Source organism: Bufo gargarizans, chromosome 6 (assembly GCF_014858855.1).
Source record: "Bufo gargarizans isolate SCDJY-AF-19 chromosome 6, ASM1485885v1, whole genome shotgun sequence".
Lineage (NCBI taxonomy): Eukaryota > Metazoa > Chordata > Amphibia > Anura > Bufonidae > Bufo > Bufo gargarizans.
Window position 1 is genome coordinate 54,084,503 of NC_058085.1, and position 121,896 is coordinate 54,206,398.

A 121,896-nucleotide genomic window follows, 5' to 3' on the forward strand; every position below is an offset into this window, starting at 1 on the left:
ACATCAAGCAGTCAAAAGATTCTCCTCCTTAAAGCGTACCTTAAGCAGGAAGCCAGAGATGGAAAGACATTTTGTGGACTTCATACAGAATATCTTTGACAGGGGTCATGCCGAACCCGCACCCCCATTGAAAGAAGGAGAAGAATGCTGGTACCTCCCTTCCTTCGGTGTGTATCACCCACGAAAGCCAGACCAAATCAGAGTTGTCTTCGACTCCAGTGCCCAACATGAAGGCTTCTCACTTAACGACATGCTCCTCACAGGGCCTAACTTGAACAACAACCTCATTGGAGTCCTAATTCGCTTTCGTCAAGAACCTGTAGCGGTGATGGCCGACATTCAACAAATGTTCCACTGCTTCATCGTCAAGGAAGATAACAGGAATTACCTCAGGTTTCTATGGCACAAGGACAACGACATCAACAAAGAGGTAATTGATTACCGAATGAGGGTACATGTCTTTGGGAACAGCCCTTCCCCAGCTGTAGCAATCTATGGACTAAAAAAGACAGCTCAGCTTGGAGAAGCTGAGTATGGATCCGATGCTCGTCAATTTGTTGAAAGGAACTTTTACGTAGATGACGGGCTCAAATCCTTTCCTACTGCTAAAGAAGCAATTAATCTTCTTACCAGAACAAAAGAGATGCTAGCTGTAGCAAACTTGAGACTTCACAAAATTATATCTAACAGCCAAGAGCTAATGAATGCATTTCACCCTGAGGACTATGCTGCCAGTGTGAAAGACCTTGACCTTGGGTCAGACGCACCCCCTATGCAGAGAAGTCTAGGTCTGCTGTGGAACATCAAAGTAGACACATTCGCCTTCCAGGTGTCAACCTGTGACAAACCCTTCACCAAGAGAGGAGTCTTGTCCGTAGTGAACAGCATCTACGACCCACTGGGATTTATAGCCCCAGTCACCATCCAAGGTAAGATGTTATTAAGACAGCTTACTACTGATAACATAGATTGGGACACTCTGTTACCTATTGAGAAACAACGAAGATGGGAGAAATGGAGAGGTTCTCTGAAGACATTAGAACAGCTCCAAATTCCACGTTGCTATGCCCCAGTCTCCATCTCAGCCGCTGTCCAGAGGGAAATCCATATTTTCTCTGATGCATCAGTTGAAGCTATAGCTGCAGTGGCCTATTTGAAGACCTCAGGAGTTAATGGAGACATACACTGCAACTTTGTTCTAGGCAAGACGAAGCTAACACCAAAACCCGCACATACCATACCCAGACTTGAACTTTGTGCAGCTGTGCTAGCAGTGGAAATAGCTGAAGTCATAAAGAGTGAAATGGACATTAACATTGATTCCTTCACATTTTACACAGGCAGCAAGATAGTGCTTGGTTACATTTACAACCAAACTAAACAATTTTACGTGTACGTCAGCAATAGAGTAGAACGTATCAGAAGGTTCTCCTTGCCAAAGCAATGGCATCATATTCCCACTGACCTTAATCCTGCCGATTGTGGGACAAGAGCTATATCTCCAGTAGCTCTCCTCGACTGCTTGTGGCTGTCGCCTCCAAGATTTCTTTCTGAAAACTCCTACTCCATTCCCACGGACACTACCTATGAACTGGTACATCCTGACGATGATAAAGAAATCAGGTCTATGTACACCACACTGTGTACCTCTGCGAGTTCAGAACAAAACTAAAGTCGCATCGTTTTGAACGTTTCTCAACCTGGTCATCAGCTGTTAGGACCATTGCTTATTTGATACACATTGCCCATTGTTTTAAATGGAGCTCAACTTCAGAATGTCATGGCTGGCATATCTGTACCAACCTCCCTACTGCAACGGAAATTGAAAAGGCGGAAAGGGTAATCATTCGTTGTGTACAACAAGAAGTGTACAGGGAAGAGTTGCACAGATTCAAAGGTGGAATACCTCTATCAAAGGGTAGTTCACTATTTAATCTGAACCCTGTAGTCGATGACAATCAGTTGCTACGAGTTGGAGGCCGAATAGAGAAATCTGACCTGTGCAGCAAGGAACAAAACCCCGTCATCATACCAGGTCAGCACCACATTGCCACTCTTCTAATACGGCACCATCACGAACTAATACAGCACCAAGGCCGACAATTTACAGAAGGTGCTATCAGGTCAGCTGGCTTGTGGATTGTTGGAATGAAGAGATGTGTTTCTTCCCTGCTTTTTAAATGCGTCAAGTGTCGCAAGTTAAGAGGTAGACACCAACTACAACAAATGGCAAGCCTGCCATTTGATCGCCTGAGTACAGACCCACCTTTCACCTACGTTGGAGTTGATGTATTTGGTCCATGGACTGTGGTAACTCGTAGGACTCGCGGTGGAGCAGCCAATAGCAAGAGGTGGGCCGTGTTGTTTACCTGTCTCAGCGTACGAGCTGTACATATCGAGGTGATCGAGTCAATGGATTCGTCTTGTTTCATCAACGCTTTACGAAGATTCTTCTCCATCCGAGGACCTGTCAAACAACTAAGATCCGACTGTGGTACCAACTTCGTTGGAGCCTGTAAAGAACTTCAACTAGACAATTTCTTAGCAAACAATGGATGTACTTGGCTGTTTAATTCACCACATTCTTCGCATATGGGAGGATCCTGGGAGCGAATGATTGGAATCGCTCGAAGAATTCTCGATTCCATGTTGCAGGACCACAAGTCTTCACTATTGACTCACGAGACTTTGAGTACCTTTCTCTCAGAAGTATCCGCCATCATTAATGCAAGGCCTCTAGTACCAGTATCTTCCGATCCTGATGCTCCAATGATCCTTACCCCAGCCACACTCCTTACTCAGAAGGTTGGAACTACCGTGATATCTTCTGCCGAGATTGACCCGAAGGATATCTATAGGCGTCAATGGAAACGGGTGCAACACCTAGCCAATGTGTTTTGGCACCGCTGGAGAATGGAGTACCTGCATACCCTTCAAAGCCGTTCCAAATGGCAAACACCCAAGCCTAACCTCAAAGTAGGAGACCTTGTTCTTCTGAAAGATAAAGAAGTCTGTCGCAATGAGTGGCCTATGGGTCTTGTAACAGGCGTAATGCCCAGCGATGACGGAAAGGTTCGAAAGGTTGAAGTTAAGATAACTAAAGGAGGTTCTGCTCGGACTTTCTCACGACCAATCACGGAATTGGTGCTTCTTCTCCCAAGTGAGTGACTTAGGCAGGAGTACCGGCTATACCTGTTATGGCGGGGAGAATATCACTATCACTATTGACTGTGCTACTGTTGAAGTCCCACCATTACAAACGATAGACCGCAGGACTCAAGCCATCTGTTTTTTGGACGTCATGTTTCATTGTTCATTTACTGCATACCTTCTTGTGTTTGCGGGTATCTCGTATCTATGGTTTACACACCAGTTTTACCTTTAACGTTTCTTCCCCTACAGGTTCAAGTTGGACTTATCTTTATATATGTAATAGACTTTGAAATCTAAAGATTTCAGGCGGGGAGTGTCATGTTACATGATATTATTTTTTATTATGTACTGTCTCTTTAATGCCTATCTAGTTTGTCTCTTGTGGCATTCCTTAGTTTGCATGCTGCTCAGTCTCCTCCCCCTCTTTGCTGTATCAGCCATTTTAATGCTGTAATTCATCTGACCTGTGTCTATTCTCTATACCTGCATGGAAGAATCGTTCTTTTACCTGTTGTAACTTGCATTCTACGGATCATACGACGAATAAACATCGCCAGATCTTCTTTCATGTGAGTTGGGACTGAGTAAGCTATCTGGAAAGGTGATTTGGGATGAATAATCTCTTCAGGGCAATGAGCTCCATGTGCTACTGAAAACCACATTCATAGCCTTTGCAGCCGATTCAGAATAGACTGTATGTCATATATTAAGCCAGCAAGTTTTGTGGCTCCAGATAAAATGGAGGAGGCTATTAGACACTTGGTGCAAAGTAATGAGGAGGCTACTCGGAGACATGAAGAAGCCCTGAGAGACCAGCGGCAGTTGAATAGTCTACTGGCCCAGCAACTGGCGACTATGCAGGAGTCCATGCGGGTGTTACAACAACAAGCCGTCCCGGGGGGGACCGCAATCCTACCTGCTGCCCGGGATAAGGTGCGCTCAGCGTTAAGAAAGATGGGCCCCGAGGATGATATCGAGGCGTTCCTGATGGTCTTCGAACGCACTGCGGAACAGGAAAGGTTACCGGCAGAACAGTGGGCCGAAGTAGTGGCGCCATTTTTAGTGGGTGACGCACAAAAGGCCTACTTCGACCTCAGTCAGGAGGAAGCCAAGAGCTATGAGAGGCTGAAGGGGGAGGTGTTGGCTCGTCTTGGGGTTAATACCTATGTGCGTGCACATCGAGTCTACCAGTGGGCTTTCTCAGAGTCCCGGCCTGCTCGGTCCCAGGCCTATGACCTGTTACACCTCGTAAAAAAATGGCTGCAGCCTGAGACATTGAGCCCCTCGCAGATGGTGGAACGTGTGGTGGTGGATCGTTTGGTGCGTACCCTCCCAAGAGCAATACAGCGCTGGGTGGGACAAGGTGATCCAGGCACCCTGGATCAGTTAGTAAGCCTTGTCGAGAGGTATGTGGCAACCCAGGACTTGGTGCGGGACTCAACGCAGGTGCTGGAATCCCGTCGGGCTCCCTCTCAGGCTAGGGATCCGGAAAAAGGGTCTCAACCACAAAGGGGGGGGAAGGCTAGTCCTACTCCAGGGAAGAGAGACCGGGGAGGGACCACGGGGATTCAATGTTGGCACTGCCACGGCCTGGGACATAGGGCAGCGAACTGTCCTCAAACACCTGAACCCATGGACTGCGGGTTCGCTCGCCGGTCCTCTTTCTTTGCCCGGCCTGTATGTACCGCGGATGCCAGGCCGACCACCTCTGTGCCAAGTCTTGGTCGATGGGCATCCGATTAATGCTTTGCTGGACTCTGGGAGCCTGGTGACCCTAGTGCATGAGTCCTTAGTGTCTGAGACACTCCCAGAGAAGCAAACCCTGTCCATTGTCTGTATCCATGGGGACCGCCGGGAGTACCCCACTGCCAGGGTTACCATGTCCGTGTTGGGCAAAGAGGTGCAGCATGTCGTCGGAGTGGGACGCCAAATCCCTTATGCCGCCATACTGGGAAGGGATTTTCCTTTGTTCTGGACTCTATGGAAGAGCAATATGCCTTCCCTTAGGGACAGACGACAATCAGGCCCAGTGCCCGAGGATCCCGATGCAGGGATACCAGCTGTAGGGGTCACCACAACACCTGTAGAGTGTCATCCCGATAGGTTTCCCCTAGAGGTGTTGGCAGGCGAATCCGTGGAAACCCCGTCCATCCCGGACCTGGAGGTATCCCGTGACACGTTCGGGACCGCCCAGCTCCAGGATCCGACATTATTATGGGCGAGGGAAGGGGTGACAGTGGTAAATGGGGTGGCTCAGCACCCAGGGGCCGACTCGGTGTTTCCCCATCTGGCTTTTAACCAGGACCTGCTGTATAGGGTGGACAAAGTGCAGCACGAGGTAGTGGAGCAGCTGGTGGTACCCCAGCCATACCGCCGTGTGGTACTGGACTTGGCCCACTCCCACGTGCTGGGAGGACATTTGGGCGTAAAAAAAAACCAAGAGCGGATTCTGCAAAGGTTCTATTGGCCCGGGGTTTATGAGGAGGTCAAAAGGTTTTGCCAATCCTGTCCAGTGTGTCAGATGACGAGCCCCCAGCCCCACTATCGCAGTCCCCTAGTACCCATGCCCATCATCAAGGTCCCCTTTGAAAGAATAGGGATGGATCTGGTAGGCCCCATAAACAAGTCGGCCAGAGGGCACCAGCATATCTTGGTGGTCTTAGACTATGCCACCAGATATCCTGAAGCGATCCCACTACGTCATACTTCTGCTAAGCTCATAGCTAAAGAACTCATGGGTATGTTCGCAAGGGTGGGGATTCCAAAAGAGATCCTGACCGACCAGGGGACGCCCTTCATGTCTAAGGTGACGAGGGAGCTCTGCAAGCTTTTAGGGGTTAAACGGTTGCACACGTCCGTATACCATCCTCAGACCGACGGACTAGTGGAACGCTTTAACAAAACCCTAAAAACTATGCTTAAAAGAACCGTAGCCAAAGACGGAAAGGATTGGGACCTGTTGCTGCCGTACGTATTGTTCGCAGTGCGAGAAGTGCCCCAGGCATCTACGGGATTCTCGCCCTTCGAGCTATTATACGGTCGACGGCCAAGAGGGTTGCTGGACATCGCTAAAGAGGCGTGGGAGCAACAGCCCACCCCCCACAAGAGTATTATAGAGCATATAGAAAAGATGCAGGACCGTATAGAGACAGTCCTACCAATCGTCCGGGAACACATGGAAGCCGCCCAACTGGCACAGAGCCGGGTATACAACCGGAGTGCCCAGGTCCGGACATTTAACCCGGGTGACCGGGTACTGGTGCTAGTCCCCACCATTGACAGTAAGTTTTTGGCACGGTGGCAAGGTCCCTACGAGGTGAAGGAGAAGGTAGGGTCAGTGAATTACAAGATATCCCAGCCAGGCCGGCGGAAGCCAGAACAGGTATATCATGTAAATTTACTGAAATCGTGGAGAGATAGGGAGTGTCTCATTGGGGACAGCCCAAGCACTGTCTTGTCTGCGGGGAAGATCCCAGCTCCACCCGAGGTCCCGGAGGGCACCTCCGCGGTAAAGATAGCAGGTGGTCTGTCGACTAAACAAGCTCAGGAAGCCAAAGAGTTAGTGAGTCGAAATAGGGACGTATTCTCTGAGCTTCCTGGTCGAACTTCAGTAGTCCGACATGACATCGTCACCGAGCCCCACGTCAGGGTACGGTTAAAGCCGTATCGTGTACCGGAGGCCCGGCGACAGGCCATTTCAGAAGAAGTAAGGTCCATGCTGAGGTTAGGGGTGATTGAGGAGTCAAGGAGCGAGTGGTTCCAGCCCCATAGTCCTCATCCCAAAACCTGACGGTACTCTGCGCTTCTGCAATGACTTTAGAAAGCTCAACGAAGTGTCGAAATTCGATGCCTACCCCATGCCCCGGGTAGACGAGCTCATAGAACGGCTAGGGAAAGCTCGCTATTTCTCGGTCCTCGACCTCACAAAAGGATATTGGCAGGTGCCTCTCACGGAGGCGGCAAAGGAGAAGACTGCCTTTGTCACCCCCGAGGGGTTATTTCAGTACCAAGTTTTGCCCTTTGGCCTACATGGCGCTCCAGCCACCTTCCAGCGATTGACGGACGTCATCCTACGGCCCCATCGTCCATATGCTTCGGCATATCTGGACGACATCATCGTGTTTAGCCAGGACTGGGAGAGTCACCTGCCCAAGGTACAGGCCGTAGTCGATTCACCTAGAAAAGCTGGACTGACGGCCAACCCAAAAAAGTGTTCGCTCGGGTTCGAGGAGGTCCGGTACCTGGAATACGTGATTGGGCGGGGAGTTGTCAAACCCCAGGTAGACAAGGTTGAGGCGATCAAGAGCTGGCCCAGACCTCTTACCACCAAGCAAGTACGTTCGTTCCTAGGGATGATAGGATATTACATGCGCTTTATCCCCAACTTTGCCACAGTAGCGGCCCCATTGACAAGACTTTTAAAGGGGAGGAAGACGGTGATGGTCCGCTGGGATGAGCAGGCGGAGGAGGCATTCTCCCGTTTGAAGTCGGCTCTGTGTGGGTCCCCGGTTTTGGTGACACCCGACTTCACACGGGAATTTGTCGTTCAGACGGACGCCTCTGGAGTGGGCCTAGGGGCAGTACTCTCTCAGGAAATCAGTGGGGAGGAACACCCTGTTGTCTTCCTGAGTCGCAAACTCACCCCAGCGGAAACCAGGTACAGCGTGGTAGAGAGAGAATGCCTGGCCATTAAGTGGGCCCTCGAGTCCCTTAGGTACTATCTGTTAGGGAGAAGGTTCCGTCTGGTGACCGACCATTCCCCTCTCCAGTGGATGAGCCGGGCCAAGGAGGGAAGTGCCCGGGTCACCAGATGGTTCTTGTCCCTCCAGAATTTTAAGTTCAGTGTCGAACACAGGGCAGGCCGCTTACAGGGGAATGCCGATGCCCTTTCCCGGGTACACTGTTGTACATGTGTCCAACCCCTCAGGATTGAACAGGGTGTGCAACCCTTCAGGGTTGAACAAAGGGGGGGGATATGTAGGAGAGTACCTGGGGTGGTAATAGACGGCAGGTACGTGCCACCGGGGGTCCTGGCACCGGTGGAGTAAGAGCCAGAAAAGTGCATATTGCAGCGGTTATGCTGTTAACACAGCGGATCCGGGCCGGCTCTTATTGGGAGCAGGCAGATATGCGGGCGGGTGCCTGTCTCCCCACGGTCCAGGCCAGGTTTTGCAGGGAAGGGTTAAAACCTGACCAGCAACAAGGGTGTGGTGTGCAATGTGAAGCTTCTGTGTTCTCTGGCTGTGAGAGTGAGAAGTGGAGGTGAGCTGGGCTGTGTGCTGAGGCCTGTGGAGGACTGTGCAGGATCCTGCAGCTGAAACCAGGAGGGATCCGTGTCCTGTGGCTAGAAGCAAGACCCATGGACTTACTTCACCAAGGAGAAAAAGGTGACATTACTCCTGGCTTTAAATAGACTTTGCTTTATGTGACTGAAACAGGCCTCAAGTAGCCTGCAGCAGGGACTTGCTGTGTTTGAACTATTATTTTGCTGTTGTGTGTGATCACCCTCCCTATGAACTGCACCGTCTTTCACTTGTATGCACCGTGTGAATAAACAAAGCATCGTGTTTTACACCAAGACCATTCTGTGTTGCCTCTATACTGCACTCGCTACCACTGCCTACCAGAGCGGATCCCCACAATGGCTTGTTTCTCAAAGCCCTCACAGGTACTATTAATGCGTCTTAGTTTGATAAATTGCCCGTAAGGTACCGACTTCTTTACTGCGTACGGATGGAAACTGTCATGGTGGAGCTGAGAATCTGGTCCTTTCTCGAGGCCTAGGATACAGTCTTGTGGAACAATTTGATCCTATCACTTTTGAGATAGATATGTTCAAGGCGATACGCAAATTATTTGTTTTAAAAATGTTTAAGGATTCACCAAAAAAAAACTTGCATAACTAAACAAGGTGAGACTCGTGTCACACCTAGCCCTTTCGCCTTCAACATATCCACCAACTTCAGTGATATGGAAGTATCCTGTTTAAAATTTCTCACTAATAGCAACTTCACTCAAGTGTCTCAGTCTGATGAAAATGATGTTAGATTTGAAGGTGGTGTTAAATCCACGTTCTGCCCCCCATGCCCACTGGTAGCTCTGTCTACATTTTTTTCCACCACGTCCTTAGAGACATAAAAGCTCTCATTTACCCTGTGGTTTCTGATGACATTACCTGGGAGGAGAAATCAGCGTTAGGTTGGCTCAAGTCTCGGAGTGACGTGGTGGTGAAACCTGCCGACAAAGGGGGCATTATAGTGCTCATGACAAAGGAGTACTATGTGTCTGAAGCCCTAAGGCAATTGCAAGATGAAACAGTGTATGTGCCTGTACGAGTCTACCCATTACCCATCATTCAACAACAATTAAGGAGTTTCCAGCAAAAAGGCTGACAGCCTGGTACCACTTTCTCCGACTAAGCCATGTTGGTACTTTTTGCCAAAAGTGCACAAGTCGCTGAGCCGACCCCCGGGACGTGGCGGGGATAGGCTCGGTGACTGAGCCCTTGTCAAAATATCTAGACTGGCTATTGAGGCCTGTGCTTACTAGCGCCCCTGCTTACTTACGGGATACCGGCGATTTCCTCTAGGCACTGAATGATTATCAGTGGCAGGATGGGTATCAGCTGGTCTCCTTGAACACCGAGAGCCTCTACACCCGGATCCCTAATGATCTGGGTGTGAAGGCAGTTCGGGACGTCCTCAATAATGTGGGGAAGAGCACGTTATTTTGTGATTTTGTAAGTGAAGCTTTGTTTTTCATACTTACCAACAATGTGTTTATGTTTGGAAATAACTGGTACAAACAGAAAACAGAAAGTAGGCACGGCGATGGGCACTCCTGTCTCATGCACATTTGTAAATATTTGCCTTTCTAGATTGGAGGACAGATGTGTGCTCACCACCATGAATCCCTACTTATGTCACATCAAACTATTTTTAAGATTTGTCGATGACATCTTTATGATTTGGTCTGGTTCCAGGGAACAATGCACTGAGTTTGTTGCCTTTCTTAAAGGGCTTCTGTCACTCCACTAAACTCATTTATTTTTTTTGGTCTCCCTACAATCCTTATGCTGCGATTTCTTAATATATATAGCTATTACACTGTTTGGTTCAGTAGTTCTATCAAAAAACTGACTTTTATATTATGCAAATTACCTCTCTAGCAGCAGGTAGGGTGGCTACCTGCTGCTAGCAGCCGCATCCTCCATTCATAATGACGCCCCCTCCTCATGTTGATTGACAGGGCCAGCGGACGCGCTCGTCCTCTGACTGGCCCTGTCTTCGTTTTAAATCTCGCGCTGGTCTTCAGTTGGCGCAGGCGCACTCAGAGGAGGACGCTCGCTCAGCCGCTCCATCCTCAGCGCGCCTGTGCCGATGACGTCACATGTACACCCGGCGCAGGCGCACTGAGGATGGAGCAGCCGAGCGAGCGTCCTCCTCTGAGTGCGCCTGCGCCAACTGAAGACCGGCGCGAGATTTAAAACGAAGACAGGGCCAGTCAGAGGACGAGCGCGTCCGCTGGCCCTGTCAATCAACATGAGGAGGGGGCGTCATTATGAATGGAGGATGCGGCTGCTAGCAGCAGGTAGCCGCCCTACCTGCTGCTAGAGAGGTAATTTGCATAATATAAAAGTCAGTTTTTTGATAGAACTACTGAACCAAACAGTGTAATAGCTATATATATTAAGAAATCGCAGCATAAAGATTGTAGGGAGACCAAAAAAAAAATATGAATTTAGTGGAGTGACAGAAGCCCTTTAATGCTAGTAATGACGTGGGTATGTTCTTCACTTTGAACTTTGGAGGTTCTAAGCTTGAGTTTTTGGACGTGACTGTCGGGGTGGTTGGCGACGAGTTGGTCACTAGTGGGCATCGTAAACCCACAGCGACCAACTCCTTGCTCCACCACGACAGTTTCCATCCGTATGCAGTGAAGAAGTCGGTCCCTTACGGGCAATTTATCAGACTAAGACGCATTAGTAGTACCTGTGAGGGCTTTGAGAAACAAGTCATGGAATTGGCAGAACGACTTAGCAAGAGGGGTTACCCTCAAGAGATGTTAAATGTGGCCATGGAAAGGGCGAGGAAGTTCTCCCAGAGTGATCTCCTCACTTGCAGCAATAGAAGTTCAGATGGAAGTAAGTCACGGAATGAAGGACAGGTTGAGAAAAATAAGTTTGTGTTTTCCTTGAAATTCAGCCCGATGGCTGAGGTTATAAGGAAGACTATATACAGACATTGGGAGATTATTAGAAGGGATGAGGCGCTTGTAGAATATGTAGATAGACCATTAATCACTTTCAGAAAGAGTCACACTATTAGAGATAGGTTGGTGAGAAGTCGCTTTATTCAGGATAAAAACCGCAGCTGGTTATATGAGAGAAGATCCAAAGGTAATTACAAATGTGGCAATTGCTCTTTTTGCAGATATAATTCCCAGAAGACTGTCCTTAGTTTTGGAGGCATACAACCCAGGGTTACAGATGTTATTACCTGTGTAGTTTATGTGATCTCATGCGGCTGCGGTAATTTCTACATAGGCAAAACCATCAGATGCCTTTTTGAGAGGATCAGAGAACACATACATTCCATACAATCAGGTAAAGGGTGCCCTAGACTTCAAAAACATATGAGGGAGACACATAATGGTAATTGTAAAAATCTCGAGTTTGCTGGCATCGAATTAGTATCTAATCCCCCTGCAGGAGGAGATAGACATAGGGTATTATTACAGAGAGAAGCTAGGTGGATTCTACGTACGAATGCTTTGGGTGAACTTGGACTGAATGATCGTAATGATCTCAGTGTATTTCTGTGATGTTCCTACTGTTGTACTGTACTGTTATTAATGATAGACGATTTGTCTTTTTATTGCATTTTTCACTAGAAGGGGGTAGAGCGTCATGAGAACCCCCCCTAGGTTGTTAAAAGGCACCGTGTTTGCACGCACCCACGTCAGCGGCCTGAAGAGGCGCATTTGTGCGCGAAACGTCCGTCGCCGCTGTGCATGTAAGAATTGCTGTCCGCCCCTGCATGCTCCGACAGTAAAGTGTTACTTGTATCCCAGAGGAAATAAAGGATCTTTGGATTTATCACTGCTGGGTGAGTGCTGCCTTATTGTCTTCTCTTATTATTGGAATTTTTCGGCTGTCTATTTAGAGGCGAAGAACCACTGAATTGCAGGTTAGTGGGCTTATTGCCTTTTGATCAAAATGTACACAAATGCCTCATTTAGCGTGTAGCATGGAGGTGGTACACATGCGCTATTCAGTGCTGTCTCCTGCAGGAACGCAGGGATGAGATCATAGCATTAGCAGTGGATGTGCGATTCATTTCTTCTTTTCTCTCATTATTTAATGACTCCAATTTGTGCTTACCTTTCCAGCCTAATATATAATTAATCACCTCATGTGGTTTTGTCACTATATCTTCCTTTTTTTTATAACCGTTTTGACAATATCCCCCAACTGAATATATCTAAAATAACTTTGTCTATCTTTCCTTACATTCATTAATAATGTGTCCCTATCCTTCAGTGTTTCATTTAGAAAATATTGTGAAATATGCCATAAACCCTTATCAGTCCAATATTTGGCCTCTTTCAAAAAGGTAGCATTACCTAACCTCCTATTATACCATAATGGTGTGACTTTAATCTGCCCCTATAAATTCAGTGACTTTTTGACTTTACTCCATACCCTCACCAATAAACTAAAACTAAACTTTGAAATCAAAGGAATATGTGGTTTGAGATGAGGTGGAATAAGTGTGCCTCTCTTTTTCTTTTTCCATATCTGAAATTGTAATATATTTTAGGAAGAAATAAAAAAAAATAGAGAAAGTCGAAACTTTGGTGCCTAAACTAGTGGTACCTTGGAACTAAACCCGTGTTTGGTACCAAGATTTTTTACAGTAATAATTAATTCCCAAAGTTATTACACAAAGTCTTGCACGACTAATAACTTCGGCTTATCGGAGCCAATACATTTTAATACTGTACAGAGCAGGAACTCCATACAGTATTACAACAAAGTTTTTCGCGAATCAACTTCGGCTATACCATCGGAAGTCGATTCGCTAATCCCCAGTCAGAAGTCCAGGAATCCATAAGAAACACAAATTAAGCTTGTGAGGCAAAAAGACCAATCACTGCTGGCTACAGTTGCCTGCTTAAATACTCCGCCAACAGGAAGCACATGACACCAAGCCTGAGAGCCTGATTGGCCGGGCAACCCTGTACCGTGATAGGCTGATCAGCTCCACTATCAGCTGAGGTCATTGCCACTGTAGTGCAGAGAGATCGGACTCATTGTCTTTGGGTCATGCTTGATTCCAATCGGGCAAGAGTTTGCCCGTTTCTCACTCTGGTCCATTCTTAATTACCATAACTAATTATTAATTAGTTTTTCTCTCTCCAATCTATCCTGAAAGCAGACGCCAGGCTCATCTATCTGTCCAACTGCTAAAACAAAGCCTCTACCGTGTGCCAGAGAAGGAACTGATGCCACTGTCCTGTGCCAGTCACTGCCTGATGCTTCCACCCTGTGCCAGTCACTGCACTAGTTGCCCATTTAGTATAGAATGCAGTTTACACTTCTCACTCTCCAAGCTCTCCACGGTGCTGTACCACTTATGCAGCACTGCAGAACAGGGTCCTTCCAAATAGTTTCTTTTTAGTTAAAGTGTAACTGTAATGTTTTCATAAAAACAAATAAATTTTAGCACATGATATTGCTGCTGCAGCATTATACATACAGCAGTTTTTAGTTTCTTCACATACCACAGTTTTTCCTGAGCTTTTTCCTTAGTTCCGACTGTTTTGGGCCCTACAATATGGGAATCTTCTCAAGATGGCTCCTCTGCCAGTTCTCTGAGGACAAAACTGCCTTCCCTCACTTAACATACACACTTGCTGTAGCCAGCAGTTCCCTGCCAGCCAATCAGATTGGATTACTGAGAGACACGCCTCCTCACTCTGAAGCCTAATGCAGGCATGCAGTGTGAAGGACCGCCCCTCTGTCTTCTGTTTATACTAGAGGACAGACAGACAAGCCATAGTAACGGTCTTTTAAGGGACCAGTGGAAAGGGACAGGGAACATTAATGAAAGTTGTTATTATAAGTAATTACAGATCTTTTGGCAATAATTGACAGACTAACTCAGGTATACATGCCTAGCTCTAATAAACTAGCAAATAAGATAAAAAATGACAGATACACTTTAAAGGGGTTATCCGAGAGTATAAAAAGCCCCCCCATACGCCGGGCCCCCCACACTGAATATACTTACCTGGCTCCCACACCCTCCGCCGCTCCTAGTCCCCGCCACTGCTGCTTCTTCCGTGTGTGGATGAAAATATCCGGTGTCGGAGGGGAGCAGCCAATGGCAGATGGGGACGAGCCTCCCTAGCATCACCCGCGATGCTAGGGAGGCTTGTCCCTGTCCATGCCTGCCATTGGCTGCTCCCCCCTGACACGCTCCCTGCCCTGCTCCTGGTCTTCCTGACTATCTTCTGCCTCATCTGTTAATGTAATAGAGATTTTAGCGGCCAGTGCAAAAACGGCAGGATTTTATGTTTTTTGTTTAAATGCAGATATTGACATGGAATATTAGGATAACATCATCAAAAATTATTTAAATTTTGTTAAATACAAAAACGTGATTTAAACAATAGGTCGTTTTCTGATGAGACATTCCCTTTAATCCTCCACTATTTTGAACAATCTGTAATTTCTGTTAGAAGGGTCCCCTGACCAAAAACGAGCTCAATGTGTCCCCCTCCTAGCAAACATCTGTAATCTGTAAGAAAACACATTTTCAATTTTTTTTTTTAGTTTTCCTGCCGCTCACCTACAGGTGAAATAAGTATTACACTCTGCTTATTGAAATCAATGGACTGTCCTTGTATGGAATGAGAGACCCTTTGTAGGCACTCCTTGAGTAAGACATGAGGGTTCTGAATATAGCATTCTCCTCTAACTACTCTAATTTAAAAGTCATTAAAAAAAAATATTTTCCAAAGGAGACAGCCCCTTTAAATAAAAAATTTCTTTCACTTTAAGTGTAGAATTTTACTGCAAAATATTCTCTCCGGTAAATAGATTATGTTAACCTTATAACTTATAAGTCAATGTACTGATCCTCATTAAAAACAATTTTTATGGAATCAACTTGAAATAACTTGCCATTTTCTGTCTTGGCGTGTTATACTCCCAGCTGGTGCAGAGCTGATTTGTACTGAATATAATGAGCCCAGAGTGACCTTATGAATGTTCCATAACATATTGCTGTAGCATTCATTATAGAAGCCGCAGTTCCTCAAAGAGAGTGATAAGCTCAGCAAAAACTTTTTCGGCTTTGGACAATCCCTTTATATTTACCCAATGAGAAGATAAACCTAGCTTGTCCTACTGATGGCGGAATATGGCTGCAAGAATTCAATTCCCCAGCACTTTCCCCACAGGGGAAATGGAGCATTACACAATTTCCCCCAAAAATATACTGTACATCAGGTACAGGGCCGGTGCTACCATAAGGCAGACCAAGCGGCTGTCTTAGGGTGCACCCTGGGGGAGGGCGGAAAAATGAACCTTCTTTTTTTTTTAAATCACTTACTTGTGAGTTGTGGAGGGGGAGAAATGTGACATTGAGGGGGTAAAATGTGACATGGGGGGAGAAATGTGACATGGGGGTGATGTGACAGAGGGGGGTGATTTGACATGGAGGGGGAGAAATGTGACATGGGGGCTGATGGCTGACATAGGGGCATGATGGCTGACATGGAGGGCTGATGGATGAGGGCTGATGTCTGACATGGGGGTCTGATCTTAGGTCTTATTACCCTCCTCTAAAACCTAGGTGCGTCTTAGAGGGCAAAAAATACGGTCCTCAAACCAGCAATTGTCTGAAGCAGAGAGAAGATACCAGGACCACACAGAAGAGAAGCCAGCTGATGCAGACGGGACCATGGCCAGATGAGCTGCAAGGAGGGGGGGGGGGCGCCAAAATGAAGCTTCGCTTGTGTTGGCAAAAGTCCTTGCACCGGCCCTGATCAGGTATGTTCATTTTAATATATCACTGGCTTGACCAGGGGCCTGGCTAAAAGCTCATGGGCCCGGGTGCAAGAGTTCAGCTTGGGCCCCTTCCCTCAGTGCTTGTTTTTATGGACAATTTTTTAACCTTGGATGCTTTAACAGTGGAGCTATGAGCCAGAATGATTTAAAAAAAAATGAAAATGGAGACAGCCTGAAATATAGCTTGTACATTAATCCACAGTCTAATTGTGTCAAGACTTTCCTGCTCACATCTGAATCTTTATTTTGCCTTTCTCCATCTCCTTGATGGAATAACATTCTAAGGACTCATGAACTTTGGATATTAAATCAAGTAAAATTTAATAAAGAATCATAGTAGAAAATAATATCTTACTGAGGACATTACACATGAATTAAACATTTCACTGTCTTCCCTGATGAAAGCTTATTCTTCAGGTTATTTTCCCTTTCATGAATCAATCAGCTCCACTTCCTTCCAAGAGGCTGGTGGCTCTAGAGAGAAAAGTGATAGCTTGTGCTGCTCATTTAGATACAAACCACGGGTTCCTTCATTACAGAGAGCTATGTCTTACTCTGAAACATTGTGTCATTTCTGAGAAATCATGTTTAAAAAAAAGCCTGGCACGAGGAGAAGAGTCCTGGCACGAGGAGAAGAGTCCTGGCACGAGGAGAAGAGTCCTGGCGCGAGGAGAAGAGTCCTGGCGCGAGGAGAAGAATCCTGGCACGAGGAGAAGAGTCCTGGCGCGAGGAGACGAATCCTGGCTGGAGAAGAGTCCTGGCACGAGGAGACGAGTCCTGGCTGGAGGAGACGAGTCCTGGCTGGAGGAGACGAGTCCTGGCTGGAGGAGAAGAGTCCTGGCTGGAGGAGAAGAGTCCTGGTGGGGGGAGAAGAGTCCACAAATTAGTTTCTCTCCCCCTGCTTGGCTAAATTGACAGGTTTCTTCCTATTTGAATTAAAGATGAGCAGGGTGAGGAGAAACGTACTCTATTTTAGAACTATGGGGGAGATTTATTAAAATTGGTGCAAAGGAAAGCTGCCTTAGTTGCCCACAGCAACCAATCAGATTCCACCTTTCATTTATCAAAGCTATTTTGGAAAATGAAAGACAGAATCTGATTGGTTACTATTTGCACCAGTTTTGATAAACTTTTCCCTATGTTTTCTTTGAAATGTCACAGTGTAAATCACAGCTCTTTGTAATGAAAACGCCTACTGGGATTTCAGGCCTGTGATTCAGGAGACCTGTTGACAGGTTCCCTTTCAAGCAAATGTGTCCTATGTAAGATAAATCTGTTCCCACTTCCACCTAAAATCTAAAAATTTTATATTACAGGTTTTTAGTAATTTATTGAAAAATGAATACTAAGCAATTACAACCGCAATTCCAAAAAAGTCGGGGAGCTGTGTAAAATATAAATAGGAACAGAATGCAATGATCTGCAAATCTCATAGACCCCTATTTTATTCACAGTAGATCACAGAACACATATCAGATGATGAAAGTGAGATATAAGTACATAAAATAAATTAAAACATTTTACCTATTTCACAGAAAATAATTAACTCATTTAGATCTTGATGGCAGCAACGCATCTCAAAAAAGCTGGGAAGCGAGGAGACCAATTGCTGGAGTTTTGGGAGAGGAAAGTTGTTCCATTCTTGTCTGATGTAGGATTCTAGCTGCTACAGTCCTCGGTCGTCTTTGCCGGATTTTTCATTTCGTGATGCGCCAAATGTTTTCTATGGGTAAAAGGTCTGGACTTCAGGCGGCTAGTTCAGCACCTGGACCAGCATTGTCTTGCTGAAATATGCAAGGCCTTCTCTGAAAGAGACATTGGCTGGATGGGAGCATACAGGTGAAACTCAAAAAATTTGAATACGGTGCAAAGTTCATTTATTTCAGTAATGCAACTTAAAAGGTGAAACTAACCTATGAGATAGACTCATTACATGCAAAGCGAGATATTTCAAGCCTTCATTTGTTATAATTTGGATGATTATGGCTTACAGCTTATGAAACCCCAAAGTCACAATCTCAGGTCCCCTTTGCTCCGGGGGTATGGATTAATTAGCTGACTAGAGTGTGACACTTTGATTCTAGAATATTGAATCTTTTCACAAAATTCGAATTTTAGGCTGCATTAATGCAATTCCTTTTAAGTTGCATTACTGAAATAAATGGACTTTTGCACGATATTCTTCGAGTTTCACCTGTATGTTGTTTTAAAACCTCTATATTGTGTTCAGCATTGATAGAGCCCTTCCAGAAGTGTAAGCTGTCCATACCATTGGCCCTAATGCAACCCCATACCATCAGAGGTGCAGGGTCTTGAACAGTGCACTGATAGTAAGCTGAATGGTCCCTCTCCTCTTGAGTCTGCAAGACATGGCATCTGTCGTTTCCAAAAAGAATTTCATATTTTGATTCATCTGACTTCAGAACAGTTTCCCATATTGCCTCAGTCCATTTTAAATTACCGCGGCCCAGAAAGACAGCGCCATTTCTGGATGGTGTTGATATGTGGCTTCTTCTTTGCATGATACAGCATTTGTTTTTGGATTGCACTGCTAACGGTGTTTACAGTGATTTCTGGAAGTGTTCCTGAGCCCATGCAGTGATTTCCAGAACAGAATCCTGCCTGTTTTTAATACAGTGCCCCCTGAGGGCCTATACCTTACAAGTAGAGATGAGCGAATTTCATGTTATGAAATTCGTTCACGCTTCATTTGGTGGTAAAAGCAGAATTGCTTTATGGATTCCGTTACCACAGACCATAATGCAATTCTGTGACGGAATGCATAACATAATGCCTCTAGAGGCATTCCGTTACTCATTCCGACATAATAGAAGTCTATGGCCTGCATAACGGATGCGACCGGTTTCCATTATGCAGGAGAGGACTCAGGATCAGGAGAGGACAGCAACGGGAAGGATCCGTTATGCAGCCCATAGACTTCTGTTATGATGAAATGAATAACGGAATGACTCTAAAGGCATTCCATCACAGAATTGTGTTATGGTCCGTGGTAACGGAATCCATAACGCAATTCTGCTTTTACCACCAAACGAAGCTGTGAACGAATCTCAAAATATGAAATTCGCTCCTCTCTAATCACAAGCACCCAGAACTGACTGTCGGACTTGTCCCTTGCGCACATGGATTTTGCCAGATTCTTGGAATCTTTTGATGATACTATTAGGGATGAGCGAATCGACTTCGGATGAAACATCCGAAGTTGATTCGCATAATTTTTCATTTGAATACTGTACGGAGCGAGTGCTCCGTACAATATTAGAATGTATTGGCTCCGATGAGCCGAAGTTATTAGTTTGCGAAGTCTCGCGAGACTTTGCATAATAACCTCAGAAATTAATTTCTACTGTAAAAAATAATTTCCCGAATTCGGGTTCGGTTCCAAGGTACCACTTGGAACCGAACCCGAGTTGAGGAAATCTTTTTTCACTGTAGAAATTAATTTAAGTCTTGCGAGACTTCACAAAGTAATAACTTCGGCTCATCGGAGCCAATACATTCTAATACTGTATGGAGCTCCTGCTCCGTACAATATTCAAACCAAGTATTATGCAAATCAACTTTGGATGTTTAATCCGAAGTCGATTCGCTCATCCCTAGATATTATGTACTGTAGATGGTGGGATATTCAAAGTCTTCATTATTTTATGTTGAGGAATATATATATTTTTTTTATTGTTCCACAATTTTTTGATGCAGTTTTTTTTACAGATTGGGGAACCTCTGCCCATCTTTGCTTCTGAGAAACTCTTTAACATGCTCCTTTTATACCCAATCATGTGACTCAGTAGCAAATTGCTCGTCCAGCTATTTTTTTTTTTTATCAGTACCATTAACTTTCCTGCCTTTTGTTGCCCATGTCCTAACTTTTTTTTAAATGCTTTGCTGTCATCAAGTTCTAAATGAGTTAATTTTTTTCATGGAATGGTAAAATGTCTCACTGTCAACATATGATGTGCCATGGTTTGCAGCCCCCGCCCTGATCCTGCAATCAGCTGTGTTTCTGCACAGAGCGCCGCGCAGATGGATCACAGGTTTTGCTCCTGCACTGTAGCAGGAGCAGAAAGGGTCCCCGGCTATTAGTGAGAGCGGGGAAGCCGAGGAGAAGATAGAAGCGCATTATTAGCGCTTCTGCCTTCTCCTCTATGAGCACTCTGCAGTGTGGACCCAGATCATGTGATCGCTGGGTGTCTCGGGAACAGAGGAGCGCTGCCCTGGTACAAAGCCTCCGCAGCAGGCTGGTTTTCCTGTAACTGGGGCTCCTTTCGATGCTCCAGTTACAGTGGTAATAGTACAAAAAAAAGTCACGTATTGTCTCCCAAATGTCTTTCAGTGACCTCTTGGGGACAAATTATGTGGTAAAAATATATTTAAAAAAAGTTAAAAAATTATTCAAAAAAACGTGAAAACTAAATAAATAAAAAAATTCAATAAAAAGGAAAAAGTGCTTAATAAAAGAGTGTTCACTGTCCCACCACAGTCTTCTTATGAAAAAGTGCAAAATTTAAAAAAGTGACAGTGTGCCCCAAAGTCTTTTTATGACCTCTTGGGGGACATATTATGTAGCAGAAATATATTAAGTAAAAAAAAAAAAAAAAGATACATAAAAGAAAAACACCCACACCAATCAAAACCGTCACCATTACCGCCCCATTCACGTGAAACTTTTCATATTATATAGCAAAACGGCCTACACAAAATAGAAAACTAATTATAATAATTTATTTTGGTGTCAGTTTGCATATTTAAAGAATAAGGAGCTATAGTTTGAAAAAAAGATACTTTTTAAAAAGGTTTTGTAGTTTCCCCTAAATAAAAATTGTTGCAAAAATATTTTGGTAGTCCAACAAATAAGAGAGTTACAACCATTTCAACCACCACACGCGCTAAATCACAAAAAAGTGTCTGGTCCTTAAGGCCTTTTCGGACCTGGTCATTCAAGCGTTAACCAATAGGCGCCTTCCCCACAAGCAAGGTGATGTGCTTACTGGTTACTGCAGGGCGCCTATAACTGAATTGGCAGGAAATGGTAGTAACCAGTGAGCTCCGTCCTCTGCAGTGAAGGAAAACGCTGATTTATAAATAGGAGGCAGGATGGAAGGAAATGTTGCCACTTCCTGCAGCATGGCCCCTGAAATCGAAAATTCATAATTACCTGCTCCACACTGCTCTGGTCCTCTGCGCTGCCTCCATCTTCCGGTTCCCGCTCTGTTTACACCTGTCAGTACATAGCCATGGTCACTTGTACGGCTCCAGTCAATGACTGGCTTCAGTGGTGACATGCCACTTGTGGCCACATCACCGCCTAAGCCAGTCATTGTCTGGAGTGGTGTATGACCATGTCCATGCACTGCCAGGTGTAAACAGCGAAAGGCACATCGAAGAACCGGAAAGGCAGGGAGCAAGTAAGTATAACTCTTCGGTTTCAGGGGCTATGCTGCAGCACGATATTCGGGACAATTACTGGGAACAAGTGTTCATAGGAGCGCTCATATCTTATATCTGGCCGGTATAATCGTGCAGCTGATCAGTCGATAAACAAGGAATCGCTCATTGGTCAGCTGATTTGCATATTTTATCAGGATGAAAGATGTCCGATTATCTGCAGCACATCTCCCTGTGTAATCTAAATGAAGGCGGAATGACTGTGGCAGCGATCACTCCTCCCCAGTCACTTTGCACTGGCTTGTGTAATAGGCAGATGAGCGCCAATCAACATTTTTTTATTTGCGGCCCCTTGAAATAGAGCGATGTGACAATGCGGCCCCCAGACCAAAAAAGGTTGTGCACCCCCGATCTATTGTAAATAAAATATGGTCTATGAAATTTGCATATTATTGTATTCTGTTTTTACTCACATTTATGTACATTTTACAGAGCGTGCCAGCTTTTTTGGAAACTGGGGTCGTGGATCCATATTGTATAAAATTTTGATTTGTGGAATCAAACTGTGACATCCAACAAGTTGCATCCTGTTGCGGTAATATACATGGTAAGGTAGTGGAGGGAGTATATATCTCACCCAGGTTCCTTAGCTGGGTGAGGTAGTTGAAATACAGAAATATGCATTTGCTTCAGCAGAGCATAATCTGCTGGAGCTCTTTGTTTAAATGGGTTTTGCCATCTCAGACAATGGGGGCGTATCGCTAGGACCTCTGGGACCCGCACCTACATGAAGGGAGCGGGAAAAGAAATGGGGGGCGCACTGCGTATGCGCAGCCGCCCTCCATTCATTTCTTTGGGGCCACAGAACACTGGCTCGGTTATTTGGGTCGGCCCCATAGAAATGAATGAATTCACTTGTATGGGAGCAGCAGGGAGCAGCGCTTGGTGGTGGCCAGACCCCAGGAAAACCCTGGGGTCCTCCAGCCACAACTCTCCCGCTCCATTCTCGTTGTAGGTGGTGGCGCACCGGTCAGACAATGGGGGCATATCCTGGGGGGGGGGCATATTCTGTCAGACCTCAGAATGTCAGTTTGGGGAGAATTAAGCCTTGGGAAGCTGACCTGTGTGGTTAGAGCCTGGCTGACTGAAGCCTGATCTTCCCTGGTGTGAACAGGACTTTATAGGTGAGATAGGAACCGCCTGTGTATTAGGAAGAGCCCAGAAGGGCAGGTATTTATTTTATGTTATGTTCTGCTGGTGCTATAACTTCACCTCACCAAGTGACGCTATAACTTGGATGCTAATCTGTTATGTTGAAGTGACCAAATAAAGCCGTTTGGACTTTGAAATTGTTGTATGTGCGAAAATCTGTCATTGCCGACCCTACTGTGAGTACAGATCCCTACAATGTATAATGGAGGAAGAAATCTAGGGCTTTTTTTATCACTGGTCCAATAGAGTCTTGGACTTCTCACAGGATCCGACAAGCAGTCACAGTACTTGGATACTATGTCCAGTGTGGATGCATCAGGTACATGGGAGAAGAAATCCACGGCCGCCCTTTCACTGGATAGATGGAGTCTTGGTACCAAAAGCTTGCAGGTGGACAGGTTTATCAATATCTGTATATTTATAATGCTTTTTAGGTATAAAACAACCCCCTTCAGCAGATAATACAACAGATCTAAAATGGCTGGTGTGAAAAAAGGTAAAATACATTAAATGGGTTGTCAAAAAACAGTTCGGGGAGGGGGGGGGGGGGGGGGGTAGTGCATTACCCCAGTACAGGGAGTATCTGCAAACGTAAAAAATATGGCTAGCTCACAGAAAGTTTGTATGTAACGTCTTTACTCAAAACAATGTATCAACTAAAGACATTACATACAAACATACTGTGAGCTAGCCATAATTTTAACATATAGTACTTGTGTTTTCTCACAATAGGTAGTTGGTAGGCTAAGCTCCAGTATATGCTGGTTGAGCTTCTCTAACACAGAATCAAGCCCGTATCTGCAAATGGTTTGTAATGTAATGTTAGGTAATGTACTGTTTTACTATGTTATGTACACCCAAAGTTGCCTGGTATGGTTGGCAGAGACAGGGTTAATTACCCGGTTCTACCCCTCTCAGGAGGCACTGGAGTGGGCTAGTCCTACTTCCTGACTATAGGGAAAGTCTGAGGGAGAAGTTGAAGGGAGAGGGGAAAAAAGACCATGTGTTCCTCCTCCCAGGCCCCAGCTTCAAGCTTCAGAGACCCACAACTCCCTGCATGCTACTTAGGAAGAAGGAGAAAGACCATTGAGTCAAGAAGATAGAGAAATTGCATGGCTGAGCAAGTCAGTCAGCAAGGTAACCTGCTACTACAGCTATTCAGACTTTGCTGCCCTGGAGAGATTACAGATAAGACACCCTACACATGGACACGATTTAGCCAATAGTAGTCATTTTGAGCCTACATTTTGCACTGTGAATTGCAGGCATAAATGCCGGAGAACAGTTGTCAGCAAGAGATTCTAGTGAATGAGACTTGTGTCGTGATTCACACCTTTGCCAGTCTCTATACCTTGCTATCTGGGGAATGAATTTGCACCATGTCTAGATTATTGATGGATGTACTACAACACCTATTATGCACTCATGTAAAGAAAGGCTTTTATTCTTCTACCTCTGCCCCGATTTCCTTACTCCTACACCATATGCTGGCCATTGCACTCTACAGGCCCTGCTTTGCACACATCCAAACACCTAATATCAATGGCACCTTGACTACGATCAGTCAGGAGCCCCAGAATCAGGGTGTGCCCAGAGGGAAGAAAGGGTGTCCCCTACGGAGCGACAGTGTGAGGACTGCCTCTGTGATTCTCTGGGACAGCCAGAGCCACTACCACTCCCATCCTCCACTCTGGCTCCTCCTGGGCTCGCTGAAGGGGGGAAGCGGAGGGAAGAGAAAAGGGAGGGAATCATTAGATTTGACATTATTTACATATACTTAATATGTCCAGACTGGACATCTATGCTTATGGATCTCATAATATTATATAATGATTTTTTTGGTTTTGTTACAGAGCTAAACATTTTCTGCGTCTCTTCACACAGGCATAGAGCTGCGTTCTGGGTGTCTGCTACCACCACTAGGGGAAGCTCGCTTAATTCAGATTTATATATCAGCAATAACACAAATGGGTTGTACCGTATGGATATTTATGGAGAATCAATAGGATATGCCATAAACGTCTGATAGATGCCGGTCCCACCTCTAGGACCTTGTCACGGCCTATGGTGTGTTTTGTGACACTTTCCTTCACTTGGTTGCCCGTGGCAACGTGGGGTGTTGTGTGCATGTGGTGGCAGTGTCTCAGCCCTATGGCTGATCCCCAGGACATGGTTGCCACGCATGCCGTTGCCCGCGGCAACAGGTGAAGTGTATGTTTATGTGTGTACTTCCCCTTTAAGTGGCCGTCTTCCCTTGCCTGGTGTTGGAAGGGTTAATTCCCTTGTGTGTGTGTGTGGAACACTGGGTGTGTCTGTTGGGTGTGGCTACTTGGGCCTATAAAGCATCTGTGAATATCACTAGTCTGAGGGGTACTTCAGCCATGGTTAGCTGGAGCAGCCTCCTGTGTATTCCATCTGCCAGTGGGGGCCACCTTTGTGGTCATAAGTTTACGTATGGTGTTTAGAAGATGTTTGTTTGGTCTCTTTGTTATACCAGCATATGGTTTCCTGGGTTCCCGTGTGATGTCTGTTGTGTGCTGTGTACTTTGTGTTGTAGTGGACAGCAGCACTTGTACATGGGTTCCAGGTTGTGTGTCTGTGGCAGGTAAGTGTGGAACTAGTCTCATTTATCTGTCATTGCCATATGTCTGTTCATGTTCCCCTTTCTATGTAGCTTGGCCTGTGAGACTCCTGTCCCTCCGTGTCTAGGAGGAACAGGTCGTCTTACCCTGCTCCTAGTCCAGGGCCACCCTGAGGGCTAGCAGGAATATCAGGTTATGGAGTATGAGCCCTCCTACCATCAGGGTCGGCTCATACGGATAGGAGACAGGGTCAGAATTAGGGATGTGTAGGAGGTGACCTGCTCCCTGATTCGTGTCCTGGCCTGGCATTGACCATCCACCTTCTGATACCGCACAGCTGAGGGTTTTCCCCATCCTCAGCCATGACAGACCTGCTTCCATCTCAAAAACGGGCACCCGATCCGACCGCATGCTTCACATATGCAGTGTACTCTCCTTTCACTGCCATGAGACTTCCAAAAATAGTTGAGCAGGCATGCTTAGCTATTTTTGGAAGTTCCACAGCAGAAAATGTGCAGCTACCATTCTAATGCTACCATTCTAATCTCTACTATGGGACTTCTTAACATAGCCAAACCCAGGTCCCATAGTGGTGAATGGAGAAAGCTGTCTCAGAGGTGGAAGCCGCACCTATCAGTCATTTATGGCATACCCTATCAATCTGCCATAAATGTCCAGGTTTCCTTTAAAGCTATGGACACCTGTAGAGCAATCTCTTCCTCAGATGTATTTTGACATAAGAAAAGAGTATTTGTAATAGGTTTATATTAAGCATGTTGCTTTCTATGACTTCTGCAGCTTTTATGTTTCATAGTACATAGCATCTGCGGAATGCCATTTTGTGATAAATCCATCAGAGAGCTTGTTCTCCACCCTATCTCTCTCTGCTGATCCATCACCTTAGCTGATTTATCACCAAGTCCAAGATGAAATTTGATTTGGTTGTCTTGTTGTCCATCTTTGGCTGACTTTTGGTAGATACTAACCATGGCATACCAGGAACACCCCACAAGACCATCTGTTTTTCAGATGCTCTGACCCAGTCATCTAGCCATCACAATTTGGCCCTTCTCAAAGTAGCTCAGATCTTTACTCTTGCCCATATTACCTGCTTCCAAAACGGACTCTTCAGTTGCTGCCTAATATTTTGCACAGCTTGACAGCTGCCATTTTCGTTGAGATACGTGCCATTGGGAATATCATTTGCTTTGTTGTCTTTTATCTTTGTAATTCTGGATACTCTCACTGACCTCAGTCTCTCTAGTTTTCCACCCCATCAGAGACTGGGTCGGGGTGAGGCTTAAGAGCACACGAGGCTGACACCCTAGGGTAAGAACAAGGGTTCTTTCTTATTTACTGTCTTTGAACTGTGCTAATAAAAGGTATGTTTTAGAACCCCATAACTTGGACCTAAAAGGACAAAAACATGACACGTATGAACGCTTTCCGGCTTTATTAATAATATGAGAGTGCAACATACACAAGACTACCATAAAGCAGCAATATTTACCAAGAGAGAGAAAAAATAATATGAAAAAAATTGAAGAAACCATCACAATTATTTCTCGTTATTAAAATTTAGGTCTACATAAAAGTCGTTCTGCTGCGGTCAACAGAAGGAGGATCTCATCAGGTGTTGATACTGACAGTGAAAGCACCAGCATGTCTTGAAGATCTGCAAGGAATCAATCCTTAATGCAGCTTTAGGTTCTGAGCCTTCATCTGGGAGAACATTGAACCTGTGTCCACCCCTCAACTGTGTCATAGGTGCAGCAGAACTTCTCGTTTCCTTCAAGGAAAATTCCAGTGTAGATTCACCGGCTACATGAACAGGTGAAATGATCACTCCCCCACCAGATGATGCTTAAACCCCATGCCTAATATTTGCTTGAGTCTTAACTCAAAGGCCATTGCATGCAGGTTTGCAAACTCTCATCACAGAGAACTGCAATATTTCCAAGCATTAAATATTGTTGGCCCATCATATAATGGTTAACGTGTCCAAACACAATGTATAAGTGCCGTCACAACACAATCAAGTCTTCAGGACACTACCATACAGTATTGTGTCTGAAGTCAAAAACTGGGCATGACGGCTTCTTGTGTAGTAATTTATGCATTGTGTTTTTAGCACGTTTTGATCCCCTCTTGGAAGGTCTTGAAGAGTTCTACAAGTGCAGATCAACAACTGAAGGTGTCCACAAAGATGGAGCTGACTGCATCTCCAATGAGTGAGTGACCCGAAGAGAGATAAGAGATACAATAAATTACGTTACATAAAAAAAATTACAAAAATACACAACCACCAAGACAATAAGATTGATGAGGGCTCCACCGCATGAAGACCCCAGTCATTATAAGACCTCTCTGTCTCTTCACAGGCAAGGCTATGCCTCAGAGATGAAGAACTGGTCATTGAAAAGTGGTGTGTAGGGTTTTCTAAGTGCTAAAGTCTTGCCTTTGGAATACTGATAAGAATAACATGCTTCAAAATGAACTCTACCCCTACTCTAGGTAGAAGGAATGGGAAATCTTGCTGTGCGTTGGTACACATAGAGCAGAGAAAGGTGTAATGGACATAAACAGTGAGTGTTCCAGGGTTGCTGGTCACTTGAGGTACCATTATGGCACTGGACTAACCGGATGACATGGGCATGCTCACATGGGCGTACTCTGCTGACGTGAAAGGGGCCGTATGCCCAGTCCAGTGTGTTAAATGAAGCAAATTTCTCCTTTGTGTTAGCAGAACCTATAGAAACCTGGTAAGGAGATGACAGCTTCAGTGCAACACACTAGTGCACTTTTTTTTAACCCTCACGGACACTTGTGCGGGGTTCAGCTAGTGAACTATGGATGATGCTGATGATAGAGTCAACACCAGGTGCTTCCAGAAATGTGCGGTGATCTCCTTCTATGACATGAACCTGACACCTTCCCGTCACATACCTGTTGGAAAAGGAAGCAGAAAGAATTGATGAATGTGAAATAATGGTGCATGAGGCTGCACTACTGAATGTTCCTAAGCTCAGACATCTACTGAGAGAATGAGCTGCAGCTGAGGTGAGGCTGAATGCAGATCCCTACGTCGCAAGAGATTAGGACTTCTGAGCTATCATTATGGGAACCAACTAAAAGTAGCACTGGGCACTGCTACTAAATAGTACCGTGCTATACTGATTTTCCTTTACTTTTATTACCTATTAAAGGGAATGTATAATCTGACAATTACATCTTAATAAAATCATGTTTAAATTATACACGTTATTTTTTTTAAAAAAGGTGTTTTTTTTACATTAAAAAAAAATCTATATATATCTATAATTTTATTTTTTCAATTTTTACACTTGCCACTACAGCAGTCATAACTGCCGATACACACTAGATGTATGTGGACAGAATACGAGCCAATTTCATTGGAAACGGCCAACCAGCTAATGTGTATGGGGCTGATGTTGGGGAGGATATGGATCAAGTAGTTCAATGTCAACATGCCCAATCCTCTTGTTCTAGGGGAAATTATATGCCGTTTGGCAGCATGGTTCCCCTATCTCCCCATTCAGTATACATGCACCCTCGGTCAAGAGTGCTTGTGTATGGGCAGTTGGGAGAGAGATAGCTGTTGGAGCATCATTTTATTATCATTGAGGGTAAGTGAAAGGTTGTGCAGTATATATTACATTCATATATACCCTGCACATGTAGAGGCACTTTTATTATATATACATTTAGTCATAGACTACTGATTGCCTGCTCTTGACATGTGCACTTGTATTTATTGGTTTAAAATTTAGCTTTTATTTGTTTATTGTTAGTAAATAATGAACTTTTTATCTAACCTACTTAATAAAACTATCTCTGGACATATAAAGTATGCTTGGTATTTTATTTATTTTAGCACTGTTGTTGCAGTAGTGGTGATTGATTTGCAATTGCTGTTAGATGGTTAGACTTTATTTGTATAAACTATTAGCTATTTGGATACTTTGTTTGTACCCTTGATCTGATAGATTGTAATCAGTTTTTTCTAATGTTAGATACTTAGTATCTGCTGGCTCTGCTGTCTGTGCCTTAAATGACCTATAGCTAATTTTGTAATGCTATTGCTATTCACCCTGCTGCCTTCTGGTGGTGCTGTTGCTTTTGTGAAGCTGCCTGATTATTTAACTGCTAGTAACAACCTATCTGCTGTCTCTGCTGACGATAATCTGGCTTTTTTGCGGCTTGCTCTAAAGGCTTATGGTGCTGATGCCGACGATGTGCCTGTCAAGGCTGTCACTATGTAAGTCAGGCGCTTTATTAGAAGCATCTATATGTCCTAGAGTCTAAAATCTAATTACTGCCCCCCGACATGTTTCGCCATATCCATGGCGTCTTCAGGGGATCGGGCAGTCTGCAAAGGTTGTGCAGTGACTTAATACTGATGGTCTATCCTCAGGATATGCCATCAATTTCAGGTCACCGAGAGTCCAACTCTCCCCAGCCCCACAAATCAGCTGTGTGAAGGGCTAGGGGAGCTCATGCCAGCATTGCTTTCTCTTCAGATTACCTGCATGCTGTCTCCATTGCAACGGCGGTGCAGTGTAATTACACTTGAATGGGATGGAGCAGCTGTTATGACACCGTACCGCCTCTATAAAGTTGATGACACACAGGTAATTTTGAAGCTGAAGCAGCTCTTGCACGAGCATCGCTACCCTTTCAAACAGCTGATCGGCAGAGGTGTCGGAGGTGGGCCTGTGTAAAAGGTCAACATTGACTTATAGGATAGCCGCCTCAGCATCTGGTGGCATCAGAGGCAGAGCTTGTTAAGGGCTCATTTACATAACCTCTTCTAAGTAATTATATGAACGCATTGCATTACGCATCTTAAAGGGGTTATGCCATGATTGATGTAAAAATAAAGAACATGACAATACCTTTCTAACAAAGCTAGAACCAGCCCTGTACCTCACATGGATCCAGAGATCTCCACATGCATTACAGCAATTGCTCTGCTAGATTTATTTCAAGCTGGCAGCTCAGCTGGGGGCTCAGGGGGACGTGTCCATTCTGCTGCAGCTTTGTCCTTATTAGGCTAGGTCTACACAACGACATTTGTCGCGCGACAATTTTTATAATGAAGTAAAGAATATTTCACAACTGGAGCATTTTTGGTAAAGAAAGTAAATTACAAAAAGTAACTCTAATGGTAGCATAACCCCTTCAAGTTCCAGTCTGTATTATAACCTAGAGCTGCACAGCAGACCATCTCCACTTACCTCGGATAATTTGTAGTCTGCCCCCAGCCCTTCTTCATACTCGTTTCTGATCTTTGCCCTCAGCAGGGTGATGTTTCCATGATATTTATTGACCGGGACATACTGGTCCGCAGCCTTCAGCTTGTAGTAGAAGGAGGAAGCCGCAAATTGGAGGGCGTCGTGGTTGATGGACTTGTGACTCTGTGTGATCAGCTCCACTGCGGCATTGACTCGGGTCTCCAGGTCCTTCTGGGGGAGAAGAGTCTCCAGCAGCTGCAGGAAGACAGGGTACGTCATTATATCGGTATATTTCTGGATACACAGACGGCCTGCCGCGGGGTATGGACGTCACGTTTACCTTATTATATTCCGTTCCAGTGAATTGCTGGATGAACGCACACAGAGCCTCCGTTTCAGCCTCAGCATCGCTGCCGGGAGTTAGTTTGGCACGATAGCTCTGCAAAACACAGACGGGGATAACATTAGTCAAGACATAACTGACAAGACACAGAAATGAGCCCTTAAAGTTTTTTTTTATTCATGATGTGCATGAAGACGCCAGTATAGATGATGATCAGTCAGAGCTGCGCTCCCCGGCCTGAACAGATTGCGGGCACTTCCAGGATTATGTGCTGCACATCTGGCACGTGATCCTAGCCCGGCTACAATCCACAATGTAAGCGGGTTGCGCTTGCGCGGTCAAGCAGCCTTCGGTGCTGTGAGCATATGCAACCTGCGTACATTGTGGATTTTAGCAAGGCTAGGATCACGCAGGGGAGGCATATATAGAGCTCATAGGGCCCCATAACAAAACTTTGTATGGGCCCCCCTGCCCCAGCCAGTACGTGCGCATCGATCACTCCCAGGAAACATAGAAGTCAAAGTGCAATGCCCCAGATTTCTGATGAATTTACGTTTTGTTTTTTATTTTAGTGGAAGAAATTTTAATTTATAAAGTTTTACCTTCAGCCTCACCCATTTTACACAACTTCTATGTCAGAAAAAGTGGAGCTGGCGCTTCATAAATATGGCGCTCATTCTGAACAACATATGTCTAAGTGTATTCAACTGCCATAAATTCAGTCATATTGATCTCCTGCTTCCCTTCTATCACAAAGCTGGCTGCTGGCAGCCACCACTAGGTGGAGCTTCGTTCATAAGAGTTTATGCAGTTACCACTGAGTGAAGCTCAAAGAATCTGTTGGTACTGAGCTCCCCCTAGTGGCGGCTTCGTGAAAATGCAGTGTTTTCACATGGGGAAGAGGAGAAGGAGTTCAGCGCTGGACCTGCCCCTGGGCCCCATAGCTGTTGCATGGTCTGCCTCCACTGAACGGGCGCCAGCACGCAAGGTCAGTATGAACAAGTGATGCGGGCTAGGGGGTTGATAGGAAATAGTTCATTATTACTAGAGAAGCCTTTAAAGGGGTAACCCTTCCAGAAACAGTGCCACCCCTGACGATGGATTGTGCCTGGTATTGCAGCTCAGCTTCTTTGAAGTCAATGGGTCTGAGCTGCAGTACCGCACACAACCCATTGTCAGTGGTGGTGCTGTTCTTGGAATAAAATCAGCCGTGTTTTTCTGATCTTGGTCAACCCCTTTAAGGTTGCTCATGGTTTTTGAGGACAATGAAGTGGAGGGGGTGCAGAATTAACCTATTCTTGCCTGTCTTGGTCTATATACAGAACGTCTCTGTGGTTGATGGCAAGCCAGAATCACTACTGTAAGTATACTGAAACTTATTTTTATTTTATTTTAGCATTTAATCCCATATGACTCTGGAAAATTACTTTAAGCGAGAAGTCTAATGGATGGGTCCCATAGGAAATATCAATGCAATCTCAGCTATGTTCTCTAGACAGAAAGCACCTTCAAACCAGCAAACCACTTGTATTTATTAACCCTCGCCTCTCTGCAGTGAATCACGTACACCCCCTCCACCCGATGAAGAAAGGAAATACAAGCAAGCGCTCTTACCTGTGTGTATGCAGCAACATACGAATGTGACCCGTCAAATAGGAACAGGCTGTCGGCGGCGTGTGTGCCGTCCCGCTGAGCCTGCAGCTGGCAGCACATCTCAAAGGCCACACAGGCTCCGAACGAGTAGCCGGCGATGCAGTAGGGGCCCTCCGGCTGCACTTGTTTTATACACTGGATGTAGTAGGCAGCAAGATTCTGAATGCTGTCCAAAGGAGCGGCTAAAACACAAAATCTTACATGTAGTTCACACTTGGCAGCATGACAAAAGTGTGGATTACAAACAATACCGCTTGACAGTAAGGGTATGTTCACATGTAGCAGAAATGCGGTGGATTTTTCATCCAGATTTGTGGGCACATTTACAGCGAACAAATCTCAGCCAGAATAAAACATGCAGAAATCGACCTGCATTTTAATCCAACACAGTTCAATTTTTTCTTAATCCCATTTAGCACATCCTAAATCCTAGGTTCTTAACCTGTAGTATGCACAGTCCAAGGAGAACATTTCATGACTCTAGAGTCTAGAGGGACCCAATTTCTCCTTATGGGGGGCACCTAGTAGGCATCTTATAGGCCAGGAAAAAACAATATGAAAATGATATCTATTTCCAAAAAGAAAAGAAAGCTGAGCCTATGGTGCCACCTGCTGGAAGATAGCTATCACCCTGGATCCCGACCAAGGCCTCCTCAGTTCTCTCTGCTCTGCATTAATGAGAGGCAATCACCCCAAAGCAGCTGTCTGAAGATGAGGTACTGGCTTGGCAATAATGCTAAGTAATGTCTCAAGGCCTGTTTTAAGAATTGGGATTTTACATAACATATAGTATATTTAGGAGACCAATGTGACACTCGACCTCCATGCTATATTCACCACCTTATTACCTTTTGTACATTGGAGTCCATAGCAGAAAATGTTTAGTTTTGAAGCCAGATTCTGGAATGCTGCAATAGATCCCTCAATGGGGTGCACCAGGAAGAGATGATGTTCCTTCGTTTGTACATCGTTCAGCTTGGTGATTGTGGATGCATCAGGATTCACCAGGAGTTTATTAAGATCCAGGAAGCTGAGATCTGGTTGCCCAGAGGTTTTCTGGGAGGGTTTGGATTCTGGAAAGTTAAAAGTAGCCAGTTATAGGATAAAAACAGCGTCTTCTACCATCACAAAATATTATTTTTATATTATGTGTTATTGTCTCATTGCTTTAGGTTACGGCCACGCGGGCAGGTTTCTGTGTGCAGTTTTGAAAGCCAAAATCATTAGTGGATCATAAAAGAAAATAAAGTATATAGGACAGATAGGGCTTCTCATTTATAAATCCACTCTTGGTTTTGGCTTCCAAAACTGCTTGCGGAAACCTGATTGTGTGGCCGTACCCTTAAGGTTCAGTATTTACATTGACCGTAGATACAATAACAATTCAACTTTTTGCACTGTATAGACAGCAGTTAGAGGATATATGCACTTTTTTTTAATCATTGTTATTGCTTCAATGCATCTAAAATACAATTCTGAATAATGTCTTCACTGAAAATATCCTTGTTTTGTGCATACGGCCGCTATGCAGACCTTAGGGTTTCTATGATTACAGACTACTGTCTTGTATGAGGAGACTAGTACTATAAATGATGCAAGACATTTGGGGGCCCTGTTACAGATTTTGTATTAGAGCCCAGGAGCCTCACATTAGTCTTCTACAAGTGACAAAATATCCAAGTATCCAAAAATATAATTTCTAGCTCAACATTTTAGTTCCGAAGTGATGACTTATTGCTTATGATTTCCAGCCATGTTCTTGAGAACAGTAATTTAATTAGGGTTGGAAGCCTGAAGAAATGTCACTCGTATTAAGGCTAAAAGTGATCTAATGCAAGTCAGAAGGTCACTGTCTAAAGGTCCCTTTACACAGGAGAATTTAGCAGGTGATTGTCGGTAAGAAAGCGTTCCTTCCCAGAAAGCGCCTGCTCGTCTGTGAAGGAGACCGCAGTATTTACAGTATGGGGAGGGGTGACCGCTAGTGCCATCGCTTGTCCCCATACATAATCATTGTTTGCCGGCAGCAGAGGCTGATTAGACGGCACGATCTGCTGCCAGCAAACGATGATTTAGGTGACCACGTGCGTTTTGCTCATTTATCAGGTAATCGGTGGCACCTTTACAACACCAGATAATCTCTAACGAGCGTTCCTATGAACACTTGTTAGCTATTATCTAGCCGATTCTATGTCCTGCATAAAAGCCCTTAAGATACCACATGTCTTGGTTGAAAAAAATATTTTATGGCACCATTTCTTTTTGTTATTTCTTTATTAAAGGGGTTGTCTTGGTAGAGGTTGATTTCAGTGTTACTTCCTAGCTCCCTTGATGGCCAACTTTCTTAGAAAATGTGCCACATGTGCAATGAGTCTTATTATATGAAACAGACCATATGTTTAATCTATCCATACCATACCTTAGGCTATCAAACCAGTAAGGAATACACTAGGAAATGTTCTAGGTCGCTTATCACTTGAAATCCTACCTTCATTATGTCCAGGCTTGGAAGAGAGCTCACGAAGTTTGTTAATTGTCAGTTGTCTAACTTCCCTCATTGCCATGACGATATCATAATCACGTTCCAGCGTCTGTCGCACCTCCACACCCATGAGAGAATCCAATCCTAAGTCAGCCAGAGTGGTGTCAGGATTCAACCTGGTTACGTCTCGGACACCTAGAAAAAAACAGTAAAACAAAATCAGAACGTCTTAACTAAAAACTAAATGTGAGGTAGAACTTAAAGAGGGAATCCACCCAAAAGTCATCTGACATGTCAGACAGTTATATAAGGTCACATTGGTGGAGTCAGAGAGCTCATTCAGGAAATTTCCAAAATGACAGAGGTCTGAAACCACTTCTGTGTCTAAGGACTTCCATAACTTGAAAACTTAAGAATGAGCCACTCAAATCAATGATGGTTTGCATATAAAGTTCTGCCAAAGATTTTCAATAAAGCCTCATGCACATGACCATATGTTTTGTCCACATTCGATCCTGGATGCGGACGACAGGCAATTCCTGACTACACTCTTGCCTTGATCCCTGGTTACTACGTACGGTCCATTAATTTTTTTATTACACCCCTTAGCTATGCCCTAGACCACACTGCTGCTGTGTCCACGTTCATTCCTGGTGTTCATACCCCTGGTCTGTTCCTGGTGTCCAAGTTCCTGTACTATGCTTTAGATCTGGTCTTGTACCTTTCTATAAACACTGTCGACTCGTAACAGCCAACTGGTGCTGTTCTGGGGACTGCAACCTGGTGATTCTTTGTAGAATAGTCCATATCTCTGTGTATAAGTTAAACAGTAAAAGCCAGGGATCCCTTAGACTCTCCACCGCAGTCTAGCCAGCGTCAAACTGGTTGCAGCCAAAAGGATCCACATTCATGTCTGAAATGTTATTTATGCTAAAACCTGAATTGTTCCCTGATGACTGTATTTTTTGTCTATAATAAAGAAATATATAACAGTAACACCCTTTCTGGAATTCAAGGGTGACTTAAACTCATTGACTCCACCAATGTGATCCATGTTTTAGTTGGGCTTCCAGCAAACATCTAAGGTGTAGCTGATGTTATCCACTACATCAATAAAATTAAAGTTTTGGCCACTGAATTACTTTACCATTCTTTCTAAATGCTGTCCTTACCTAAAATGTGAGCTACAGCTTCCACCAAATCTTGTTGTCCAGCTCCTTTGGTTTTCACAGAGATTGTCTTCTCAGCTAACACAAAACTGGACATAACAGGATGAGGTTGGTTTAGGAACTGATCAAGAACCTCCAGACAAGAACTGATCCTCTGAGGTAATGTGCCACCGATCACTATGTCATTACTGCCCATAGTGTCCAGGATGACACCCACATCACCAATAGCTCCCCATTGCACTGCCAAGCCTGTGGAGGTAAAATTCAGGTGATTAACTCATAATTACACGACTACATAAAAGCATAAATTGCACAACCTAACATAAATTTTATTGTAACCATGGTTGGGTGAGTATCCGGACACAAGCCAGTTCTAGAAACCAAACTTCCTTCTTTTTCACCCTTTTCCTTCTTCTAACTTCACCTCATTATTCCTTAAATGTTATTCTGTATTTCGGTCTTATGCCTACACCCCCACTCTTATAGGACTCATAGTGCAGAATGTTCAGGTATGAAGCTTCTCTCTGTCATAGTAGTAGGACTTCTGCTATTTAACCATGGGTGGACTTAGTCAGCCAGTTCAGAGAGTTTCTCCAAGCTAACAGTGTCACAGTTTTTGCATGTTGGTTATGGAGATGTTTAAAAGGTCCTGACGCTGGGTGCCATCAGAACCTTTGCATGGGGCTCTGATGACAAAAGGAGCCGGCGGCAAGGAATGGTAAGTTAATATCTGTTTTTTCTGAGGTCTGATTCATTTTGGGTTTTTATTTAGGTGTTTGGTCTAGAGTGTGGCTTAGGGTCCGATCTGGTGCCTGTTTTATGGGTCTGCTCTGCAGATGGATTTACAAGGGGAGCCACACACAAAAGTTTGGCCTGGGACCTAGACTTTTCTAGTTACACCCCAGGTGGGAGTTATGTGATTTCTGTGACCATCCATATAATAAATAAAAAAAGGCTCATGATCCTTTTATTTTTCAGATTGCTGGAGAACTCCTCTTCCAAACTAGTCCCACCGATATGAGAATGATAAGAAACCCTTTACGGAATATTCAGTTCTTACACTCACTAAAATGCATCATTTGTATTCCAGGTGATGGTATGCCCTCTAATCTCTATATATCTGTGTGTATTCTACCTGGCAGATGGTCCCGACGTCGCTTTTCACAAATACGCTCCATTGTTGAATTGGCGAATCCATAGTTACTTTGGCCGGCATTTCCTCTCCCACAGCTCACTGACGAGAATGCCACAAAATGATCCAGCTCTGGACACTTCTCTCTGCTGACTCTGCGAAATAACAATCAGGCAATTATAACAATCTGTGGTTTACTCCATAGATATCTATGTGGCTGTTACCAAAATCCTGCATAGATGGTGGAGGACAAGGAGAAGGATCAAGAAAGGTGCAAGCAGATTGCCTGCTGTGCAGTTACACGTGTGAACAATTACCTGTCCAGATTAAGAGTGCCATCATACTTTGGTTTGTTCACATCTTGGAACAGTTTTGGGGATAGGTTTTCAATCATGGCGTCTTTTAGCACCTGTTCAGAAGAGAAAAGAATACCCTTACCATATCTGTGAGCATGGAAATCTCTTACTAATATTTGCTTTAGGTTGGTTGGTTGTCCATGCTGGGATAGGGTTATAAATGTATTACAAATATAAGAAATATGGGACTCAATGTGTTATAGGCATTGTTACATGCAATTTGCAAATGCACCAAGACCACTAAGCCTGTCAGCTCCTGTGCAACAGCTGGACTATAAGTGAGCAACACAGAGGCCCCAGACTATTAGACTGAGTTAGACTACCATACAAATATTCATGTACAAGCTCCATTCAAATAATATCTACCTTTCAACTGTACCAAATGTATAAATTTACATAAGTATTTGACAAATCTTGGCCACCCTGATCTTCCTAGAGAATATAACTACTAAATATGTTTCAGCTACAAGAAGAACAAAAAACAACTTTGGTCCTGGGGAAGATGAAGGTCTTGAGATGGAGAACCTAGTCAGAAGGAACAGCTACCATGATACAAGAGATAGCACTAGAGGGTCCTCAAAACTTCTATCCATATAAACAGCAAGCCATCTGTTCCCACTTTAAGACAATGGCAATATTCATTGTATTATTAGATTCATATAATAGAGAGAAGACAAACTGGTAAGATAAACCATAAAGCCACAGAGTTGTAACACATTTCCCTCAAGAGCCTTAAGGATCTACAGCTTTTACAACTAAATAGTTCTTGCCTCATATCTGTTACAAAAATCTACTTTTACTAATTGCTGCTAAGTATTTGCTGACTGAAAGGTCTAATTCGAAGCAAGAAGGCAAACCTCTCTCAGTGTTTTATCAACACCCACTGACCTCAAAGCTGTTAATGTACAGGCCACAAAAAGGAGGTCTGTGACCCCAAGGCTTTAACATTTCTTGTGGGTTAAGAAAAATAGGAAAGCGAAGAGGTTTGGAACCTGTCGAACTCACCATGGCTAGGTTAAATATGCCACCCACTGGTCCTAACTCTGATGCAGCATCTATTAATTGACGAGCTCCCCCTATAGAAGCGGCATCTTTGGTCGAAACAACCACAGTAATTCCTGCTTGCTTCCAGCTCTGGACTTGCTTGGCTTGATAACCTACAAGTATAAGTACATGGTCAAAACTCTGCTGCATAGCCTTTACTTTACTGGTTGCATATTGCTGCAACGGTGCTCTTACCATTCCTTATCCCAGATCGAGAAGTTAAAATGAGGTTCCGGGCACCTCTCTCAATTAACCACTGAGCCAACTCCAAGCCAAATCCACCAAGTCCTCCAGTTATGATGTAGGACTTTGTTGAGGGGAAGGATGTTCGAGGAACAGCAGAAAGAAGAACTTCAGATTCATGAGTTGACCCTGGCTCCTCATCACGCACCTATACATGAAATGAGCATGAAGACTTAGGGTAAAACTAACACCACTTGCACTACCTCCTGTATGATGCTTGTGAAAGATTTTATATTTACATGAAGCAGATCTAACATCTACAACTATGAGACTAAGATACAGACTCTCATAGACATGCACAGAGAGACTGATATTCAGTCCACATAGAAAATGCTGTATGGGCTCCAGACTGCGGGTCAGATGATGTAACATTGGACCCAAACCTAGGCTCATTTTTCTGCAGTAAGATTGACTGCAGTACTCTATTACTCAAGTACTATATAAATGGGGCAAACCCTAAAAAGAATCCAGAAGTGCTTCTTAAACCTTACTATAAAGTAAATTGTACATTGTACAAACACTATGCAATAGAGAGAGAACTGGGTCTTCTGAAAAAACAATTTTTGTAATAAAGCAAATTGTAATTAGACATTGGAATTCTGACCTTTATCAGGACTTTGCCAATGTGCTTTCCATGCGCCATAAACCTGAAGGCTGGCTCCACCTCATCGTGACTGAAGATGGTGCACTTTAGTGGCTTCACTACTCCACTTTTAATTCCAGACTTCAGTAGATCAGACACTTCCTCCCAATCCTTGTTTCTTTCTTCGAAAAGGGCGTCAAGCAGAATGCCATGGAAAGACACGTTCTTCAGGAAAAGAGCCATTCCTACATGATGACACCATTAAAAATAATGTGTCATGGAGATAAAAAGGTTTACATTTGTGTCTCTCCAAAACCACAAACCTACTATTGAGCAAGTGATGAAAGGAAATCAGAAAAGTATCCCAGCGTTCAAACCAGCCCAAAAAATGGTGAGGTCATTAGATACTCAGGCAATGAATGGCCAAGTGGGCATCTCCTGCGTGTCGAGAAGGAAGTAGAGACCAGTGGCAGACAGAAGAAGCACCGGAATAGCAGCAGAGAGGACCAATGAGTATTATTTTATTTCTTTAGACCAATCTGTATGACTCCAAAACCCCTTCAATGTATTTTTCTTTTCATAGTTTGATACTTGGAGCAGAAAAAAATGATGGATCTTGAATTTAGATCCCATATTGTGTTACAACTTACCTAATGGAGTATTGTTTGACATATCATATTTCCCAATTTCCAAGAAGCGTCCATGGTGGGCCAGACAGCGGAGACTAGCCAGCAGTTTTTCCTCTGCCAGTGAGTTTAAGATTAGGTCCACTCCTACAATGAAAGGGAATAACATAAAGGTTTGCTGATGTTTCGTTCATTTCACCTTTGAGATGAAACGGCATTGGGAGGAGGTGGCTGCAGAGTCGGCGTGCTACACATGGTATCATTATTTTATGTTATTCCACTTTGCCCTTCTTTTATACCACATTTTATGTTGTTTTTTTTCTCCCCTTTGATATTTAGGGTGCACAAGGGGCAACTACAAGTAGTTAAGTTTTTCCATTCGTTGTAGCTGACCGGCTCTGTGGCCCCCTTGGGATCCTTATTTGGGGGGTTTCACTTGCTGCTAATTGTTTCCATATGTTTTAATATGTATTAATTGTGTATCTAATAAAGATTTTGGTATTTATTATGAATGGAGGCTAATAGTCTTTTGTGTAGGTTGTAGTTTAAACTAACAGTAGTCCCATCCAGTTATAATTATATAGGCACCGAGTTTATTATTTGGTGTTACATTTAATTAAAGATAAGTATCAGCTTCCACTTACCTTTCCCTCCTGTAACAGTGAGAACATGTTGCTCAAAAGACGTGTTCCGGGAATTTGCAAAACAGCTGTCGTCAAGCTGTGGGAATCTGCTCTGGAGATACTGCTGCTTTTCAGAAGATCCTAAGCAATAAATATGAATGTTCTAAGTGTTTGTCAGATGTTTTCTCTATTTTATTCTGTTCTTTTTTTTATGGAAATGCATATGCAAAGAGGTAAGGTATCTCCCCAAAAAAGAGAGACATCTCGCCAGCACCACCTATGGAAGTGGCCCTCTATGAGTCAAGATCCGACTTTTCTTGGGATTTCAAAAAGAAATATAGCCAGGCCAGATAGTGGTTTCAGGGTGCTTGCCCCTTGTCAGTGCCAAGTAGGATTCTGGCTGGCTCAGTGCGATGCATTGAAAGCAGCTTAGGCAGGGTGCTGAATGTACTTAAAGAGACCAGTTCTGTATGGAGACTTACTGGAAGTACTCCATGGTATGCAGATTTATTCTCAATGTTCCATGGGAAACGAATTTGCAAAGCGGTATCTCCAAAGAAAGAGAACTCTCTCACCAGCGCCACCTAATTGAAGTGGCTCCCTATTAGTCAAGGTTATGGAAAAGCACAGAGACATGTTACAATGAAAAGACCCATTGATTTCAATGGCATAAGTTGGCATCAACTAGCCTCCATTCTGCCAGGTTTCCACTGTGGGTGGCCAGAGTAACAGAGCCTGCCATGCTACCCATACACTATGTAGTAAAAAATGGAGTCTGTTTTGTTGTTTTCAACCAATGAAGTCAATGAAGCGATGGAATGCCTTAGGGTCTCATTGCAATTCTACCGGTTTCCTGCTTCCAGAGAGCATTACAGGATCTCAGACAATAGTGAATTTAGATAATATGCATTGTGTCCTGAGATCCTTGCTGATATTTTCTGCAAAATGTACTGTAATCTGCATTGAAAATTTGCAACAGATCAGGATGTGACCTTAGAACCTCAGCTGATAAGTAGCATGTCTGATAGTGGGATTCAGCTGACAAAATACCTTATAACAAAGAATAAACAAATAGACCACAAATAAAAAAAAATTATGTATCACGGGAGACGGAAATGGCCAGGATCACATCTTTCACCTAGTTCAGTAAGTCTTCTAGTTTTGATGGTAAGGAATACAATAACCACAATAAATATTCCTTAGGACAACCTACCTACTGTTGTGAAGACACGGCAACCCATGCTAAGACAAATGGCTATTGCAGCTTGGCCAACACCACCTGATCCAGAATGGATTAGGATGCTCTCACCCTTCCTCAACCGTCCGCGCACAATCAGGGCATAGTACGCTGTAGCATAGACCACAGGAACTGAGGCAGCGTCAGCTAAAGACCTACAAATGGAAAGTATAGAGAATAATTGTGTAAACCTACGATAATCAGTAATCCCCCCAACACACTCAACAAAACGTTCTGGTCAGTTTTCTGCCTTAAACTAAAATCTCTGGTTAGACATCAACCACCACCAAGTCTACAGATCTACTGTTTAGAGCTGTCCATGAATGACATAGTCAAATTTCATTATTCACAAAATTAGAGTAGTAAGAGGTGTGGATATGGCACCTAACTTCAGCAGCCCTGCTTAGTAATACTAGAGCTGCTGGGTTGGTAACATGGAGCAGACTCAACTTCTTCCATCATGCCTCCACCTGGCCAAATACTGAACTGGCTTGGTGAGTGCAGAAAGTTAGGAGGCCTAGTTTTACAACCTGATATGACCTGAGAATCAAAATCAGACACAAAATAAATAGAAACTGAAAATATCATATTTCCATCTCTGAGCTGCTGTCATGATAATGAGAAGAGCAGCATCTATGATAGAGTAGCTAGGGCAGAGGCAAAGCGTGTGAGATGCTGGTGAGATACGTGCTTCAGTGGCTGGGTTCCTAAAGGGAAGGGGTGCCAACAAATCATTCTGCTTTGTTAAGGGTATTCAGATACAGGTCTAGGACACCCAGCTGAGTCTTTGCCGCAGGTGAGAAAAGAAAGGGTGGCTCAAACCCTGGCTATTAATTTACATTTAGGTTTCAATTAAACTCTCACTACTAGCAGCCCATTTTAATGATTCAAAGGGTGGTTGTTAGGACAGGCAATAAATGGCAACTGTTTGATGAGCCCACAGCATTAGGGTGAGCATTGCGGCCATTTAATTACCAGGCACAGTGCCGAACATTCAGTAGTGCCTGTGCGTGGTACTACATGTAGCTCTGCTGCAATGCTCTTCAAACAGCTGATTGTGGGGGTGCCATGAGATGGACCCTCACCAATTCGGTATTGATGGCCTATCCTAAGAATAGACCTTCAGTCCTAGACAACCAATTTCAAGTAGGAACTTACCAGTCTTCTGGTACATTAAACAAGAATTGCTGATCAACGTCCACAACAGTGGCAAGGCCTTTTGCTGTAAGGACTCCCATGATTCTTTTTCCTGTAGGGTCACGTCCTGAAAACTCAAATCCCAGCATGCAGTGTTGTAGGCCTATGTCTCCTGAAAAAATAAAAAATAATCAGTACATTTTTCTAGCGTATTTGAACACATAATAATCATTAATGAATGAAATTCTCACAGCATATATACAGTAAGTTAAATGGCTCCATCATTATTACGTAGTTCTAACAGGAATATATACTGTAAATTCCAATCACTAATGTAGTGCCAGACTATCAGATTTTCTATATATATTTTGTACAGTGTGATGCCAAACTATGAACTATCAGGACACCGATAGTTTAGTGCTCAATTGTCTTTGCTCTTTCAAGGTATATTCCAGCCAAAAGCATTAGTCATTATCTCCTGGGACTCCCTGCTGCCAGAACAGGGGACTCGGTCCTCCTCAAAACTCAAATGCCTGTGCCTAGGAGGAGTTTAACCTTTTAAGGACCAATGACGTAGCTGTACATCATGGGTCCGATCCCTAAACATGGCGCCCGCTCGCACGTGCTGCGGGGCGCCTTAGCTACGGGGTCTCTGCTATTTTAAATAGCAGAGACCCGCGGCACATGTATGAGATCATACATCTTACCTTTCAGATGCCGTGGTCAAATGTCTACGAAGACCGGAACCGAAAGCCGCGCGCTTCAGGTCCGGTAACAGCGTTCCCCGGCTGAGATCGGGGGACCTGTTACCTCGATCTAATTGACCGAAGCCTCAAGCTGGCTTCAGAGTCAATTAGATGTATATATCAATACAGGCCACTAGGTGGCAGCCTTGTATTGATATAGTGCAAATGAAGTCTTCAATGATGGCTATTTAGCCATCACTGAATACTATGGGCAATTGAATGATTGCCAGTTATTGTCACCCAAGTTTTAAAAAAAGTTTTCAAAGTTTTTACAAATATAAAAAAAAAAAAGTTCAAATCACCTCCTTTCCTTAAAATAAAAATACTGAACCAATAAAAAAAATAAACATCATGGGCATCACTGCGTGCGAAAATGCCCACACTATTAAAATATAACAATATTAATGGCATATGGCAAATGGCGTAGCGGGGGAAAATATAAAAACAGCTAATTTGCCATTTTTTGTCACTACCCAATAATTTTTTTATAAAAAGTGATCAAAAAGTCACACACACTTAAAATTTGTATCACTGATAAGAACAGATCGTCCTGCAAACAATGAGCCCTCACACAGCCCCGTACACATAGCAACAACAAAAGTTTTAGGGGTCAGAATATGGTTATGTAAAAAAAAAATTCCCTCAAAGTTTTTTTTTTTTTTTTCAGTATTAAAACTCAAGAAGAATTATACAAGTGTGGTATCGTTGGAACCGTACTGACCTGGAGAATGAAGATAACAGGTCAATTATACCGCATAGTGTACAGTGTAAAGAAATTCCCCCCCCCCCAATTCTACCCCATTTGGAATTTTTTACCTGCTCCCTACTATGGAATGCAACTGTAAATGGTGCCATTAGAAAGTACAACTTGTCCAGCAAAAAATAAGCCTTCATAAGGCTATGTCAATGGAAAAATAAAAAAGTTAGGACTATGGGAAGGCGGGGAGTGAAAAACGAAAAAGCAAACATGGAAAATCCCAGGGTCCTTAAGGGGTTAAATGAAGCGGTGGTCAAGCATGTTCCCTGCTGTTCCATTTAAAGTTTATGACACTAACAGTATGTCTGTGAAGGTGACATTCATCCAGGTCATAGTATATCAGTAGTAATAAGTCAGAGCAACTGGACTTGTATTTTCTCTTGGAGACATTTCGCTAGTCATCTGACTGGCTTTCTCAAGTAGAATGACTTGTACAAGGAATCTTCAGCATTAAGTACTGATGGTTCAGTCAGCATAATCTGTTTATCATAATTCACACGAGGTCAATACCCTCATGGAGGTAAGATGATAATTGCATTTGCAGGACTGAGGCTAACAGGGGTGATTAAACTGCCTCGGGAGAGGAGTTAGAACAGTATCTAGAGTCTGCCACTTACAATACTGTTCTAATTCCTCTTCCGAGGCAGTTATATCACACCTATTAGCTTTAGTCCTGCAAATGCAATGAAGATTTTACCTCCACGAGGTCACTGACTGTGTTGATTATGATAAACCGATTATACTAACTGATGCCCAAGACACCAGGAGCTTCGAATTGAGAAAGCCAGTCGGATGACTAGTGAAATGTCTTCAAGAGAAAATAATCAGGTTCAGTTGATCTGCCTTATTACTACTGATGTGGCACTAACAGAAACAGCAGTGGGCTGTTCTTACGTGTTTTTGTCAGTGGGGCACATAACTCCATTCAAACTCCTTTTAGACATGGTCTTGCAGCTGGGTGGAACTGATATTGGGGTTCCCTGTTCTGGACATTGTTGGGTTCTCTGATAAGTGCTAAATACTTTAAGCTGAAACCCCCATTTAATTTCTATGTCTGACCAAAGGGATCTCCAGACTACAAGAGATTTGCTATAGCACTAGCTAGACCAGATTTTCTGAACCAAATGAACGGACTACAGTGCAATGTAAGAAGATGCTAGAAGCCATATATGTGGAAGCACGGGTAATATCTTCACTTGCATCATTTCCGCTTCGGGAAATGCTATACTGTAATGGAATTGTTTCATACCAGGTATGGCATCGGGGGGCAGCTTCCCAGTTGCCAACATGATATCACGGAAATTGAGTGATGCATAGTAGACTTTACACAGTTTCATGCTGGGATTGGTAGTTTGAAAGTTGCGTAGGGGAGATGCAATCCAGCGCAAGGTGGAGAGGTCTCCTCGAGTCAACACATTCACAAAGGCATAGGCTGTTTCATCCTGAGCTTGTTCTGTAGGTAAGAAAATATAATTGTTTCAGACATGACACACAAATGATGGTCTCATCCTACAACAGTGCTTCAAGATCCTCTCCAGAGTGGTTGAATTAAAAAGTTTGTCCATTTTGGATTTTTGCTACAAGGGTTCCCTTATGATAAAGTGCCGTTCATTTCCCTTTTAACACCACCTTAGGCAAAATAAAGTATTACACAGTACCCATTGAAATCAGCACGCTGTATAATGTGTGGACATGTCAGGTCCTCCAGAGCAAGAGACACTCTTCACAGCCATGCTCTGCTCAGGCTAAAAGAGGAGGGTCCTGAATAGGCAGTCAAGGCATGATCGGAGTTATAGTCTCAGGACAGCCTCTGTAACTGGTCCTACAAAACTAAAGCTGAAAACATGGACTCCCCAAGTGAGGGCAATCAGCTTTTCAGTACCTAATGCTGCCCCTATTAAACCTTTAAGTTAAGGCTGCAGATATTAACCCATTGATTCTTGCAAGATTAAATCTGTTCTCTTTTTTCAAAAGTTTGATAATTAGTTAGAATAATACTTCTCCATCAACCTATCAGAGAGGCCCTCAGCAGATCCAGCGTATTAGAATCTCATACATAAATGCTGGCGATCCCATGAATAGCTAGTTACTCACCTTTCTGAAAGGGGATGTGACGGAAAGATCCCCACCTTCCATCTTGGTAGACATTCATCACCAGGTCCTTGCTCTGCTGCTGCTGAACCTCTTTATTGAAGACTTCATATGCATTCACGTCAGAGTTAAAGATGCATCTGGAAATAAAAGGACAAGATGGAGTAAAGTCTGCAGCAAAAGGGATCAATAATTATTGTCCTTTGGCTCAACTCAATAAAGTTTAATTTGGTCAATAATTTTCTCAGGGGTTACCGGCTGTCCACATGGAGATTCAGTCTTAATGGCAGTGCATTCTGGGAAACAATGAGGTCATTTACGAATGCTTTTATGCCAGATTTTGGCATAAAAATAGTTGCGAGACCCTTTTTTGAATGCCCGTGTGGTGTGACAGTATTTAGTTTTTTGCGCCATTCTCGCCACTTGGCGAGGGAGAGGAATGGCCGGGTCTTCACCCCGACACATTTATTATCTTTTACACCTGGAAACAGATATAAAAGAGGAGTAAAAACTACTCCAGTCAGAGATTGAAGCAGTTTTTACTCTAGGCTTACGGACTGCCAGAGCCTCATCATAAATTAGGCGCTTTCTCCACCAATGCAGGGGGGAAACAAAGACCGGTGGAAAAAGCTGTCTTGGTAAATGACCCCCAATGAGGGACATTTACTAAGGTATTTACGCCACTGCAAAAAAAAAACACAAATTATGAAACATGACTCCTGATCAGTGGGGGTCCAACTGCAAGACAACGTCATTTACTTGAATGGATGCCAAAGGGATCTCAGCGGTCACATTATGACTGATCATAAGGTTATAGCATATCCAAGATATGGCGGATCATTTAAAGTAGTTGACCTTGTTCATGTTATGTAAAGTTAAAAGAGTTTACAGGGAGTTGATTACAGATGACTTTTGCACAGGACAGGTCATAAATACCCAGCACCCCCGCCGATCAGCCATTTGAAGAGCCACGGTGCTCCGGTGAGCGTTGCAGCCTCCTCACAGGTTACCAGGCACAGCGCAGTACATTGTATAGCAGATGTGCTTGTTATTGCAGCCCAGGTCTTTCACTCAAATGGGAATGAGCTGCAAATAGGCAATGTGACCAATAAATGTGACGTCACTGGCCTAGAAATCCGCAAGGGTCGGACCCCCACCGATCAGATATTGATGACCTATCCTGGGGATAGATCACCAATTTTGAAAGTCCAGTATTTGGGGTTATACTATACATTGGAAATATCAGATCTTGTCTGACTTACCTTATTCTGTTCCCGCCTGGCTCCTGGCGCAGGCAGTTTACCATTCCAACAATACCAGAGTTTGGTTGATTCAAGACTGTTAGCCATATATGATGGTCTGATGACTCTGCCATGGCTTCCTATTTAAAATGGACCAAATAATAATGAAGAGTCTAATCAAGTAATCATGGGTAAAACTGAACTTTTTACAATGCTTTGACAATGCTTCACCTTCAGGGATTCCACCCATGCACAGTCCATGCTTTCAATTGAAAGGACAGCATGTTTCTTCTCTTGGGTACGTCGACGACATAAGAAAATGACTGAGTTGTAGAAGGACTTTTTCATGGCAACCACGTCCATGTGGGCACTGTCAAACAACTCCTCCCATTCTGCCTGCCAAGATGAAGACATTTCAAAAAGTTCAGGGTATGTATATGGATGTATAAAGGTTAGGCCTGTCAGTATGCATAAGGTCAACCTATATGTATTGTTAAATTACATCAGATGTAACTGTCCTCCTCACAGTGCACCAAGTATACAGTTATCATACCTGGGTAAGGAGGCCATCTTTCTGCTGGAGATTTTGGGTCCTCAAAAAGGCAATGGTCTCGCCTAGAATATCTCCCCTCAGAAGTGTATGAAGCAGAATGAATCCTCCATCCTTCACAGTGGCTGCCATATTGGGGATAACTTGTCTCGGATCCTGTAGCAGATGTGCCGAGCTATTACACACCAGTAGGTCAGCGCCGGTTACATTATTAGCAGGAGCAGTATACGGGTCCCACTGCTCTATGGAAACTCCAGCTTCTTTTAGATTGCCCTCCATTGTAGAGAGGATTTCCAGAGTCCGGTCAGTGGCGATGTAGTCTATCTGCAGCATGGGCTGAGTGTTCAGCAGACTCAGGACATAAGAAGACAGATTCTCATTTCCCGTTAGTGCCTGAGGAGAAGAAAGTAAGAACGACCATCAGTAAGTCAGCTTCTGTACACCATATGTAAGTGCTATTACTGCATTCATGTTCTCGCACACAGAGCAGTAGTCACATGCTGGTGCAAAACTACAACTTCAAGCATGCCCGGACAGCCGCTTGATAAAGCCAATTCACCGGATAAAGAAATGTTAGACGACTTTCTCATATACATAAACAGAGTCAGTGAGACCAAGACTGAGAGGAAGAACAAGAAAAAGAGAAAACAAGAGAGAGACAGAGAGAGACTGAGAAAGAGAGAGAAACAGAGAGTAAGAGCAAAAGAAACTAAGAGCAAGAGATAGCAAAAGAGCATGTGTGCGAGAAAGAAAGCAAGAGAGACTGAGAGAAAGAGAGATAGAGAGACTGAGAAAGAGAGAGACAAGCAAGAGATAGCAAAAGAGCAAGTGCGTGAGAGAGCAAGTGCAAGAGAGAAACAGTCAGTGAGACCAAGAACAAGAGAGAGAAAGAAAGCAAGAGAGACAGAGAGAGACTGAGAAAGAGAGAGAAACAGAAAGTAAGAGCAAAAGAGAGACAAAAAGCAAGAGATAGCAAAAGAGCAAGTGCGTGAGAGAGCAAGTGCAAGAGAGAAACAGTCAGTGAGACCAAGAACAAGAGAGAGAAAGAAAGCAAGAGAGACAGAGAGAGACTGAGAAAGAGAGAGAAACAGAAAGTAAGAGCAAAAGAGAGACAAAAAGCAAGAGATAGCAAAAGAGCATGTGTGCGAGAGAGAAACCAAGAGATATTGAGCAAGTGCAAGAGAAAAACAACGTATGAACGCTTGTGAGCGATCATCTTGCAGTGTAATACTGCAGCCAAGTGCGCAATGAACGAGCAAAAGCTCGTTCATTAAGCCATTGTGATTTTTCCGCATGTGGCAAATCGTGCTGTCTAATAGCGATCTGCCGCCGGCAAACCACTAGACAGCGGAGGAGATCACTGCATGTAATAGCAGCGGTCTCCTCAGCTAGTGAGCAGGCGATTGCCAGGAGGGAACGCTTCTCTCCCGACAATCGCTTGCTCAATCGGTCTGTGTGATACAGGCTTTAGGCTGTGCAGGTGAGTAAGCAGATGAGGGGAGATTTCCAGCCATTGAATGCAAATAACAAATCTTATCATTCACAGACTTGAAGCAGAGATCATGAAAATGATTTTGTTCAATGTCTGTTCAGATTGATCTGTGCTCCCTTTATGTAGCAGATACAATCTGTTAGGCTGTGTTCATATCTCGTCAGAGGCTCTATTTTAGATTCCTGTCAAAAATACAGGACAGTCGAGTGCGGAACGTTGTGCCATTCTGACCGGTAAAATGTTGGGTTTTCTAACAGAAACGCAACTGGTCCTATTATGATCAATTGGGTCCGTCATGCGCCATTTGTTGCTATCAATTGATGGCTCCAGTGCTCCCATAAATTTTTTGTCCTGCTCCTATAGCGGGACAGGTCCATGGAAGTTGTAGTTATGGTGTGAACCCAGCCTAAAATGATGGTCATGTAAACCCATTTATTAAGCTGACAAATTTTCGACTTGTAAAAAACTTACTTCAATAATCTTCATTCTTTGGGGATTGCTGTTCTCCAGAACTATATCCAGGCACGTTTTCAGATGAGGTGAAGTGAGCAGACCGTTCAAAAGCGGATCATCTTGGAGCTGACTGTTCTTCTGGGTTAAAGTTTCCTCCAGTTCAGAGTGCAAGTTTCCATTTAGCTCAAGGTTGCAGATCTCTGTGAGGACATGTAGGAAGCCATGGTCGGGCAACGTGCTCATTTTTATATTCTTTTGAGCTCTTTCTGCAGTTTTGATTCCAGGAATGTGTAGTTGTAATCTGTGCTGGGCCACTTTTGACTGTAGTTCACAGATCTTATCTGGAAGGCAAATAGGATGATGCTTTAGCTTTGGAGTCAGTCAGACTGCTTGGGATCTAGTTGCGGATACCTTAAAGGGGTTGGCAAACTTTTGGCACGTTTTTGGCATATAACCCTCCAGACCAGACCAGCAGAAGGGAAAGCATACTTTTCTGTTCCTAGCCACTGGATCTCGACTCCTTCATTTCCCGTCCTCAGCGGCCTCGCTCAGGTCCCCCACTGTCAACATCTGCTTTGACACTGGTGCAGCCAATCACTTGGCCTTCTTGCATAATGTGACCAACTGATCTGACTTGACTGCAGCAGTGTCAAAACAGATGTTGACAGCGGGGGAACCTGAGCAAGACCATGAAGCAAAGGAGCCAAGAGCAGGTATGCTTCCCTTTTGCAGGTCTGACCAGGAGGGAAGTTTTCCAAAAACCTCCCAAAAGGTGGCCAACCCTTTTAATGAAAGGGTGTCTTCCTCCATTTTCAAATGTGTGGTCACCTCTTTACTGAATTCATTTGGAATTTTTAAAACCCATTTCACTTCTATGAAATGAACAAAGGAACACCAGGGCCCTTCAGTCAGGAAACTGGTGGGATCCCTAGCTCACTGACCTCATGTTATTGTAGTCCCCGACCCTGTTACCTACATCAGTAAATTTACGTTGATCTATGATCTGGTGGACATTGTGGACATCTAGCTCTTTTCCAGAAGCGCCAAGGCTTTTCAATGCGTCAGACATTAACTTATAAGGTAGTTATCTACAGGTGGCAGCAGAAAGACAGTTTTCTAACTTCTGGAGAAGAGCTAATTTGTATACTTTGTCCCAGGGAGCATTGCCTGTAGGACTACCTAACCCAACTGGATATCTGCAAGCAGAAGCAGTACCTTTCTGAGAGATGGGCACATATAAAATATATAAACTCAATTAGTATAGTAAGCGCACACATCAGTACCTGTGCATTGTTGTAGAAGAGAATGTAGGTCATTGACACCTCGTAGACAGTCATCTTCAAAGTAAGGGGTGAAGACAAATCTCTCCAGGGTAGGTGGGGTTTGCTGCTGCTGGCGCCGTGGAGCAATAGTGGCATGGAGGCCAGATATCTGTACCCCTCCAGATGTAATTTTTTCTAGGCATTTGTTCACACCAATAGGAATAGCTGAAATAATAACTATGTTAAATGGTGCCTCACGGTGCAAGAAGATGTCTGGGATCTTTATGCATATATGACTTTTGTATAGTTAGCTAGTGTGTGCTATAATAGTAGCTTTACATTTACTATTTTACCTTTTTTGTCATCTGAACACAAACACACCGATTCCTCATGGGTTGCGGGGTCAATGTAAACCGACTGGATCCTTGTGGGTAAGCGGAGGCTGCGGCCATTTATCCCTAAAATCAGCATCTGCAGCATAGTGTCCAGGTAGGTCACCCAGTTCTCAGTCCACAGCAACTTCCCCTTGTCACCTATGAAACCAAATATTAAAGGCTATGGACACCTTTTGGGGCAGTTTTTTAATCAATGCATTTTTACTCATTTTGAGCTAAAAAAAGAAAAATCTTTTATTTTTTTTTCAGTTGGTGTTTATCAAACACTTTGAACAGTTGTTCTACAGTCTTCACTTTCAGTGTACTATTTCTTTTGTGGCAGCCTCCGAGCTGGGGTTTTTGAGCATTTCCTCCCATTTAGGCCACTCTATTTTAGTGATTTTTCTTTAGTGATGTTTTTGGGGTATCTAATTATTAATTTGTGGTTTTTATACTTATCTGTATGCATGCTGTTTGCATTAATTTTAATCTATTTTTATTATTTGTATATTGTATATTAAAGGTTTTTGCTATTCTATATATCTCTCTGCTGGTCTATTTAATAGTTAACCTTTTCTCTTTTTCTGACTGGGTGAGTCAGTTTGGCATTAAGCACCTCATACAGGAGAGCTGACAGGTGAGCCACCTCCATCTTTGTATCATGTTCTATTCTTGTCCGCATTACGCATTTTATTATGGGGCGGACGTTCCGTTCCGCCAAATGCGGTCAGCACACAACCGGTATCCGTGTTTTGCAGACAGCAAAACTGACTATGGCCCTCAGGGCTAGAGATCGAGCCGTTCGTGCACTTCACTGAAATTGAAGGCTGTAGACCAAAAACTTTTTTATGAAGACTAACTGAAAAAAATAATTTTTAGCCCAAAATGAGTAAAACGCAATGATATAAAAAATGCCCTTGAAGGTGTTTCTAGCCTATAAATGAAAGGAAACAGAAACCTAGAAGATACAAATCTACATATGAATGTCGCAGTAATTGTGACTGTGATAAACTTATCCATATACTGTAAGTTACAGTGACTAGGCCTGGAGGCGGAAAGCACTCACGACCATTCTGTACTCCGCTAACTGATCTCTGCACGGCTAGATCCAGCTCTGCCCATAACTTACCTTTGCTATTGGCTTCAATAATGCCTTGGAAGGTCGGCCCGTAGTCGTATCCTCGCAGCCGTAACTCTTTGTATGCATCCTTGTCTGACAACAAGAAATCCTCTGTCTCTTTGCTATCAATCACGGTATCTGCCAGTTGTTTCTGGAAATCACTTAAAACGTTGTCTTCCATGATGGAAATTTTCCCTGGAAAGAAAAATGATGAAATAGATATTTATTGTATGCATTTATATAGCACTACTATATTCCTCAGCGCTTTACAGACATTAGCATCAAGCTGTCCCCAATGGGGCTCACAATCTAAGGTCCCTAACAGTATGTCTGTGGAGTGTGGGAGGAAACCCACACAAACACGGGGAGAACATACAAACTCCATGCAGATGGCCTTGGTCAGAGTCAAACCTAGGACCCCAGCGCTAACCACCGAGCCAACGTGCTGCCCAAAGAAATACATCTATAGTCTTGGGTAACTGCAAAATGAACACTCCCCTAACGTATTCCTATTATATGTCTCTGTTAATTCAGAAGTGGGAGTAATACAAAAAGAAATCAGGGACACTGCCCCGAGACCACCAGGTATACTGATTATAGACCTCTAACTGCCCTAGACTTGCATTAACCCCCTTTCAGTACAAGACCACCAGGGATGCTTACAAAAACCACCTCACTGCCCTAGACCATCAGGTATAATGACATTATCCCTTCACTGCCCTACGACACAAGAGATTCTGGCATTACCCCTGTAGTCTGCGAGTGCCCCATAATCCTGCATTTAAAGCAGGGGTGCACAACCTTTTCTGGTTGGGGGCCACGTTGTGAACCTGAACCAATTCCAAGGGCCGAAAATAAAACTTAAAAGGGGTATTACCAACTGAAATACTATTTTTATGGCATATTGAACACACAGTATATATCATAAATGTCTAGTTACACTTCTAGTACTCCCATCTAATAGGGAAATACATGAAAGATCCATGTGAGCAGCCACAAGATATAGATATACATGTCTGTTACCAGATGATTGGGGGCCGCACAGAATGGTATCGAATGGTACCGCATGTGGCCCCCGGGCCGCAGGTTGTGCATCCCTGATTTAAAGTATCAAAATGCTCATAATACACTCACTGACAAACAATGAAGGATTGCTGCTAAACTCTGCAAGCAGTTATGTCTCAGACAGATATATAAATGATTACAGGAGTGGACCAATTAGACACTAGGGCATAACACTGCTTCCCCACCACCCTATAAAAAGGCTCTCAGAGGCTACTTTTGGGTAGTGTAACCCTTGATGAGAGATCGGTGCTAGACATGCCTCTACTATGCATTCAAAGATATTTTGCCCAGTTGATAGACTTTGAGAGGGGAAACATCAGCGGACTTAGAGAAGCAGGACAGTCCTTGCGACTAATTTCACGCCATCTAGGCGCCATCTGACCTAGCTGTTAGGAGGTGTTGGGAGCAGTGGTTACATGAGGGCGCGCAGTCAACATACACTAGCAGCTCCCACAGTTTCGTTATCCACCATCCAGACCCCTTCTTTACACACTCCTGTCTCTGCCAGGACTATTTCCAGGTGCTTAGCAGAAGAAAATTTGGTGTCACCGCATCCATTACACTTCCTGCCAATGACAGCCAGCCAGTGTCGGACTGGGGTGCCTAGGGCCCACCAGTGGAACTGACTTTGGGGGCCCACCCTATATATGCAAATATTGCAAATCCATTTTTTTAGCCTTTAGAAAGCTGTTTGTTAGATTTTTCATACTAGCATTTCAAGATCCATCTTTTTATTTTCCCACTTACTTTATCAGTGCACAATGTGGGGGTACATATCTTTTATTGATTAGCCTTTATTATATTTTTTCAGTAAATCTGAAATAGTTTTTCATCTTTTTAATGATATGAACTGTGCAGTAAAAATAACTATATAACTCGTGGCAATACCAAATATGTCCACTTTATTTCACATTTTACCAATTTTGCACTGCAAAAGCATCCTTTATGGAAAAAAGTCAATTTTTTTGCATATCTTTTTCATTTGTCCACCAATATTACCTAATGACGGCTTTTTGATTCCTCTGGTAATACTGCCGTATTGTGAGAAGTCAGGTTACATGAGCACAACAGCAAACCCAAGCCGCAGTGAATGGACGCCTATGTGACACGGACGGCCTGAGTCTGCCAGATTCACTCTTACAGGGCAGGTCTTCCCTCTTGCTCATGGAAAATCACTTCCATACGCTCAAAAAGGGCATGTACAGAGATTGTTCCATTCCATTGTTTCTAATAGGTAAGTGACATTTTGTTTTTGTTTGTTTTTTTACACTATTTCCTGCTCACGTCCAAATTTCTTATAATTCTTCAGAATTTAGTTCCTTATATTACCATTGGAAATTAACAGGATTTTAACATAAATTTTATAAATAATCATAGCAAATTTTTTTGGGTATGTTACTAAATTGATCACTACGCTATAGTCGGTATTGCTATGTGTATTTAGTATTTAGTGTAAAAATTGAGGGCTACTTTTTGATTAGGGTCGACACTTTTCACAAAAAATTACCAGGTTAAGGCCTCATGCGCACTACCGTATTTAGCATCTGTGTCCAATCTGCAGTTTTTACAGATTGAACGTTCTTTTCTTTCATTTCTATGGGGGTCCACCAAAAAAAAAAAAAAAAAGGCTGCACAAAGATGTCATCCGTTCATATCCATGTGGCTGTCCTGCAAATGATCTGTGGTTTTCAGCAGGGGCGTCGTTAAGTCAAAACATTCGGGGCTTGAGCCCGGATGTTTTGTCCAGTGCCCGAATGTTATGCTGGCCTGGTAGCATTTGTTTTTTATTTGGCTATTCCCCACCTCCCCTTGTACTTGTTCCGCTTGCGGGCTGCGCAGGGATGAGTTCAGTCACTTCGGTGTGCAATCCCATCCTGCGGCGCGTGTTCCCGCGAGACCCGCCGCTGTAGGTCACGGGTCTCGCGGGATCACGCGCCGCAGGACCGGATTGCGCTTTGAAGTGACTGTACTCATGCCCACGCAGCCCGCAAGTAGCGGATCAGCGAAACAAGTACAAGGGGGGGGTGGGGGGATGATCTGTCGGGTTGTCCAGACGGCAGGGCCCTTCACAGTAGTTATTAACCCCTTTCAGCAGTCCCCCGTTCACTGAAGGGGCGACTGCTGAAAGGGGTTAATAACTACTGTGAAGGGGGCAACTGCTGAAAGGGGTTAATAACTACTGTGAAGGGGGCGACTGCTGAAAGGGGTTAATAACTACTGTGAAGGGGGGACTGCTGAAAGGGGTTAATAACTACTGTGAAGGGCCTACCCCCCCCGGTGGCGATGGCGGTGTGGCTTCACTAGGTGGGGGCGTGGTACAGTGGGCTTGTGCCCCGGATATTTTCAGACCCTAGCAACGCCCCTGGTTTGCAGACTGCTATATGGATGTGGCCTTGTGCGTGAGACCTTGTACAGGTCATACAAGCTGAATAAATGGTGGGCTTAGTAATACCATGTTTGTTAAAAAACAAATAGCTCTCCTTGCTGTGACACATACTGAACTGGGCACCATTGCTACAATAGTAATGGCCTATAGGCCCAAACACTGCACACTGAGACTTTCCACCTCTGGTGCGATGAACGGGCCTGAATGCCGCTGCCATTTTATCGATTTATTTTAGCAGTGGCGCTCCGTTCAGCGCTGTATGTGTCAAAGGGAAGGAGATCATTTTTATTTTTTTGTATGTATTGTTACACTAGCTTCACATTTGCTTTCAAAAAGTCTGCAGATCACCGTATAATGTATAGTTGGATAATGCTGCGAACTGACGGCAAGTGCGATTTTTTGTCTGACCGAAAGCCAGCCTCTCTGCCGGTGGGATCCCATGAAATTTAATAGGGATCCAGTGGATCCTGGTATTGTCCATCTATGCCAGATATGTCAAGTAGCGTATATAAAAATACATTATGGAATTGCTATTTAAGCAAATATGAACCCACACTTTAATCTAAATTTTATCACCAGTCCACCTACCGCTAACTGTCAGACTGCCATTTTCAGAGACTTCAAACCGTTTAGATGCTGGCATTAGACGAACCTCCAGTTGGACGACTCCTTCAAATGCGAAAGAACAAAGTTTGTATTAAATGTGATAAAATGTATTTATTAAAATTATCATTCATATGGAAAGCAACAATATTCTGAGTCGCTCTCACCAAGGGCTCATGCACACGACCGTAGCCTAAAACACGGATACCGGCCTTCCGCTGAACGGAACGCGGACAAGAATAGGACGTGTTTTATATTTTTGTGGATGCTACGGAATGGACATACGGATGTGGACACCACGCGGTGTGCTGTCCGCATCTTTTGTGGCCCGTTGAAGTGAAAGGGTCAACATCGGACCCGCAAAAAATGTGGATTGGATGCGGACAAAAATACGTTCATGTGCATGAGCCCCAACAGTGGGAAGAGTGGGAAAAGTGCCTTGGAGGCTGGGAGGAGGATTAGCCACCAGGCCAAGTTATCTCCAAGAACTGTAGATATAGGGCTGGGGCACTGAACCTTGCCCTGGATGAGAGCGAGCCTAGCTACAACTATGTCTATGAAGAATATATTAGGGGTACAGACAGAATGGGATCAAAATATAAAATTGGGACATTTATAAAATTATAGCTTGTTAGGGTGAATCCATGTGCCACAGTTTTGTTGCAAACACGTGGATCTCTATCCACCACGTGAGGAGCAGAATTACATAGGCATCACTGCATCAGTGGAAGGTGAGATGACATGCTACTGAGTGGTCACCTGTTTTGGGGAGGATTGTTGCTCGGTGAATTGTAATATCTTCAAATATGACAGGTGTCTGCTCCATGACAACTCCCAAGGATCTGGCTAATGTTCTCCACGCCAAAACCAAATAGCCCGTAGCAGGGTACAGGACCCGACCGTCAATACAATGTCCGACCATGAAAAGATCTGGGGAATCTGGGCTCATATCTGAAAAAAAAACAATAAAAAAACAATAGTGAGAACAGAAAAGATTGAAAGTAAGAAACAGCGCAAGACAAAAACAGCGAGCAGAAACGGAGAAAAAACAAGGTTCAAAGCCCAAGCCTGGAGCTTTCAAGATTATATGAGGGGAATGCATTAATAACAATCATGTAATACCCTGGTGGAAGATTCAGAAGCCCCCTTAAAGGGGTTGTTCAAGAAGACAAGCCCATCCATGGCTCCTATGACAGTATATGGCAGGGATGGCCAACCTGCGGCTCTCCAGCTGTTGCAAAACTACAACTCCCAGCATGCCCATCAGCCTACAGCAGGGCATGGTGGGAGTTGTAGTTTTACAACAGCTGGAGAGCCACAGGTTGGCCAGCCCATATTGTTTGTGCCATCTTGGCAGATAGTAGAGCAGGCCTATCCCCATTCTATGCTGCCACTATATATTGCAGCATAACCTGATGACAGAACCACTTTACAGGCAGCATTTTCTTACATAAAAATTACATTATGGACTTAAAGGGGTTGTGCTGCCTTTAAATGTTATTTTAATATAACTCAGCAAGAAAAAGGTACTATTGTAAGTTACTTTCTGTTATAAACATGATTTAGTTGTGAGATATTCTCTTTACTTTACTATAATGGTGCCCCCTGGGGTTTCATCTGTATAGTAATATACATGGCCACCTATTGAGGTGGTCGTACATGCTCAGTCCCATCCGCCACCTGCCGCCAGCCGTATCTACTGTTAGAAACTGTGTCAGGTAAAGGACAAGAGCTTCAGCAAAATGGACCCCGAGCTGTAAAAAGCAGAGAGCTGCTGTATAAAGGGCACCCTTTGTGTGATGTGATAGGGAGACAGCTACAGCAGCAAGGTCACTTCCCCTGAGTTGTGATAGGGAAAGAGCTACAGCAGGAAGGACATGTCCCCTGAGCTGTGATAGGGAGAGAGCTACAGCAGCAAGGTCACGTCCCCTGAGTTATGATAGGGAGAGAGCTACAGCAGCAAGGTCACGTCCCCTGAGCTGTGATAGGGAGAGAGCGGCAGCAGGAAGGACATGTCCCTGTGCTGTGATAGGGAGAGAGAAGCAGCAGCAAGGTCACGTCCTCTGAGCTGTGATAGGGAGAGAGCTACAGCAGGAAGGACATGTCCCCTGAGTTGTGATAGGGAAAGAGCGGCAGCAGGAAGGACATGTCCCTTGGGCTGTGATAGGGAGAGAGCTACAGCAGCAAGGTCACTTCCCCTGAGTTGTGATAGGGAAAGAGCGGCAGCAGGAAGGACATGTCCCCTGGGCTGTGATAGGGAGAGAGCTACAGCAGCAAGGTCACGTCTCCTGAGCTGTGATAGGGAGAGAGCTACAGCAGCAAGGTCACTTCCCCTGAGTTGTGATAGGGAAAGAGCTACAGCAGGAAGGACATGTCCCCTGAGCTGTGATAGGGAGAGAGCTACAGCAGCAAGGTCACGTCCCCTGAGCTGTGATAGGGAGAGAGCGGCAGCAGGAAGGACATGTCCCTGTGCTGTGATAGGGAGAGAGAAGCAGCAGCAAGGTCACGTCCTCTGAGCTGTGATAGGGAGAGAGCTACAGCAGGAAGGACATGTCCCCTGAGTTGTGATAGGGAAAGAGCGGCAGCAGGAAGGACATGTCCCTTGGGCTGTGATAGGGAGAGAGCTACAGCAGCAAGGTCACTTCCCCTGAGTTGTGATAGGGAAAGAGCGGCAGCAGGAAGGACATGTCCCCTGGGCTGTGATAGGGAGAGAGCTACAGCAGCAAGGTCACGTCTCCTGAGCTGTGATAGGGAGAGAGCTACAGCAGCAAGGTCACGTCCCCTGAGTTGTGATAGGGAAAGAGCGGCAGCAGGAAGGACATGTCCCTTGGGCTGTGATAGGGAGAGAGCTACAGCAGCAAGGTCACTTCCCCTGAGTTGTGATAGGGAAAGAGCGGCAGCAGGAAGGACATGTCCCCTGGGCTGTGATAGGGAGAGAGCTACAGCAGCAAGGTCACGTCTCCTGAGCTGTGATAGGGAGAGAGCTACAGCAGCAAGGTCACGTCCCCTGAGTTGTGATAGGGAAAGAGCGGCAGCAGGAAGGACATGTCCCTGTGCTGTGATAGGGAGAGAGCTACAGCAGCAAGGTCACGTCTCCTGAGCTGTGATAGGGAGAGAGCTACAGCAGCAAGGTCACGTCCCCTGAGTTGTGATAGGGAAAGAGCGGCAGCAGGAAGGACATGTCCCCTGGGCTGTGATAGGGAGAGAGCTACAGCAGCAAGGTCACGTCTCCTGAGCTGTGATAGGGAGAGAGCTACAGCAGCAAGGTCACGTCCCCTGAGTTGTGATAGGGAAAGAGCGGCAGCAGGAAGGACATGTCCCTTGGGCTGTGATAGGGAGAGAGCTACAGCAGCAAGGTCACTTCCCCTGAGTTGTGATAGGGAAAGAGCGGCAGCAGGAAGGACATGTCCCCTGGGCTGTGATAGGGAGAGAGCTACAGCAGCAAGGTCACGTCTCCTGAGCTGTGATAGGGAGAGAGCTACAGCAGCAAGGTCACGTCCCCTGAGTTGTGATAGGGAAAGAGCGGCAGCAGGAAGGACATGTCCCCATGGCTGTGATAGGGAGAGAGCTACAGCAGCAAGGTCACGTCTCCTGAGCTGTGATAGGGAGAGAGCTACAGCAGCAAGGTCACGTCCCCTGAGTTGTGATAGGGAAAGAGCGGCAGCAGGAAGGACATGTCCCCTGGGCTGATAGGGAGAGAGCTGCAGCAGGAAGGACAGGCCTCCTGAACTGTGATAGGAAGAGAGCTGCAGCAGGAAGGACATGCCTCCTGAACTGTGATAGGAAGAGAGCTACAGCAGCAAGGTCACGTCCCCTGAGTTGTGATAGGGAAAGAGTGGCAGCAGGAAGGACATGTCCCCTGTGCTGTGATAGGGAGAGAGCTGCAGCAGGAAGGACATGCCTCCTGAACTGTGATAGGAAGAGAGCGGCAGCAGGAAGGACATGTCCCCTGAACTGTGATAGGAAGAAAGCTGCAGCAGGAAGAACATGCCTCCTGAACTGTGATAGGAAGAAAGCTGCAGCAGGAAGAACATGCCTCCTGAACTGTGATAGGAAGAAAGCTGCAGCAGGAAGAACATGCCTCCTGAACTGTGATAGGAAGAGTACTGTAGGAGGAAGCATGTCCCCTGAGCTGTAAAAAGGAAGAGAGCTGCAGCAGAAAGGACATGCCCCTGAGCTGGCAGCTGTAAATAAATCTAGCACAACAATTGGAGCAATGAATGGGGAGATCTCTGGATCCATGTGAGGTACAGGGCTGGCTTTATTAGAAATGGATTGTCATGTCCTATATGATCACTGATTTTCATTTTTACATGAATTATGTAAAAACCCTCAAATAATATTTAAAATGACTGCAGATTCCAGTTGTAATGCAAATATCCATAGTAAATGCAGTGAATACTGACATACATAACGACACCTGTGTCCTTTACCTATGTTATAGACTGTAGATGACGTAGACCCGCCTGAACCAGCAGGGAAGTCTTCAGGTTTGGGAACATCCCACGTCTGGCTATGATCCCATTGAATGAGGGGGGAGATGAGGGGTGTCCCAGCGGGAACAGGATACTCAACCGGGGGGTAGATGTTATCACACTGACCATTGATTCTGTAGAGAAGGATGAAAAATGACGTGTTCAATCAATGATACAACATGGGAAAAAACATACTGTAGCTTTACTAAGGGGGTATGTACCATAGGGGTAGCCCGGGGATACTATGGGGGCTTTCCTTATACCCGAAGATCCCTGTTTGTCTCTAAAAGAGACTGGAAATGATGTGGGTGGACAAGAATGTGGAACAAGCTCCTGTAACAAGAGGGGTGCACGATGATCTGATCCAGCACCAGTACGAGGGGCCTAAATTTAAGTGTGCCCACTCTCCCCATGGCCCATTGAATCCACAAACTCTACATTTAAAAATAACACATTTATACCCATTTAAATAGGCTTTTCCAATGTTTGTAAGGAAAAATTCCAGATTGTTGCTATGTCCTTTTTTCATTAGTGGGAGGATTGTGTTGGTTGGCTTCAAACTTCTCCTCAAGATTGCCTGGAGAGAAAGAGGAAAAGGGATGTTATAACTAAAAACAATCAGCACTAGACCTTTAAAAAAGCCATGAAACATAAAAAAAAAAAAATTAAATAGAAATGTATATTTTGCAGTACCTCATAGTTGCCAGTAGATGTCAGGGTAAACTAAGCAGCCATTCAGTTAGGCTGTAGTGTATACTGTATAGGTGTTATGTAGCACCTGGGCCACTAGAGGGCACAACATACTTCTGGCATGTCTGTTTTAAAAAAAACTCTTGGGCTGAGTTCACATCAGCGTTCAGCCTTTCTGCTCTCCTGCTCCGTTATAGGAGCACGAGAACGGAAAGGACGGATTTCGCACATAACTGAGCCGAACGGAGCCTACGGACCCCATAAAGTATAATGGGGTTCGTTAGGTTTCCGCTCAGAGGAAGATTTTTGAAGCGGAGCCAAAAGTCCTGCACGCACAACTTTTGTCTCCGCTTCAAAAATCTTCCTTTGAGCAGAAATCTAACGGACCCCATTATAGTCTATGGGGCTGCGGCGAATCAATGGATGTCGTATAACTGGACTTCTCCAAAGCATTTGACACTGTACCACATAAAAGGTTAGTATATAAAATGAGAATGCTCGGACTAACTGGGAGAAAACGTCTGTATGTGGGTAAGTAACTGGATCAGATTGGGTCCCTGTCACTAGTGGGGTACCTCAGGGGTCAGTATTGGGCCCTATTCTCTTCAATATATTTAGTAATGATCTTGTAGAAGGCTTGCATAGTAAAGTATCCATTTTTGCAGATGACACTTAACTGTGTAAAGTAATTAAGTATATATATATATATATATATATATATATATACTATGGAGGACAGTATACTGCTACAGATGGATCTGGATAGATTAGAGGCTTGGGCAGATAAGTGGCAGATGAGGTTTAACACTGACAAATGTAAGGTTATGCACATTGGAAGGAACAATGCAAGTCACCTGTACATACTAAGTGGTAAAACACTCGGTAACACTGACATGGAAAAGGACCTAGGAATTTTAGTGAACAGCAAACTAAGCTGCAAAAACCAGTGTCAGGCAGCTGCTGCCAAGGCCAATAACATAATGGGTTGCATCAGAAGGGGCATAGATGCCCGTGATGAGAACATAGTCCTACCACTTTACAAATCACTAGTCAGACCACACATGGAGGACTGTGTACAGTTCTAGGCTCCTGTAAAGAAGGCAGACATAGCAGAGCCGGAGAGGGTTCAGAGGAGGGCAACTAAAGTAATAACTGGAATGGGGCAACTACAGTACCCTGAAAGATTATCAAAATTAGGGTTATTCACTTTAGAATAAAGACAACTGAGGGGAGATCTAATTAATATGTATAAATATATCAGGGGTCAGTACAGAGATCTCTCCCATCTTCTATTTATCCCCAGGACGGTGACTGTGACGAGGGGACATCCTCTGCGTCTGGAGGAAAGAAGGTTTGTACACAAACATAGAAGAGGATTCTTTACGGTAAGAGCAGTGAGACTATGGAACTCTCTGCCTGAGGAGGTGGTGATGGTGAGTACAATAAAGGAATTCAAGAGGGGCCTGGATGTATTTCTGGAGCGTAATATTACAGGCTATAGCTACTAGAGAGGGGTCGTTGATCCAGGGAGTTATTCTGATTGGAGTCGGGAAGGAATTTTTTCCCCTAAAGTGGGGAAAATTGGCTTCTACCTCACAGTTTTTTTTTGCCTTCCTCTGGATCAACTTGCAGGATGACAGGCCGAACTGGATGGACAAATGTCTTTTTTCAGCCTTATGTACTATGTTACTATAAACGCTGAAGTGAACTCAGCCTTAGGAATCATGCACACAAACATATTTTCTTTTTTTTTGGGGGGGGACCGTATGCGGAACCATAAATTTTAATGGGTAAACTGAAGTCACTCCGTGTGTATTCCGTTTTTCGTAGGTCCGTTCCGCAAAACAGTAGAACATGTCCTATTTGTGTGCGCATTACGGACAAGGACAGTACTGTTTCATTAGGGGCAAGCTGTTCCGTTCCGCAAAATACGGAATGCACACGGACGCCATCAGTATTTTTTGCGGACCCATTTTTGCGGACCACAAAATACATACAGCCGTGTGCATGAGCCCTTAGGGTCCATTCACATGACCGCAAGTGTTTTGCGGTCCGCAAATTGCGGATACACAAAACACAGACACCGGCCATGTGTGTTCCACATTTTGCGGACTGCACATGGCCAGCACTATAATAGAAATGCCTTTTCTTGTCAGTGGCTGCGGACAAGAATAGAACATGTTCTATTTTTTTACGGGAGTGCGGATGCGGACAGCACACAGTGTGCTGTCCGCATCTTTTGCGGCCCCATTGAAAATGAATGGGTCCACACCCGTTCCGCGAAATTGCGGAACGGATGCGGGACCATAATGCGGACATGCGAATGGACCCTTATTGTGAGCCCAAACTAGGCGCGGATCAAAAACACAGAACAGAAATCTTTCCATTGCACCTGATCTCTGTGTAGGCGTCACTCCTGGTTTTGGCTCACAGTAACTGATAGAAATAAAGGATCAAATAACTGAAGTGTGAACTCGGCCTAACCGGTATATTCCCAATAATAATCTGGAGCACCGTCTTTTATAACCCTGCGTTGTGCTGTCCTTCGGTTATTCCTCCTAGATATTTATGAATGTATTAACAAGTGGGTGTTCCCAGTTGGGAGTGTGTCCCTATATACTCTAACACTGTCCAATCAGTGCTGATAGTGTCAGACGCGGTTGGGACATGCCCTTTTGATAATACTAAGTAAGACCTAGTTGTCAACTTGTTAACGCCTTTCCAGGATGAGCAACTGAGGAACACAGGATTCTAACTAACCGTCGCATAATAGAAAGTCATACCCTTTTCTAATACACTTCTCCTGCCATTTTCAAGATCTCTGCTTGCTGTCAGACAATGAAAATACTCTTATCAATATCCAGATGTTGAAAGTCCCTCCTTACCTTGTATTTCTCAATAAACTTGGAGTTTGACTCAATAGTAACCGCTGTAGGCAACTATTATTTTGCTCAATAAGTCATCAGCCCACAGAGGATTGCCTAGGCTAGATACAACTGTACTGCATGCAGGACTTTTGTCTCCGCTCCAAAATCATCTTCTGAGCGTAAACCTAACGGACCCCATTATAGTCTATGGGGTCCGTAGGCTCCGCTCGGCTCAGTTATGTGCCAAATCTATCCTTTCCGTTCTCCTGCTCCTATGACGGAGCAGGAGAACGGAAAGGCTGAACGCTGGTGTGAACGAAGCCTAACATATTAGGCCGTGTACAGATTTTCAGCCTCTGGGGGTAAACAATGTTCCCATTCAGTGGAAGCAAGCAGAGATCTTAAAAATTCTGAGGAACTGAAGCACAGAAGCCTAGACAGCCTCTTTGACGTAACCCACATGGCATCAGATTACTTACAAATCGCAGACAGCTCCTAGTGATCTAATGTGGCGGTATTGGATACACAATGTGCCGCATGCTGTAACACCCGCTATGGAGGCAGTGAAAACGGTCACACTTGATTTGCACTGGAAAATTGGGAGACGCTAAAGAGAAGAACATGTCTGCACTATAGGTGATGACTAATATACCAACCTGGAGGAGGGCATGAGGGGCGATCTCCACCACCACAGCGTTTTCTGGGATGCTCTGCAAGCCTTCCTGGAAGAGGACTGGACTGACTAAATTATTGACATGGTATTCCGCTGATGAGAACTGAGCGAGCTCGCTTTGCCACTGGGCCTCTGGTAGGGACGTGCTGATCCAGCGATGAGAGCGCCTCTTAGGAACCGTAATGACCTGAAGGGCAATATCAAAGCAAATTTGAGGTCAAACAAATAAAGAGGATTATAATTTACTAATATAATGTGATGTATTGGATTTCCAAATGCGAATATGGCTAAAGCTACATAACCACCTGTGCCACGTGATGCCCAGGTTTCACTATAGATGTCTCAGGGATTCTCCAAGACCAAACCCAAGTTCTAGGAGGTTGCACAGCATGCAAAAGCAGAAGAAAAAACCCTCACCTGTCACAGGCGTTCCAGGACTGAAAGTGTGATGTGCCGTCTACATGCACATCACCCCTGACGGCTAATCATTGACCTCAGTGGTGACTTGTGCAGGGACGGCACGTGATCAAGGTTACCGCAATGGTGGTGTGCATGTTGATGGTACACGCTGACCAGATAATGCACCATAGCTCAGAAGTCATTATTTTTCATTTTTATTATTTTTCACACCTCTGTATGCTCCCCTATTCTGTTGCTCACTGACTCTGTATTATGTGCTGCCCAGCATGTAAAACAGGATCCCTTCAGACAAAGGAAGAAGACCAGAGAGCAGTGTGAACAGACACATAATGTGTGCCACCTCGGTCACACAACTTACATAACGACTGGGCCAACCCTCCAATTTCAGTAGGGGCGGCTGCCCATTTAATGTGTGTCCTGACTCTCCCGTGATGGCAGATGGTTTAAGCATGCTTATTCTCCTCCCCCATTGAGACCACGTGCACATTTGTCTCAGCACAGTGCGCATCTGTATGGGGGTGGGGGGGTGGGAGGAATAGCTTTCAGACAAATGAGTGTTCAGCCTACAGATATCTAAGGTGTGTGGCCACCATCAGGGACCTCACACAAGTGAGGGATAACATCCAGAAGCTTGGTGATGAGACTGAATGCAAAACTGGCTCATGGAGGTATCTCAGCTACATCCTACAAGGTCCCAGCATCAGTAAACACACAGGAAATCAAATATAAGTGTGCGACTTACTTTCTTCAGGGCACTGAGAAGCGATGGAGCAATAGACGCCATGTAATAGGAGTGAAAGGCCACTCCTGCACTCTGCACTTCTTTGGCGAAAACCCCTTCTTTCTTGAGTTTTGCAACAAAGCCTCGCACCGAATCCTAACAGAAGGATAAAGGAGAATGCCTTGAAGTCTACAAATACCATAGCAAAGTTCAAGAGCCTCCAGCTGGAGGAAAGCCTTGACCAGGAGCGAATGGAGACAGAACCTTACCTGTGGGCCAGATATGGTGACTGTATCCTCAGAGTTATGGCAGGCCGGCACCACTCCCTCCGGACACTGAACTTTACATTCCTCCCAAGTCAGCCCTGACAAGAGGAGATAAGTCAGTCTTACAATGGGAGAAATATCATCTGTATAGGCAGTTATGGAGTATCTTTTCTTAGAACTCTATATTCTGCTGTTCCTCTGTTATTCCTTCTGGAAATGTTTTACTAAATGAACAGCTGAGTGTTCTCATTTGTTTGCCAATAGGTTATGTCCCTACATACTCATTGGACAAGGTCAGGGTACAGACACATGTAGCACACGTGCTGGGTAGCTGAGATGAAGCCAAAAGAACATGTCGGCATCCAGTTCGGTGCCGTTTTCAAACTGATCGTTAATTGATTGTTGGAGTTTTTGCTGCTGACATAGAGTTTGTTTAGTAGCTTTGTATCTGATAGTGATCCTAAAATACAGTATGTATTATTACTCCAGAGCTGCAATCACACTTCTGCAGTCCCAGGTTACAATCTCCCAGACTTTCCTTATGTCTAAATGTCTGCAATTGGTGATTGATATTTTACATGAGGTATGAATGGTAACTGTCCCTGTCAGAGCCAGTCCCAAGAACCAGACCTAACAAAGGGCAGGGTTTATGGAAACTCTGGCCGAGCTTCAAGGAGTTGATCAAATTACCGGTAATTTTATTTTTAAGCAAGTAAGTTATTAGAATAATAATAAAAAAAAAACGTATACTCAGCCCTCCTGCACTGACGCTCTTGGGCTTTGCTTTTCTGACTGCAGCGGTGACAAGCTTTTATATTGCATGTGACTGCTGCAGCCAAGCACTGGCCTCAGCAGTCTTGTGCTGTATACCACCAGAGCCAGTGATTGGTACATCGGTATACAGGCAAGTCCTTGCTGCAGCTAAAACATTACTGTATGTTTGCAGCAGTAGGGAAGATGGAGGGGTAGTGCTGCAAATGAGGAGGTTTAGGTCGGGGAGAATTACTATTATTAGTCTAATAGTGTAATTGGCTTAAAAAATAACTGGGACAACGGTAAACATGAATGAGGCACTGCACAGTCATTTATGTACACAGTGACTCCACCGGCGAAATAGTGAATGCAGCTCTGGAGGATAATACAGGATGCACCTCAGGATCAGTACAGGATAAGTAATGTAATGTATGTACACAGTGACTGCACCAGCAGAATAGTGAGTGCAGCTCTGGAGGATAATACAGGATGTAACTCAGGATCAGTACAGGATAAGTAATGGCATGTATATGCAGTGATTCTACCAGCAGAATAGCGAGTGCAGCTCTGGAGGATAATACAGGATGTAACTCAGGATCAGTTCAGGATAAGTAATGTATGTACACAGTGACTCCACCAGCAGAATAGCGAGTGCAGCTCTGGAGCATACAGTCATGTGAAAAAATTAGGACACCCTTTGAAAGCATGTGGTTTTTTGTAACATTTTTAATAAAAGGTTATTTCATCTCCGTTTCAACAATACAGAGAGATTAAAGTAATCCAACTAAACAAAGAAAACTGAAGAAAAGTCTTTTCAAGATCTTCTGTAAATGTCATTCTACAAAAATGCCTATTCTAACTGAGGAAAAAGATAGGACACCCTTGCCCCTAATAGCGAGTGTTACCTCCTTTGGCTGAAATAACTGCAGTGAGACGGTTCTTGTAGCCATCTACCAGTCTTCGACATCGGTCTGAGGAAATTTTACCCCACTCCTCAATGCAGAACTTTTTCAGCTGTGAGATGTTTGAGGGGTTTCTTGCACGTACAGCCCTTTTCAAGTCACCCCACAGCATCTCAATGGGATTCAAATCTGGACTTTGACTTGGCCATTCCAGGACTCTCCATTTCTTCTTTTTCAGCCAATCTTTGGTTGATTTACTAGTATGTTTTGGGTCATTGTCATGTTGCATGGTCCAGTTCCGCTTAAGCTTTAATTTTCTAACTGATGGTCTCACATGTTCTTCAAGCACCTTCTGATACACAGTAGAATTCATCGTGGATTCTATGATGGTGAGCTGACCAGGTCCTGCTGCAGCAAAGCAGCCCCAAACCATGACACTTCCACCTCCATGCTTCACAGTTGGTATGAGGTTCTTTTCTTGGAATGCTGTGTTTGGTTTACGCCAAACATGTCCTCTGCTGTTGTGTCCAAATAATTCAATTTTGGACTCATCTGTCCAAAGAACATTATTCCAGAAGTCCTGGTCTTTGTCAACTTTATCTCTGGCAAATGTCAGTCTGGCCTCGATGTTTCTCTTGGAAAGCAAAGGTTTCCTCCTTGCACACCTCCCATGCAAGTTAAACTTGTACAGTCTCTTTCTGATTGTAGAGGCATGTACTTCTACATCAACAGTAGCCAGAGCCTGCTGTAGTTCTCGAGATGACACTTTAGGGTTTTTGGAGACCTCTTTTAGCATCTTGCGGTCTGCTCTTGGGGTGAACTTGCTGGGGCGACCAGTCCTGGGCATGTTGGCAGTTGTTTTGAAAGCCCTCCACTTGTAGACTATCTTCCGGACAGTGGAATGGCTGATTTCAAAATCTTTTGAGATCTTTTTAAATCCCTTCCCAGACTCATAGGCTGCTACAATCTTTTTTCTGAAGTCCTCTGACAGCTCTTTTGCTCTCACCATGGTGCTCACTCTCACTTCAACAGTCAGGAGCACACCAAACTAAATGTCTGAGGTTTAAATAGGGCAAGCCTCATTCAACATGCAGAGTAACGATCTACTAATTATGTGCACCTGGTGTGATATACCTGTGTGAGATCTGAGCCAATTTAAGAGGGAATACATGTGAGGGTGTCCTATCTTTTTCCTCAGTTAGAATAGGCATTTTTGTAGAATGACATTTACAGAAGATCTTGAAAAGACTTTTCTTCAGTTTTCTTTGTTTAGTTGGATTACTTTAATCTCTCTGTATTGTTGAAACGGAGATGAAATAACCTTTTATTAAAAATGTTACAAAAAACCACATGCTTTCAAAGGGTGTCCTAATTTTTTCACATGACTGTAATACAGGATGTAACTCAAGATCAGTACAGGATAAGTAATGGAATGTATATGCAGTGATTCTACCAGCAGAATAGTGAATGCAGCTCTGGAGGATAATACAGGATGCACCTCAGGATCAGTACATGATAAGTAATGCAATGTATGTACACAGCGACTGCACCAGCAGAATAGTGAGTGCAGCTCTGGAGTATAATACAGAATGTAACTTAAGATCAATAAGGGATAAGTAATGTATGTACACAGTGACTGCACCAGCAGAATAGTGAGTGCAGCTCTGGATGATAATACAGGATGTAACTCAGGATCAGTACAGGATGAGCAATGTATGTACACAGTGACTCCACCAGCAGAATAGTGAGTGCAGCTCTGGAGTATAATACAGGATGTAACTCAGGATCAGTACAGGATAAGTAATGGCATGTATATGCAGTGATTCTACCAGCAGAATAGTGAGTGCTGCTCTGGATTATAATACAGGATGTAACTCAGGATCAGTACAGGAGAAGTAATGTAATGTAATGTATGTACACAGTGACTCCACCAGCAGAATAGTGAGTGCAGCTCTGGAGGATAATACAGGATGTAACTCAGGATCAGTACAGGATTAGTGATGTAATGTATGTACACAGTGACTGCACCAGCAGAATAGTGAGTGCAGCTCTGGAGTATAATACAGGATGTAACTCAGGATCAGTACAGGATAAGTAATGGCATGTATATGCAGTGATTCTACCACCAGAATAGTGAGTGCTGTTCTGGAGTATAATACAGGATGTAACTCAGGATCAGTACAGGAGAAGTAATGTAATGTATGTACACAGTGACTGCACCAGCAGAATAGTGAGTGCAGCTCTGGAGTATAATACAGGATGTAACTCAGGATCAGTACAGGAGAAGTAATGTAATGTATGTACACAGTGACTGCACCGGCAGAATAGTGAGTGCAGCTCTGGAGTATAATACAGGATGTAACTCAGGATCAGTACAGGATGAGCAATGTATGTACACAGTGACTCCACCAGCAGAATAGTGAGTGCAGCTCTGAAGTATAATACAGGATGCAACCCAAGACCAGTTTGGCATAGTTAATGTAATGTTATTTATCCTGAGGTTTAGCAGCAGACAGTTTCATGTGATATGACAACTTGCTAGATCCTCTGGGATGTTCTGACAACCAGCGCAGCCACTTCTGTGCGGCTCAGTGATGAACGGCTCTGAACAAGAATAGGTCTAAGAGGTCTTTACCATCATTCGATCTATATTCAGAATGTCCCTGACCAGGATTATAATAATCTTATTGAGTGAATTATGAACAAAAGCAAAAGTGCCACAAAAACAACGGATTGATGGAGAAAACACATAACTGATCTAAGCCGAGTGACATAATTAAGCCAATTAAAAGAGATTGGAAGAGATTTATAAAAAATCTAGTACAGGATTGGCTTAGGGCTACTGCACTGGCACATGTTCTCCTCTCCTCAGGGTCACGGCTGTTGGGGGATAAATGCAGGAGATCCGTCCATACAAAAGAGGAGATGACACCAATGAATGGTTTCCCTACTCAACCTCCCTTGCATGATGAGAGCTGTAGACGGAGTGACTGCTATGGGGAATACAATGGGGCAGATTTACTAATCCTGTCCGACATTTAGACAGATAAGGGCAAGTTCACATCACTGCTCGTTTTTCCATTCTTCTGATCCGTCAGAGGAACAGAAAAATAAAGAAAATGGATTGTGTAAATCAAAAAGGGATCCTGAGCATCAGTTATGCACATTTGGCATCCGTTCGAGCCATTTCCGTCTGAGATCCATTAGTTTCGAGGGGAAAAAAGTCCAGCATACAAGATCCGTTTTTTTCTGATGGATCGATCAGAAGAACGGAAACGTGAACAGTAAAGTGGCACCGGGGTTACTGCAGAACAGTTGATCGGTGCAGGTGCGGAGTGTCGGACCCCTGCTTATCAGATACTGATGGTCGATAAGCTTTGGTTGCGATAAGGGTATGGAATTCAATTCAATCTGTACAGATAAGAAACCTTGGGGGCTGGACATAGAAAAACTTGCCAAATGGCCCACACGATGAAGTTCAACATACCTACTGCAGCCATTCCACCTGGTGGGAGTTTTGCCTCTTTGATGCACCGTCCCCTCCAGTAAGCAGCGAGTATGGCTTCTGTGTGGCTAAGTGAATCATCTGCATATCCACAAGCTAACTCTCCAACTGAGTGCCCAACAATGCCATCAGGTGCCAGTTTCATTGCTTTGAGCATGTCAATCTGAGCAATCTGAAATGTAGCACATGAGGTCAATCAATAATGATAATACATGGACCATACTGGTCTAAGCATGATACTGTACATATGACACAGAAAGCAATGTGTGCGCCTGTCATACTATAAGCACAATTCATGGCATGTTGAAGGAATGAAAAGTGCATCACATAGAGGTCCTACCTGAATGGCAGCCAGTCCAACAAATGCATGGACAGTGTCCTCAAAGGTGCTGTCATCGGCGTGGAGAAGAAGTTCTGACACTTTCAATCCGGTTCCTTTTAGAGCTTCATCAGATCGGAAAATGGACTCCCGGAATATATCCAGGTTCATGAGGCTGTGACCCATTCCTTTCCACTGTGTACCCATTCCTGTAAATCACATGCAACATACTGATAGGTCATCTCAAAGATGATGCCCAAAGCAGAAATAGAAGAATGCCTGCATACTATCCGTTCCTGAAGCTCAGCATGATAGCTGCATAATAGTCACTATCTAGCTTATATAATGCATACTCTCCATTTCCCTTCACTCCCAGACCCCTAACATATGTGCTGTTTAAAATCCCGGGCCAGCTACACTTATCTATGACAGGGTCGCCATGTTCTGTAGCTTCTCGGCAAGTGTTCATTAGACCGCTGCACCTACATGCTGGTCAGTCAGTCCCACCAAAATCTATATGTTCGGCCGACCTTAGTTTAATGTGCACGGCCACCATTGACTACTCCACCTAACCTTCGTTCCAGAACTGGTCTTTACTATGATATAGTCCAAAGTGTGTGAAATTTTTGTCATGATTACATTTCAGTCATGATAGTCATCACTGGATACTAAGAGGAGTCAGCACTGTCATTAGAGACTCTGTTATTAGCCGTAGAATAAGTTCCCAGAAAACCTACAGGAATTGACTTTGTGGCAAAGAACCAAACACCAAGGCAATGCTCACCTGAACAAATGTACCACAGAGGTCTACCAGATGCTTGCGTCTGTTGAATTTCCTTCACATCACTTTCCGTTCCCACAAGTGTGTATCCACGGTATGGCATGGCTGTAGAGGGCATTCCAGAGATGTTGTTCAGCAGGCTCACAATCGTGGCATCTGAGGCAAGTTTTTGACTTTTCTCTATTAGAGCCTCAACAGCCTCATGTGTCCGTCCGCATATCTGAACCAGGCGAGGAAGAGGAAGGGAGCCCCCACTAGAGGATAATCTCTTCGGGTTTGGTCTCAAGATCACATGGACATTGGAGCCACCAAATCCAAAGGAATTGATGCCAACCATACCACCTTTTACTGGGATGGGTTCAGTCACTACTTGGATTCTTCCATCTTGCAAAGCAGGAATATCTTGGTTTGGATTCTTGTAATGGAGATTTGGGGCCCAAATGCCATGTTCAAGAGACAGAATGACCTATATGGGTGTAAAATTAAAACAACAAGTAGTAAAACATATTATTCAGCTATACTATTTCATATATGTTTAAAGAAGACTATCCTACTCCTGCAGTGAACTCCACTGAAAAAATGTGATTGTTAAACCGGATTCTATGATGATATAGAAGCATGCTCCCAGCATCCTTCACTCATTTCTATGGAGTTCTCAGAACAGCCAAGCAAGTGTACATCTTGGGAGGTTAGCCATCACAGGTCTAGAGGATAATTATTCAGAGATGGTAGTGGAGCTGGGAAGGATAGCCCTAAAATGAGCAAGGGTTAATTAGGTTATCCCATGAATCAAGTTCATATAACCTATTATTTAAACTACTTTGCACTGTTTCCACCAAAAATATATGTTTCTCCTTTTTTTCCTTCCCCTTGGTCCCCTTAGCCCCACTGCTAATCTGTCTTATTTTGAGTGAGCTGGTGAGCAGTCTTACATGACCCATTTCTTTTGTTTTTGCCTTCACAGCCAAAACCCCTTGTATGTACTGCCTTTCACTTTACCCTGCTGCATAATACCATGAGTCAGTCTGCTTCCCCCCTCTGGCAGACTTCATTCCAAAAATACCACATCAGTACAATAGTACACAAACATAATAATCCACAGTAAATTCACAGTCTCTTTCTTCCTCTCATAGCTGTAAAAATAATCCCCAGTAAATTCTTCAGTTAGTCTCCTTCCCCATCTGGAAGCCCTACTGTAGTCCCCAGTAGGTTTCTCTCCAGATAGGCAGATAATAATTGTACCATGGGATCTGGAGCAATGGAAATAAATAGTATTTGCTTGCTTACAAGTCAATCCTCAGTAGCGACCTCAGCTTTGCTGTATATTGCACAGACGCCAGTCCTTCCCTGACAAGCAGGCTTGAAGCAATTTGTGTAGTCTGCTGTTCAGTGAACAGAGGATCACTACTCTAAGATTATGAATTTGGCAGTGGGTGAGTGACTGAGCATGACTGTCCACCAGACTTCAGTTCATTAGATGGGTGTGCACGTTGATATAGACAATGAACACCAGGTGGCACCATACTATGTATGTAAATGCCATAATTTCTCAATTGATTGTTTTTTTGGGGAGCTTAAGTGGTCACAGGTTCTAGAACAGCATGACACTAGCAGTGACACATAGTTCTTGGAGATAAGACTGCTGAAGCCAAATGATTAGCCTCAGGTCACAGGTTCAAGCCACTTCTGGGTAGGTGGGGACCCGAAACAGGAGGAATAGGGCTGTGGCAGAAGAACGCTGGTACTACTGAGAGGTGAGTATGTTTTTTATTTTAATTGGGCACAGGTTCTAAGCATTGGATAGGTCAGCTCTTAGGCCAGACCACCCCTTTAATGCACATTAATGGTAAATATTGTTAGTTTTTCATGATCTGTACAATACATATTATATTTACCGTTAGGACAACCCCATTAAATCCATGGCCTGTGTGACATAGTAATAGCAGTAAATGAGACTCGATAATCTGCACAATAACTACAAAGCTAGTGAGGTCATCGATTATTATGGAAGACGATTTGGCTTTTGCGGAAATGTCGGATAATGATTTTAAATAGGTTTATTCTGCTGAAATGGTGTAATAGAATTCATTTCATTCTCTCAAGGGTTCAGATGTGGAAAACCCAACGGATCTCAGCAACTTTACATACAGCTACTAACTTTTCCACATGACTGTGTAATTACTAACCTGATGTTATGTCTATTTAAGCAAAGTACATCGCTTGTGGGTGACTGACACTTGGGCAAACAGGTAATTCTAATGACTTCTATTCCCGCTTGCTGCTCATCGTCTCCCTCAAGGCTTAGTAGACAATCATGACACAACACATTCCCCCGTACATTTCCCCTCGTGTTTTGTGATGAACCCAATAAAGGTCATCATGTTTCGTAGACCTGCAATGTATTTCTATAACACGTCAAACTCCTGTGACCACTTCTGTTCTGTTTACTTCACACTGGAAGTCAAATGGTAGCCGCTGAATGGTACCAATAAGAGGGCAGGAGGGTCACCACCAGGTTCTTTGCCCAGGGACCTTTACTAAGTGGAGGTTTATTTTACTATATAAGTTTACCTATGAGTCAACTTAATTTAGAGCAGAGCTGGGGGAAATCAAATTCCCTGCAGCTTCCCTATCAGCCTTGCAGATCGTGTTTGATGATCCTCGGGTAGACTATAAGATGCTAAACTGGAATCCATGGAGAATATGATTTCCCTACGGCCTGTTCTTCTTCTGTTCTATTATTGGATCACTCACAGTAACAACATAATAAATCCAACGCCCTCATGTTTATACAAACCGGATTCCAAAAAAGTTGGGACACTATACAAATCGTGAATAAAAACTGAATGCAATGATGTGGAGGTGCCAACTTCTAATATTTTATTCAGAATAGAACATAAATCACGGAACAAAAGTTTAAACTGAGAAAATGTACCATTTTAAGGGAAAAATATGTTGAATCAGAATTTCATGGTGTCAACAAATCCCCAAAAAGTTGGGACAAGGCCATTTTCACCGCTGTGTGGCATCTCCCCTTCTTCTTACAACACTCAACGGACGTCTGGGGACCGAGGAGACCAGTTTCTCAAGTTTAGAAATAGGAATGCTCTCCCATTCTTGTCTAATACAGGCCTCTAACTGTTCAATCGTCTTGGGCCTTCTTTGTTGCACCTTCCTCTTTATGATGTGCCAAATGTTCTCTATAGGTGAAAGATCTGGACTGCAGACTGGCCATTTCAGTACCCGGATCCTTCTCCTACGTAGACATGATGTTGTGATTGATGCAGAATGTGGTCTGGCATTATCTTGTTGAAAAATGCAGGGTCTTCCCTGAAAGAGATGACGTCTGGATGGGAGCATATGTTGTTCTAGAACCTGAATACATTTTTCTGCATTGATGGTGCCTTTCCAGACATGCAAGCTGCCCATGCCACACGCACTCATGCAACCCCATACCATCAGAGATGCAGGCTTCTGAACTGAGCGTTGATAACAACTTGGGTTGTCCTTGTCCTCTTTGGTCCAGATGACATGGCGTCCCAGATTTCCAAAAAGAACTTTGAATCGTGACTCGTCTGACCACAGAACAGTCTTCCATTTTGCCACACTCCATTTTAAATGATCCCTGGCCCAGTGAAAACGCCTGAGCTTGTGGATCTTGCTTAGAAATGGCTTCTTCTTTGCACTGTAGAGTTTCAGCTGGCAACGGCGAATGGCGCGGTGGATTGTGTTCACTGACAATGGTTTCTGGAAGTATTCCTGAGCCCATTCTGTGATTTCCTTTACAGTAGCATTCCTGTTTGTGGTGCAGTGTCGTTTAAGGGCCCAGAGATCACGGTCATCCAGTGTGGTTTTACGGCCTTGACCCTTACGCACAGAGATTGTTCCAGATTCTCTGAATCTTCGGATGTTGTTATGCACAGTTGATGATGATAGATGCAAAGTCTTTGCAATTTTTTGCTGGGTAACACCTTTCTGATATTGCTCCACTATCTTTCTGCGCAACATTGTGGGAATTGGTGATCCTCTACCCATCTTGGCTTCTGAGAGACACTGCCACTCTGAGAAGCTCTTTTTATACCCAATCATGTTGCCAATTGACCTAATTAGTGTTAATTGGTCTTCCAGCTCGTCGTTATGCTCAAATTTACTTTTTCCAGCCTCTTATTGCTACTTGTCCCAACTTTTTGGGGTTTGTTGACACCGTGAAAATTTGAATCAACGTATTTTTCCTTTAAAATGATACATTTACTCGGATTAAACGTTTGATCTGTCATCTACGTTCTATTACAAATAAAATATTGACATTTGCCATCTCCACATCATTGCATTCAGTTTTTATTCACAATTTGTTTAGTGTCCCAACTTTTTTGGAATCCGGTTTGTAGATAGCACCTTGTTCCTCCATAGTATAACATTTATCATGTTAGATTTCATGTAGTTTCCTAACCAAAATTGGAAAGATCTTCCTGAGTGGTCCTCAAACCAGGATTGTGGACCTTAGTTTCCCACCCAGTCGTGATTCATCAAAATAACTGTTGAATTTTAGGAAATTGATCTGTGCCTTTGCAGGTACTTGTAGCAACAACTTTATCACCTTCCACAAAATTATAACTACCCTTGGTTGCACGTATTGCATAATAATCTGAGTAAAAGAGGTGCATGGTCTGTAAGCCACTGGGTGGCAGGTACAGTTCTCGCCCAAGTCCTTCTAGTGGGGTACTGCCTCTTTGAAGGAACACTCAATATAACTTGCAGCAACAGTAACTCTAGATGACAGGGTGTTGAATACTTGTACAGCACATTAACTCTTGAGTATTTCACTCTGGTACACAAGCAGAGAAGTAGTCCCCTTTGCCCCACTGGTCCACTCACTCTTCTAAGCTCAGGGGAATTGTCCCACAGTAGTCCTCAGTCCAGCAGCCAGTCTGCCTACCGCTCAGTCTGACTCTGGGCAGGTACTGTTACGTGTTTACTTGTCTACCTTTTCGCAGCGCTGGCCACAGTTGCCTGTGATTGGTATTCCTGCCTCACTAGTTAGTTTTGTGTTTGTTACTCTGGATCTTTGATCTGTGACATTTCCTCTGATTACTGATTTTGCCTCTGACATGACCTCCTGGAATTAGACTCTGCTAGATTGTGACCTCCCCTTTGCTGTGTATTTGACTTAACTTTTGGATTCTGATCTGATCCTGCTTTTGCCTGTCTGGTTTTGACCTCTATCTGTCTGAATGCAATTCTCTTTGGGTTAAGGCCCTTCACTAAGTTGTGGGCCGTCATTTAGGGCAGATGGTCCTAGTAGGTAGGGACAGCGGTGCGGGTTGAGTAGAGAGCTGCACTGTTCCCTACCCTTCATGAGAGATACAATCTCAGACAATACTAATCAGGCAATGGGTCCCCATCTCCTTCAGTCTCCTGCCACCAGCATACCAGCTTGTCTCACACAGGCTTGCTGCTCTCCACGACACATGGTTACTCACACACCCTGCCTTGCTTCCTTCTTCCGTTATCTAATGTCTTCCTATTGGTCCCTCCCTACACTGCAACACCAAGTGGGGACACAATAATTGGGACAAACCCATATATATATAGAAAAGAACACAAAAACACAGTGAGGTGGGTAATGAAGGTTGTCATGTTATCCTTTGGACCAACTATGTAGCACTATAATACCACTTAGGTCTACAAGGCTATACCTTAGAGTCTTGTCAAACTGGACGCAATAATGAAGTGAATGTATCTACATCTTATCCTCACTTAAGGAATGTTTGGATCTCTCTATAACTGATTCACAGTTTGCCATGTAACAGTTGGCTAAATATATTACTCAAGATACGCCTCTCTTCTCACCTTACACAATGCAGCAAGACCCGAGGCAGGTTCCGGGTGGCCCATATTTGACTTGGTGGATCCAAGTAACAATGGTTCTCTTTCTGACTTGAAGAAAACGCTCACAATCCCATTCACTTCTTGGGGATCCCCAACCTGCAGAACACAAGATTGTGCAGCTATGAAATATGGAATAGCATTCTTAAGCTACGTTCACATCTTTGCTTTCCCTTTCCGCTATTGAGTACTGTCATGGGATCTCAATAGAGGAGGAAAACGCTTCTGTTTTGTCTCCATTCATTGTCAATGGGGACAAAACTGAACTGAATGAAACGGAAAGAACCACAATGCATTCCGTTCCGTTTGGTTGTGTGCCCATCGCGGACGGAAAAAACGATGCAAGCAGAGTTTTTCTGGGAGCAAGATGGACCTGTCATGACATTTTTTGTGTCCATTTTCTTGGACACAAAAGAAAACAGATCCGTCCACCATTGACTTACAATGGTTTTAGTGACTGATCCACCCTGGCTATTTTACAGATAATACAACTTGATCTGTTCATAACGGATACAGCCAGATGTATTATCATGACGGAAGTGTTTTTGCTAATCTATGACGGATCCAGCAATAACACAGATGTGAAAGTAGCCTTATGGTGTTACTTTACGGTCATCTTCTAGGGCGATGTACTTCAACAGTACAGGAATCCATCAAATCAGGCAACATCACATGTAAAGAAAATTGTAATTGGTTCAAAAAGTAACACAAACACACCAATATACAACCAAACCCCTGTCTTTATCTTCCTTTACAATTCATTGAATAGGACTGCAATATACACTGCCTGTCCCAAAAAAAGTCGCCATAAAAAAAAAGCATTTAGCTTTGATTACGGCATGCATTCGCTGTGGCATTGTTTCGATAAGCCTCTGCAATGTCATAAGATTTATTTCAAGCGTTGCATTAATTTTTTACCAATATTTTGCATTGATGATGGTAGAGTCTGACCGCTGTGCAAAGCCTTCTCCAGAACATCCCAAAGATTCTCAATGTGGTTAAGGTCTGGACTCTGTGGTGGCCAATCCATGTGTGAAAATGATGTCTCATGCTCCCTGAACCACTCTTTCACAATTTGAGCCCAATGAATCCTGGCATTGTCATCTTGGAATATGCCCGGGCCATCAGGGAAGAAAAAATCCATTGATGGAATAACCTGGTCATTCAGTATGTTCATGTAGTCACCTGATCTCATTCTTGGAGCACATACTGTTGCTGAACCTGCAGCAGCCCCAGATCATAGCACTGCCCCCACAGGCTTGTACAGTAGGCACCAGGCATGATGGGGGCATCACTTCATCTGCCTCTCTTCTTACCCTGATGCGCCCATTGCTCTGGAACAGGGTAAATCTGGACTCATCAGACCACATGACCTTCTTCCATTGCTCCAGAGTCCAATCTTTATGCTCCCTAGCAAATTGAAGCATTTTTTTCTGGTTTGCCTCACTGATTAGTGGTTTTCTTACGGATACACAGCTGTTCAGTCCCAATCCCTTGAGTTCCCTTTGCATTGTGTGTGTGGAAATGCTCTTACTTTCACTATTAAACATAGCCCTGAGTTCTACTGTTGTTTTTCTTCAATTTGATTTCACCAAATGCTTAAGTGATCGCCGATCAGGATCAGTCAGGATTTTTTCCCGCCACTTTTCTTCCTCGAATACGATGGGTCCCCACTATCCTTCCAGTTTTTAATAATGCGCTGTACAGTTCTTAACCCAATTTTAGTAGTTTCTGCAATCTCCTTAGATGTTTTCTCTGCTTGATGCATGCCAATGATTTGACCCTTCTCAAACAGACTAACATCTTTTCCAGGACCACGAGATGTGTCTTTCGACATGGTTGTTTAGGAAATGAGAAGCAACTCATTGCACCAGTTGGGGTTAAATAACTTGTTGCCAGCTAAAAGATAATCGCCCATGCAGTAATTATCCAATAGGAGCCTCATAACTATTTACTTAGTTAAATCCAGGTGGCAACTTTTTTTGGGGACAGGCAGTGTATATACGCAGCTTTAAGCAAGGAATCAAAAGAAATAATCAAAAAGTGGTTATTATCCATCCGATCCAGAAGAATTCAAATACCCACTGGGTTAACAGTGTGGGACCTTTATTTGTGGCTCACATCAGTTAGCGAGAGTAAAGAACTGCTACAAAGAGAGTCTCCTTCTCTGGAGGACCCACTAGAATGCATACCATGGACAACCCATAGATTTCAATGGATACGATGTAATACTTAAATTCTCCTGTGGTAGTGCTGCAGGGAAACTGGAAACTTGCTGCTAGACTCCACTGTATTTAATTTACTCATTTTGGGGGACCCTCCTGATCAAAGAGGATTATAAAGGGGATAAGGGGTTATATAGACTCAGTATTCAAAGGATGCAGAATTATAAGTTGTTGTTTTTTTACCATGTTTGTGAGTGTAATAATGATGGACATAGTGGATGGACAAAGTACTGGACATAGTGGAGTTTCCCTGAGTATTACAGCTTTTATGTGCTGATTAAAAGAGGTTTTCAGAGACTTTTATACTGTAGACAGATCCTCTGGATAGTTCATCAGTATCTGATCCGGGGCAGGAAGGGTCCGACAACCGGGACCCTGCAGATCAGCTGCTTGAGAAGGCAATGCACTGCAACCTTCTCGCAGCTCAACAAGCACAGCTTTGTACAATGCTTGGCATCTATCTAGGGTTGCCACCTTTCAAAAAATAACAGCCAAGTTAAGCCACACCCCATAGTGGGTGTGGTTGTGGGCGTAGCTTAACACAGGGTGTTAAGTCGCTATGCCATAATGTGGCTCCTAGTATTAATAATGCCCCCATTAGTGCCCCCCAGTAATATTAATGCCTCCATTATTGCCCCCCAGAATGGATAATGCCCCCCTATTAGTGCCCCCGGTAATAGTAATGCCCCCCATTAGTGCCTCCCAGAATTAACAATGCTCCCATTAGCGCCCCCCAGAATTAATAGTGACCCCATTAGTGCCCAGAATTAACAATGCTCCCATTAGCGCCCCCCAGAATTAATAGTGACCCCATTAGTGCCCCCAGTAATAGTAATGCCCCCATTAGTGCCCCCAGTAATAGTAATGCCTCCATTAGTACCCCCCAGAATTAATAATGCCCCCATTAGTGCCCCCAGTAATATTAATGCCCCAATAAGTGCCCCCCCATAATTAATAATGCCCCCATTAGTGCCCCCCATAATTAATAATGCCCCCCATTAGCACCCCCAGAATTAATAGTGCCCCCATTAGTGCCCCCCAATAATATTAATGCCCCACATCCAGGTAGCAGCGAGTCGCGGCACGATCAAATGGATGAGGTGAGTTCTATTTTCAATTTTTTTGGTTCTTAACACAAGTGGGGGAGGAGGTAGGAGTTAAAGGCTGTACTAATTCCTTTTAGGAAAATACTGGCAATTATTATTGCTGGTAGAAAAGAATTACCGGCACCAGCAGGGCCACTAAAATACCATCTTGGTCAGTGAGATACTGGCCGGGTGGCAACCCTATTGGTAACACAGCTCAACCCTATTCACTTTAATGGGGCTGAGTTGCGTTTAGGCCGTGTGACCAATGAACATCACATGGCCTAGGCAAAGCTGCGAGAAGCCAGTGGCGCTACTGCATGCACCGGTGCCTTCTCAAACAGCTGATCAGCAGGTGTCCAGGATGTTAAACCCCCACTGATCAGATACTGATGATAGGTCATCAGTTAAAATATCTCAGAAAACCCCTTTAAGCTGAACCTTAAGGGGTTGTTCACTTTTGATGGAAAGCCTAGTTACAGCTCCGTCAGTGATCAGCTGCAAACAGAAGCAAGTGTTCAATTCCCCTGCAGCACCACCACAGGAGAAATGAAGTATTACACCAATCTCACTGAAGTCAAAAGGCTGTGCAACGCAAGGGTCTGCCAGGTGCCCCATACCAAGAGATGTTCTTGGTAGCTGCTCTTGGTTGTGGCTAATGGATCAGACTCCTAAACAAGGGGAATTGCTCTGTTAACTCAGGTATCTGAAGATGGGTTTTCTATATCTAACAGTCCCTGTAAGGGCTTTCTGTATGCTAGACCTTCACTGCTCAATACCTTAGTGCCTGTACCATGGGCCTCCACGTATTCCACCTCATTGGCCTGGATTCCAGATTCCTGGTACAAAGCGTTTAGCAACTGCCGCTGCACTTCACCGGATGGGAAGGTCACTCCTGTTGGCAGAAGACAGAGGAGTCTTTAGAACATTGAATCTAAGCAGAGAAGACGGCTATGCAGAATACAAATGAGGTGGAGGCCATTGTCTCTCTGAGACCACTCAACTGTACAGTGAGGACATTGACGCCAATGAAACTATTCACCCACCCCCAGCCCTTTCCCTTCTGGTTTCCATTAATTAGACAAAATAGCCTTATTTTACAGGGTAAAAACTTAACTGAGAGCTGTCAATGATGTAAAGTACACTTCCAGCTGAGTCTAAAAAATGCTATTCACGCCACTACCCCATGGTGATGCTCAGCAGCTGAATCAGAACATGGTATATTTTGGGACCACAGCTTATCTGCATGGTAGTCTAAGTTTTAAAAGGGTTGTCCATCCCCATTTATTTTTTTCTTAGACCTTAGAATGCTATAAAATATCAAAACTCGCCTTACCGATTCCCTGCCGCTTACTGGGTTCCCCACCAGTCTTTGTACCGTGGCCTCCAATGATGACCTTTTGACGCAGACATGTGATTGGTTGCATTGGTGACTACAGTGGTGTCCGCTGCAGCCAGTGATTGATCACATGTCTGGGAAGCTATGGCGTGGGAGAGGAACAGGACTAGGTCTTTAGCATTCTAAGTTTTTGGTAAAAAATTTCAAGAGGCTGGACAACCACTTTAAAGAAAGCCTGAGGTGGTCTGAACACACTACATGTCTTATCAATAGCTCTTTTTTAACCCCCATACTTTACACTGCAGCTCAGATTTACTGCTGTTCATAAGCATAAGCTCAACAATCTTACCAGAAAGTCAGTCCATGTTCAAGGGAATGTGTTATCAGAAACTGACCTACTGTTCATGTTAAACAGATTTTTCTAGAATAGTTGGTGTTTTTTTTAATTATCCATGTCGCCATCATATAAAAAAATCATATATCTGAAATTAAGCAGTTTTCATACTGGCTTAATAACATGCTGAGATTTCCTGTTTTGTACAGATCACATTCCAGCAGTCATCTCATTATCATCACATGCAGGATTGCACTGACAGGTAACACCTCTTTATAGATAACACAGCATCCACCATTCACAATATGTGATATCACAGCTTATTTACTCCCTCTTGACCTCTGCACACCTACACCCTAACTCAGCTGTATCCATAAATGTTGAACCTTTTCACTATGGGAGCCTGGTCATATAACCTCAAATCTTACTCCTTGCTCTAATGTGTAAATAGGAACTCAGTCTCTCCACTTACTTCCTGTGAACTACACGAGGAAGACATCACCAATCAAATCCCTTCTGGTAGCTAACAGGCCCCTCCCCACACTCCACGTTCCTCTGTATATGCCTGTATTCTGTTGATGATATAATGTCTCCCCTTTCTAAAAGACCAGGAGGGCAGATATATAGTAAGTGCTTGTATACAGTAATTAGCTGCAGTTATATAAACCTCACACTGTGGGTCTGTACTATCTGTGGGTGCTGACTCTCCAGCGTAGTTCTATAAGATGTAGCGTCACACTAGTCTCCCTGACTGCATGGAAGACCTGACAGGAGCAGAAAGAGATGACAGGGCATAGAGGGCAGATAGGCTCAAGCTGTATCACATAGGAGAACATGGAGACCCTGCAGTGTGAGGGGACAGCAGTTCTGATCTATCGCAAGCAAAATAAATATATTCCTTTATACAAGTGGAGCTGGATTCCTTCAAATCCTTTTGCATGGAAGATAGACTATACTGGACTGTAGTATTCAGGGTAAATTGCTGTGTTGGCACTTTGTGATAAATAATTAGGTTTTGGGTTGCAGTTTAGGCACTCGGTCTCTAAAAGGTTCACCATCTCTTATCTAGGCCAAGAAAAAAAATCTTGGAGTGTTTCATTAACATGGGTTAGCAACCTTGGGCACTCCAGCTGCTGGGAAACTACAACTCCCAGGATGCACACTTGCTTGGTTGCTGTTGTATCTCCCATAGAACCGAATAGAGCATGCTGGGAGTTGTAGTTGCAGAACAGCTGGAGTGCCGGAGAATCCAGACTGCTGGCTGCCCTGAAAGCTCAGAAGACGACGCTGTCCACACCTTGCTCTTTATAGCCATCAGTATTACTCCCAGCATTCACAATGGTCGCATACACTCGCTTGGCCAGAGACTTCTTAGTGACCAGGACAGCGCAAGCTGCTTCAGAGCGACAATATCCATTTCCTAAAGTGGGGACATGAAACGAGCATGAATGAGTCAGCAGAAACATCAAGCAGGCGGCTAATCCCACAATGCAGTCATCTACTTGTTCCAACCTGAACTTCTGAAATGGGAAATTAGAGCAAGGACTGGAAGATCCATCGTGGACATGCCCAGTCGCTCCTTGCCGTAAATACATTACTTAACCTAAAATCGTTCAATTATCCACGTGGAGATGCCATTATTTTGTGGGCTCCTATTATATAAGAAGGCCTCCATTGTATAGATCAGATATGGGTTATATCTAGGTGTGACTTCCCATATACAACGTAGATATAGGAATGAAAATGTGAAAGAATGGCATTCAAGGGGGTATGGGGTCCTATAAGGGAGAGGGGGTCCAACCCATTTCTACTGGGAGGAAAGAACCTACGGAGGAGTCCCCTCTGAATGGGCTGGAAAAGTCATGGAAAGGACTTGGAAGGGTGCATTGATGCCCCTCTGACCTGGAAGGCAAAACCTCGCACCATAATGAGGGGCCCATATTTGATATGGGGAAGATGTGAAATGGCTGATAACAGAGAACAATAGCGTGTGCTGAACTACACAGATGTAGATATGTTAGACTCTATGGGGGTTCTCTGGATCCCAAATATTGATGACCGATCCTCATGACAGGTCATCAACATTAGAGGTCTGACAACCAGCACTCCCACCAATCAGCAGTGTCAGGCTGCCACCGCACCGGACATTACTCGGTGCCTAATGCTGGAGGAACACAGCGCCGTCCACTATGTAGTGGCCGTCCTGGGGTACTGCAGCTCAGCTCCCATTCAAATAAACTGGAGCTGAGCTTCAGTATGCTGGCGCTGAAAACTACAGTGCATGGAGCGTTCTGCTTCCGCTCTGTCCACTGTTTGCTTCTGCGTTAGCCAGTAACAGCCGATCAGTGGGGGATGCCAGGTGTCGGACCCCCCCCCCCCCCCCACCGATCTAATACTAATGACCTATCCTGAGGATAGGTCATCAATATCTGTGGCCGAAAAACCCCTTCAAAGAGGACCCACCATCTCTCCTGACAAGTCTAAATCAGTAAGTACTTGCATCCTTCATGAAATCAATCCAGGGACTCTCTTCTTGGCACTATGTTGTGCTGTTCCTCTGTTATTCCTCCTAGACAAGTATGATTAATTTGACATCTGATTATTACTAGTTTGGAGGCGCGTCCCTACACAGTCCAATCAGTGCTGACGTTACCAGATTGGGTAAGGCAGGAATGGTTATGTCCAGATGTCAATTTAACCCTATTCGGGAGGGATAATAGAGGAATGGCAAAGAACAGGGTTATGAGAAGAGAGGCCGCAGAATGGTTATTACATTACTATTTAAACAATCAATATTGTATATGGTACAACAGCGAGTATTGCAGGTATTATATTCACCACTTACCTGAGGCATCAAACGACTTGCATGCTCCATCCGGGCTCAGCATGCCCAGTTTCATGAACTGTACTGATGTGTTGGGTTTGAGCAGCAAATTGACTCCCCCTATGATTGCAGAGTCGCACTGTCCATGGTAGATTGCCTTGTATGCGTTTTCTAAGGCCAATAAGCTGGAAGAGCACGCGGTGTCTATAGCCACACTGGGCCCTAAAATGTCAAATATATGTGTGAAAAATATGCAAAAACCATAACAAACTCCCTCACAAGATATTGTTGAGCCCCACCTTTAAAGTCAAAGAAGTATGATATACGGTTGGCAAACATGGCACGTTGGCATCCAGTCATGCTGTATCCAAGCAATTCTTCTGGATCTCGACTTAAGGCCTCTGCGGCTTCTGACCCACTAACACCTACCCAGACACCTGTGTTTGTGCCGCGTAGATCTGAGGGGTTAATACCTGAGTGGAAAGAAATAAGGATATGACAATTCTGCAAGTATCACGTTAAAGGGAAGCTGTCAGCACACAGCTCGCTATGAAACCATGTTACATGCCAGATACGCGCTTGTCAATACATTCTAATGGTGTTGGTCCTATTTCCATTGCCCCATTATGGAGAAATTAGGTTTTTATTTAATGCTAATTAGGTCCCGGGTGCAATCAAGGTGGTGGTGTTGCAGCTCACTGCACCCGAGGCTCCACTCCTTTTCCTTCCCGGCCACGCACCCAACACTTTTGTCTGACAGGGCCGGGAAGTGAAGACGTAATCACTCCTGGCCCTGAAGTCTCTCGAAGTCTTGCGATTGTTCGGCCTGAGCCGACCAGTAAAGCCAACTTCGGGAGGGCCAGGCGTGCGCATGTCTTCAGGGACTGACCCCGTCTGTCAATGTGGTGGGGCCGCAGCTGGGAAGGAGAAGGAGAGGAGCCTCGGATATCAGAATTACAATGGCGCCGCCCTCATTGCACCCAGAGGCTAATTAGCATAGAATGTTTAAAATTTCTCCACAATGGGGCAACCGACGGAAATAGGATCAACACCATTAGCAGGGGTGCACCACCAATGAGGCCAGGTGAGGCAATCGCCTCAGGTAGCACCAGGTAGGGGCGAGAGGGTGGCAGCGGAAGGGCCATGGGCAATGAGGGCTTTCATTGTGGCAAAGAGGTTAGGTTAAGAAATTGGCATTGGGGGGGGGGGGATCGCCGTTTCAGTTTTCGCCCCAGGCAGCAGAAAGGCTAGGTTCACCCCTGACCATTAGAATGCACTGACAAGCCCGCACCTGGCATGTAAGATGGTTTCATGGTTGAAAAAGAGAAATCAATAAACCCATTGAAAAGTGACTTGAAACCAAGATCTCACCTCCATCTACGATGGCTTCATAGGCAACTTCCAAAAGTAAACGTAACTGTGGGTCCATGGTTTGAGCCTGCTTGGGGTGAACTCCGAAAAATGATGCATCAAATTTGTTGATTTCTTTGAGTTTTCCATTTCTGGTTGGTAATCCATATAGACCTGGAAAATGAGTATAAAATCATAAAGTAATATTAGTCTTCAGCTATCACAAGAAGGACAAAAGTCAAGTGGCTACCTCCACAGATCCCACATCACATATACAATGCGTTACCTGGCTTCCACCTTCTGTCATCATCTGTCACCATATCCACTCCTCCTATAAGGTTTTCCCAGAATTCCTGCAGATTGTCTGATTCCGGGAGCCGACCCGCTATTCCAGCTATCACAATGTCCTCCATATTTATTCTGTGGACAAGAGAAACATTTAGAGATTTAGAATAACACATTTCTGTTTCAGATCTCTTCAAAGTAAAAACCAAGAAGACCAAAAGAGTATCTCTGGGTTACTCTCCACCTCTCAGGCCCTGGAGAGTTCCTTTAATATTACTATTGGCCTAAGAGCTAGCAATTTAGGCCGATCTATAGCATTGATGTGCATTTCTACCTGGTTTTAATAAAATATTACTTCCTGGCTCTGCAGTAAAGTAGTTTCAATAAAACACCTGAGAAGATATTACTACTTTTTAAAAACGAACATCTCCTTACATATAAAACAAAACATCATATGCCCCACAACAGGATCAGGATCACCCCATTATCAGGACTATCACATTATCAGAACTACCACAGGACCACCACATTATCAGAACTACCACAGGACCACCACATTATCAGGACTACCACAGGACCACCACAGGATAGGACTAACAAAGGATTAAGACCACCACAGGACTAGGACAACTAAAAAATCAGGACTGTTAGAGGACCAGAGCCACCACATGACCACCACAGGATCAGGACTACCACAGGATAAGGACCACCACAGGACCAGAAACACCACATTTTCAAGACTACCACAGGACCACCACATGATAAGGACTACCATAGGATCAAGACCACCATAGTAATAGGACACTACAAAAAAGGACTAGAGGACCAAAGCCACCACATGACCACCACCAGGACCACCACAGGACTAGGACTGCTAATGGACCAGGACCACCAGAGGACCATTACAGGATCAGGGCTATGATAGGACCACCATATTCTTTGGTGGGCCAAGTCTCAGCTATATTAATGTGGTCTATGAGGTTTAGAAACAGATAAGCCCTTGCTGAAGGGGTTCCACTGACCCTTAGTCCGAGACACCCTGTTCCACACTTCACATTTCTGCTTAGACTAATGTTATAATATAATCTGGTTCAGCACTTCATCCTACTCAGTTCCTTTCCCTTCAATGTCCTTGATTTTTTCTAATCATGGCTGACTCATAGCACTGGTGCCTTTATCCCCTGTAATAGGCTCAGAGACAGGCAGGAAACAACAGAAACTGGTTTAATCACCTGTCATGTAAAAGTCATCATGCTCTCTGCCCAAGCACATCCCAGTACGACAACTCCGAGCTCTCTACACAGTGAGACCCTTTGATCGTGCTACAGGGATAGCATGGACTTTAAAGGGGTCATTTAACATATTTAAAACTCTGCCCAGTGCCCCTAAATATGATAAAAGACTGGATACCCACCACGTAATCCCCAGCTGCACCTCCAGTCTGTGTTTGCCGGCTGCATTGGTGATATAGCAGTACACAGCATGTGACCCCTGCAGCCAATTACTGGCGAGTGCAGTCTGAGACCAGTGATTGACTGCAGTGGTCATGTGCCGTATACGGCTACATCAGCCTACAAACAGTGACTGGAGGTAAGGACAGGATCGGCGGCTCTGGATACGGCAGGGAACTGACTGGTGAGTACCCGATCTTTTATTATTTTTACATTTAGGGGAAATATGCAGATTTTGACAACTCCTGTAAAGATGTCTGTCACCTCCAAAATCCGCTTCAAAGCATACCGACATGTAGGGTGGAGGCCCCATACCTTCTTGTGAACATCTGGTCCTCCAATCCTAAGAAATGCTTAATTTAATTTTTATGCAAATAAGGATTTATTTGCGCCAAGGGCGAGGCCACTCTTGGCGTCCCCCAGCTCTGAAATCTCAAGGACTGCCAATCTAACAAGACAGGGAGGCACTGGGCGGCATTAACGGTGGAGCAATGCTGCACCAAATGGAACACCCCCGGCCATGGTGCACCAAAAACCTTATTTGCATAAAAACAACAAGGAGCACTTCCCAGTATTAGAGGATCCGATTTTCACAAGAAAGGTATGGCTATGTTTTGGGACGACTACCCCACATAGCGGTATGCTTACTTTGAAACCGATTGTGAAGGTGACGGACTATTTATCTAACAGCATTAGGGTCATATCACAGCCTGTTGGGCCTTTGAAAAAACGTGACCACTTCCTACCACATACTGCCACAAAAGCACTTAATTAATATTCCAATATAGTGCCTACATAATAATGTCATACATGAACACATAACAGTACAATGTAGTGCCCAGCTAATGTCACGAACGTACAGTACAAAAATAATACCATGGTTGGTGTCATAATTCAATCTTATCCCTTGAATTAATATTGCCCCTCCCCCCCTTGTGCTGGTATTCACCCTTTAATCCCTATAATACAGGGATCTGTATGTCACAGCAGGGACGCCACCAGGCCGCTACCTCCTGGTGTAGTCTCTGTGTAGTTGACAGCTGAGCCTTGGGGGCTGAGAAGTCAGGCAAAATCATAGACAGGGACAGGCCAAGGTGCGGGGCTGGCAGACTGCATGTTATATGGGAAGTGGCGCAAGGTCAGGGCAGGTGGTGTAGGTTAAATAGGGAAGACATGAACAGCTCAGGGCAGGCGGTGGAGGGTCTGGATACAGTAACCGGGCAAAGAGTCAGTACACAGGCAGACAACAGAATACAGCATACCTTTGCAGAAATTTAGCAAACTAAGGAACCTATTGCTCAGGCTACTTCCCACAGGGAAGGTGCATGAATCACCAGCCATTGGCAGGTGAAGATGAAGGTGTGCACGATAGCCATTTAAGAACCAGAGGCAGGGTGTGAGCCCAACGCACAGAGGAGGGGAGCCCTTGCCGGCAAGCAGGCTGCAGTCTGCATTGAGGGACCGAACAGAGCCGGCAGCCAGACCCACTGAGGAAACACAGACTGGATAAGTTGGTTTCCTAAGAGATAAGCAGCACCAGAGGTGTGTACATCTCAACCTGCTCTATTAATAGGTCATCAATAACGTGTTTCAAGGCAACTTGGACCCTTCTTCAGATCCATCAGACTATGCAGCACAATACAGAAGTACACGATATATAGGAGAGATTACGCCAAATACAAAAAGTTGGTGGAATTTGACGCCATTCCACCTAATCATTGTGGACTATTTTATTGTGCTTCATACTCTGATTGGAAGAAGTGGTGCCCTAAAACGTGTACTTGGAGCCTTCAGCACAATCCTTAAAAATACATCAGCTACTGTCTCACTGCTATCAGCCATACAGCGGCAAAAATACAGGTCGGCCAAAACTTGACATGTGTTTTTTATGGAACCAGAAGGCAAAAATCTTCACATGTGAAAAACTTCACATGTGGAAAAATACACCATCAGTGCTTTGATCCTCTGCATTTTTTACATGGATTTTGGTGTGGAGGACCCATCAAAAACTGTGTGAATATGTCCTAAGTATGACTATGTCCTAAGGCTGTGAGCAGCTGGATTATTGCAGTTTAGGGAGTTCTGCTCACACGTGCTGGGACCTATGCTTAAAATGAAGGCCCTGCTGTCCCCCATCTGAGAATACTAAAAGGGTACACCAGTAGAGAACTTGTCTCTGGTCCTACAATAGCTTATATGGTAGGACATATTAATATTAAATAATATAATTTTGTCACCTGTGGTATTACTGCATCTATTTGAATAGGAACAGAGTTAGCGCGGAGGAGCAAACACTGACTACTGTGGAGTCGGGTGGAGCAAGACATTTGGTCCTTACAGTCTCCTGATGGTAAAGATATCCACAATAATGTTTCAAGATCCAATAGCAATGGCAGCAGCATAAAAACTAAAGCAAAAAAAGTGTCCAGAGAGATGTCAATGCAGCAGACAAGCTAAGACCCCATATAGCCTTCTCAAGACTCCAGGAAGCTCCTGAGACATGTAAATGCTCTGACCTGCAGGTCCCACCAGATCTCCACCAAAGGATGCAATGTATCTTCAGGGCAAGAGTTTCCAATGGATTTAGAAAAATCTCTAGGAAACTGGATTCTCCATGATCAAGTACTCTGTACACTTTAGGGCTCATGCACACGAACGTTGTTCCCATTAACTTCAATGGGGCCACAAAAGATGCGGACAGCACTCCGTGTGCCGTCCATATCCATTGCTCCATTCCATTAGTCCTTATACTTATGCTTTCTGTGGCAATTTGAACTGTAAAATGCATGGGAAAGTCCCGGAAGGGGGGTATATCTCTCCCAGGTTCCTCAACTGACTGAGGTGCGTGAAATCCAGAATGACGCTGGCTTCAGTAAATATAGTTGCTGGAGCTATTTTCTTTATTTATTCCGGGCTGGATTTTACTTGGATTGGGATGGTAGGTTTTGGCAGTGGGACCTCCCAATTCACCCCCCCCCACACCCCCCGTTATGCCGTGTGCCACAATAAAGCACAGTTTTGCCCCAAAGGCCCCTTTCACATGAGCAAATTTTCAGCGTGGGTGCAATGCGTGAGGTGAACGCATTGCACCAACACTGAATCTGGACCAATTCATTTCTATGGGGTTGTGCACATGAGCGGTGATTTTCACGCATCACTCGTGCGTTGCGTGAAAATCGCAGCATGCGCTATAGAAGTGAATGGGGCTGCGTGAAAATCGCAAGCATCCGCAAGCAAGTGCGGATGCGGTGCGATTTTCACACATGGTTGCTAGGAGACGATCGGGATGGAGACCCGATCATTATTATTTTCCCTTATAACATGGTCATAAGGGAAAATAATAGCATTCTTAATACAGAATGCTTAGTAAAATAGGGCTGAAGGGGTTAAAAAAATAAAAATTAATTATTTAACTCACCTTAATCCACTTGTTCGTGCAGCCCGGCATCTCTTCTTTCTTCTTCTTTGAGGAAAAGGGCCTGTGGTGACGTCACTGAGCTCATCACATGGTCCGTCACACGGTCCATCACCATGGTGATGGATCATGTAATGGACCATGTGATGAGCGCAGTGATGTCATCAAAGGTCATTTACCCAGGTCCTGAAGAAAGAAGAGAGGCCGGGCTGCGCGAACAAGTGGATTAAGTTGAGTTAAAAAAAAAAAATTACATTTCACCCCTCCATCACATTTTACTTAGCATTCTGTATTAAGAATGCTATTATTTTAAAATAATAAAATCTACTCAACACCTAACCCAAACCCGAACTTCTGTGAACATGGCGATTTTTCTCACGCACGTGCAAAACGCATTAAAATGCTTTGCACTGAAAAATCGTGCATTTTCCCGCGACGCACCCGCATCTTATCCGGCCCAAATCCATGACGCCTGTGTGAAAGAGGCCTAAGTAAAAAAGAGCTACCCCTTACATTTCTTTGAAATCATGCCTTTGGTCATTGAATTTGAGAGGATATAAGGTGTTAAAAAACTAGAACCATACAAGCTGCTGCCCACCCACAGAATGGAAAAAAAAGAAGTCCTCTATGTGAGTAAAATAAAAGAGAAAGAAAACCAAAAATTACACCGGAGAGCGCCTTTTTCTTTTTGCACTGATACGGTTAAAATGATGGCATGCAGATATTTGCATTTTTTTATTTCTGGGGTAAACCCTTTATAAAAGAGAACATCCAAGTGACGGTCCCTTTTCTGGGAACTACTGTTGTAATGTAACCAGGACTTGGAGGGGTCTCAGAGGTCTGGAGAGACATCTATGATAGATTTCAATTAAGGCAGCGGTCAGGATCTTTAAATGGATCTTCGCCAATCATGCTTTCACATGACGCACCTATCAACCGAACGGGAAGCATTTGATCCCCATCCAGTGAGGCTGTACTGGACACAGTAAGGGGGAGCCGACATGAGGGGTTTTGGTGGGAGGGGGCCGGTAGTGATAGAGTTAAGTGGAGGTAGGAAGTGCGGTGGGTGGAGTTAAAGGGGGTGGTCTAGGAAGGTTATATTAAGGGGAGTGGTGGCGGAGCCATTTTAGATTTAAAAATTGGTGGTGACGGAGCGAACTCCCTCCCTTGGGGAATGCTTTGGGGGGTAGGTGGTGTGTTTGGCTGGGGGCAAGGGTTTTTATGTGTTGTGTGTGTGTGTTATGTCGCGGCAGTCTAGGCGGTGGGAGGTCCTCGAAGTTGGTGGTAAGGATGCTTCAGGTGAATGGGAGGGCCTCAATGGTGGGGCTGGACTCCCATGGTTGGACAGTTGGCTCGGATGAAAGGCGTCCGGCAGGTGGTCTCCGAGCTGGTGCTTTACGGCTGGAGGCAAGTCGGATGTGCCAGTTTTTGGGGACTTGTGTTTTAAACGAATTTGGGGCTTCAAGGACCTCCCTCGTCATGGGTATAAAATTGTAATGTTATTTATGGTTATTGTATTTATGTGTTTTATTTGGGGAATTAGGGTTAAATGGGTGGTCAAAGCAGCGAAACGGGGGCCCCCGAGTATATAGCCAATAACCTACTCATGCCTCATGAGGCAGAGAATGAGCAGAAACGATGGTTGAGCATGGGAGCTAACTGAGCAAGCGTGTTCGTCTGTTTCTGTGGCTTCCATAAGAGAGAATGAATGGAGTCACGTACCTGCTCGGCCACTTCTCCACTCATTCTCCGCCTTGATGCAGTGTCCATGTGGAGGTGGGACACAGAGGAGGGACCCACGTCCTGTGAATATGCTATAAATGTCTAAGATAGGAATACTCCTGTAAGGTGGACATGGATGATCAGATTTGCCTCCAATCCAAGCAGTCTGCTATCGGACACTGGTCGGTAAGGGGGCACACATGGACAGATATTAAAGGGGTTTTCGAGATTTTATTACTGATGACCTATGCTCTGAATAGGTCATCATATCTGAGCGTGGGCGTCCGATACCAAGGACCCTCTGCCGATCAACTGTTCGAGAAGGCAGCTGCGCTCCTGTGAAGACCACGGCCTTTTTTCTGCTTTCCCTAGGCTGAGTGATAACACATTCATCAGTCACGTGGCCTAGGCACAGAAGTGTGATACCAAGCACAGCCACTATCCAATGCATGGCGCTGTGCGTGGTGCGTAGAAAGAGGGCCGCAGCCCCTGCCGATCAGCTTTTTGAGAAGGCACCAGCCCCGACCTTCTCTCTGCTCACCAAGCACAGTGCCATCCATTGGATAGTGGCTGTGCTTGGTATTGCAGCTCAGACCCATTCACTTCTATGGAGCTGAGCTGCATCTAGGCTATGTGACCGATGAAGACCTAGGCCAAACTGTGAGAAGGCCACGACGCTACTATATCTCAAACAGCTGATCGGCGGGGGTCCTGGGTGTCGGACCCCCACCAATCAGATACTGATGACCTATCTCCTGTTATTTCTACATATTTTTGTGCTTTCTTGTTCTTATAGTTGATTAAATACGTTGGGGGGGGGGGGGGGAGATTTATTGAGTCTTTTACGCCTTAAAAGTGGCAAATAATGGCCAATGTTAAATTTGCGACATTGAGTTTTTCACCACTTTTCTATAGTGATGAGAAATGGGTGGGGCTTAATGGGAGGGGCGGAGATTTACTATCATTTATACCAGAATCTGGCATAAGTTATCGCTCATGTCTATGCAGGCCCTTAGCTGACGGAGACTGGCTTCTGGCACATGGAGTGCCATAGATACACCTCATAGGCAATCAGTGCCCTCATCACGTGGGCTCCGTCTGCGTCATGGCTTCCTGTGGGAAAACTGACTGGCTGAAGTACAGCAGAGTACAGTATTAATAGTGCGTCTGTATGCAGAGTACACTACAGGACAGCAGTGCCACTGCCGGGCATTACAGTGTGAGTCATACTGTATCAGCTGTCCGTGCCAATACCCTTTTCCCTCCATTAGTGTCAATGCCCTAAATTACAGTGCCAGCCAATGCCCTACATTACAGTGCCAGCTAATGCCTTATGTTACAGTGCCAGCCAATGCCCTACATTACAGTGTCAGCCACAATACCTTCTAACAGTGCCAGCCAATGCCCTACAATACAGTGTGAGCCATACTGCCCCCTAACAGTGCCAGCCAATGCCCTGCATTACAGAGTCAGCCACAATCCCTCCTAACAGTGCCAGCTAATGCCTACATTACAGTGTCAGCCATACTGCCCCCTAACAGTGCCAGATAATGACCTACATTACAGTGTCAGCCACAATCCCTCCTAACAGTGCCAGCCAATTCTCTGTATTACAGTGTCAACCATAATGCCCCCCTAACAGTGCTGGAGAAATACTGTGTCAGTCGCAATGCCTCCTACAGTGCCAGCTAATGCCTACATTACAGTGTCAGCCATACTGCCCCCTAACAGTGCCAGATAATAACCCACATTACAGTGTCAGTCGCAATGCCTCCTAACAGTGCCAGCTAATGCCTACATTACAGTGTCAGTCGCAATGCCTTCTACAGTGCCAGCTAATGCCTACATTACAGTGTCAGCCACAATGCCTCCCTAACAATGCCAGCCAATGCCCTACATTACAGTGCCAGACAATTCTCGGTATTATAGTGTCAGCCATAATGCCCCCCAACAGTGCTGGAGAAATACCTTGCATTACAGTGTCAGCCATAATACCCCCAACAGTGGCAGCCAATGTTCTGTATTACAGTGCCAGCCAGTGCCCTACATTATGCCCAGTCAATGCCCTATATTACAGTTCCATACAGTGTCCCCTAACAGTCCCAGACAATGCCCTGTATTAGTGTCAACCATAATACCCCCAACAGTGCCTGCCAATTCTGTGTATTACAGTGCCAGCCAGTGTCCTACATTACACTGCAAAAGTGCAAGCCAATGCCCTACATGACAGTGCCAGCCAATGTCCTACATTACACCCGAACAGGGCCAACCAATGCTCTACATTACAGTGCCAGCCAATTCTCTGTACTAGAGGAACCAGCCAATGCCCGACACTACACCACAACAATGCCAGCCAATTCACTGTATTACAGTGCCAACCAATGCCCTACATTACAGTGCCAACCAATTCTCCGTATTACATTGCCAACCAATGCCCTACATTACAGTGCCAGCCAATTCTCTGTATTACAATGCCAACCAATGTCCTACATTACAGTGCCAGCCAGTGCCTTACATTATAGTGCTAACCAATGTCCTACATTACAGTGCCAGCCAATGCCTTACCTTACACCCAACCAGTGCCAGCCTATGTCCTACATTACAGTGTCTTTGGACACACTTTTAAGCAGCAGTACCAATGGCCAAGAAAAGACACTGAAGATGCCCCATCCTTGTAGAACATGATGAACCAGTTTCCAGTTGCTCCGGTAGCTGACCCATGTGGTAGATTCTATAATCCACAGCCGTCTTATCATAAAGTAATATTACATCAAGCAGAAACATTAAGGCCCCCCTCCACCTGAGGAAGGCAGGGGCACTAAATCTGGATTCCAAGCATCTTCCACCATATGTCATTGTGAGAAGATAAACCTGGATCCCTCACAATTCCCAGAATGGAGGCCATGTGGCACGTGTTGATGCTCCTGCACCTCTTTTGATTGAAACATCTTCTATCACAAGAGCAACAAGGTACCACAAAGGACCATGTGAGAGCTGTGGTGGAGGCTCCAGCAGACTTCCACCAGTACCACGGGTTCAGGGCCAAATTATGGGGTGGCTCAGCTGTTTGTGGGTTCAAATCTAACCATGGAGAACATCTGTAAGGAGTGTGTACGTTCTCCACATGTCTGCACGGATTTCCCAACCTGCTAGGCTTATTGGCTCCCTAAGAAATTAGACCAAGGGAGCATGTGTGTTTTTGACAAAAGGAATTTAGATTGTAAGCTCCATGGGGACAGAGCCTTACTGTGAATGATAGCAATCTCTGTACAGCACTACATCGCTATATAAACAATAGGACGGACTACTACCATGACAACAGGTTCTGCGAAGCTCAGTGACAATATCATGGCCCCCAATGGTGTCTCCTGATATGTGAGGAACATATCTAGGGCAGGAATGACTGCTATATGGGTCACCGGCAGCTTTCTAGAAAACAATTTAACCAAGAACCAGCTGGACAGGTGGAAACACTCTACCCATAGAGATGAAAATGAATTTGAGTATTTTTCAGAAATAATATCTCATTCCTTCCCTGACATCCATGGATTGTACAAAACATCTCGCCATCAGGCGGGTAATGCAGAAGGGGAGGGGGTGAATGTCTCCCTCCGATACCAACACAAAGCCGTGTTGAATTAGCAAAGGGGCCCTTCTCCCCATGGCTAGGACCTGGTTCACTCTTAGCTGTGAATTAGAACGAGACTCGGAGGAGCGCGCGACGTTCAGGCAGCTTCTGTAAGAGAAGGCATTTTGTGCCTAAGGAGCTGAGCACCATCTTAACACATGCAGGCTTCTAGATGTCAGCTAGGAAAATGCCTCCTTTGTGAAGCTACCGGCCATGATGCGAGGCAGGATTCAGATGGGACTAGTCGTGCCCTACAAATCCTTGATTTGATCAAGGAGATAAAGCAATTCCCTTACTGGATCAGGAAGGGATTGTATAAATTTATAGATAAAATTATCTTAAAAGTGGATTCCAATAATAACCTTCATGAGATCTGGACATCAGTGGGTTTGCCCACGTATAATTAAATGTTCTTATTAGAAATCTCCTTCAATGAGAGCAGCATGGAGGAGAAGAACCATCACGCCCGTGTTCATTCTTCATCCGTGAAAAAAAAAAAAAAGAACGGTTCATGTTTCATCAGTGACGATGTTTGGGTTTCAACCATTTCCGGTCAGTTTTCTTTACCTCTACGTGTCATCTGTTTTCACGGAAGGTGGCCCATCCTTCTTCCACAGAATCTCCTAGCAATGTTCCATGAGCTGGAAAATGGACCAAAGTACTGCACGCCTCTGTTCTTTTCCTCAGAACCACGGTCCGTGGAAAACAACATGTGAACACCTATGCAATTCAATGGATCCGTGTGGAGGACATGGACAGAACACGTCTGTGATTCACTGACGTGTGAATGAAGCCTTTGTAGGAGAGAATGAACACGTCTGACACACCTACACTAAATTTAGAGAAGAATATACTCATTCACCTGTGACCATGGCTGATATGGTGGAACTTATGAAGATCAGGTTCCTGGGTCACCATAAATACATGGACCAGTGTGTCCACCTGGCCTAAAGCATTAAAGAAGACTGTACATTTTCGAGGACCCCTTCCTTCCTTCCTTCCCTCATATTCATTCATTCATTCACAAATGATAATACATTTAGTCAGGACTAGGCCCGATGTTCTTAGATATTTTCTGGTGGTGTCTAACTTTTTTTGGGGGGGGGGGGGTTTCTCTCTATGGACGCTCATATAATCCGGCTACCCAAAATTTAGTCGGGCTCCTAAACTCTACAATAATTGTTGCAGGAACAATAGGCTTCTTTGGAGGCCCCGTTAGGCTGCCTTAAAGGGGCTTTCCACCTTTTTATCCTCACAATAGGTCGTCAGTATCTGATCGGTGGGGGATCTCGGCTGTTTGAGAAGGCCATGGCGCTCCTGTGAGCTCGCCAAGCATAGCGCAGTCCACTGTATAGTGGCTGTGCTCGGTATCGCAGCTTAGCCCCATTCACTTGAAGGGGATTGAGCTGTGCCTAGGCCATGTGACCGATGAACGTGACGTCACCGGCCTAGGGTCAGCTGCGAGAAGGACTCCTCAAACAGCTGACTGGTAAAACCACCAACGATCAGATACTGATGATCTATCCAGAGGAAAACCCCTTTTAAAAACAGCTCAGAGACGCCCCCTATCACAGTCAATGGGATCCGTCGGAGGCCCTTCATGTCTGATCCTTGATCCTGGACTTCTGATATAGGAGGAGAACACCGGAAATAACAATGTAGATGTGAACGTGGCCGTGGGTAAAAGTTTCTTCAGGACCAATTCTCCAGGTAGTCTTTGAATTTGCCATTTAAGGGGAGATTCCACCTTTGCTGATCACTTGAGATTTCAGAGGACAACATCAGAGGAAGACTGTGAGCTGATACCCTCATAGAAGGCGTAGTGATGCCACTACAGCGCCAACATCCCTACAGCATCTGAAGGGGATTGTCATTACACTGGTAAACCTACGCTAATGCATAAAAAGCAATTCCCTAATGTCCTGATATTATCTCAGGGCTCAATATCTGCCCTAGAAAACCTAATTAAAAAATGTACAAAATAAATAAAAACTATAAAATAAAAACATGTCAACACAGAATTTTAACATACTAACTCCTGGCTCCAAAATCATCAGCCGAAATGATTCTATAGGCAACCAGTACGGTGGACGCCAGCAGGGAGGCAAAATGGTGCCTGCTGGTACCAGTGGGACAGGATCCCTGGATCTCAGCAGGCACTGCCCTCATCTTATAGCCCACAGCCAGACCTATGAATGAAAGGCGGACATGTAGCTGCCAGGTGGGGGCCCTCTTGCCCTATGGATACACCATGACCCTGGTATGTGCATCAATGTAACATTTCATGATGATTTAGCAAAATAAGATAATACAAAAGGCTAAATAGAATACAAATTCCTGGCCCTCCAGTGGGCATCAGCATGCGGGGCCCCCAGCATCCTGGCACTGCCATCCATTGTCTGGCAGAGCAGCTCGCCCCTGTCCCTCCCTCCATTCTCCTGGCATCACTTACCTCTCTGCCTGTGAGGCTGTCTCTCCTTGCAATGGCTGAGCAGGTGATGCAGCAGCAGATGTCTCCTCCCTGCTGAGGTCTCTCCAGTGCCCCCTCCCTGCCGGTGCAGTCTCTGGGATGTCTCGGAGCTCTCAGCCTCACTCTTTAAATGACAGACATCCTCTGCCGGCCACGCCACATGGGCTGACAGCTTCTCCCCGCCGCCGTCCAATGAGAGGGGAGGCCGGGCTCCGAGGTGATCCCCCCGCCCCCCAGAGAGGGGAGGAGAAGCGGGGAGAGTCGGAGCGGGGAGCCCTGCGGCACTGACCCGAAGAGCTGCCACTCACTCAGCCTGACCCCTCAGCTGTAAGTCACTTCAGATGTCCCTACGATGATGTACTTGTCACAGATGTCCCTATGATGACTTACCTGTCACAGATGTCCCTATGATGACTTACCTGTCACAGATGCCCCTATGATGATGTACCTGTCACAGATGCCCCTATGATGACGTACCTGTCACAGATGCCCCTATGATGATGTACCTGTCACAGATGCCCCTATGATGATGTACCTGTCACAGATGCCCCTATGATGATGTACCTGTCACAGATGCCCCTATGATGATGTACCTGTCACAGATGTCCCTATGATGACTTACCTGTCACAGATGCCCCTATGATGATGTACCTGTCACAGATGCCCCTATGATGATGTACCTGTCACAGATGCCCCTATGATGACTTACCTGTCACAGATGCCCCTATAATGACGTACCTGTCACAGATGTCCCTATGACGATGTACCTGTCATAGATGTCCCGATGATGTACCTGTCATAGATGTCCCGATGATGTACCTGTCACAGATGTCCCTATGATGATGTACCTGTCACAGATGCCCCTATGATGATGTACCTGTCACAGATGTCCCTATGATGACTTACCTGTCACAGATGTCCCTATGATTACTTACCTGTCACATATGTCCATATGATTATATACCTGTCCCAGATGTCCCTATGATGATGTACCTGTCACAGATGCCCCTATGATGATGTACCTGTCACAGATGTCCCTATGATGATGTACCTGTCACAGATGTCCCTATGATGACTTACCTGTCAAAGATGTCCCTATGATGATGTACCTGTCACAGATGTCCCTAGGATGATGTACCTGTCACAGATGTCCCTATGATGATGACTTGTCACAGATGTCCCTATGATGATGTACCTGTCACAGATGTCCTTATGATGATGTACCTGTCACAGATGTCCCTATGATGATGTACCTGTCACAGATGTCCCTATGATGATGACTTACCTGTCACAGATGTCCCTATGATGATGTACCTGTCACAGATGTCCCTATGATGATGACTTACCTGTCACAGATGTCCCTATGATGATGTACCTGTCACAGATGTCCCTATGATGATGTACCTGTCACAGATGTCCCTATGATGATGTACCTGTCACAGATGTCCCTATGATGATGTACATGTCACAGATGTCCCTATGATGATGACTTACCTGTCACAGATGTCCCTATGATGATGTACCTGTCACAGATGTCCCTATGATGATGACTTACCTGTCACAGATGTCCCTATGATGATGTACCTGTCACAGATGTCCCTATGATGATGTACCTGTCACAGATGCCCCTATAATGATGTACCTGTCACAGATGTCCCTATGATGATGTGCCTGTCACAGATGTCCCTATGATGATGTGCCAGCTGTACTGGTATATTATTGTGTTATCATATAGTCATATAACATCACATATATGATATAATGTGCCAGCTGCCGATGTATTAATAATGATGGTCTCGAGGAGACGTGCACAGGCTTTATCACATGGAACACCTAGATAGCCATGATAGACGCTGTACTGACAGCCGTGTCAGCTCTTGGTTTATTTTAGACCAGTTTTTTGCACCAAAATTTCGGGGCACGTCGCTAATACATTTTGCTCACTTTTAGCTCCACCAGACCTTTTCTAGACACTTTCATCTAGTGAGGAGCAAAAAGTGTCTAAAACATAATAAATCTGTAAGTCACCGATGTGGTAGCCATGTCCACACACAAGTGCCGGCCATAGAACTGATACCTACTTCCCCACAGCTGTCTATAGACGTAACCGTCCAACATGGAGGACACGGCTGTAAACAGTGTAGAGGAAAAGTAGAGCAGTTGCCCCTGACAACCAATCAGGGTGATGCTTTCATTTTCTGAAGAACCTCTGAAAAATGAGATCTCTAATCTGATTGGTTGCTATGGGCAACTGCTCTATTTCCCCTTTGGATGACCCCCCTCCGCTGTGTATTAGAATCACTAATTGCACCCAATTTATGTCAAGTTATAAAACCCTTTTGAGATGCCCCCACCCTAAATATTTCCCAGCACCATCATATTTTTTAGAATCAGCTACTTTATACTCTGACCATGTTTTGGTGTAGTCCACAAGGCTGCCTGTAATGGCTCCAACTTTGTGTCCTTGTCTGGATGTGTGTATGGCTCTTCTGTGGGCACCTGTATCTAGGCCTCTCAAGAGGACAGTAGAGCTGTCATACCGTTATCCCAATCCTACATTTACTATTATACTAGCAGATAGCACCTCCCCCTCACAGCAGCAGTAAACTAACAGTAGGTCACTTATCTGTATACCAGTCATATGCTGACTGCTATAGAGGGACTATATTTTCTATTCAATTCTCAATGGTATAATAAAGCCAAAATGAAAAACAGGCAAAAAATAAAATATAAATAGTTTTCTATAATTATTGATTTTTAAAAATAATGGGGGAGATTTATCAAACTGGTGTTTGGCCCATAGCAACCAATCGAATTCCACATTTAATTTTCCAAAGGAGCTGGCTTAGCTGCTCCTAGCAACAAATCGGATTCCACCTTACATTTTCCAGAGGAGCTGTGAAAAATGAAAGCTGGAATCTGATTGGTTGCTATGAGCAACTAAACCAGTTCTACTTTACACCAGTTTGATAAATCTCCCCGAATATCTCTTTCTGACAGAAGTGTTTTATTTTTTTAATTAGGACATAATTGCAAACTACTGATCTCAAAGCAGCTGCAGTATAAGGCATCTGGGAAGCGTCCTATTGAAATGCAGTCATATGCTACAAGGGACCTTATTGATATTGTACAGTGCTGCCATAGGTTTTCCATAGAGGTCCACAGAGCCCGTACTGTGCCTCCTATTCATATAGAGGATTCCAGGGGAGGATGGGGGAGATTTATCAAAACTGGTGTAAAGAAAAACTGGCTTAGTTGCCCATAGCAACCAATCAGATTCCACCTTTAATTTTTCAGTGCTCCTTCGGAAAATGAAAAGTGGCATTTGATTAGTTGTTATGGGCAACCATTTTCCATTACACCAGTTTTAATAAATCTCCCCCAATGTCTCCGTACATGCCACAGACGTCGTACAAGGGAGCCATGCATCCTGTGCACATGGGGCCTAATGGGAATCACAATCTCCTGGATCAGTGTACGTGGCCTATAAATTTGTTTTGGTGCACCATGGTTTAAAGGGGATGTCGACTCTGTAAGGCTCAGATATGGCAAATGGATCCTGCAGGAAGTGCTGACAGTCCTGCAGGATCCCTTCCACATCTTTGGTTCCCAAGATCAGGATTGTTTTTCTCTGTTTATTACATAATTCACAACGTTTCTTTCTCTCTTAGGCCTCTTTCACACTACAGTATGTTGCATTCAGTGTTTTGCGTTCCGTTTTTCACGGATCCGTTGTTCCGTTTTTTGCTTCCGTTGTGGTTCCGTTTCCGTTCCGTTGTTCCGTTCCGTTTTTCCGTATGGCAAATACAGTATACAGTAATTTCATATTAAAAATTGGGCTGGGCATAACATTTTCAATTGATGGTTCCGCAAAAAACGGAACGGATACGGAAGACATACGGATGCATTTCCGTATGTGTTCCGTTTTTTTTGCGGCCCCATTGACTTGAATGGAGCCACGGACTGTGATTCTCGGCCAAATATAGGACATGTTCTATCTTTTCAACGGAACGGAAAAACGGAAATACGGAAACGGAATGCATACGGAACACATTCCGTTTTTTTGCGGAACCATTGAAATGAATGGTTCCGTATACGGACCGTATACGGAACGCAAAAAACGGACCGTATACGGAACGCAAAAAACTGTAGTGTGAAAGAGGCCTTACAGTGGGGCAAAAAAGTATTTGGTCAGCCACCAATTGTGCAAGTTCTCCCACTTAAAAAGATGAGAGGCCTGTAATGTTCATCATAGGTATACCTCAACTATGAGAGACATAATGAGAAAAAAAAATCCAGAAAATCACATTGTCTGATTTTGAAAGAATTTTTTTGCAAATTATGGTGGAAAATAGGTATTTGGTCAATAACAAAAGTTCATCTCCATACTTTGTTATATACCCTTAGTTGGCAATGACAGAGGTCAAACATTTTCTGTAAGTCTACAAGGTTTTCACACACTGTTGCTGGTATTTTGGCCCATTCCTCCATGCAGATCTCCTCTAGAGCAGTGATGTTTTGGGGCTGTCGCTGGGCAACACGGACTTTCAACTCCCTCCAAAGGTTTTCTATGGAATTGAGATCTGGAGACTGGCAAGGCCACTCCAGGACCTTGAAATGCTTCTTACGAAGCCACTCCTTCGTTGCCCGGGCGGTGTGTTTGGGATCATTGTCATGCTGAAAGACCCAGCCACGTTTCATCTTCAATGCCCTTGCTGATGGAAGGAGGTTTTCACTAAAAATCTCACAATACATGGCCCCATTCATTCTTTCCTTTACACGGATCAGTCGTCCTGGTCCCTTTGCAGAAAAACAGCCCCAAAGCATGATGTTTCCACCCCCATGCTTCACAGTGGGTATGGTGTTCTTTGGATGCAACTCAGCATTCTTTCTCCTCCGAGTTAGGTTTTTGCCAAAAAGTTCTACTTTGGTTTCATCTGACCATATGAGATTTTCCCAATCCTCTTCTGGATCATCCAAATGCTCTCCAGCAAACCTCAGATGGGCCCGGACATGTACTGGCTTAAGCAGGGGGACACGTCTGGCACTGCAGGATTTGAGTCCCTGGCGGAGTAGTGTGTTGCTGATAGTAGTCTTTGTTACTTTGGTCCCAGCTCTCTGCAGGTCATTCACTAGGTCCCCCGTGTGGTTCTTGGATTTTTGCTCACCGTTCTTGTGATCATTTTGACTCCACGGGGTGAGATCTTGCGTGGACACCCAGATCGAGGGAGATTATCAGTGGTCTTGTATGTCTTCCATTTTCTAATAATTGCTCCCACAGTTGATTTCATCACACCAGGCTGCTTGCCTATTGCAGATTCAGTCTTCCCAGTCTGGTGCAGGTCTACAATTTTGTTTCTGGTGTCCTTCGACAGCTCTTTGGTCTTGGCCATAGTGGAGTTTGTAGTGTGACTGTTTGAGGTTGTGGACAGAGGTATTTTATACTGATAACAAGGTCAAACAGGCGCCATTGATACAGGTAACGAGTGGAGGACAGAGGAGCCTCTTAAAGAAGTTACAGGTCTGTGAGAGCCAGAAATCTTGCTTGTTTGTAGGTGACCAAATACTTATTTTACCGAGGAATTTATCAATTAATTCATTAGAAATCCTACAATGTGATTTCCTGTATTCTTTCCCCCCATTATGTCTCTCATAGTTGAGGTATACCTATGATGAAAATTACAGGCCTCTCTCATCTTTTTAAGTGGGAGACCTTGCACAATTGGCTGCTGACTAAATATTTTTTGCCCCACTGTATATTACTTACTTTCTGTAAATAGTACTGCATAAAGTGATGAAAAAATGTTCCATCATATAGATGGCTAATTCCCTCGGTGGTGTTCCAGACAAGGGGTTTCTTGAAGGGCCACACTGGCCCACCAGAGTACCAGACAATCTTCCTGTGGGCCAAAGCTCTGACAGTAATGGACCCCTAATATAACAGGGCCCTTAAGGTCCTATATACACAGAGGGTGGGCCCTCAGAATCATTTCCTCTGGTGGGCCCAAGGGACTGCAGTCCTATGCCGGTCTCTTGTCCTCTTTTCTATGACACCAGCAGACTGAGAATGAATAGTTTTCCCTCCACAACCTCCAAGATTAAGAAATCTAATTGTAGTTGCCTACAGTGACCCCAGCAAATACCTCTGTATAAGGCCTTATGCACACGACCGTTGTGTGTTTTGCGGTCCGCAAATTGCGGATCCGCAAAACACGGGTGGCGTCCGTGTGCGTTCCGCAATTTGTGGAACGGCAGGGATAGCCATTGATATAACTGCCTATTCTTGTCTGCAAAATGTACAAGAATAGGACAGGTTATATTTTTTTTGTGGACCACGGAATGGAGCAACGGATACGGACAGCACACGGAGTGCTGTCCGCATCTTTTGCGGCCCCATTGAAGTGAATGGGTCCGCATCCAAGCTGCAAAAACTGCGGCTCGGATGCGGACCAAAACAACGGTCGTGTGCATGAGGCCTAACTAGGTATTGAAGATGAAGACTGTAGCTGTGGTATGGAGGGCGCGGCGCGGCTGATATACTGGGAGTTATTACTATCAGGAGCCATGGACGGCAGGACATCGGGGTCTCTCTCTTCACTGACAGACATGGGGCATTGAAGAATGGGCAATATCATTACCCTGCCCTTCTCCTGAGCACTCATGTGGGTGCTGCCATATTATCTTGTTTTTTGGCATGATATTCATGTGTTTTTTACAAGATTTTTAGCGTTTTTTAGCGGCACATTTTTCTGTTTTTTTTTTTACCTGTAGAAAAGCCTATGGCCTCTTTCACACGAGCGTGACGGATTGGCTCCAGGTGCGTTCAGGGTGTGTTCTGTGAAACTCGCACCATTTTGCAGGCAAGTTAAGGCCGAATGCACACGGCTGTGAGCGGTCCTTGGTATCCCAGCCTGGCATCCTGCTGAGAGCAGGAGCGCACGGTGTCATTGGTTGCTATGACGCCGTGCGCTTTATGCCGCCGCTGCACTACAGTAATACACTCGTATGATCTATACGAGTGTATTACTGTAGTACAGCGGCGGCATGAAGCGCATGGCGTCATAGCGTTCAGTTGTTCAGTTTTTTCCGCCCGGGTGCAATGAATTTTGATGCGTTTTTCACGCGCGTGACGCTTGTAAGGTTTACAAACAACATCTCCTAGCAACCATCAGTGAAAAACGCATCGCATCCGCATTGTAGTAGCATTTGTAGACAAAAAGTGTTAGGTATCAAGATGAGCTGTGCGACTTTTTTCCAGCAGTTTCTGGCACAAGGGGTCATAATAAATGACCCCCACTGACGTCCGATATTACCCTTGTGATAAATTCCTCTCATAGACCCTGATTTATGAAGACTGGCATCTTCTATGTCGATCTTGATAGGGCCTGTGCTGCCGGCGGGGGCATGTCTCCTCCAGCCGTCCGTGTGCCAGACTGAAACCTATGGTAGCTCAGAGCAGTTTTTCAGTACCAAAAAAAGGCATGAGGGGAAATGACAAAATGTCCCAATATTGATTATAGGTCATTTTCAAATTTTCTATTGGCCAAAAGGTAACATCTGGCCGCTGTGTTTTGGGGTAAAAAGAACAAAAAATAAATAAAAAACTGCCAATGGAAAAACTCAAAGAGAGAGAGATTTATCAAACTGGTGTAAAGGAAAACGGGTTTAGTTGCCCCTAGCAACCAATCAGATTCCACCTTTCATTTTTCAAAGGAGCTCTGAAAAATGGAAGGTGGAATCTGGTTGGTTGCTAGGGGCAACTAAGCCAGTTTATTTGTGCACCAGTTTGATAAATCCCCGCAGTGTTTTTGAAAGTCATCAAGTTCAAACTTTCATAGTTAGGGTACTTTCACACTAGCGTTATTCTTTTCCGCCATAGAGTTCAGTCACAGGGGCTCTATACCAGAAAAGAACTGATCAGTTTCATCCCCATGCATTCTGAATGGGCAGAAATCCGTTCAGGATGCATCAGGATGTCTCCAGTTCAGTCACTGAACGGCGTTTTGGACGGAGGAAATACCGCAATATGCTGCAGTATTATCTCCGTCCAAAATTCCGGATCAGTTGCCAGAATGGCGGATACGGCATTCATTTACATTGAAATGTATTAGTGCCGGATCCGGCATTAAAAATACTGCAATGTCGGATCCGTCCTTCCAGTCTGCGCATGCGCAGACCGGTAAAAATGTGAAAAATATATATAACGTATCAGTTTCTCCAGATGACGTCCAGAAAAACGGATCCGTTCTTGCAATGCATTTGTATCTGTCTACAAATGCTGTCCGTTTGCATGCAGATTGCCGGATCGCTCTGCCGCAAGTGTGAAAGTAGCCTAACGAACCCAGGCATCTTCATAAAATGTCTGCTGAGAAAACATCTTGAAAACCATAGATCTGGCCCCTGCAGGTGGCATCCAGCCAGGGGCGTAGCGTGGGGGGGGCCGGAGGGGCCGTTGCCCCGGGCGCCAAATTGCAGGGGGCGCCAGGCATCCGAAATTTCAATGAGGGCTACGGGAGCCTATGGCTCCCGTCCCCTCCGTTATGCCCCATAGGCTTCAGGCCACTAGGCCTGCAGCCTATAAGGCAGTAGAGGCGAGCGACGCAGGACGCAGCGACGCAGGTAACCTCACTGTGACCTCCTGCGTCGGGTCTCGCGAGATGACGCGATGACGCGGCGCAGGAAGGCACAGTGAGGCGTTCGTTGCGGCCTGCGGCGGGAACAAGCGGGGATGGAGATAGGTAAGTATTTTTTTTTTATGTTAACTTACCTAATTGCAGAGGCTCTGGCGGCAGTATGGGGGGTGGGAGAGGAGAGGAGAGGACTGGAGCAGAAAGGCTTCAATGGCATTGGCACAGCAATAAGAGGGGCGATTATATTAGCAAAGAGGGGGGCCAGTACATTAATAACAGAGGGGCCAGTACATTAATAACAAAGAGGGGGACATTCTATTAGCAAAGAGGGGGGCCAGTACATTATTATTATTAATGTAATGACCCCCTCTTTATTATTAATGTAATGGCCCCTCTTTAATAATAAAGAGGGGCCATTATATTAATAATAAAGAGGGGCCATTATATTAATAATAAAGAGGGGCCATTATATTAATAATAAAGAGGGGCCATTATATTAATAAAGAGGGGGTCATTACATTATTATTAATATAATGGCCCCCTCTTTATTAATATAATGGCCCCTCTTTATTATTAATATAATGGCCCCTCTTTATTATTAATGTAATGACCCCCTCTTTATTATTAATATAATGGCCCCTCTTTATTATTAATGTAATGACCCCCTCTTTATTATTAATGTAATGGCCCCTCTTTATTATTAATGTAATGGCCCCTCTTCATTATTAATATAATGACCCCCTCTTTGTTATTAATGTAATGGCCCCCTCTTTATTATTAATGTAATGGCCCCCTCTTTATTATTAATGTAATGACCCCCTCTTTATTATTAATGTAATGGCCCCTCTTTATTATTAATGTAATGGCCCCTCTTCATTATTAATATAATGACCCCATCTTTGTTATGAATGTAATGACCCCCTCTTTGTTATGAATGTAATGGCCCCCTCTTTATTATTAATGTAATGACCCCCTCTTTGCTAATATAATGGCCCCCTCTTTGTTATTAAAGAGGGGGCCAGTACATTAATAATAAAGAGGGGGTCATTATAATATACAGGGGGAATGAAAGCTATCTGTCTGGCTCTAGCTCAGTATTGGGGGGCAGCAGGATGACAGTGTTGAAGGAAGGAGAGCATGATAGTAAAGTGAGGAACCTAAATTTTTTTCGGTGAAACTCTGCAGAGACGAGAAGCGGCTGAAAGAAGTTATCATGGCGGTCTTATCTCTGAATGAAGACGTCGAGGAGAGTCTACATCACAGGAGACGTCACTGGATGTAACAGGTATGGTGCGGTATTCTACTGTAATAATAATGTCCATCCACATATCTGTTTCATGGTAGGGTTGGGGGAGAAGATTGAGAATATGGCCGACCCTGCCGCATTCTGGCCCCAGACTTCAGGTCACACTGTACGTGTTCAGAATTCTGGGGCCTCACACCCATCTACTACATTATCTGTACTCAGAGAGTGTACTCTGTGTTATCTGAGGTGTAACATAGGACTGCTAGTGATCTACTACAGTATCTGTTAAAAGTGGCGTGCCTGGGGTAGGCGCGGGGGGGGGGGGGCGCAATTTTTGGCTTGCCCCGGGTGCTGGCAACCCACGCTACGCCACTGCATCCAGCTGGTGGCGGCCCCTTAGGCCGCATGCACACGAATATATTTTCTTTCCGTGTCCGTTCCGTTTTTTTTTTTTTTGCGGACCGTATATGGAACCATTCATTTCAATGGGTCCGCAAAAAGCGTAAGTTATTCCGTGTGCATTCCGTTTACGTATGTCCGTATTTCCGTTCCGTAAAAAAAAATATTCAATTTCTTATTAATGTCCACATTACGGACAAGGATAGTACTGTTCTATTAGGAACCAGCTGTTCCGTTCCGCAAAATACAGAATGCACACGGACGTCATCCGTATATTTTGCAGATCCGTTTTTTTGCGGACCGCAAAATACATACGGTTGTGTGCATGAGGCCTTAATGTGCCCTTGTAGCCCCAGGGCGGTCTTACAATTGGCATTCAGTTTTAATGTGCTGATCTATAGATCTGGGCTATATCCAAAGGGGTGAATGAATTTAACAGGGGCGGAACACGGACCTAGACCACCATGACCCCCTTCAGCAGCATGATTATGAGATGCTTAGGATTACTTTTCCTAATGCACTGGGATAATGCACACAGTGATGTCACAGCGCAGAAATAATTTGCCATTCAGGAGTCTGGGAAAGCTGGGAATAACTTTTCTAACGACTTCCACATAGAAGTTTCTGTTGTCACCCTGAGGTGAACCTGTGTGGCCCTGAGTCACCCACTTCGCCCTGCGATCACGCTGCTCCTCTCCGCCAATGCTCTGCTGCGGTGTCTCCTAACAAATTTAAATATTTCGCCGTCACTGGTCCCACATCCAGGAAACCTCGTTCTGTCCACACTCAAGATTAACTATTGCACACCTGGATTCACATGTATAGACTGGTGATCTGACTGGTCTGTAAGAATGTCTCAATCTCATATTCAGCTACCTACATACAGGGGCAGACGTGACAATTGTGGGGCCCCCAGCAAAGTTATGTCTGGGGGCCCTAACCGCTATTCCTGACGGTGGTTCCCGGTCTGTCAGCATCTTTAGGACGCAGATACAGTTGAAAGTTGTGGCGCTACCTGCAAAAGCCCCACGTAATAGATTGGTGGTAAAGATCGCCAATGTGTACCTATCTGTGTGTCTTTTATCTTTCTTTCTTTCTCTCTACTTCTTTTCTTTCTCCCTTGCTTTCTTTTTCTTTCTTTCTATCTTTCTTTCTCTCTCACTTATTTTCATCTTCCATCTGGATAGATAAATAATATCGACTAGTGTTGTGACTGGTTTTGCAACCAGCTTACTATCTATATCTATCTACTTATCAATAATCAATCTATCTGTCTATCTATCTATCTAATATCTATCATCTATCTATCTATCTCCTATCTATCTATCTCCTATCTATCTATCTATCTATCTATCTAATATCTATCATCTATCTATCTATCTCCTATCTATCTATCTCCTATCTATCTATCTATCCATCGATCTATCTATCTATCATCAATCTATCTATCTATCTATTATCTATCTATTTATTATCTATCTATCTATCTCATATCTATCTATCTATCTCCTATCTATCTATCTCCTATCTATCTATCTCCTATCTATCTATCTCCTATCTATCTATCTCCTATCTATCTATCCATCTATCTATCTCCTATCTATCTATCTCCTATCTATCTATCTCCTATCTATCTATCTCCTATCTATCTATCTATCTCCTATCTATCTATCTCCTATCTATCTATCTATCTATCTATCTATCTATCATCAATCTATCTATTATCTATCTATTTATTATCTATCTATCTATCTATCTCATATCTATCTATCTATCTCCTATCTATCTATCTCCTATCTATCTATCATACAGTATATCTATCTATCTATCTATCTATCTATCTCCTATCTATCTATCTCCTATCTATCTATCTATCTCCTATCTATCTATCTCCTATCTATCTATCATCTATCTATCTATCATACAGTATATCTATCTATCTATCTATCTATCTATCTATCTATCTCCTATCTATCTATCTATCTATCTATCTATCTATCTATCTATCTATCATCAATCTATCTATCTCATATCTATCTATCTCATAATCTATCTATCTATCATACAGTATATCTATCTATCTATCTATCTATCTATCATCTATCTATCTATTATCGATCTATCTATCTATCATCTATCTATTATCGATCTATCTATCTATCATCTATCTATCTATTATCGATCTATCTCATATCTATCTATCTATCTATCTATCTATTATACAGTATATCTATCTATCTCCTATCTATCTATTCTATTATCTATCTATCTATCTATCTATCTATCTATCACATACATTACTGTATATGTGTGTGTGGATATATACAGTATATATATATCTCCTATCGGTGATGCAAAAATCAATCCTTGTAGTCATGTTGTTAATGGCCGTGTCCCCCATTCAGATGTGAGGTGTGCGGCGGTGGGCGTGCCCCTACCAATCATCAGAGATGTGTGGGTGTTGCTAGGAGATAGGGTGATGTGGTGACTCGGCTGTGGGCTGGCTTTGCTGGAGAACTGAAGCCAGCAGTGATGCGAGGCCAGCCTCCCAGCACTAGTCTTATTGCAGGTCATTCACCTCATCAGTCTCGCTGCCTCGTAGGGTTACTAGAGTTCAGATCTACAAAAGTTCCTGCAACATTTGCAGTCGATTGGCCGTCATATTACACAAGAGGAGATGATTCTGTGGTGTTTGCTCGTAGTTCTGGAGGTACATCAGGCTCCTGGGCTGAGATCAGCAGTGCCAGGAGTGAGGGGCACACAGCGCGCCATTGTCCGGAGGATGAGCCGTTATCTCATTAGTGGGCAGCTCTCAGCAGGCCGCTGCCATGGCATGTTAATGCGCTGCCCCCTCTAATGGCTTTACACATTTCTGCCACATGGATATAGATATAGATCACGGAGATTAGTAGCAATTTTCCTGTAAAAATTAAAAATTTTGACCATTAAATCTTTGCATATATCTCATTATATCTTTGCATAAATAGCAGCCCAGCGGAGCTTCTCCTTAATGAATCTTTAGAGCAAAAACGGTTGAATGTAGACCTTTTGTTATTGTGCCGGCTCTCATTGAAGAGATTCAGCTGGTGTATGGAAACTTCAAGCAATGCTTCATGGGAAAAAAGTATGCAAATTAGCTCTCCTCCAAAAGGAAGACAACTGCCTCTTACAAACCAAACAAGAGACTCCTCCAAAAGGGACAAACACCAATCTGTAGACAGCTGTTTTGGGGTGCCATTAGTTCCTACTAGTGCCATCAGCTGCCCCAGTGCCATCTGCTCCCCCCATTGCCATCAGCTGCCCCCAGTGCCATCGGATCCCCCCAATACCATCAGATCCCCCCACAGGCATTAGCTCCTCCATGCCATCAGTTCCCCCATGTCATCAGCTCCCCCAGTGCCATCAGCTCCTCCCAGTGCCATCAGTTCCCCCAGTGCCATCAGCTCCCCCCCAGTGCCATCAGCTCCTCCCAGTGCCATCAGTTCCCCCAGTGCCATCAGCTCCCCCCCAGTGCCATCAGCTCCCCCCCAGTGCCATCAGCTCCCCCCAGTGCCATCAGTTTCCCCCAGTGCCATTAGCTCCTCCCAGTGCCATCAGCTCCCCTCAGTGCCATCAGTTTCCCCCAGTGCCATCTGCTCCCCCAGTGCCATCAGCTCCTCCCAGTGCCATCAGTTCCCCCCAGTGCCATTAGCTCCTCCCAGTGCCATCAGTCCCCTCCCAAGTGCCATTAGCTCCACCCAGTGCCATCCGTTCAACCTTGCCATCAACTCCTCCTAGTGTCATCAGCTCCCTAATGCCATCAGTCCCTAATGCCAATCAAATCAAATACTTACCTTTCCTGTAGGGGTGCTGGTGACACTCCACAGCTCTTTCGTCTTTTTCTTCATGCGATGCTGGGGCCTGACGTCACATAGCGTCAGGTTATAGTGCGCGCTTCCGTGCATTACATCCTGACGATTTAATGAGAGACCACAGGAGACCACAGAGCGGTGAGTAATAGCAAGCGCTTCACTCATGCTCCGTGGTCACATAATACAAAATAATCCTGAATGCAAAAAATTTGCATCAAGGATTTTTTTGTGTCAGGTTACTCGATTGATTCGAGTAATCGTTTCAGCCCTGGTGGCGTAGTTGGATCTGGTGTTGCTTTCTGTCCTTCGTCTAAGGCAGGCATCTCAACCTGCGGCCCTCCAGCTGTTGCAAAACTACAACTCCCACAATGCCCTGCTGTAGGCTGATACCTGTAGGCTGTCCAGGCATTGTGGGAGTTGTAGTTTTGCAACAGCTGGAGGGCCACAGTTTGAGATCCCTGGTAAGGCTTCCTTCCCACATAGGGTGAATTTATCAAGCCCTGCACTCCAGAATACTCAATTCAAAAAGTAGCAAAATAGGACTTTTGTTACTTTTTGGGATCACTTTAAAAAAAAGATTGCGACTTTTTGCACCACTCCAGTTCGGAAAAGTAGACGTGAAAGTGGCCATGGTTAGCTATGGAAATTAGTTTGACTCTAGATTTAGAAGTCAGTCCTGTAGGTGTTAGAACTAGAGTAGCAGAGTTTGGATGCACCAAATTTTAACAAGCAACATGCGACTTTTGATAAATTTGGTGCAGAATAAGCCAACTTCAAATATAATGTTTGCATTACATCCCCACCTTAGTATTTTCTGCCTTTTTTCAACTTGTAGGAAACACCATGAATTTCATGTGTTTTCTTAGATGGATGAATGGGTGAATCATTAACACGTCACAAAACATGGTTCTGCCATGAAACTCTCAGTGAGCTCCAAATTTGCTGGTTTACATACCATTGTAAATGATAAGACTCTGACTGCCTGCAGCCACCACTAGAGGGAGCTAAGTACATATGAATTTATACTGTTTCTTTGAGCTGTTTAAAAGTGGTGAGCTCCACCTAGTGGTAACTGCAGGAAAACCATTTGACTGTGTATCAGAGAGCAGTAAAAGCAGCTCAGTCGCGTGCCTCTGGATCAGTGGGGTCTGACTTCTAATATCCCTTCCGGTTCTGAGAAGGAAGGTGCTACAGCACTGATTCAGTCTTCATAGTCTTGCCCTGGTCATCTGCTGAATAAATTGGGTTAGGTTCAGTGCCCGGGTCAACACTGCGCAGGCAAAAACAATGAAGGGGAAACTGAATCAGCGCTGTGTTCCCTTCAGTCTGTGGGCTGTAGGGGATCCTCAAGGTTGGACCCCAATAATCATAAAACTATGGCACATCCCTGCAATATGTCATTGACTTATTGTGGAGCAGCTTAGCTTATATTGAAGCGCAAGAGAAAAAATTGTCCCAGTGACTCCACATGCTGTAAAAAAACATAAAGGAACTAATCCTCACCTAACCGATCCCCAGCTGCGGCAGTTGTGACAGTAATTAGGCGTGGCCTAGTATGAAAAAAGGACCGTGATGCGCGCCGCACATATTGTCCGTCTTTGCCATTTTCAAAAGTTAGGAGGTATGTATTCCTGTACTGTGACATCACTGCGTGCATTATCTGTGTACTGTGACATCACTGTGAGCATTTTCACTGTACTCTGACATCACTGTGTGCATTATCTCTGTACTGTAAAATCACTGTGTGCATTATATATGTTCTGTGACACCACAGTATTATCCCTTTACCTGTGACATCACTGTGTGCATTATCGCTGTACTCTGACATCACTGTGTGCATTTAGAATAGAGGAAAAAACAAGATGTAGGACGCTGTTACAGCCTAAAAGAGGGAATACTTTGATATATAAAATCAGAGGACAGCCGACATGTAATCATTGTGTACATTATACCTGTACTGTGACATCACTGTGTGCATTTATTCTGTATACTGTTACAGACATGAGAGATTCATCACTATACTGTCATATCACTCACTGTACGCAATATCCTGTAATGTCACATTGTTGTTAACCCTGTAATGTCAGACCACTGTGTTTATTATCTCTGAACTGTACTGTGATATCACTGTGAGCGTTATCTTTGTAATGTATGTCACAATGACAAATTGTATTATGCTTGGGTGACATCAGTTTGAGCATTATCCTGTAATGTGACATAATTGTATGTATTATCTGGATTATCTCGGTAATGTGATATCGCTGTGTGCATTATCCAGTAATATAACATAGGTGAATGTAATATCCCTGTAACATGACATCAATGTGTTTATCCCTGTACTGTGACATCACTGTGAGCATTATCCCTGTACTGTGACATCACTGTGAGCATTATCCCTGTAATGTGACATCACTGGTCATTAGGGAGACAAAAAAATCATATATATTTTCAAATTCTAAACCTGTTTTTGAAGGTGGACACGGTGGAATGGAGCCTCATTTCAAGTTTTACTATAGGGGCCCTTGCCACCCCCCTGCTGCATAATATTGGTGGAAAACATAACATCATAGCACAAATGTTTTAAAGGGCTTCTGTCAGCAGTTTTGCACCTCTGAAACTGGCTGACCTATTACATGTGCGCTTGGCAGCTGAAGACATCTATGTTGGTCTCATGTTCATATGTGCCCGCATTGCTGAGAAAAATGATGTTTTATTATATGCAAATGAACTTCTAGGAGCAACGGGGGCGTTACCATTACACCTAGAGGCTCTGCTCTCTCTGCAACTGCCGCATCCTCTCCACTTTGATCGGCAGGTCCAGGCAGGGTAAATGTCATCACACCTGGCCCTGTCAATCAAAGTGGAGTGGGCTCAGCCGTTGCAGAGAGAGCAGAGCTTCTAGGTGTAATGGTAACGCCCCCGTTGCTCCTAGAGGCAAATTTGCATTATTTTTCCCAGCAATGCGGGCACACATGAACATGGGACCAACACAGATTTCTTCAGCTGCCAAGTGCACGTGTAACAGGTCAGCCAGTGTCATAGGTACAAAACTGCTGACAGATGTCCTTTAAGTGTAATGTAATATCCCCATGTATTATCAGGAGACACCAGGCGACATCCTGTGTAGACTGTGACTCTTCCGGGACCTTCACCTGTAGCTTCTGTTTGGTTTCCAGGCAGCGTATAACAGCGTACCGCTTTGCATATGGTGTGGGCGTGTGGCTCAGCGCTAACGCTCAATAGACATGGAGACAATGGATATCAAATATCGTAGAAGCCAATGAATGAAACAGCCAACTGCGAATAACTCCGGGAACCTAGTGGAAAAGCAGACGCCGACCATGACAATGCCACCCAGCGTTCTAGCAGCAGTACTGAATGGCAGATCTGGGGGAGAGCCCATGTGGAAGCTAGAGAATCCAAAACGGATATGTGATCCGAAAATGTACACATTTAGGCCTCATGCACACAACCGTATTTTAAGTCCACTCCCGATCCGTATTTTTTTACTTTTATATTCATTTCTATGGGGCCACAAAAATTGCAAACAGCAGATGGATGCCATCCCCGTGCGGTCCGCATCCGTGCTGCAAATTACAGAACATGTCCTATTCTTGTCCGTTTGGTGGAAAAGGATAGGCATTTCTACAATGGGGCCCGAGAAAAGTGCGGTATGCACACGGGCCACATCCGTATTTTGTGGTTTCACAGATTCAGTCGTGTGCAGGAGGCCTCAGGGTGATTTCACATCAGTTAGGGCTCATGCACACAAACGTATTTTCTTTCCGTGTTTTTTTTTTTTTTTTTGCGGAAGTTACTCCGTGTGCGTTCCCTTTCTGTATTTCCTTATTTCTGTTCCGCAAAAAAATAGAACATGTCCTATTATTGTCCACATTACGGACAAGGATAGGACTGTTTTATTAGGGGCCGGCTGTTCCGTTCTGCAAAATACGAAATGCACACGGATGTCAACCGTATTTTTTGCAGATCCATTTTTTGAGGACCGCAAAATACATACGGTTGTGTGCATGAGGCCTTATGTGGTGTTCTTTTAGGCCTTGTTCCATCTGTGAAGAATCCGTGTTTGGCCCGTGTTTCGGTTATGTGTGTGATCCGTATTCCATGTACACTGCAAGGCTGAAAATTCATTTCTTGGGTCATCTCCTACCAAAGGTCCGTGAAAACCATGGACCAAACATAGATGCCATCCGTGTTGCATCAGTGTCTTTTCACAGACCCGTAGACGTCAATTGTTGTGTTTGGTCCGCATCACAGACGAAACTCGTGCATGTCTCCGTGATTATAATTCATTGATGTGTGAACAAACACCTTATACGGTTCTGTGAACGGAAAAATAAAAAAAAAGTTATGGCTCCAGGAAGGCAGGGAGCAAAAAACGAAAACGCAAGAAGGGCAAGTCGCTCTGTCAGGAAAGGGTTAAAAGCATCCAAAGTGCGCAAATTGTATTGGCACAAAATATTGTTGTACAGGAAACAAAGTAAGTGGTGGCATCAGTAGGAAGAGTATCTAACATGCCTATCACACAGCGTGCGCCACTGAGATGGATGTGGCATGCCTTCTGCCCATTGGGTCTAGTTTTAACCTTATTAAAAAAAGTTAAGGCATCATTAACCTTTTTTTTTGGGGGGGGGGGGGGGGGGGCGTCATTATTTATATTTTTCCAACAGGCTTCTCAAGAGGACATAAAAAAAATTAGTAGAAAAAGTCAAGTTACACTGCCCCAGTACATCACTGCCATATTGCATCTTGCCCGTTGGTCGCCGGGTACTGTGGGTGCAAGCTACATGACTACACTACATCTCATATCGCCATCTAGCTGTAGCTTTCAGCCGGGCACCACAACAGATTTGAACAGCAGATGTGAGTGGACATTTGCAACCAAAGCCATATGTTAAAAAAAAAAAACGGAATTTGGGGAAATGGCAAAAGTTTTTCAACTCCACATCGGTTGTCACTTTTCAGTAGCTTCTCAGACCTGCATGATGGAAATTACTGCTATGGCTCTGTTTGACATCACAGTATTCTGGTCGGGGGTTTGTATGATACCAAAGGCCCAGAGAATACACCGTACGCAAGAAACGTACTGATGATCAAAAATACGGATAGGCTGGGAACGCCTTAAAAAAGATTTAAAACTTAACTTTTCCTTCGTAATGCGGATAAGATCAATTCAATAAGGTGCTCAAAGAGATAAAAATGGAGGGTTGGATCGGGGTACCGTATGGTACAGCTTAGGGGGTCCGATGAAGCTCATAGGTATCAATAGTGTGGGCTCCAAAATAGCAGTGCCTAGGTAACCTCTCCCTCATAGACCCTAGTCTGTGGATGGGGAGTACCTCAATGGCTGCATTTGGAGCGCCCGCCCTGAAAAGAGCGACCCCCAGCCTCTGGAACCTCGAACCTATATAACCCAACCTAAAGCCTCATGCAGACGTCCGTGGAACTCGGTCCGTGAGATACCGGACTGGCATTGCAGGAGCGCACGGCGTCATTGGTTGCGCTCCTGCAATACCGGACCGTGTTCCACGGGCGTCTGCACGAGGCTTAACACCAACTAACCCTTAATGGCCCTAACGCATTTTGACGGTCATCGGAGAGCAGCGTTGTGAGTAATTTCAATACTGAGCGGCATTTTATCTGCTGTATTTTGTGCTGTATTTTATTTTATCCGCATTACGAAGTAAAAATTACGTTTTTTATCTTTTTAGTTCCCAGCCGATCAGTATTTTTGAGCTTTACTCCCTGGGTGGACCTGACAGTGAGTCAGAGTATACATATAAACGTACTGATGATGTCCAATGGGACTGGTAAAAATCTGTACGCAATGAGCGACCCCTAGTGGCAGCTGCAATTAGACCGAATATGATCATTCGAAGGAACTCTCTAAACACTGCTCCGCTGTTTCCATACCTGCA

The 121,896-nt window shown here is 44.4% G+C and overlaps 1 protein-coding gene across 1 annotated transcript; it reads right to left on the reverse strand.

Moving 5' to 3' along the window:
- Nucleotides 1-26,866: 26,866 nt before the first annotated feature.
- Nucleotides 26,867-101,986, reverse strand: FASN (fatty acid synthase). The gene is made up of 43 exons (XM_044297363.1): nt 101,817-101,986; nt 89,150-89,283; nt 88,885-89,037; nt 87,813-87,986; nt 87,535-87,735; nt 85,987-86,109; nt 83,796-83,911; nt 79,671-79,805; nt 73,824-74,286; nt 73,061-73,248; nt 72,703-72,892; nt 67,564-67,658; nt 67,316-67,450; nt 66,137-66,340; nt 62,385-62,500; nt 61,882-62,057; nt 58,208-58,399; nt 57,434-57,514; nt 53,404-53,589; nt 52,254-52,433; nt 51,922-52,125; nt 50,657-50,979; nt 48,697-49,086; nt 48,375-48,539; nt 48,165-48,283; nt 46,906-47,042; nt 46,061-46,264; nt 43,330-43,480; nt 42,148-42,326; nt 40,956-41,075; nt 40,336-40,458; nt 39,707-39,930; nt 39,055-39,250; nt 38,821-38,972; nt 37,777-37,868; nt 37,463-37,614; nt 36,331-36,576; nt 35,165-35,353; nt 33,528-33,752; nt 32,641-32,861; nt 31,024-31,122; nt 30,687-30,938; nt 26,867-28,374 (listed from the first exon to the last, which is right to left on the reverse strand). Exons 2-43 carry the CDS (start codon nt 89,274-89,276, stop codon nt 28,300-28,302), a joined length of 7,473 nt encoding a protein of 2,490 aa, XP_044153298.1. The 5' UTR covers nt 89,277-89,283; nt 101,817-101,986; the 3' UTR covers nt 26,867-28,299.
- Between the last annotated feature and the right edge of the window lie 19,910 nt (nt 101,987-121,896).

Excerpts from the sequence above, each read along its gene's own strand:
- FASN (XM_044297363.1), bottom strand. The coding sequence starts at position 89,276 with ATGGAGGACATTGTGATAGCTGGAATAGCGGGTCGGCTCCCGGAATCA. Across the intron at positions 58,400-61,881 it reads ATCTACAGTCTATAACATAG|ATATGAGCCCAGATTCCCCA; the intron begins GTAAAGGACACA and ends TTTTTTTTTCAG. Across the intron at positions 53,590-57,433 it reads TGGCAGTCTGACAGTTAGCG|GGAAAATTTCCATCATGGAA; the intron begins GTAGGTGGACTG and ends TTTTCTTTCCAG.